This window comes from Populus euphratica, unplaced genomic scaffold (assembly GCF_000495115.2).
Source record: "Populus euphratica unplaced genomic scaffold, PopEup_1.0 scaffold156.1, whole genome shotgun sequence".
Lineage (NCBI taxonomy): Eukaryota > Viridiplantae > Streptophyta > Magnoliopsida > Malpighiales > Salicaceae > Populus > Populus euphratica.
The window spans coordinates 595652-735241 of NW_011499931.1; the positions used below are offsets into that span (position 1 = coordinate 595652).

At 32.3% G+C, this 139590-nt stretch overlaps 14 protein-coding genes across 28 annotated transcripts in view; 7 read left to right on the top strand and 7 right to left on the bottom strand.

Moving 5' to 3' along the window:
* Nucleotides 1-3971: 3971 nt before the first annotated feature.
* LOC105136040 (DEAD-box ATP-dependent RNA helicase 37-like) lies at nucleotides 3972-9252 on the bottom strand. The gene is made up of 7 exons (XM_011041203.1): nucleotides 9149-9252; nucleotides 8194-9010; nucleotides 8009-8092; nucleotides 6185-6427; nucleotides 5616-5783; nucleotides 5036-5149; nucleotides 3972-4680 (listed from the first exon to the last, which is right to left on the bottom strand). The coding sequence occupies exons 2-7, from the start codon at nucleotides 8950-8952 to the stop codon at nucleotides 4198-4200; spliced, it is 1851 nt and encodes a 616-aa protein (XP_011039505.1). The 5' UTR covers nucleotides 8953-9010; nucleotides 9149-9252; the 3' UTR covers nucleotides 3972-4197.
* A 10286-nt stretch (nucleotides 9253-19538) lies between these two features.
* LOC105136084 (uncharacterized) lies at nucleotides 19539-25697 on the top strand. The gene is given in 5 exon segments (XM_011041270.1): nucleotides 19539-19779; nucleotides 20173-20326; nucleotides 20618-21201; nucleotides 21280-22039; nucleotides 22256-25697. Coding segments are annotated over 5 exon segments (5181 nt in total).
* A 9276-nt stretch (nucleotides 25698-34973) lies between these two features.
* Nucleotides 34974-40104, top strand: LOC105136041 (serine/threonine-protein phosphatase PP2A catalytic subunit-like). Of its 3 annotated transcripts, XR_844294.1 has the most exons (12): nucleotides 34974-35228; nucleotides 35565-35621; nucleotides 35732-35815; nucleotides 36264-36335; nucleotides 36903-36974; nucleotides 37348-37388; nucleotides 38369-38435; nucleotides 39050-39241; nucleotides 39362-39451; nucleotides 39546-39653; nucleotides 39739-39858; nucleotides 39894-40104. XR_844294.1 is itself a non-coding variant. In XM_011041204.1 (11 exons), exons 1-11 carry the CDS (start codon nucleotides 35136-35138, stop codon nucleotides 39802-39804), a joined length of 942 nt encoding a protein of 313 aa, XP_011039506.1. In that variant the 5' UTR covers nucleotides 34974-35135; the 3' UTR covers nucleotides 39805-40104. The 3 variants fall into 3 exon arrangements, 2 of the variants coding, with proteins under 2 accessions (XP_011039506.1, XP_011039507.1); XM_011041204.1 differs by having other exon boundaries at nucleotides 39739-40104; XM_011041205.1 differs by lacking the exons at nucleotides 34974-35228; nucleotides 35565-35621; nucleotides 35732-35815 and adding an exon at nucleotides 35822-35940 and having other exon boundaries at nucleotides 39739-40104.
* A 96-nt stretch (nucleotides 40105-40200) lies between these two features.
* LOC105136042 (lipid phosphate phosphatase delta-like) lies at nucleotides 40201-44856 on the bottom strand. Its single transcript, XM_011041206.1, has 8 exons — nucleotides 44444-44856; nucleotides 44205-44300; nucleotides 44049-44123; nucleotides 43771-43901; nucleotides 43247-43350; nucleotides 43026-43154; nucleotides 42223-42338; nucleotides 40201-40727 (listed from the first exon to the last, which is right to left on the bottom strand). The coding sequence occupies exons 1-8, from the start codon at nucleotides 44603-44605 to the stop codon at nucleotides 40317-40319; spliced, it is 1224 nt and encodes a 407-aa protein (XP_011039508.1). The 5' UTR covers nucleotides 44606-44856; the 3' UTR covers nucleotides 40201-40316.
* A 9331-nt stretch (nucleotides 44857-54187) lies between these two features.
* LOC105136043 (fatty acyl-CoA reductase 2-like) lies at nucleotides 54188-57515 on the bottom strand. Of its 2 annotated transcripts, none has more exons than XM_011041207.1 (9): nucleotides 56940-57515; nucleotides 56748-56851; nucleotides 56435-56634; nucleotides 56218-56318; nucleotides 55822-56035; nucleotides 55511-55672; nucleotides 55326-55407; nucleotides 54668-55065; nucleotides 54188-54552 (listed from the first exon to the last, which is right to left on the bottom strand). In XM_011041207.1, exons 1-9 carry the CDS (start codon nucleotides 57343-57345, stop codon nucleotides 54387-54389), a joined length of 1833 nt encoding a protein of 610 aa, XP_011039509.1. In that variant the 5' UTR covers nucleotides 57346-57515; the 3' UTR covers nucleotides 54188-54386. The 2 variants fall into 2 exon arrangements, with proteins under 2 accessions (XP_011039509.1, XP_011039510.1); XM_011041208.1 differs by lacking the exon at nucleotides 54188-54552 and adding an exon at nucleotides 54554-54620 and having other exon boundaries at nucleotides 54652-55065.
* Nucleotides 57516-64831: 7316 nt separating this feature from the next.
* On the bottom strand, nucleotides 64832-68719 carry LOC105136044 (uncharacterized). The gene is made up of 3 exons (XM_011041209.1): nucleotides 68417-68719; nucleotides 66779-67117; nucleotides 64832-65628 (listed from the first exon to the last, which is right to left on the bottom strand). Exons 1-3 carry the CDS (start codon nucleotides 68630-68632, stop codon nucleotides 65104-65106), a joined length of 1080 nt encoding a protein of 359 aa, XP_011039511.1. The 5' UTR covers nucleotides 68633-68719; the 3' UTR covers nucleotides 64832-65103.
* A 6491-nt stretch (nucleotides 68720-75210) lies between these two features.
* Nucleotides 75211-78080, bottom strand: LOC105136046 (serine/arginine-rich SC35-like splicing factor SCL33). Of its 6 annotated transcripts, none has more exons than XM_011041212.1 (7): nucleotides 77906-78073; nucleotides 77446-77613; nucleotides 77024-77101; nucleotides 76190-76354; nucleotides 75752-75869; nucleotides 75524-75636; nucleotides 75211-75463 (listed from the first exon to the last, which is right to left on the bottom strand). In XM_011041212.1, exons 2-7 carry the CDS (start codon nucleotides 77592-77594, stop codon nucleotides 75460-75462), a joined length of 627 nt encoding a protein of 208 aa, XP_011039514.1. In that variant the 5' UTR covers nucleotides 77595-77613; nucleotides 77906-78073; the 3' UTR covers nucleotides 75211-75459. The 6 variants fall into 6 exon arrangements, with proteins under 6 accessions (XP_011039514.1, XP_011039513.1, XP_011039512.1 ...); XM_011041211.1 differs by having other exon boundaries at nucleotides 75211-75430; nucleotides 75508-75636; nucleotides 77906-78069; XM_011041210.1 differs by having other exon boundaries at nucleotides 75211-75437; nucleotides 75503-75636; nucleotides 77906-78069.
* An 8646-nt stretch (nucleotides 78081-86726) lies between these two features.
* On the top strand, nucleotides 86727-104404 carry LOC105136047 (RIBOSOMAL RNA PROCESSING 5). 2 transcript variants are annotated; one of them, XR_844295.1, is made up of 41 exons: nucleotides 86727-87042; nucleotides 87229-87446; nucleotides 87545-87685; nucleotides 87817-87987; nucleotides 89320-89419; nucleotides 89566-89684; nucleotides 89776-89898; nucleotides 90055-90126; nucleotides 90529-90621; nucleotides 91134-91247; nucleotides 91368-91490; nucleotides 91777-91962; nucleotides 92091-92165; nucleotides 92430-92566; nucleotides 93682-93816; nucleotides 94267-94412; nucleotides 94499-94564; nucleotides 95098-95204; nucleotides 95363-95443; nucleotides 95851-95925; nucleotides 96009-96110; nucleotides 96276-96444; nucleotides 96550-96698; nucleotides 96904-96987; nucleotides 97067-97167; nucleotides 97457-97610; nucleotides 97752-97826; nucleotides 97967-98114; nucleotides 98913-99561; nucleotides 100357-100417; nucleotides 100572-100717; nucleotides 100817-100997; nucleotides 101275-101370; nucleotides 101679-102055; nucleotides 102173-102349; nucleotides 102563-102659; nucleotides 102741-102896; nucleotides 103110-103340; nucleotides 103645-103728; nucleotides 103833-104008; nucleotides 104045-104404. XR_844295.1 is itself a non-coding variant. In XM_011041217.1 (40 exons), exons 1-40 carry the CDS (start codon nucleotides 86853-86855, stop codon nucleotides 103938-103940), a joined length of 5817 nt encoding a protein of 1938 aa, XP_011039519.1. In that variant the 5' UTR covers nucleotides 86727-86852; the 3' UTR covers nucleotides 103941-104404. The 2 variants fall into 2 exon arrangements, 1 of the variants encoding a protein (XP_011039519.1); XM_011041217.1 differs by having other exon boundaries at nucleotides 103833-104404.
* Nucleotides 104405-104469: 65 nt separating this feature from the next.
* LOC105136048 (probable strigolactone esterase D14 homolog) lies at nucleotides 104470-105721 on the bottom strand. The gene is made up of 2 exons (XM_011041218.1): nucleotides 105237-105721; nucleotides 104470-105130 (listed from the first exon to the last, which is right to left on the bottom strand). Exons 1-2 carry the CDS (start codon nucleotides 105632-105634, stop codon nucleotides 104698-104700), a joined length of 831 nt encoding a protein of 276 aa, XP_011039520.1. The 5' UTR covers nucleotides 105635-105721; the 3' UTR covers nucleotides 104470-104697.
* A 6886-nt stretch (nucleotides 105722-112607) lies between these two features.
* On the bottom strand, nucleotides 112608-116488 carry LOC105136050 (mediator of RNA polymerase II transcription subunit 7a). 3 transcript variants are annotated; one of them, XM_011041224.1, is made up of 5 exons: nucleotides 116220-116488; nucleotides 115933-116002; nucleotides 113777-113943; nucleotides 113619-113692; nucleotides 112608-112977 (listed from the first exon to the last, which is right to left on the bottom strand). In XM_011041224.1, the coding sequence occupies exons 1-5, from the start codon at nucleotides 116352-116354 to the stop codon at nucleotides 112917-112919; spliced, it is 507 nt and encodes a 168-aa protein (XP_011039526.1). In that variant the 5' UTR covers nucleotides 116355-116488; the 3' UTR covers nucleotides 112608-112916. The 3 variants fall into 3 exon arrangements, with proteins under 3 accessions (XP_011039526.1, XP_011039524.1, XP_011039527.1); XM_011041222.1 differs by lacking the exons at nucleotides 115933-116002; nucleotides 116220-116488 and adding exons at nucleotides 114600-114669; nucleotides 114887-115155; XM_011041225.1 differs by lacking the exons at nucleotides 112608-112977; nucleotides 115933-116002; nucleotides 116220-116488 and adding exons at nucleotides 113010-113457; nucleotides 114600-114669; nucleotides 114887-115156.
* Nucleotides 115371-119464, top strand: LOC105136049 (TRAF-like superfamily protein). 3 transcript variants are annotated; one of them, XM_011041221.1, is made up of 3 exons: nucleotides 115371-115527; nucleotides 117244-118172; nucleotides 118795-119464. In XM_011041221.1, exons 2-3 carry the CDS (start codon nucleotides 117258-117260, stop codon nucleotides 119065-119067), a joined length of 1188 nt encoding a protein of 395 aa, XP_011039523.1. In that variant the 5' UTR covers nucleotides 115371-115527; nucleotides 117244-117257; the 3' UTR covers nucleotides 119068-119464. The 3 variants fall into 3 exon arrangements, with proteins under 3 accessions (XP_011039523.1, XP_011039522.1, XP_011039521.1); XM_011041220.1 differs by lacking the exon at nucleotides 115371-115527 and adding an exon at nucleotides 116703-116860; XM_011041219.1 differs by lacking the exon at nucleotides 115371-115527 and adding an exon at nucleotides 116913-117096.
* A 7269-nt stretch (nucleotides 119465-126733) lies between these two features.
* On the top strand, nucleotides 126734-130499 carry LOC105136051 (uncharacterized). Its single transcript, XM_011041226.1, has 8 exons — nucleotides 126734-127501; nucleotides 127684-127798; nucleotides 127889-127954; nucleotides 128041-128129; nucleotides 128228-128315; nucleotides 128538-128777; nucleotides 128875-128976; nucleotides 129325-130499. The coding sequence occupies exons 1-8, from the start codon at nucleotides 127041-127043 to the stop codon at nucleotides 130087-130089; spliced, it is 1926 nt and encodes a 641-aa protein (XP_011039528.1). The 5' UTR covers nucleotides 126734-127040; the 3' UTR covers nucleotides 130090-130499.
* Nucleotides 130500-133950: 3451 nt separating this feature from the next.
* On the top strand, nucleotides 133951-135946 carry LOC105136052 (40S ribosomal protein S5). 2 transcript variants are annotated; one of them, XM_011041227.1, is made up of 5 exons: nucleotides 133951-134056; nucleotides 134138-134246; nucleotides 134928-135196; nucleotides 135354-135557; nucleotides 135680-135946. In XM_011041227.1, exons 2-5 carry the CDS (start codon nucleotides 134151-134153, stop codon nucleotides 135732-135734), a joined length of 624 nt encoding a protein of 207 aa, XP_011039529.1. In that variant the 5' UTR covers nucleotides 133951-134056; nucleotides 134138-134150; the 3' UTR covers nucleotides 135735-135946. The 2 variants fall into 2 exon arrangements, with proteins under 2 accessions (XP_011039529.1, XP_011039530.1); XM_011041228.1 differs by having other exon boundaries at nucleotides 135639-135725.
* A 2902-nt stretch (nucleotides 135947-138848) lies between these two features.
* Nucleotides 138849-139590, top strand: part of LOC105136086 (uncharacterized) — a 7161-nt gene continuing 6419 nt past the window's right edge. Inside the window, exon 1 of the mRNA XM_011041272.1 lies at nucleotides 138849-139269. Coding sequence (XP_011039574.1) covers nucleotides 138934-139269 — 336 coding nt within the window. The 5' untranslated portion in view covers nucleotides 138849-138933. The remainder of the gene's footprint in view (nucleotides 139270-139590) is intronic.

Below are 139590 nucleotides of genomic sequence, written 5' to 3' on the forward strand. Positions count from 1 at the left end.
TCAATTACCGGCTTATTTGAACGATATTGATGATTACAGGAATGGTATTTTTTACAATTCAATCCGTCAATGTGCAAATTTCCCTTGTTTTCTGTGAATGGACACTGCGCTCTTGAAATGAGATCTAGATCTGGGTTTGCCTAATAATACGGAGAAGAAATTGACAAAAACAAACCTAAAGGAGAAGGTATTGTGGCTGTAAGAACAAATCAATATTCATTTGTATAATGGTCAAAAACCCTTTCAACTAGGTAAGGTACTGGGTGTAAGGTGTTTTTTTTTATCATGATATAATATTTTTTATATAAATTAAATAGGGTTAGATTAGTTATTTTTATTTTTTTATATGGAAAAATTATTAATTTAATTCTAGAATAAAAAAATTATGGTGTTTTTTTACTCATGAGTTTTTTGGTCTTTTCAATTTTTTAAAAATAATATAAATACATTATTTTCATTTAAGAGAACATCAAATATACTCTATGAAAAAAGTTTTTTGGTTTTTTCCCTATAGTTTTTCTTCATAGCATTATCATTTTAATTTAGAGGCATTGATTTTTTTTATCTTTATTTTTTATCTTTATTTTTTTGTTTTTACAAGTTTTTAAAATTAGTTCATAATAAAATTCTTAATTAAACCTAAATATATTGTTACTTAAAAATTTGATCAAATTCAAAATGTTTATCAGGATGTGCTTAGTTTTTTTTCTAAGCTATTTTTTTTCTTGTTTCATCCTTCAATCTTTATTTAATTAGAAAATAAGTTTTATTTTTTTAACTCATTTTTTATGACTCAATTATCTCAAGTCTTTTTATTTATTGTTCTTTGTTGGGTTTTTTGGCTAATTATTTAAATTGATTTTTTTCTAATTTTTTCATTCAATATTTGAAATGATTTTTTAAAAAAATTTATAAGAATTGAATTTTATTTTTGTTATTTTAATTTTAGTTCATATTTTTATAATTGTTATTTATTTTATTTAAAATAATTATTTTTTAATTTGTTTTCTCTATGATTTTTCATTGATTTTAAAAATGACCTGATTTTCTCGAGTCTTTTTATTTGTTCTTCTAGGGATTCCTTGGTCGGATCTATGCCCGAGCCATATTTTTAAAACATGCTTGCATTATAAAATTACAAATCTTATTCAGTTCACCCCTTTTCATTTTTATGTTTCAATTTATTTTTTTTTTGAGATCATTGTTTAGAATCTCATCTTTAATGAGTTTTTTTCTATCAAATTTAATTCTTATTTTTTTTTTACTAACATCTTTTTTTCTTTGAAAAGTTTTTAAAATTGATATTTTTTCATTATTTTATCATTCAGAATTAAATTAATTTGGAATTAAGCATTTTGATTCAACCCGAGTCTAAGATTTCACATGTTGCAAGTTTTAGATATTAAACCAAGTTTAAGAATTTATTCGGGTTTGCTTATTTTTTATTTTTTTTAAATTGATTCTTTTTACTGATTTTTTCTACAATTTTGCATTGTTATATTTTACAGTTTGCCTTCTATGGGGTTACTTTTGAACTTATGAACAGAGTCACTAGTTTCAGGTTAATGAGGATTAACTTTTTTAAACTGATTTATTTCAATTTTATCATTCAATATTTGATATATTGAAAATCAGTCTTCATGTTTTTTCTCTTCTTTTTTTTCCTATTGTGTTATCTCAATCTTGTGCTTATAATTGTTAAGATAACATGTTAACTTAAGTTGATTCAAATTTTTTTATAGATTTTTTATTTTTATTTTTATCTTTCAACATTAAGTTGCTAGATGGTTGAAATTCATGATTTTAATTAGTTTGTTTTCAAACATGATTATCCTGATATCACGACTAGGTTTAAGAGGTTACATATTGACCCATGTTGTCTTTTATTATATTCTTCTTTAATTATATTTTTTTTCTTATTTTTTTTCAACATTTTATTTGCTACAAATTGAGTTTCAACTTTTTTTTCTTTTCATGTTGTCTTTTATAAAGTTGTTATGTTATCATTTGATTTATTAGGAATTGTTTTTCAATTTTTTTTTATTTTGCTTTCTATAAGATTATCTCAAATTTATGTCCATGATCATGGAGTTTGCGAATTAAACCAGCTTAAGTAGGGATTTTTTGTTGCTTTTTTTTAAGTATTTTTTCAATTTCACCGTTTAAAATTAGATGGTTTAGTAATCCATATAGGATAAGCTCGAGTTGGTTTCTTTTTAGCTTCTTTTGTTGATATTTTTTTATAATTTTATATATTTTCATTGTATTTTTTTATTTAAATTACAAATTGAAACATTGACTTGAGTCTTAGATTTTTTTTCTTAGTTTTCTTACATCAACATAAAATTTTTATTTAAATTATTTAAGTTACAACGTGAGTCACAAATCTAACTAAGACTAACACTACAAAAAAAAAAAAAAAAGAGCCATCGCATTCTTCATCATTTGTTCCTTTAACTATTTATAATCTATCAAGGTCCTTGAATCTTTCTTCTATTTGGTAATTGAACCTTTTTTTTGTAGTTTCATCCTTAAAAGTTATATTGACATTATTATATATATTATAATTTGTTTTGCTTTGCATGCTCTCATGTATATAAAGTGTTCGGGAATATACCAATATTAAACTAAAGATCAAAATTATGAAATATAATTCTAGATTATAATTAAAAAAAATTAATTGAGCAAGGATCAAAATTAAAATGAAAAGGACCCTTTTCGTTTCAATTGTTAATAAAGGCATGAAAAACTTTAATTTGATCTTTCAAGTTTCAATTTATTCATTATTTGATTCTCACTGTTTAATATATATATATATATATATATATCCTAAACTTTATTTTATCATGTTTCAGGAAAATGTTGAGGGAGTAGAAAAAAGACCTTGAAAAATAGAGGAGGTGAGAGAAAGGATTAATTGGTCACATTCTGATTATAAAAAAAGTTAATCACTATGTCAATGAATTCATCTTCTTAGAAAGATAAGTTAATAAAGATGGTTTACAATTTCAACATAATAGAAAATGTATATTAGGCTCCTAAAGTTTTTTATTCTTTTTGGTTTTTACATTGATTAGAGATTGTTTTGGTATTAAAAATGTATTTATTTGGATTTCTAAGATATTTTTAAGTGTTTTTGAAGAAAATAAATTGAAATTTTAGTTCTTGAAAGCCTAAAACTTAGACCATAATTTTTCATTAACTAGAAATGATTGGAAAATTTACTCGTGAATATGTTGTCTACTCCAACAAGCGACTTGTCATTCAATTTGTTAAAAACAAATCTTGAATGCTAAAAAATATTTTTTTAATTTATTTTTTTATTAATAATCTCTTTTATTTTTTAAATTGTTTGGTTAACATTTTTCATAAAAAATAATTAATATTTTTTATTGTTTCTATAATTTCATAATAGCTCAAAGTAATTATTATATTTTTTTTTTAGATTGCTCAGTTATATTTACATGATGCATTCATAACATTAATCATTTATGTATTTAGTAATTAGATTGAACCACTAGGAAAATAAAAAAAAAAAAGTTTATCTTTTATTTCTTATGAGAAATATAATTTTAATCTTTATTTTCTAATTAGCATTAACAATTTTTTTTTATAACTTATCTATTCGTTTTTAAGAAGGCCTGAAGAGGAAGAGGTGATGACTGCTCAGAAGAAACCTCTGAAACGGAGTACAGCATTTAGATAATGTTCTTGCTGGTTCCAAGAGTAGCTCTTGACCATTTATCTTGATAGGGGTTTGTGTTCGGGCTCGTTTGCATTTTCTGTATTTTTTTTCCTTTGCAAATTACTGAAAACAAAACAAGTGAGCCACGGAAAACAAAACAAAACAAGTGACCATTTTTTCCTTTAATTTCTGTATATCAAAACAATCTAAAACATCAAAAAAAAAATTAAAGCAAAAAAAAAAAAACATTTATGCAAAATCGTTTTTCAACTGCAAAAATAATCATGGCCCAAGTACTTCAATTTTTAACATTCAAATATCTAATGTCTTACCTGATCAAGTCAAGGAGGTTCACCATTTTGAGAAGGCCAGGGATTAACGCCACAGCAACTTCTGCATAAAAGACAATTAAAGGCTACTGGAGGATAAAAAGATTTAATCCTTGAATTGTGAAAAGAACTTTATTTACGCATGACAAAAGAAGAGATCTGAATCCAGAAAATGGTATGATACTAATCCCAAGCACTAGCCACGGATGGATTGTACCCCCCACCAAAACCAGCAGGAACCCCATATCCACCGTTACTGTTCCCTCCATAATATTCTGTACCCTTGTTAATAGAACCCTCTCTTCTGAAATCACGACCACCAAATCGGGCTCCTCCAGAGCGCCGATTCTTGCCACCACTATGCAAAACCCGTGAAGCATAACGAGTGAGCCACGCAGGTACTACTTGATTTGCTTCTTGCATTAGATCAGCTAAAGGTCTTGCTAATGACATATTATTTTCGTTAAAGAAAGCAGTAGCAAGCCCTGTTTTTCCAGCTCGTCCTGTTCGTCCTATCCTGTGAACATAATCATCAATGTCATTTGGAAGATCAAAATTCACCACATGAGCCACATGGGGTATATCAAGACCCCGTGCTGCCACATCTGTCGCTACTAGAATTGGCGTCTTCCCACTCTTGAATGATCTAAGTGCCATTTCTCTTTCCTGTATACCAACATAAAGTCAGTCATATTGAAGACATAACTGGTAATAGCATAGTGCAAGCAAACAACCAAAAAAGAAAAGACAATTAAACACTTTGGAGCAAGTCTCTACTACCTTCAGAATTTTTGTTTTCTGTCTGGAATGAAGAAAGCCATCTGATCTTTATCCTAGACTGTAATATCACTTTCTCACATTTTACCAAAGAAAGGAATCTAAACTAACTACCGTATGCCATCGAATCATCGTTATAAAAAAAAAAACCAGTATTAAGCTCATCAATGCTGTACGATATTTGCATAAATAGCAATCCCATAGAAACAAAGTAAAGAATACATGCCCAAATCTGACAACTTACCTGTTGTGTTCTATCACCATGAATTGATGTAGCATGAAATCCATTGACATGTAACAAATGTTCCAGTGAGTCAGCTCCCTTCTTTGTCTCCACAAAAACTAATGTCAGAGAATGCTGTGAATTTAACAAAAATCTGATGTCATTGTAGTGCAAGTATTAACGTACACTTTAGAAAAGGTTTTTCTTTTGGTGGCTGCCAATCATTCCTCTCTTCTCTCTCATTCACATATTTTCCCTCTCCTGATAAGACCTGTCTCCCCTTTTCCTCAATTTACTCCTTTTAAAAAGTTTTAATCTTTTTTTATCCTTCACTTCCTCGCCTCTCTCCTAACACACTCGTTTCCTCTTCTGGTAAGGCAGGTCGTCATACTTTTTCCTCAATTTTATCCTTTTAGAATATGAATTGTTACACTTTACCCTTCTTGTCATTGGATAAATCAAATAGGCTAAGTTTTTAATGAGGTTGGAAGGGACAAAATCATTTCCCTTAATCAATGTGAATAAATCAAATCACCAGTAATTTTGCTAGAGAACAGATTAGGTCATATAAAATTGCAAGTCGGTAAGTTGTTCATTGTACCTTGCTATTAACTTCAGTTTCTCTTTGAGCATGAAGAAGGTCCATGAGATGACTTCTCTTGTCAATCTCTTGAACATATTCAACTCTTTGAACAATTAAATCAGTGCTTGATCCGACCCTTCCAACAGCCAAAAATATGTAATTTGAAAGAAAATCAGATGCAAGTCTCTGCATGTCAACCAAATTGCAAATATCAGTCGGATGCAATTGAAATGGCAGTTTTCAATGGAAATCAACAAGCAACCATCACCACGTGAATGGTCATCACCCAAAAAGACTGCAATAACTACGAGATAGCAAATAGTGTTTGCCTATCTGAGTAGGCAATTATCCAGACAGAACCAAAGGTCCATCAAGGAACAGAACAATAAACTTCAGCGGTCAAGATACTTTATACCATAATTTAGCAACAAAATAAATAAATACATATGCACACTCACAGAAAAAAATTACTTCTAACACTATGATAACCAACATAGACTATCCAGACATATTAGCATATCAATCACTGAGCTTCACAAGGATAAGAGAGGAAACTAACACGAACACCAAAAGCAACTGAAGCAAACCTGTATTTCTTTAGGAAAAGTGGCACTAAACAGCATTGTCTGCCTCATGCCACATGGGGGCATGTCCATTTGTTCCACTATCTTTCTAATCTGAGGCTCAAACCCCATATCCAGCATCCTGTCTGCCTCATCAAGAGCCAAATATCTAATCATCTGCAATGATACCCTGGCCCTCTCAAGCAAATCCACTAACCGTCCAGGAGTGGCCACAAGAATATCAACCCCTCTCTCAAGTTCTCGGAGCTGACCAAGCAAAACAGAGCTAGTGAACAATTAAACTAGAAGACAAGTACTCCTTTGACACACTACGAAGGTAAGATAATGCTAAAGGGTGATCACAGAAGGCAAAAATAAAATGAAGAAAATCATACATCCTGTATTCTAAGCAATCTATAACCATTTCCCTTGCAATTCCCCGAATGGAGTAAGCAGCTTCATGGTGAAATTTTATGAAAGTTTTATGATGGTGCCTTAAATATTGCCCTACCTACCTACCAGCTCCCTTGTACCATAATGTTCATGCTAAGGTTGAATTTGGTATGGAGATAAAATGTTACAAGAATAAATGTTAAGGGTATTTGGCTGTGTTATTGGCAAGATAGAGGTACGATGGTATTGCTGGTGGTGCTATAGCAGTTGAGGTGGTCATAGTGTGGGGTGGTAGTAGGTGCAGCAGCATGATTATAGCAGTTTGAATCACCTTTAACCTTGATCTCTTTATTGCGGCCATATCATCTATTTTAACAACCTCCAGAAATCACTACAACTGAGGCACTTGCAAATCATAGTTTCCCCACAAGGATAAAAATGATCCAAAAGTCGAATGAGCATATTGGGACCCCTATGACACTAACTTCCTCACATCAACCAATTACAAAGAGACATCTAATTCTAGGAAAAGTATACATCAATAAATGAATGAATGAATATCTACAATGCAACAGCAAAATGGAGCATGCAGGATACTAAAAAAAATGATAGGCATGAAGAGAGTATCACCAAAACAAGTGAGATAATAGTCAAACTATTTCAATGAGAAGCACCCCCAGTAAGCTAGCATGTACAGTAACAACGCTGTAAGCATGCTTGGAAATATGATGCAAACAAAGCCATAAGGACTAATGTTTCAATTGTATGAGACATTTATTATCACCCATAAAATTTGTGACAAAAAAAATGAAGCACATAATGACAGACCTATATGAAGATTCCAAAAATTAGTGCAAGCCTGCATGCATGTTCACATTTTTGAAATAAATCATTTAATGAAATTGTCAAATCAATGCAAGTCATGTGGGAATCATTAGAAGAATGAGCAATTTATCCTGGTCATTTTGAGCATGGTTTAGACCAGAAATTTGGGAAATGTGTCAGTTCTAGTGCATCTAGAAATGAATCCAAGTTACTGGTCAGAAAAAACAACTGTGCTGCTAAGGAGAATGTTTCTTCATTTTTCAAATATTAGCGCCACAGCATGTTCCCAAATTTATTAGTAATCCAAACAATTTCCAGTAAAGGAGATATCATTCAAAATGATAACGCACAAACAAGCCATAGCTATCCTCAAAGTGAGGGAAACCCATCCAAGCGTTTCCTTATTATGCCCCATGTTGCCACATAGGAGGGACAAGTGGCACAAGTGGACTCTGGTCACATCTGTCTCCCTCTATCATAGAATAGATGCAGGAGATAAAAGAAAAGCATCGATGATAGAATAGTTTTAAATGAACAAAAATATTTTAAAGATAATGGATGCAAGAAGAAGAAAACCATATAAAAGATATTCTGTAGTGATAGAAAAAATGAATTCCTCATGATTTAAACCTGTTGGTTGATTGGTGCGCCTCCATAAACAACCACCACCTTGACACCAGTTTGATAGGAAAACTTTTTGGCTTCATCATGTATCTACAGTCAGATTGCAAGTAAAAGGATAATAAGACAAACAAGTCATATAAAAACATTGCATGTTCCAGAATGCACATAACTAGCCTGAAACAGAATAACACCTGACTCGAAAGCTCCCTAGTAGGAGAAAGAATAAGAGCCAGAGGGTACATTGTCCTCCCTTCATACGGTCTCTGTACATACTGCTCCCGCATAATTCCAGCAATAATTGGAAAGCAAAAGGCAGCTGTCTTCCCTGAACCCGTCTGAGCACAAGCCATCAAGTCCCTCCCAGCAAGCAAAATTGGGATAGCATTACGCTGAACTGGAGTCGGCTTCACATACTTACACCTCCGAATATTCTGATTCACTGCCTCACCCAAGTCTATATCCGCAAATGTATTCACAGGCGGTGGCACATTGTGCCCACTCGTCTCCACCGGAATATCCTCATACGCGTCAAAGTTAATTCCCGTATTCTCTTGTTCACCAAAAGCCGGCTCTACATCACCATCATCACCAAACGGATTCACCTCACGCTCCCTCCCGCGGTCCCACCCACCACTTCTATTATTCCAACCACCAACTCCTCTACCACCTCCTCTACCACCAGAACCATAACCGGAACGCCCATGATCCGGTCTCAAACCACCATCACCACCACCCCATCGAGAACCACCCACAGGCCCACTATAACCTACACGATCATTTCCTAGTGAGGGAGCAGCAGGTGGTTGAGCTAGAGAATCAGAAGATGGCGGCTGGTTACGAAGGTGTGGAGGAATGTAAGTAGCACGGGTAGGACGCGGACCAGACGAACCAGAAGCTGCTGCATTCTCGGATGCAGAGTTGGCCACAGAATCTGACCATGAAGTTCTCATAATTGCTTGCAAGTCACAAAGAAATTACAGCTGAAAAAAATATCCAATTCCAAATTCCCTAAAATGAACATCAGAAACTTGATCAATCCCATTTGCAACAGAAATTAAACCTCAAATAAATAAAAAAACATAGATGATAAAAATTAGAGTACCGAAGGTGGAAAAGAAAACTAAATGGAAGGCAAGAGAGAGATACCTGAAGAGGTGTCGTGTTAATTGAGTTTAAAATTCAAATTAAGAAACCCTAGTTTGCTCTTCATTTTACTTTATTTTAATTTTTTTCCAATTAGTATTATTATTATCAAGTATCGGACACGGAGCTAAAATATCGCTCGGGTGTTTTCCTCTCTAGTTGATTCTAGATTGAAGGCTGCGCTACGCTGCGTTTTGGATGATTTTTTTTTTTCAGTGTAAAAAATAAGTTCAAGTGTAATTATTGGATTTAACAAAAAAATTCATGATTTGTACATTGAAAAAGATAAAAAAAATATATATAGTTATTAATCTTCTAAAATAAAAAAATTCAATTAAAAAATAAAATACTAACAAAATTAAGTGAGGTTATCAAAACATACAAGCAAAACATCATTATTAATAGGTGGGTTATTATTTTTTTATCACAAAAAATATATCATAATGATATTTTTTTTAAATTCAAGATCATGATCATTTATTGGAGATCCAAAAATATTAAAAAAAAACAATGAAAAAATAGCGAGTTAAACCTAGTGAACTTACTGACCACATGACTCGAGACAAGATGTTTGGATAACTAAATTAAAAAAATAAATAAACATAGAACATTGATTGTAAAAAAAATAAAATTCCTTCAAGTATACTTTAAATTAGATGTTAGAGATGCAATCAATAAATTTAATAAAAAAAAAATCAAAATAGAGCTAACTATATTTTTTTTATCATAGAAAAAATATCAAAATAATACAAACCTTGTAAACCTGAATTAAACTCTCAAACCCACACTTCATTAAATTCTTGACTCGAGCTCAACTCAGTTACTCAACACCTAAAAAATTAAATCTTGGATGATAAAAGCAAGTAATTATATTCAATTCAAAAACAAAATTCCTTTAGAAAATCTAAATTTAACAAAGCTAAAAAAAATTAAAAGCAAGGCAACCTATGTTATTTTAAAATTGACCACAAAAGTCCCATAAAAAGCGACTAAGAAATAACATAATGATAAAGGATGGATGAAAAAGATTTAAAAAAAGCAAAAAAAAACCACATAAACCAACTAAAAAAAGAAAATTAAATTAAATATAGAGAGGGATGAAATTGAAAAAAATAAAATTCTAGAAGCATTAAAATCAAAGCAAATAGAAATAAAAAAAATAAGGACCAAACCCAAAACAAATACAAATGGAAGACATAACTAAATTTTTCAAGGCCTGGCATGAAAACCAAGACTCACGAGAGAGAAATGAAGGGTAGGAGAAAAAATTACATTGCCGCCAAACCGCCACCACCCTTGGAGCACTTGTCACTCCAACAACTGCACAACATCCTTATGTCTTGGATAAGGTGGTGATCAATTCTTTTTGCAATCATACTTGGTCACACACGCCTCCGAAATAGCGTATACAACTCTGATGCACTGATACATGCATCAACATATTTGACCGATTTATTCATATTTTAATAAGCAAATTACAAAAAAAAAAAAAGCACAAGAGCATGTCATAATCACAAAAAAAAAATGGTGCAGAGACTAAAAACCCTCATAAGCTAATCTTTAAATTCAGAAAGTCAAAGGTCAACAATGTAATTTTATTATACAAAAATAATGCAAAGAAAAATAAAATCATCCTGCAAGTCCTTTTTTTTCGAGTACCCAAGGGTATAAACGTTATTTTACTATGCAAATTAAAAGAAAATGACCAAAAAAAAACCCTTAGCAAAAGACCATTTTTTATCAAATTTCAAGGGTAAGAACATTTTCATTATGCATTATAAATTTAAACGACAGCTTTGCCTTTAATCAATTCTCAAATAAAATTTAGATCTCATAAAAAATATGATTTTGGCCCAATGCTAAGGCAATTGTTAAGACCAATGAAAGGCAAACGTGTAATTGCATTGCTTGAATTTATAGTGAATCTCCTCACATGCTACAATGATTCATTGAAACCTTTTAGTTTCTTGTTAACCAAATAGGTGACTTATGCTACATTAAGACCTTTTAGTTTTTTGTTAATTAAATAGGTGACTTACGCTACGTTATGGGCCTGTCCAAATTTTGTCAAGGCAGAAAAATAATATTCAAACGAAAATAACTCGTGACAAATCAAGTTAAATTTACCAAAATGTGACTCATGATATAAAATTGAAACAACCCGCATAAAGAAAAACAAAAAAAATCATAAAGTTCAAGACTTAATAACATAATGTCAAAGATGAAAAACATCTAAAACTATAATGCTGAAAAAACATACATGAATAAACTCGTCCTCACTTGATAAACCCACAACCTGCGATATGAGATGAGGATACAAAGAAGAAATTCAAAAGAAGCACCTAGCAAACAAAACAAAGTTAAGAAAAAATAACCAAAAAAAGAAAAAAGAAAAAAAAAACATCAAAAAAACCGAGGTTAACTTTATCAACCTATCATCGTAATAACCAAACAAAAAGAAAACATAAAAAATAATGAAGATCAAGGGAAAATTATTTCATGCAAAACGATGAAATTGAAAAAAAAATCAAGGAAAAAAATCAAACCTCTGAAATAAGTAGTTGGCAAAATATACCAAAGTTAAATAAAAAAAACTTAGTAATTAAGAAATGTCAAAGATGAAAAAAATCTAAAACTATAATACCGAAAAAACAAACATGAGCAAACTCGACTTAATTTGATAAACTCACAGCCTGGAATATGAGATGAGGATAAAAAGAAGAAATTCAAAAGAAGCACTTAGCAAACAAAACAAAGTTGAGAAAAAATAACCAAACAAAAAAAAATAGAAAAAATAACTTAAAAAAAAACCCAACTAACTCAGGTTAACTTTACCAACCTATCATTGTAATAACCAAACAAAAAGAAAACATAAAAAATAATAAAGCTCAAGGGTAAATTATTCCATGCAAAACAAAGAAATTGAAAAAGAAAATCCAAGAAAAAAATCAGACCTCCGAAATAAGCACTTGGTAAAAAATACCAAAGTTAAATAAAAATACTTAGTAAGAAAATGTAAGCTAACTCGGGTTAACTTTATCACCTTGCACTCAGGATAACTCATCATGCGTGCATTTTATAAAAATAATATTTAATAGAACATAATCAAGGGTTAATAATTCAATAAAATTAAAGAGATAATTAAAAAAAAAAAACAAATTAACCCATGTTAATTCAACTAACTTTCGATTTGAGATATGGGGCAGTGATACCTCAATAAAAAAAAACAAATCAAGAAGCTCATGCCCCAACAATTCAATGTAAAATTATGTAAAAAAAAAAAAGATCAAACTTAAACTGGATTCGTCATCAAAACCAGTGAACTAGGTTGTAAAACTAAGATTACCTTGTAAAAGGTAAATATAAAAAAATCACAAGAAAAATTTTAAACTATAAAATAATTAAAATTAAAAAATAAGGACTAAACAATGCACACAACTAATTGAAAGAAATTAATTAGAAGTTAGATTGCAAAACAAAATAAATGAAGAAAAGGATAAAAAAAAAGTAATAAAAAAATAATGATCAAAATTAGAAACCAAACAAAATTAAATCAAACTCCCATGAATATAATAAAATAATAATAATGAAAAGGATGAAAAAATAGCAATAAAAAAATAAGAACTAAAGTGGATAAAAAAAATCTAATTTGATTAAATGATGAGGGATGAAATTAAAAATAAAACAAACTTAAAGAAGTATCAAATTTAACAAAAATAGAAATCAAAAGAATGTGAATCAAATCTAAAACAAATACAAACTAGAGAACCAATTAAATTTTTCAAAGCTCTGCATGTATATCGAGATATGAGAGAGAGAGAAAAAAAAAAGAGAAGGAAAAAGACCAATCGTCATCTAACCACTACTAGGATGACAACACGTGACACCCTAAAATATTTGCCGCCACTTTTCAATTCAGGTGAGTAGGCCATCGGCCTTTCTTAACCATTGTATGTGTCATAACCCAATTCTGGGTTATTCTCTAAAATTCACTTTTTTTTTCAAAATAAAAAAAATAAAATAAAATAAAGGTTGGCAATGTGGAGAAAGTTGATATAGAAAGATCGTAAAAATAGGCAAAAATCAAACTGCAATTTTCGGAGGAGATTCAAAACCTATTAGCGCCCCATTTTGCCCAAAATTGGAAAAAAAATGCAAATTCGAAGTCAAATTAAATGATTATTGGATAAATTTGCATAAAAATTAAGCCCCATAACATAATTAAATTTTAATAGGCCAATTTGATTCAATCATGGGCCAAATTAAATTTTAATTATGTTTAAGAATTAATTTAGGACCAAATGAAGGATTTAATTAAGTGCAAGGACTTAATTATACTTTAAATGGGTCAAATTAATTTTATTTGGGGCTTAATTGGTAAAAAAATTAAGTTTGGGAGCCTAATTTGGGCTTAATTGAGAAGATTGGAATTTTAAGAGATCAAATTTAATTTTTACCAAGTTAATTGATTGAAATCAGGGGCCAAATTGAAAGAAAATTGAAGTTTTGGGGCCAATTAGGGATTAAATTGACAAAATCCAAAGCCAAGGACCAATTTGCAAAAGGCGCCGAACTATAGACGTCTAATTGACAAAATCCGGGGGTTAAATTGAAGAAATTGAAAGTTTAATGGTCAATTAGGGATGAAATTGCATAAATCCGAGACCAAGGACCATATTGCAAGAGGCGCGTAAATATGGGGCTGAAGTTGAAGTTAAGCCGGGACCAAATTGCATTAAATCAGAAGTTTATCATCTTCCCTGAAAAGCTGCCCAAGTGACGCGTTGCTTGGATACTGTTCATCATCTTCCCCGAAAAGCTGCCCAAGTAGCAGCTTTCCAGGCGCATGTTCTTCCTCGTTTGGCCACCAAATCCGACAACGCGTGCACCACCATGTCCACCTGCAACCCCTTTATCTTGGGAAATGGTTTGGTCGGGTCAAAAAACTTTTAAGCGGCTCCGTTTATTGGCCCAAATTGGCCATCTCGGGCAGCCTGCAGCTCTGGATTTGCCAAATTTAGCAGTTCGAGGTGCACACTTTGAGCCAACGGTCTGGATTCCAAGAGTCGAATCAAGGGCTGAGAATTTTTTCCCTTTGAAGACGAGATTACCCTCTTTCCATTCCTATAAATAGGAGCAAATTGCATGCTCGGGGGAGGAGAAAATCGAACCCAAAGTTGGCCAAAAATCAACTTTTCTGCCCGTATTTCCTGCAACCAGCCCCTTGTTTTTTTTTTTTTCTCTCCGTTGTGGCCTCCAATCACCACCACTGACCTCACCGCCGTCGTTCCCGTGAAACGCCACACCATCATCCCCACCTCCAGAAGCCATAAAACCACCTCACCGAAGCTTGCAACACCTCTCTCTCTCTCCGCTACAAGTTTTTTCTTCTTCTTCTTTTTTTCTTCCTCCGACCGGCCTCCACCACTGCAGCAACTAGCTCACGCCACTGGCTTCACCGCCTCCAGTCACATCGCGCACCATCAGCTAGGCCGCTGACTCTCTCCACGCCAGGTAATTATCTTCTCCCTGCTCCACCTTTTTCCTTCTTTGTTCCTCATAGCCACTGCATGCAAAATTCATTTCTGCATGTAGTGGCTAATTAATTAGCCATCTACTTGGGCCAGGCTAATTCTGGCCCACCCTAAGAGGCTGGGCCAAGCTCGACCTAAACCCAAGAGTCTTTGGCCAAAATGGCCCAACCCATTTTGGGTCCATTTTGGCCCACTTTTCATGGGTTGAGCCTGGCCCAGCCCACAGGTTTTTAATATTTAATAATATTATATTATATTATATATATACATATATATATATATAAACAAAAAAAAATCATTTCAAATTTTTTTTTTATTTTCTTAAACATTTTTCTGCCAAGTTTGCTTATTATTGGGTTGTAACAAAAAAAAAATTCAAATTGTTTTTTAAAAAAATCATTTCAATTTTTTTTTATTTTCTTAAACATTTTTCTGCCAAGTTTACTTAATATTGGGTTGTATACTTACATGCTAAGATACAAGTCCGATATTAAAATAACCGGTTTTCACTGAAATGTTCAAAAAAAAAATCAAAAAAAATATATAAATAAATAAAAAAGGAAAAAATGTTTTATTGCATACGGCCAAATCCTAAAGAATTTTTCAAGCATGTTTCAAAATAAAAAAATTACATCTTTCTCACGACTTAAAAATAAAAAAAAATGGATACCATAACTAGTTTATGATTATCCGTTAAGGTTTGCCCAAAATATCAAAAACTTTTTTTTCTTTTTGACCCCTTTTAGGATTAAGATGTAGACTTTAATATTCGTGGGGTGTAAAATTACACGATAAAGTACACCCTCGGGTATTAAAGATACAAGGTGTAAATAAAGACAATTTTAAAATTCGGACTTTAGAATGGATAGGATTTAACCCAATAAGGTAGAGACTCCCTCATGAAGGGAGATCTGCCTTGAACCTTAGAAAAGACCAACAAATAGAAATTTGACTTAGAAAAATAATCAAACAACAATGCAGCTTACCTTAGGTAGGGTGCACTAGAGGTGATGTGTCTTCCCCTTGCACAACCAATCCCTTACTCAGACTCTTGCAGACCATAGGTTCCTAGTGACCATAATATTAGGTGGCGACTTCAAAAGAACCAAGCAAAACACAAATAATAAACAAAAAATTCGCTAGCCGATGTCGCGTGGATTTTTCCGACGTGCGACAGAATGGCGACTCCACTAGGGACGCCCTGTTTGGTTGAACTAAACTTTGATTGTTTGATTATCCGTTTTGGTCTGTTTAATCTTATTATTTCAATACCTTTATTTCCTGTTCATACATAAATACATGCATTCATGCATTTTTTTGGCAAGAAAACCCAATTCTAGGATAGGAGGGGAGTAGCGATCTGCCCCATGACTTTCAGTCGGGGTACAGATTCGTGAAACATCCAACTATGAACTGAGTGTTTACTTGGTGATGACGATCACATAGTGCCTCAACCATCCCTTGTAAACCCTCATACTACCTTCACGTGAGGTGGTCACTGGGCAGTTCATAGACCTTTTTTGAGACCAGTTAGAAAACATATCCCTCATATAATAACCTAGAATTTGTCTGAACTTTACAGGATTTTTGAGCTAAGACCATGACTTCCTTTACCTTTTCAGAATACAGGGAAAGATCTGAGATGATGCAGGTAGTCGAAGGGGATTGCCCAAGAACCAAGGTTGAGGAATTACCACACATAACTAAAGTGCACTATTTTGTAGACACCATAAAGAAGTTGGCCCCTCTTCTGGGATATATTGATGAGAATCTGTTTGAGAAGAAGTATGAAAGAATTGCTCATCTAATAAGGATGCCTGTTCAGATTTTAACAGTCAAAGCCTTAATGTATTTCTGGGATCCAAGCTACAGATGTTTCACCTTCGGGGATATTGATATGAATCCTACTCTTGAAGAATATGTTCAGATCTTAAGTTTTCCGAATGACCCCTACAAAGTGTACTTCAGACAAAGAATTGAGAATACAACTATAGCAGTTGCCAAACTTCTACATTTGGATCAAATTGATCGGTACAAGATATCCAATGGAGGTTTCAAGTGGAAGATGATCGAGAGTAAATTAAAGACAGATAAGGAAGAAGGGAAGTTAGGTGAAGAAAGATATTAGATAATTGCTTTTACCATCTTTGGGTTGGTTTTGTTTCCTTCAAAAGCCGCTAGAATTATTAGCATTGAAGTTGCTAACGCCTTCCTTGAATTTGAAGAGGTAAAGAATAACCCTACTTCAGCTATCTTAGCTGAAACCTTCTTATCTCTAAACCATTGCAGATTACATGGGAAAGGGGCGATGCGATGTTGTATCCCTCTCTTATTCATGTGGATAGTAAGCCATTTGGAAGCATCAAAAGAAGTCTTTAATAATTTCTGGTGGTTTAACATGAGGCCTCTTGAGCTGGTGCTAACTGAAGAATGGAATGGTTTGGATGAAAAGGCGTGGATAGAGAAATACCGAGAACTTCCCCAAACTAATTTCAGATGGAAAGCTCCTTGGGTAAGTGGTTCGTCTTACCTCATGAGTTGTGGTGACAAGCCATGGGTTCCATTGATTGGCTTAACTGGATATATTAGTTACTCACCCTCACTAGTAGCCAGACAGTTTGGAGGAATACAACACGTGCCAAGAACTTGGGCGGTAGCTGAATATACCGGTCTGTTTAAAGAAGCCAGCTCTTTGGATATGTTAGATGCCATCAGAAATGACTAGAAGCGGCCACTTTTGGTCTATAAGGAAGAGCATCAAAAAGAGTTCTCAATTAGCCCTACATATTCAATATGGAGGAGTGGCAGTTCATCTAAGATACTTCAAGAGGTAAAAGAGCAAAGAAAAGCCCAAGATAAGTCGTCCATGACGTTGGAGCCGAAAAGAAAAAGGGTCAATAATGAGAAAGATCTTCAAGAAGAGTTGGATAAGCTGAGGATTGAGCTTGGTAATAGCAAAAATCATCAAAATTTCCTAGAAAACCAACTTTTGAAAGAAGAAGAGATGAAGGCCTCTCTGGATCAGCAATTGAAGGAAAGAGATGAGCAAATTGTTAAGTTAAAGAAGAATCAGCATGAAGCAAATGAGCAACTGAAGGAGGGGAAGGCCAAGAATGACGAGTTGGTAAAAAAACATGTAATGGTGGAGCACGAATTGGTGAGTCTAAAAAGGTCTTTAGAAAGTAGACAGTCTGCCGACAAAGAGACAATAGCTTCCCTGAAGAAAGAAAGGGACCAGTATAAATTAAAATGGGAAGCTGAAAAAAAGAAGAACAGATTAGCTGATCTCACCATTGAAGAAGAAAGAAGATTAAGAACTCGATATCAGATGCAGGTTAAAGATGAGAGAGAAGCAAGGAGGGTAGCTGAGTTAAACATGAAGGAATACCTGGACAAGATAGATGGTACGAGAAACCGAATGTCTGCAATAAAAGCCAAGCTTGAGTCCCAAGAAGAAGAAGCAAAGGAAATGCAAAAGCAATTTAAGGAATGGCAAGACTATATCGGCAGTTTCGATGCACAACTAAACATTAAGATAGCCGAGCTTGATATAGAGAAGGAAGAATTGCAAAGGGCCAGAAAGTAGATTCAACAGTTGGAAAAGATGGTTCAAATTTTGGAGACAAACAATGAATCATTAGCCGCCAGTAATGGAACATTACTTCAAAATAACACTGTGTTCCATTACAAGATAGAGCAAGCTGACAGGCTAATTGACATGGTGGCTAGGAAGGCAAATGAGCTACGAGTTAAGGCTGTCAGGATTGCCAACAGCCGTCATAGATATGAGGAATATCTGAATGAAGTTTCCTCTTTCATCAAGAATATGGTCAATAGAGGAATATCATTTGAATGAAGACACTTTGTATGAACAATTTTGTAACTTTCATAATGTACGAAATTTAATCAATCAAAGAAATTGGGTAAAACCTCTTTGTGTATTATCAAACTTCAGACTTCGGATATTACCTGTATTTGGCAAAGGAAGTCACGGATTAACTCTTTAATCCATATACATGCATTTACATTCATGTTACGCATTCATTCATTATAACACACATACATACACCAGGTCAAAATATAGGTCCCCAAAGAGCTTACAACACCCGACTTCGAGCAAGGAACATAGAAGATGAAGAGCGTGCTTACCGTGATGCTCGTTTCCAAGAAGAGTTGGATTCCTTAAAAGATAGTGTGTCTCGCCTCACCGGCTTACTTGAGCAAGTACTAAGGAACACCTCGGGTGAAGGTCCTTCAACTAGGCCTGCCCCTCTCCCAGCAAACCAACCTAAAGAAATAATAGGAGAACATGCACAAGAGCCTCAACATACTCCAGCATTTGTGCAGTCAACAACGCCAATACCAACACCTGCAATTGCAGATGCATTTGTTAATAAGTCCCACAAAACCAAGCCATCCGAGGACATTGATCGAGACAAAATGGCAGCATTAGAGGCTAGAATTAAGGCCATTGAGGGAGTAGACTTATATGATCCTATACAAGCTGTAGAAATGTGTCTAGTCCCTAATGTGGTGGTACTAAAGAAATTTTGAGTTCCTAAGTTTATCAAATACACCGGCACTCAATGCCCAGTTACCCATCTCAAATCCTATTGTAATAAAATGGCAAAAGTAGTTCACGATGAAAAGCTACTAATGCATTTCTTCCAAGATAGCTTGAGTGGAGAAGCGTTAAGTTGGTATATGAGGTTAGATAATACCAAGATCCATACATGGAAGGACCTCGTAGATGTTTTCATCAAGTAATACAAATACAACATGGATATTGCTCCTGATAGAACTAGTCTGTCTAACTTGGAGAAAGGAGATAAAGAAAGCATAAGAGAATATGCTCAAAGATGGAGAGATTTGGCAGCACAAGTCCACCCCCTCTCCTAGAAAAGGAAATGGTTGCTCTGTTTGCTAACACGCTAAAAGCGTCATATTATGAACATGTGATGGGTAGTTCAACCCAACAATTCACGGATGTCGTGGCAGTGGCTGAACGAATAGAGCAAAGAGTAAAGAGTGGAAGAATCTCTACACCCGTGGAGAAAAAGGGTTTTGGAGTGAAGAAAAGAGAGATTGATCATGTTGAAAGTAGTTACAGAAGCAAGAAAGGCTCTTTCCAAAGATATACTACTCAATCCTCTCCACCCCAAATTGCCAATACCAATTTCAACTTCTCGAGCCCAGCCAGAAAACTTGAACCCTAAAACCACCAAGTAAAAAACCAAGCCGAGAGTTTCCCCAAAAGGAATTACCAAAGAACCCAAGAACAATTGCCTCCATTGCCTTTACCCCTAAATGAAATGTACCAAAAGCTACTAAGTATTGGGCAAGTAGTCCCTGTGCCTTTGACACCCCTACAACTACCTTACCCCAGCTAGTATAAGTCAGATCTCACCTGCGAATACCATGCCGGTATAGCTAGACACAGTATCCATACCTACAACGCCTTTAGAAGAAAACTTCTGCAACTGATTAAAGCAGGATGGATAGCATTTGAAGATGCCCCTGATGTGAATGCGAACCCTCTACCTAATCATGCTTCAGGTAGTGGGTCTATAAACATGTTAGAAGTGGAACACTCAAACATCATAAAGGTGTCGATGGATAGAATCTACCAAATGATGGTAAATGCAAGGTATAATGAGGGTAGCGAGAAGTGCTGTGAACTGCATAATGTAAAAGGCCATGTGATCAACCATTGTGAGGGCTTTCACAAAAAAATGATGCAAATGATGAGTCTTGGGTTGCTACGAATTGAGAAAGCAACAAGTGGAGAGGTGTCCATGATAGAGGCACCAAATAAAGAGGTGTGTCGAGTATAATTCACTACCGGAAAGCCACCCAAATTGGTCTTATCCAAACCAGTAGTGGAAGATAAAGGGAATTATAGTGTTTTACCTCACAACTATGGGTATCCTTTCAAAAGCACTCTGCAACCGCCCATTTTTCAAGCAGAAATTGGGGGATTGACCCGTAGTGGCAGATGTTTCACTCCAGAAGAGTTGGAAAAACAAAGAAAAGCCAAGGGTAAAGAAGGGGCTGACGTAACTGAGGAAATAAATAAACCTGTCACGGAAGAGGAAACTAACGAATTCTTAAAGCTGATGAAACACAGTGAATATAGTGTTGTTAAACAGCTTAAGAAAACTCCAGCAAGAATATCGTTATTTTCTCTGATTTTAAGCTCTAAGCCACATAGGAAGGCTCTACAAAAGGTATTGAATGAAGCATATGTTCCTCAATACATCAATCAAGAAGCCATGGAACATTTAGTGGGAAGAATCCAAGCCTCAAATTATATATACTTCACTGAAGATAAATTGAGTCCTGATGGTACTAGGCACAACAAGCCATTATACATTACGGTGCGTTGCAAGGATATTCTGATCGGAAAGGTGCTCATTGACAATAGTTCTGCGCTGAACGTCCTACCATTACATATCTTGAAAGAAATGCTTGTCGATGAGTCACATATGAAGCCCAGCACCTTGATGGCGAGAGCATATGATGGTTCGCCAAGACCAATAATTGGGACCCTTAAAGTAGAGCTATATATGGGGCCGCAGATGTTCTTGATAACATTACAAGTAATGGACATTCACCCATCTTACAGCATATTATTAGGAAGGCCGTGGATTCATGCAGCTGAAGCAGTGGCTTCTTCATTGCACCAGTGTTTGAAGTATATCATGAACGGAATGTTGATAACTGTTAAAGCTGAAGAGACAGTTTCCATGATAAAAAATGTGGTCATACCTTTTATTGAAGTAGAAGATTGTAGAGATGGGAATATTCATGCTTTTAAAATTATGAATGCAGCATGGGTTCCTGAAGGCATAGTGCTAAGGAAGCCTAAAATCCCAGAAACAGCAAAGATGGCTGCCAAATGCTTCTTAAAAAAGGGAGCTCCTTTTCAATGTAATCCTGAGACCAGAATGCCTAGCCTGATCAAGCTAAATGACACAAATCAAAGGTTTGGGCTTGGATATAAGCCCAAGAAAGACGATTACAAGCGGGTTACTCAAGTTAAAAGAGAAGCGAGAATGGCGAGGATTGAAGGAAGAGAGCCAGAAGAAGAGGAACTTGTCATCCCACCACTCCAAGTATCTTTCCCAAGGGTTGCAGAAGTGATTAGATCTGACATAATGGATCTCCACATCAATACCCAAGAAAGCCAAGAAGAAAAACGAATAGAGGAAGTAGATTTGGAGATGAAGGATGAAGTGTTGCCACAACTCTCCATTCACACCATTGATGAACCTCCTGCTAGATTTTTCGTGCGAAGATTGGCTGAAGGGGAGGTGTACCAGAATTGGAAGACGGAGCATACTCCTATTGTGTTTAAAAAGTAATTGTTCTTGTTTGATAATGCTCGGACTTATTTTGTCTTGTTTTGACTTGTGCTGATCTTGTCGGTATTTTAGCTCATAGTACCGCAAAATTTTCTATGTTAACCAAGCACTTTCATTTTAATGAGATCATGCATTTTCTTGTGTCCAAAGTGTGCCTGCATCTTTTATCTTTTCATGAATCACACTTACACGAGCACGCATTGCACTTTCAGGAATCCTGAAAGTTCCATCGATTCACAAAACCATTGCGCTAAGAATAATTGGCCAAACTTTGATAATATGATTGCAATGGATGATGAAGAATGGGGGGAGGAAGATATAAGAGAGTTTACTAAGCTGGTAGAAAGTTCAGAAAAAGCCTGGGAACCGGCTAGTGAGAAACTAGAAGCCATTAACGTGGGAGACAAACAAGAAAATAAGGAATTAAAGATTGGCACTCTTGTTACAACAGAAGAAAGAAATAGACTAGTTTCTCTATTACACGAGTATGTAGATGTTTTTGCTTGGATTTATACAGATATGCCTGGTCTAAATATTGATATAGTGGTACATAAGATTCCTTTAATAGAAGGAAGCAGGCCAATTAAGCAAAAAACCAGGCGAATGCGCCCGGACATGTTACTCAAAGTAAAATCTGAGGTACGAAAACAGTGGGATGCAAGGTTTCTAGATGTAGTCCAATATCCACAATGGGTAGCCAATGTGGTCGTAGTCCCAAAAAAGGATGGAAAGATTCAGGTGTGTATGGACTATAGAGACTTGAACAAGGCGAGCCCAAAAGATGATTTTCCTTTGGCCTATATAGACATTCTCGTTGATAATGCTACAAGAAATGCTACATATTCTTTTATGGATGGATTCTCTGGTTATAATCAAATTAGAATGGAAGAAGAAGATAAAGAGAAGACCACTTTTGTCATACCTTGGGGGACATTTTGCTATAAAGTAATGCCATTCGGTTTGAAGAATGCTGGAGCCACATATTAAAGAGCAATGGTTACCCTGTTCCACGATATGATGCACCGAGAAGTGAAAGTTTATGTAGATGACATACTTGCAAAATTGAAGAAAGAGGAAGATCATGTGCAAGTGTTAAGAAGACTATTTGAAAGGCTGCGAAAATTCCAGCTAAAGTTGAATCTTGCAAAATGCTCATTCGGGGTGAAAACAGGAAAACTATTGGGCTTCATAGTAAGTGGTCGAGGAATAGAAGTTGATCCTGATAAAGTTAAAGCTATTCAGGAGATGTCTACCCCTAAGACAGAAAAGGAGGTAAGAAGTTTCCTCAGGCGCCTGAATTACATAGCTCGGTTTATATCCCAGTTGACGGTGACTTGTGAACCAATTTTTCGTTTACTCAGGAAGAAGAATCTGGGAGTATGGGACAACGATTGTCAGGAAGCCTTTGATAAAATAAAAAGGTACTTGCAAAATCCACCATTATTAGTACCTCCAACACTAGGGAGGCCTTTGATTCTATACTTAACAGTAACAGAAACAACTATGGGCTGTGTGCTGGGACAACATGATGAGTCAGGAAGGAAAGAGCAAGCTATTTACTACTTGAGTAAAAAATTCAATGATTGTGAGTCGAGATATACAACAATTGAGAGGTTATGTTGTGCTTTGGTTTGGAGTGCGAAAAGACTCTGGCAGTATATGTTGTACTACACAACCTGGCTGATTTCAAAATTAGACCCGCTCAAGTATATTTGTGAAAAACCTTACCTATCAAGTAGAATAGCAAGGTGGCAAGTGTTGTTGGCAAAATATGACATTGTCTTTATGACAAGAAAAGCTGTCAAAGGAAGTATAATTGCTGATCATCTTACAGACCATGCCATGGAGAACTATGAGCCGCTAAACTTTGACCTCCCCGATGAAGAGGTGATAGTAGTCGAAAATAAAAGTGGGGAAAGCGATCAGTGGACCCTCTACTTTGATGGGGCAGTAAATGTATCAGGAAATGGGGCCGGAGCCGTAGTGATTTCCCCAGAAAATAAGCAGTATCCTGTTTCAACAAAGTTACTGTTTGAATGTACCAATAACACTATCGAGTATGAAGCCTGCATCATTGGCCCGGAAGCTGCTCTGGAACTTAAGGCCAAGAAGCTTGAGGTCTTTGGGGATTCCTTACTAATCATCTGCCAAGTAAAAGGCGAGTGGCAAACTAAGGAGGAGAAGTTGAAGTTGTATCAAATTTATCTCTTGAAGTTAGCCGATGAATTTGAAGAAATCAAATTCACTCATATAAGCAGAGATAAGAATCAGTTTGCTGATGCCTTAGCAACCTTAGCTTCAATGACACAAGTTGATACTAAAAGCAAGATCCAACCAATAGATATCGAAGTCAGAAGCTTCCAAGCCCATTACTACTTAATTGAAGAATCACCAGATGGGAAACCATGGTACAATGACATCAAGAAGTTTCTCCAGCATTGAGAATATCCTGAAGGGATTTCCAAGAAGGATGAAAAGACTTTGAGAAGAATGACCATGAATTTTTACTTGGATGGGGAAATTTTATATAAAAGGTCATTTGACGGGACTTTGCTCAGGTGTTTGAATGAAAATGAGATTGAACAAACACTAAAGGAAGTTCATGAGGGGATCTGTGTTACGCATGCTAATGGGCATACAATGGCGAAACAAATACAAAGGTCTGGATACTTCTGGTTGACCATGGAGAGAGATTGTGTAGACTATGTCAGAAAATGCCATAAGTGTCAAATATATGGCGACAAAATAAATGCGCCTTCAGCACCTCTGTTCAATATGATCTCGCCTTGGCCTTTTGATATGTGGGGTTTGGATGTTATAGGGCCAATTAATCCTAAAGCGAGCAATGGGCATAGATTCATTTTGGTGGCCATCGACTACTTCACCAAATGGGTAGAAGCCAACTCTTACGCCCATGTAACGCAGAAAGTAGTTAAGAGGTTTATTGAAAAGGATTTGGTCTATCGTTATGGTTTGCCAGCAAGATTGGTAACTGACAACGCCCAGAATTTCAATAGGAAGCTGATTGACGAATTGTGCACCAAATGGAAGATTAAACACTTCAATTCCTCCCCTTATAGACCAAAGATGAATGGGGCAGTCGAAGCAGCTAACAAGAATCTCAAGAAGATCATCCAGAAAATGGTGGTCACCTACAAGGATTGGCATGAGATGCTCCCATATGCACTTCATGCGTACCGTACCACGGTTAGAACTTCTACAAATGCCACCCCATACTCTTTAGTATATGGAATGGAGGTGGTGGTGCCCTTAGAAATAGAAATCCCATCACTACGGATCCTGAAGGATGCAGAACTGGACGAATCAGAATGGACAAAGTCAAGATTTGAGCAACTAACCTTAATCGATGAGAGAAGACTAGCAGCTATCTGCCATCACCAGTTATACCAAAGCAGGATAGCAAAAGCTTACAACAAGAAGGTCAAACCAAGAGTGTTCAAGGAAGGGGATTTGGTGTTAAAGAAGATCCCACTAGCATCAGGAGAAGATCAAAGCAAGTGGGCACCAAACTACGAAGGGCCATATGTAGTGAAAAAGGCTTTTTCTGGAGGGGCTTTAATTCTGACTACTATGGATGGAAGGGATCTACCAAGACCTGTAAACTCAGATGTTGTAAAGAAGTACTACGCCTGATGTATTTACCCTTGTCAATCAATGAAATTGAAGTTTGGCCAAGATTTCTATAGTGTGTTTCCCCTAAAATTATGCATGATCTCATGTTTTGATAAAGATTTTTGGGAATTCAAAGTCTTAGTACAAAACTAAAGTCAATTTGATGTTTGTTCTAATAAACAAGTTCTAAAAATTCAAGTGATATCCTGACACTAAAAAAAAAGAAGAAAAAAAACCCTGAAAGACAACTCAAGCACCATGAAATAACTTCAAAGCTGAGTTTTGATTGCATGAATAATGAGAAATTGTTTTACATATTCGTATGTAGGAAAGCAAAGCTTGACGATTCCAACTGCATGCATTTGAAATGAAGAAAGGCCATCTTTGATAACTCTTTCTCAAATTCTAAAAAATCCCTTGAAGTCCCCTTTTGAGCCTAATACATTTTGTTGAAAAAATAACATTGGCTAGAATCACACCCTATACTGGGGGGCAAGTGCAAAAACAAAAAATCCTTAATGACTAAAAATGCCCAAACAACCCTGGGGGGCATGAAAAAGTCATCAACAATAAAGGTGCCCAAACAAAGCTGGGGAGCATGAAAGAGTTCCAAAAGATCTGAGTGTGCCAAAAAAAATTGATAATATAATGATGCTCAAAACCAAAGGAAAAGCCTAACATTGGGGGGCACCGTGGACCATTTTGCAAAATCAATTCTAAGGTCCAAAAATGTATGAACAAAAAAGTTTGGGATATAAGCATTAATGATATTTAGTCTTAAAGTCCCTTAAACACCTTTTAAGCCTACAAATATCCTTTTATTCATAACCAATAGCCTAAGCCTACATTACGTGCCTAATCAAGCCCTTTCTAATCAATGACAAACAATCTAGATCGGTAGGCAGTGCTTTCTCATGCGGAAGAAAATCATTATTCATGCAAATAAAATGAATGCTTTGAAAGATGGTTCCTAATAACCCTCAAATTGAAATTTCAACCTTTTGTGACCAACCAAATGTCTTCATATTTTTCACCAAATATCAAAACAAAAAGTTTTCATCACTTCTGAAAACCTCTCCATTGGAATCACTTGAATTTCTTCAGAATGAGTTTGCTTTGAATCGATGTCAAAATGATTTCTATGTCTGGAATAGCTTTGAAATTCCAAAAACTCTGCAAGAAAACAACTCCTTGTCAAAGACCAAACCTCCCTTCACCTAGCCTCATCCTTAGACCTGATCTGAATACTTGGGGGCATGATCAAGCCGGAGGACAATTCGCCAAAACGCATAGGGTTGGCTCCATGATGGAGTTTTAAGAAAATAGAAAATGTTGGGTTGAGCTGGAAACCCCTTCAGATAAAGGTTTGAGGGATAAGATGTATATCATATATCCTACCCGAGGGTCAAGATCACAAGATACGACTCGAGTAAGCAAGAGTGAAAATAGTCATTAAAGCTTACTATCAAACACTCCAACTTTTGAGAAAAGAAGGACATCATGAAGAAATGGGGACCTATATTTCTCAGGTAAATATACATGCATATTGATCATATTGCATTGCTTTCAATATTGTCAGACCGGTTTCACCATCACCTTTTTGGGTAGTGTGTTTTCTAACCCAGCCTCCATTTAAGTGCGCCTTAGAACTCTCAACCACCTTAGGTAATGCATTTTCTAACCCTACCTCTTTTCTACTTTGCCTTTGAACTCTCACCTCTTATGTAATGTGTTTTTTAACCCTACCTCCTATCAAGTGTGCTTTTTATCCTTCATTTCCTTTCGAGTCCTATCTCTTTTCGAACGCTTCGTCGAGCTTCCATTGCTCGAATAGTGCACCTTCGAGTCCTATCATGTTGCCTCTTCAAGATATTCCATGTTTTTGCCTGGGTCGGTCACCTACTACCATACGACCACTCTCCCTTTTCTACCTGGGCAGGTCGTCCATTGCAACAAGACCTCCTTGAAAAATCTCTGTATTTCTCACCACTTTGAAAAATCTTCGTATTTTTCACCACTTTGAAAAATCTCTATATCTTTCATCTCTTTGAAAAATCTTCATGTTTTTCACCTGGGTAGGTCGCCCGTCACAACAAGATCACTTTGAAAAAACCTTTGTATTTTTCACTATTTTGAAAAAAAAGAGAAAAAAAAAAAGGCCTCTAAAAAGTTTTTGTGTTTTTCACTTGGGTAGGTCACTTATCACAATCAGACCTCTTCGAAAACTCTTTTCACCTGTTATTTGGGCCGGTTGCTCATTATAATGAAACCATCTTTTAAGAAACCCTTTCGTTTCTCACCACCTCTAAAAACTTCCATTTGGGTCGGTTGTCCATTACAATAAAACCGTTTTGAGAAATCATCATATTTTTCACCACTTTAAAATCTTCATATTTTTTTTTCACTTGGGCAGGTCACCAACACAACAAGACCACTTTGAAAATTTTTGTATTTTTGAAAAAATCTTTGTATTTTTCAAACCCTTTCACTTGGGTAGGTCACCCAACACAATAAAACCTCTTTAAAAAAATCTTGGTATTTTTCATCATTTAAAAAAAAATCTCTCCCAGTTTTTACCCTGGGTATGCTTTCTAGCCCTCATAAGGATTCATTATTTCCCAACATGATGAGTCAACCATTTCCTATCCTTCTTTTTCAACTTTACAGCGCTTCCTATCTAAAGTCTCTAACGAGACTTTCTATTACAAACCTTGTAAAGAGGGGGGCAACTGTTATAACCCAATTCTGGGTAATTCCCCAAAATTCACTTTTTTTTTCAAAATAAAAAAAATAAAATAAAATAAAGGCTAGCAATGTGGAGAAAGCTGATCTAGAAAGACCGCAAAAATAGGCAAAAATCAAACAGCAATTTTCGGAGGAGATTCAAAACCTATCAGCGCCCTATTTTGCCCAAAATTGGAAAAAATGCAAATTTGAAGTCAAATTAAATGATTATTGGAAAAATTTGCATAAAAATTAAACCCCATAACATAATTAAATTTTAATAGGCCAATTTGATTCAATCATGGGCCAAATTAAATTTTAATTATGTTTAAGAATTAATTTAGGACCAAATGAAGGATTTAATTAAGTGCAAGGACTTAATTATACTTTAAATGGGTCAAATTAATTTTATTTGAGGCTTAATTGGTAAAAACAATTAAGTTTGGGAGCCTAATTTGGGCTTAATTAAGAAGATTGGAATTTTAAGAGACCAAATTTAATTTTTACCAAGTTAATTGATTGAAATCAGGGGCCAAATTGAAAGAAAATTGAAGTTTTGGGGCCAATTAGGGATTAAATTGACAAAATCCAAAGTCAAAGACTAATTTGTAAAAGGCGTCGAACTATAGGCGTCTAATTGACAAAATCCGGGGGTTAAATTGAAGAAATTGAAATTTTAATGGTCAATTAGGGATGAAATTGCATAAATCCGAGACCAAGGACCATATTGCAAGAGGCGCGTAAATATGGGGCTGAAGTTGAAGTTAAGCCGGGACCAAATTGCATTAAATCAGAAGTTTATGGTTAATTAGGGATTTGATTGAAAGAAATTGAAAGCTGGAGGACCAAATTAAACATCAACAAATCCTTAATTTTAACCCAAAACGGCGTCGTTTTTGGGATTTAAAAAAAAAAACCAAGTGACGCGCATCTTCCCTGAAAAGCTGCCCAAGTGACGCGTCGCTTGGATACTGTTCATCATCTTCCCCGAAAAGCTGCCCAAGTAGCAGCTTTCCAGGCGCATGTTCTTCCTCGTTTGGCCACCAAATCCGACAACGCGTGCACCACCATGTCCACCTGCAACCCCTTTATCTTGGAAAATGGTTTGGTCGGGTCAAAAAACTTTTAAGCGGCTCCGTTTATTGGCCCAAATTGGCCATCTCGGGCAGCCTGCAGCTCTGGATTTGCCAAATTTAGCAGTTCGAGGTGCACACTTTGAGCCAACGGTTTGGATTCCAAGAGTCGAATCAAGGGCTGAGAATTTTTTCCCTTTGAAGACGAGATTACCCTTTTTCCATCCCTATAAATAGGAGCAAATTGCATGCTCGGGGGAGGAGAAAATCGAACCCAAAGTTGGCCAAAAATCAACTTTTCTGCCCGTATTTCCTGCAACCAGCCCCTTCCCCTTGTTTTTTTTTCTCTCCCTCGTGGCCTCCAGCCACCACCACTAACCTCGCCGTCGTCGTTCCCGTGAAACACCACACCATCATCCCCACCTCCAGAAGCCATAAAACCACCTCACCGAAGCTTGCAACACCTCTCTCTCTCTCCATTACAAGTTTTTTCTTCTTCTTCTTCTTTTTCTTCCTCCGACCGGCCTCCACCACTGCAGCAACCAGCTCACACCGCCGGCTTCACCACCTCCAGTCACATCGCGCACCATCAGCCAGGCCGCTGACTCTCTCCACGCCAGGTAATTCTCTTCTCCCTGCTCCACCCTTTTCCTTCTTTGTTCCTCATAGCCACTGCATGCAAAATTCATTTCTGCATGTAGTGGCTAATTAATTAGCCATCTGCTTGGGCCGGACTAGTTCGAGCCCAACCCAAGAAGCTGGGCCAAGCCCGACCCAAACCTAAGAGTCCTGGGCCAAAAACGGCCCAACCCATTTTAGGTCGATTTTGGCCCACTTTTCATGGGCTGAGCCTGGCCTAGCCAACTAGGCCAGCCCAACCCATAGGTTTTTAATATTTAATAATATTATATTAATTCAAATTGTTTTTTAAAAAAATCATTTCAATTTTTTTTTATTTTCTTAAACATTTTTCTGCCAAGTTTACTTAATATTGGGTTGTATATTTCAAATTTTTTTTTTATTTTCTTAAACATTTTTCTGCCAAGTTTGCTTATTATTGGGTTGTATACTTACATGCTAAGATAGAAGTCCGATATTAAAATACCCGGTTTTCATTGAAATGTTCAAAAAAAAATCAAAAAAAATATATAAATAAATAAAAAAGGAAAAAATGTTTTATTGCATACGGTCAAATCCTAAAGAATTTTTCAAGCATGTTTCAAAATAAAAAAATTACATCTTTCTCATGACTTAAAAATAAAAAAAAATGGATACCATAACTATTTTATGATTATCCGTTAAGGTTTGGCCAAAATATCAAAAACTTTTTTTTCTTTTTGACCCCTTTTAGGATTAAGATGTAGACTTTAATATTCGTGGGGTGTAAAATTACACTATAAAGTACACCCTCGGGTATTAAAGATACAAGGTGTAAATAAAGACAATTTTAAAATTCAGACTTTAGAATGGATAGGATTTAACCCAATAAGGTAGAGACTCCCTCATGAAGGGAGATCTGCCTTGAACCTTAGAAAAGACCAACGAATAGAAATTTGACCTAGAAAAATAATCAAACAACAATGCAGCTTACCTTAGGTAGGGTGCACTGGAGGTGATGTGTCTTCCCCTTGCACAACCAATCCCTTACTCAGACTCTTGCAGACCATAGGTTCCTAGTGACCATAATACTAGGTGGCGACTTCAAAAGAACCAAACAAAACACAAATAATAAACAAAAAACTCGCCAGCCGACATCGCGCGGATTTTTTCGACGTGCGACAGTATGTACCCCTACGCACTACCTGAATACAGTAGGGGTGATGATATGCCTACATGTTAGGCCAAATGTATTGATTTATTAATATTATAATAATACAAATTATTAAAATGGTCCTAAGGGCATATGTAAATTACAAAAAGAACTATGATGCAAATATAAAAATACTCTCCCAAACAGCCTTTAATTTTTTGAAGTCAAAAGGCAAAAATGACATTTCACTTAAAGGTCAATATTTTTCAGAACTAAAGGGCACAAGTGTTATTTCAATGTACAATCCATAGTGAATCTCCTCACTTACTACAATAAAACACCGAGCCCTTTTATTTTTTTGTTAATTAACATTTTAAAAAAAAACACATATGCCTTGAAACATTTATATAGTACGCATATGCATTATATTATCTCATGGTGATTAGAACGATTTTTAATTAAGAATGACTTACGATTTCACAAGTTATGAGTTTTAGAAATTAACTCAAATTTAGAAGGTTCACCCGAGTTTGCTTGGGTTTTTTTCTCCTTTTTTTTAAGATTATGTTTTTTCAGCTTTAGGTTTTGACATTTATTCAATTAAAGATTGAGCTCTATTGTTTTTATTTATATGTTTTTTATAGAATTTTTCACTAATTTTAAAAGTGACATAAGTTATCCCGATTCATTTTATTTATGGTTTTTTATTTAGTTTACTTTGGCAAGTTTTTTAAATTAACATTTTTTTTTCTTTAATATGAAATTGGTTGAAATTTTTATTTTTTTTGTTCCATCCTTCAAGGTTTGAGTTTTTTTATATCGGGCTTCTTCTTCAATTTCCTTTCTATTCGTTTATCCTAGTCCCATCAGCTAGACTACATGTTAGTAAGTTAATTTAGGTTGACTTGGATATTTTGTCAGGATTTTTTGTAATTTAATATTTCTTACTTTGTGTCTTTTAGCATTGAATTGTTTTGAAATTAAACTTCTAATCTTTTCTAGTTTCTCTTCATAATCATGTACCCTATTATATTTTTTTAATAAATAAATGCCCTCATGTATGGGTCCTTTCTAAATAGGTCACGTGTGTTGGCCTGACTTGTCTAGCTCAATAAGGTTTGATATATTTTTTTTCTTTTTTAAATTTTATTTTTCTAAATATGTATTTTTTAAATAAATTTTTAATTTATATTTAAAATAGTACCATTTCTCTTAATTTTTTATTTATCCTTTTTAAATAACAATTGTTTTTTTAATTATTTGTATGTATTTAATTTTTTATGATATTATTCTAATTAATCAATAAGTTTTTTATTTTTTATATGAATGAAATTTATTTTTAAAAATAAATATATTTATATTTAGATAATATTTTTAATGAGTGCAACATTATATAATAATTTTTTTTTGGTTTTGTTTAATCAATTTCATGTATGTGCATATTTCTACTCTTATTTAATTAAAAAAAATTAATTTGAATCAATAGAGTCCTTAAACATAACCAAGTAAATAACATCTATTGCAAGATTAAATATCCCAATCTATATATGTCTATTAATTTTTCTAGTTACTTCTTTAATTATCATCAATGACCTTTGTATTTATTTATTTATAGACACAAATGATTCTCAATTTATTTAATTAGATGCGTGAATAATTTTTTTGTTTTACACTTAATTTTTTATGGGAAAAAAGCAATGAGAAAGCCTATATATTTAATTTTTTTGTTAGAAAAAACATATCTAGCTCATAGCAAAGCATGAGTCAAATACCTAGTTAAAGAAAATTGTAAAACGCATAGAAAAATCACTGTACAACCAAATTTAGCTAACTATTTATTACAATAATGAAATTATTTTTTGGCCATTGAAAGAAAAAAAAGATGCCATGGTGTTGGGGGTAAATTGGTCATTTCATATGGTTCGCTAGCCATTAAAGGATTTTTTTAAGGTATACATGTCTTTTCTATTTAAAATAAAATGACTAAATTACCCTTTCTTAATTGACAAAATTTAAAGTTAACCAATAATATTTATGTTGTTTTGCTTTTTAAAATACGATAAAAAGATATTTTTACCTTTGGATTCAAATAAAAATAACCATGCATCTAGGGCCATTTTTGTCCTTTCACATAAGTTTTTTTTTGTTAATTATAGAATCATTGTGGGCAATTTGGTTATTTTCACTTGACTAATTAATATTTAAATTCAAAATATTGTTGTGGTGTACTGTTTAAATGCCAACATGTGAGAGGCGTCTGTGCCATTTAGATAGTGCTTGTAACGTCTCTTAGTAGCCAAACTTGTCATTTTGTCTTGTTGTTGGAAGTGTTGTTGCATCCTTTTTTTTTTGGTATTGTGCATGTTGGCGATGATAGGGTGATTTTTCACCAGTGGGCCTTTTGTTTTTCTTTTCTACTTTTTTTCTCTCAAAAATTATAGGTTGACCTTTTTTATTTTTGGTATTTCAATTTCAATTCTTAGTTTTGTTATTTCAAATTTTTGTTCGTGTTTCTTTTATAAAAAAATTATTTATTTTCAATTTCTCTTTTCATTCCAATTTATTATATATATTTTTTTCAGTTTAGTCATTATTCTTTTCATTTTACTTTGTTTTTTGATTCTTTTGTAAAAGTTTTATTGGTTATCAATTTAATTCTTCAATCCAATTTTTTGTATTTTTTTTATGGTTGGTCCTCGTTCATTTGATTTGTTTTCTTTTCTAAAGCTATTTTTTTTTAATTTAATCCTTTAATCAAATATTTTTTGTTGCCTTGTAATTTATCTTTTATTTAGATTTTCATCTCATCCTTTTAATTACCATTTTTTATTTCATATATTTTTGCATAATTGATTTTTTTCTTAATTTCATACTCTAAATTTGGTTTTACGGTGATGAGCTTTGTGGTTTTTTTATGTATAATACTTTCGATTTAATGACTCAAGTCACGAGTTTGAAAAGTTAATAAGGATTTGCATCTTTTTTTTTGCTTTTTTTTATCTCATCGTTTGATATTAAGTTTTTTCATAAAAAAATATTGGCTTCATATTTTTTTTAAAAAAAATTTATTTGGTTTTTCTAATTTTATAATTTGGATCATGAGTTTTGTTGGTTAATACGAGTTAGCTCGCTCCTTGTTATTCATTTTATATATCTATAACATTATCTCAAGTTGACTTAGAATGTTTTTTTTTTTTAAATCTAGTTTTGTATTTCTAAATATTTTTTTTGAAAACAATTATCTATTTAGTATCATTGCAATTTTTTTATCTAATTAAAATATAATTAATTTATTAAACTTGGGGCTATAACCCACATCTATTTTTTATTTCTTTTATGTATTATGACACGACTTTTTGAATATGAAACACTATTTTCAATTAATACCAAGAGACCATCATCATGGTATTCTCTTAACAGAGAACTAATATTCACCTAAATGTAATGAACGACTTTCTTAATGCTAAGAGCCTATTATTATAACTTTTAAAGTTTCTGAAATCATTTTCACATAATATTCATATTCATCTCATAAATACAATTTAAAAAAAAAACAAATTAGAGTGTAATTATAATTATTTTTTATTTAAAAACATATTAAAATAATATTTTTTTATTTTTTAAAAATTATTTTTAATATTAGTATATTAAAATAATTTAAAAACATTAAAAAATATATTAATTTAAATTAAAAATAAAAAAAATTAATTTTTTTAAAAACAGTTAGGCAAAAACAAACATGTGCTTAACCGAAGTATCAGACTGGGCTGTCTCTTTCACTACTCTTCCCGAAAGAAAAACTGCGAAAAAAAAAGACACGAGGGAGTGCAATTTGCTTGATTCAATCCAGGGTTAGGGCTACCCCTCATCTGGATATCGGTAAACCCGATTCGGTGCTAAAGATCGATCAAGATGGGGACGAATTCGTTATCTTTTGAATCAATCACCGATCTTGATCAACAGATCGAGCAACTCATGCAGTGCAAGCCTCTCTCTGAACCTCAGGTTCTGCTCAATTCTATTTCTATTTGATTTATGAAAAAATAGAATCGAATTACTAATTTAACATTTGATTAGCGTTTTTAATTATTTTTTTAGTAGTTGGATTCAACTGGATTTAATTGTTTCTCTGCTTTTTTTTGGTAGAGAAAGAAAAGAAAAATATTGTGGTTAAAATAGAAATGATTTCCAAAATAACTACTGTTTGCTTTTACTGATGCGGTCGCATAACGCGGGAAAGATTTAGGGTTTTATTCATTTATTTAGATGCGTTTTTTTCTTGTTTATTTATGTCAAAGAATGGCGCGAGTTAATCTTTTTTCTTGATTTGTTTCGGTGTAGGTTAGGGCATTATGCGAGAAAGCGAAGGAGATACTTATGCAAGAAAGCAATGTTCAGGTTTAACTTATAGTCCCCCTTTTTTTTTTTGGTTTATGAATTCAACTGGTCTGTTGGTATGTGCTGGGATTAAAAGATGTTGAGTTTGTTGAATTGTTTTTGGATGACAGCCTGTGAAAAGCCCTGTGACAATATGTGGCGATATTCATGGGCAGTTTCATGATCTTGCAGAACTTTTTCGGATTGGAGGGAAGGTATCAGTTTTGACTATGACACTACTTTGTAGTTTTTCAACTCTTCTGTTTCAGATGAGGGCTTCGTCTTAAATAGTTTACTGAGACCCGTCCCAAATGCTTTTGAAGATTCCAGTTATTCTGAGATATAGTCAAGTAGATTGTCATTGGTCAGGAAACTGCTTGTTTTTGTTCACCGTGCTGTGGATTCTTTAATTCATGTCATTTAAAGTACTAACTATTGGTTTTCACCTTATGTTTCGAGTGTGTTCTTTTGGGTACATTTAAAATGGTAACCATTCTTTTAACAATCTGGATAAAGTTATCTTTTGATTAGTCTTTTGGGTTCATTATGAATCTATCGATGGTCTTTTTTTCTTTTGCATTCATTTGTTGCTTTTGTGCCCCATATTTTGTTACTATCTAATTCCCACATGAGACTTGTGACTGTTTTTAAATTTATTGACAGTGTCCTGACACCAATTACTTGTTTATGGGGGATTACGTGGACCGTGGCTATTATTCTGTTGAAACTGTGACGGTATGTACACAATCCATCCTGTCATTTGCTTTTTGTTGCTTCATTTATTGATTAATATTATAAAGGGTGTAGAACATGTCACTCCTTGCTTACATATAATGACAGAAAGAAGATCTTATGTCCATGATAGAGTCGCAGCCCTGATTCCATTACCTAACAGTTTTTTTTTTATTTAAATAAATTAGGTAATGTAATCAAGTCTGCTAGTCTATCATGAACATAAGGACCTTTGTTTCCAAGGCTTGTTCTTCTTCCCACAATATCATGATAGTGGTTGAAGCAGCCAGAGAAAAAAATTAAAAATAGTTTAGTGGCATATTAAATGATATTAATGTGTTGCAATTTCAAGTGTTCGGAATCATTTTTGAAAGATGGTCCTTGAATTTCAGATTTGTTCTCCTATGATGTTTGGTTCAGCTAATATAAACTTAAATTGCATGCTGACATTCTTTGCCTTCTGTTTGACTAATTTTAACAAAAACTTCCTTTCTCAACTCAATCTGAGGATATAAATGGTCTGACATTTGGAGGGTCTTAATTCGTGACACTTTTTAATAATTTTTCCAGCTCTTGGTGGCATTGAAAGTGCGCTATCACCAGAGGATTACCATTCTTAGAGGAAACCATGAAAGTCGTCAGGTACTTGATTTGGTCTGTCATGCTTTCATTATGAGTTTTTATGTATTACCAACCACTACGGTAATGCTTGGATCCTGATGATTGTGTGGGTGATGATTTTTCTATTTCTTTTACAAATGCTACTGTGTGAACTTGTAAGTTTGATGTATAATTTTAAATAGTTTAGTGTATGATTGACATCTCATCAACTATATTTGTGACCAAATTTCAGAGATATTGATGTTCAATGTAGGTTTCTTTTAGATGTGATCCTTCGTTTTATTTGGACAGTTGAAGTTAAATTTTAATTTGCACTAATTGTGTTTACTTCAGATTGGGGGCCGTGTGCTGCATATGGAAACACTGATTGCTTTCATTATTTTTCCCCTTGCAGATTACTCAGGTTTATGGGTTTTATGATGAATGTCTACGAAAGTGAGTTTTCTGTTTGCAGCCTTTTTTTGTTGGTTATAGGTTTTAATAGTTCCAATATTTTCTAATAAAATATTGGCACATTTGGACATGCAATCTTTATAATGCACATGGAGTATATGCTGACTTTCACTTGCATATTCTTTTTTCTCCTTTAGTTTTTCAATTTGTTTTGATGATTTTATCTGTTGAAATTTATCAGCATCAAAGTTTGTAGGGTTGCATTGAAGTTTATTTTTTCTTGTTCCAATGATGACTTTTTGATAGCTGCTTAGGTGTTAATAATAGTAGCGTTGAAGTATTATATTCAAGTTATGGCATTCTACCCCCCTATTTGGATTAGCATGCAGCTCTAGCTTGTTTATCTTTATTCTTCTTCATTTTTTTTTCCTTCCTTGTATCAAGTTCGTTTGACTACTTGCTCAAAGTATATAGTAACTTATTAATGTGCTTCTTTACTTTAACTGATCATGTTTTGCTGTAGTTGGACTTGTCTTAATCCAAATTAAACGCTCCTTTCGGAATTCTGTTGCCGGTTTCTTACATCTTCATTGCTTGTGAAGTTTCTTGATTAACTGGTCGAAGTTAGGTGAACTTTTTCATTACTGTTTATTCTTGTGCATTCCATTCTGCTTCTGTATGCTAATACAGAACACTTCTATCTGTCCATACATTTGACATGAATTTATTTTTTACTACAGATAACTTCACTTCTTAAAATATGGAATTTAATTGGTAGCACTTTGGTATAATTTAACATGCACTAATTTAGTGATGGAAAGAGTAATTAATTTATGAAGTATTCTTAATAAGTAGTATTGAAGTGGGGGACTAGTTTTAATGTCTGAGCTTCTGGTGATATACCCTTCTAGATTCTCTTGGATGATTTGACATGCTTAACACACTATCATGCAGAACTTTTGTAAATTTTGCTAGTTTCTTGCAAATATCTGATATTGCTCTTTTCTCATGACATATTACAGGTATGGTAACGCTAATGTTTGGAAGACCTTCACAGACCTTTTTGACTATTTTCCATTGACTGCTTTGGTTAGTAAGGCTTGCTATATCTGGGGTGTACTGTTGATTTTCCTGTAAAAAAACCTGGGTGTGTGGGAAAAATAAATAGGGAGACATTAACCAGCCTACTCTAATCCCTAGCTAGATATAGAAGAGATGCTTTGTAGCTGATTCATGTTGAGTTCTTTTTTATTCGTTCCACCTTTGAGTTTCACCATTATTACTGCTATTCTCACTTTGATAATGTTCCTGTTAAATTAGCTTTTTGAGTTTGTATCATTTGGTAAATCATGACTCTGTTTGCATTTCCTAGTATTCCGGTCTTTGGAAGTTCCACCTCACATATCTCCATGTTCAAAATGTTCCCTCTAAAACAGTCTTAATGGCTATTTATTAACATAGTTATAACTTAATTTTGCATTTCTCACTGAATATATCACAGAAATTGTTTCATATTATATTGAGGAATCCCTTGGGTGAGTTTTTCAGCTTTTTATGGTGTTGTAGAAAGCTAGATCAACAACAGTGATGGGACAAGCCAGTGCAGTAAAAACTAATGGTTTGATGGAAGTTGAAATGAATCATTGTTTATTGGCCTAGTTTAGTAATTCCTGAAGTCCCCTTTTTCCATTTCTTTTTTGTAGGTTGAGTCTGAAATATTTTGTTTACATGGTGGATTGTCCCCAACCATAGAGACCCTTGATAACATAAGGAACTTTGATCGTGTTCAAGAAGTTCCTCATGAAGGAGCCATGTGTGATCTGTTGTGGTCTGATCCAGATGACAGATGTGGTTGGGGTATATCACCTCGTGGTGCTGGATATACCTTTGGCCAGGTAACTTACGCTCCATGCACTCCTCCTCTATTTGTACAAAGAATGTCATTTTCATCAAAGCTGCCATGGTGATCTCATTTCTCCCGAATTCTCTGGATCAAATTTTATTATTTTATGCAGGATATATCTGAGCAATTTAATCATACAAACAGCTTGAAGTTGATTGCTAGAGCACACCAGCTTGTCATGGACGGATTTAATTGGGCCCATGTAATTATCAATCTTAAAATTCATGGATGTTATCTGCAATTTCATGTGTGGACGAAATCTCAGGTTTGGGGATGACATTGTTTCTTTGGCACAGGAACAAAAGGTGGTTACCATATTTAGCGCACCTAATTATTGTTACCGCTGTGGAAACATGGCCTCCATATTGGAAGTCGATGACTGGAACGGGCACACATTCATCCAGGTACATTTCCCCAGCTTATATTCGTCACATGATCATACATAATTTTAGTGCCTGCTTCTCGTTACGGATTTCTGGTGCATTACAGTTTGAGCCTGCTCCCAGGAGGGGAGAACCTGATGTCACCCGTAGAACACCTGACTACTTTCTGTAAGCAGCCCTTCGCAATACCACATCCACTTCCTCATCCGCAGCCCTCCTCATGCTCACAGATGGTTGAGGACCCTAGCTGCACTGGGTTTATCATATCCAAGTTTTATTATGCCCAGCTGAAGGTTATGAGACGAGAAAAGCTTGTTACTATAATAGGCAAGTTGAATGTCTCTTCTTTCCTGTCTTGTACTTGAAACCACGCTGGATTCCGTGGGAATCAGAGGTCTAACACTAGAATGTAAGATTCCTGTTTAATTTCCTACTTAATCTTCTCGATGCTTTACGCTGGAGTTTTTTTGAATGGTGCCTTCTCTCTTTGCTGTGATTGTGCATGTGGATATTTTGTTGAAAATCTTGCTGGCAGGATCCGTTGCCAAGCAAGAGATGTAATCATCGATGACAAAAATTATACAATCATTTACAAGAACAAGGTACGTTACATTCTCGTTGGAACAATTTTTCGACCATATGCCTTTAAAGACACGCACAACAGTGATAAGGATCATTACAAATTTACAACCTCAGATACGAGAAGAGAGAGGGGACAAGATCCACCACAGACCAAGCGAGGCCTGAGTATTGGAGGAATCTAATACCTGTGTCAACGTCAAATGTGTCCTGAGATGAGAAAAAGAATAGCTTCATAGCATAACCTGTCGGCCTATTCTTTTCCGATTTCTTACCAGTAACCGATTCATTTAGCATGGGGATGTAGCTAGTTGATTTTATAGGGATGCCCAAGGTGTTTGAGACCACAGGAAGGATCCATTTAGCCAAGGCCTTGCTGCAGTACTTCACTATGAGTATTGTTGGTAAGCCCACGAGCACTCTTCCAAAAAAAGCTGGGATGGTGAGTTGCGGTGTAAATATGTGGGGCACTGCTTCATGGTGGAACTGGTGGTAGGTTTGCTGGACGCCAGCCACCTGACAAATATTGCAAAATTTTGCTCACGAAAGTTATTGACGTAACTTGTTTCATAACAATAATGAAAAGCTACTTAAGACTTAAAAGTGAAGTCTAACAAAAACCTCAGCGACAAGTGCAACTTGAAAAAAAAATATATGCATCTCAACGACATCCATGTTCTGCTTCTTTAAGTTCAAATTGACATGAATCTTCCAGTAGGCCCAAAGCATAAAATGCAAGGCTGTTCTTTGTTTAGCATTTATTTATGGCAAAACCATAACCACAATTAAATCAGAAAATTTCATTTCAAAGGATAAGACAGTGCACAGTCTGCATGAAGTTTCAGTGTGCCAGCATCCTCTATCTACTAGCTGGGAAGATTTCATTAAGAAAGAACGATAATGCATGAGAAGATTTGATCATGGCGATACAAGAGAGATGCACTATAAACAATTTTAGGAAGTTGATACTTCATATTTGGTGCTTCATTGTTGAACAGCAGGACTGGCCGTATTCTATTCCCGACACTCTTTGATCTTGGAATTCAAATGCCTCAAGCTTTTTCCTCTATTTTCTTCCCACCACATGCAACCAGACATGTTCTCACTCTAGTCCATATCCTAAATGACTCTCTGCTTGCCTTTAAAGAATTTACTTGGAGACGTGCATGGCACTAATTCCCAGCTTATCCTTGGCACTATGTGATTGCCATCATGGATGTGGAAGCAACGTAGATTATCCACTTACCTTATAATTTGACCCTTTTTGTTAAACCATTTTACCATGCTTAGGCAATGAAGTTCACAGCACCTCAACCAGGGGCGGAGCTGAGATTATTTGATAGGAGAGCAAAACTCAAGATATAATTTATTATTAAAAAATCCATTTATTTTAAAAAAAAATATTATACTATCCTATATTTAAACACTAAATCCTATATTTAAACACTAAATAATAAAAACATCTAAAATCTTTTGCACTGCCCTGCTTGCCTCCCCCTTGTTCCGCCCTCTTTCTTGTTCCTCCTCTCTTCACTACCCTATTCTCGCTTTTTTGTTCTATGCCAAGTAAATGGTCTAATACCTTCATCTCTTCACTATCCTATTCTCGCTTTTTAGTTCTATGCCAAGATAAGTAAATGGTCTAATACCTTTTGTCTTCCCTTTTACAAAAAATGAGCAGAAAGATAATAGTAGAGTTAATTAGCTTCCTTTGCTAAATCTTTTTTCTTCTATGCATGGAACAAGGGTTCACCAATGAGATTTATTTTTCCAATATTTATCAAGTTTAATCAAAATGCTTCCAAGTTTCCATTATTTGTCCTTTCAGATGTTCTCTCGAGTCTCAACAATGTAGGCTTTCATTTCTCCCTATTTCAAAGAAAGATGAGAATGAAACATATAAAAGAGCAAAGACATCCCAGTGTGTATGATCTTTGATATATTTTGGTGACATAAAAGGCATACAAGCTAACACTATAATCCAAAGTTAATTGGGTGAGTGATTGCTTACTATTCCAAATGCAACACCAGTGAAGGCTGCATGGAACTCAAAGCTTGGAGTTGGAAGTTCTGGAGTCGGATAAGCAAACAGCAATAAAAAACTTAGGACCGCCCAGAAGGTTATAACTGCAAGTGAAATAATATAATACGGAATGAGAATACAATTCTTGTGAATTTATCTAGATTAAAAGTTTTGATGCTAGATATCCATAATCTCAACCAGATCCCACCTTATGTTAAACAATACTGCTAGTATTTGAACAGGGATCATGTGTTCATAATATACCTCCTTTGAGCAAGATGAGGTTAAAGTGAACACAAAATTCATAATTCAAGCACTAAGGAATCATCCCCTGTAACCTTAACAACCCCAATCAATTATTAACAATATCCTGAGTCATGATTCAGTAAAAAGATGTGTCCTAGAGGGTAGATAATTAGAACTCTCAAACAGTCTTCCTATTTGTCAAAAACTTAATGTCCTGCTCACCAACTTCAGATCTGAAGTGCTATTAGGAAATTTTGATTGGCATTCAAAGCCTCACAAGAGTCAATCCCATGGAAATAGGAATTTGTTCAATTGTGAAAAGACCAGAAGAGGGAAAAGGACTTCAGAATTTTGAAAACATGGAAAGGATGGAAATGCCTCCTGTGAAGGCTTTGCTTATTCATACTCACCAAACACACATTTCTTCCATGAATTTGTGACACTTGATTGGTCAGGAAACAATTTAACATTGATAAAAGTAGCTTCTGCAATTAACTCTTAAAAAATTTGAAAACCATGAATGCTAGGACCATGAGATTACATACCATTTTGTCCTGAGACTACGAAACTGTCGACATAATCATGGACAGATAGCCAAAATACAAGGATTGCAAAACCAATGGCAAGACCAGCTATGATATCGATTACACTGTGCATTCCGAGGTAAATTCTTCCTACCAAGGAATGAAACAAATTTCATTTTGGAAATAAATACAAGGAAAAACAGATAACATATCAACAACTTATGAAAGACAACAACACTTACCCAAACCAGTGAGGCAGACAATAAAGCAAACAATGGCAAATCCCGCAAGTTTCAAAGAGGCATCTTGATTTTGGGTATAGGATAGGACATAGTGCAATAGGTATCTGGAAAATTATTTGAAGAGGGTATATTTAGGACAATAAGAAACATGCTGCAGAATGTTCAGGTGAAAATTCAAAACAATATAATAACCTCATTGGAGTTTTTGAGGAGACAACAACCAACTAATTAATATTATACTCATACAGCTAGAACCTTGACAAAATTCAAAATACGAGAGAGAAAAATAAATCAGCTTTTTACCACTAAGCAAGAATCAGGAGCTTAACCATGGAAGCATACTCACTATTCTTGACCAGGGAAAGAAACAACTTCACTACTTTCTCGGAATATGAGAAGCATAAAAAATTAGCTGCAACTATTCTTCAATTACTAGCATAACAGTAACTGGTATGATGAGTAAATCCTATGACAGTTCAAAAACCACATAGCAAAGATGATCACAAATGGAGGAAGATGAATACCCAGATAAACAAATTGTGTTAAGAGTGTGAGAAGAAGGCAGTCCATATTCCAAAGCATTATCCTCCTCGTCTTTCGTGGCAGTCATTCTCTTAACAGGAGGACAACTGGGTCTAGGAGCTGATACCACATCCTATAACAAATAAAACATCAGCAGCGAACCAATTGAATTTATTAAAAAAAGATAAAGGCTCTGGCCTTATAGTTCATCTTCAAAATCAAAGAACACAACAGCAGGGGAAATGGCATGGATCGGGTCTGAAATAAAGCGAATAAGTACCTTAATGCAGTTTCCTGAATAATCACAGAACGCCATTAATAGGGTCATTTGCCTAGCCAATTTTCCATGTCCACTCTACATGGCAAACCACCAATTACCACCAAAACTACCATAAAAACCCAAAATAACCACTAGACAAAAAGAAATAAAGCATACCCAGAAGAGCAAAGGAAGAAAAGCAGTGTAGAAAGGCACAGAAACAACACAGGACAATCCAGAGAATAAAGCATCCAAAAATCCATGCTGGTATTTCTGCAAACAAAAGCAAAAGGAGAGAGGGAGGAAAAAAAAACAACAAAAATGAGAAAAAAGAGTGAGAATAAAAAGAACACCTCACACACAGAATTCAAAACATAAAAAGGGTTTATTTTATGATGATGAAAATTGATAGAAACCTGGATCTGGAGAATGATAGGAGTTCCAGTGATGACATGGTGAGAAACCCAAGGTTGGACCAAAGTTCTAAGTTTTTGAGTGACATTAAGACATGAAGATATAAAAATCCATGAAACAATCCCACAAAGTGTCAAACCTTGCCATAATGCTATGCTCTCCATTAACTAACCCCTCTCTCAAATTCCCTCAAACGAGGGATCAGAGAAAGCAAACAGAAAAGAAAGAAAACAACGGTAGCAGCGGCAACAAAGACCTTGGACTTAGGAGGTCTCAATGCTTACTTTTCTTTGCTTAATTCTTTATTGAAAATAATGCATTTGGGTTTGTGAATTTTTCCGCGCAAGTAGCCGACAGGGCATTGTTGGATTTGGGTGGCAAAAGCACGAACGGCTAACACGGAAAAGAACATCCCACGGAAGCCAAAGTCCAAACGAAAAAAGCTCGATAATAAGAAAGAAATTAGCAATACTAATGGCAATTTATTGGGTATTATGAGTGTTTGGGAGAGCGTGGCTTGTACAGTTTTTCCCTAACACCTTATTATTAATATTTGGTTAAAAAATAAACCATGGTTGTGCTCGTGGACTCTATTATTATCAAATTCATTTTGTAGTTTTAAGTACTAAATTCGTTTATTGTTTTTTAATTATATGTGTTGCAGGTTGATCGCACGCTATCGCACAAAGCTGATCTAATCTGTTTTATTAGTTTAGCTAATTAGGTGTTTATTTGGTGCTTTGCTTTTTACATAATTATTAAGATTTATTAATTCTATTTCTATAATTTTTATTATCATTATTTTATCAGAAATTGACTTAAATTATATATATATATACACACACATCTTTTATAAACTGTATAAATAATCTAAATAAATAATTTGAAACTATTTTGTTGTTATGGAATTATGTGATATTGTGATGTAAATGATAATAAATAAATTACATTTAGATTTTATGTAGATTATTAAGTATTGAAGAATTGGAAAGTTGAAAATTAAAAGGAAACTCCATTGAAATCTTATTGAAGTATAAGAATTTAATGGGTCCTTTGAAAAAATAAAATTGTGGAAAATGAGATAAATAGTTTAATATTTATATATAAAAAATGGCTTTATTTCTTGTAAATAAATGTTTGGATAAAACTTAATTGCAAATAGTGAGATGTTACAAAATAAATTATAGAAGAGTAAAAGATGAAATAAGAGAAAAGGAGAAACAAAGAAAACAAGGTCAAAAGTTTCTTTGTGTCCGTATATTCTTGATTTTATAAAGTTTTTCATTCTTTTTTTTTTGGTAATAATAACAACTTTTTTGCTTTCAAATTTGTCTTTTTTTAACCTATATTTGATTAGAAGCTCGGTTGCTATTAAATCATGAAGTTACATCATATCATATCATGATATGTGTCAAATAAAAATAGATTTGGAACATGTGTCATGGTATGGTTTGATTTTGGTTTAAGGATAACATGAACTTTTACTAAAAATAATAGTTGTAAAAGATGAATCATTAGATTTGATATAAAAATACTTATACAAAAATCTATATATGCATGGCTATCAAACCTAGATATATACGAAAGGCTAAATATATAGTCATAAAGATTATGAATTATTTATAATCAATAAAGTATTACAATGATGAAAAAAACCTAAATAAAACCTAAATATAATATAGTAGAATATTATCTAACATCCCTTTAAATTCAGGATGACAAGGTTGACATGAATTAAGTTTTGAAAACCAAATCTTGAAGGTACTAATAAATAAAGATTTTATAAAACTATCTACAAGCTAATTAATTGATTTAATAGAGAATAAACATAAAATTCCATATGCAATATATATGTTGTTGGATAAAATAACAATTATTTTTTATATATATAATATGCTCATGAAAAAGCATTATTATAAGAGGTAATTTGATTGTCATAGTATATATCATAGAGTGATATTCTTATATTTTCTAGAAGCTAATGCAACCACACATATTATGTTATCGTATGTATAATAGCATGATACTTTACTTTAATTTGAGATCTATTAATTAATATTTGTTTCTTGCTATACCATGAAAAAAAAAAGTCTAATAAAAAGAAGTATAAATAGCTGATAGCATCAATATGTAAGATCTCTTACTTATTTATATTATAATATATATAAAGTTCCAAAAAAGAACTATTAGAATAGTGAAGAACAAAGTACCTTTCATGTAATGAATTATATGTAACACTATAATATAATATAATGAGTTGAATATTGTGCATCCATGAATTAGCTAATAATACGAACTAAATGAGTAATTCCTAATCTAATATATACTAGACATTCAACTAGTTGATGACAATGTAGTATCTTCAAGTGGTGTGCTATTAGTAAAATTTTAGTAAGAGTAAGTGTTCAATTATACTCATATTATTCTCCATGTGATTATGTGATGTTTTTTCATCATTAAAGCTTGGTTTTAAAAGAAATATACCATTGAACTAGCAAAGACTTGGAGGCCTAAGAAATAATTAAGATTACAAAGATATTTTATCTCGAGAAAAAATATTAAAGTTTATAGATGTTTGAAATATCATTTTTTATAATAATTATATCATCAATTTATATATATAAAAAAAAAAAGATGATTCTAACATCTAATTTATGAATGAACAATGTAGAATCATGAGTGCTAAACTAGGATTCAATATGAGAAATAATATTACTTAAAAAGTTTGTTTTAAGACCATACAATACCTTGTGATGACATTAGACTTTACTAGAAGAGATGATGTATTAGAAGAGGTTGTATGAATACTTCCATACTAAGATCATCGTTTAGGAAGTCATTAGATTTGTAGTATGTAATTTGCTGCAGACCGGGCAAAGTTTTTTTCTACATAAAAAAATGGTAAGGAAAAAAAATTCAAAGACTCGGGTCATTTATTCAATTAATAATTTAAATAATATGATTTAAAAAATACAACAATAATAAGCCCAATTAAAAAAATGATTGAAATAACCCAATTAAAAAAAATAATAACTAATTTTTAATAAATTAAATATTAAATAACAATAACTAATTTTCAATAAATTAAATATTAAATAATAAAATTAAAATAATTCAATTTTAAAAAAAGTCCGAAATACAAAATCAATTTTTGTTAACTTTTGAAACCAGTGACCTTGGACCTGAATCCAGAATTAACCTCACAACAATAATAAAAATTTTTAGTTAACCTGAGTTAATTCATAGACCTGGTGATCTTGGATACAAGATTGTGATAACCCAATAAAAAAATAGAAAGATCAATTTCAAATAAATTAAATATTAAAAAATAAAATAGAAATAAATCAATTTAAAAAGGATCTAAAAAAAATCAACTAATGTTAGTCTTTAAAGATGGTGAATTTGGTCATGAACCCAAGGCTAGTCCTGTAGAATATAGAATTAAAACCATTAAAAAAAAAATTTAAAAAAACATTAGTTTTTAAAAAGAAGAAAAAAACAAGTTACCCCAAACAAATTTTTTAAACCTGATTTAACCTTTAAAACTCTAAACTTGTAAAATCATTAACCTAGATTCATTCAAGAAGATTAATTCTCAATTAAATTAATTTTGAAGTTGCAAAAAAAAAATAGAAATAAGAAAAATAAGAGATCAAATTTGAAAGGAAAAAAAAACCTAAAAAATAATCCCAAACAAAATAAATAATAATAAAAAATAACTAAATTTTAAAAATAAAAAAATAAAAATGGGCTGAAATTATAATTTTTTTTGTAATTTTATAGCTTAATAAAAAAATAGTAATCAAAGAAATCAAATCTAAAAAACAAAAGATAAAAAGATGAAAGAAATTGTAATTTCACAACTTATGGGAAATAAAAAAAATAATAATAAAAAAGAACATGAATTAAATGTAAAGAAAAAATAAATTGTAGGGATTAGTTTGATTTTTTTAAAGAGATTGGCATAGAATTCAAGAATGGAGAGAGAAAAAAAAAATTATCGCCAATGTTAAATTCAATGCATGTTAGTGGCACACATCTCTTATTATATTGAGGGTCAAAAACCTTTTAAATACTACCTTGAAAAGCAATATTTGATAGTCATGTAACCCTTCACGCCCTAATCAAAGATTGTACATATGTTAACCATCTAGGTGGTTGTCAAGTGGTAAAGACTTGGGACTAAGGGGTTTCACCCCTCAATTATAAAATAAAAGTTTTATTACTTTTTAATAACAATAAAGTAATTATACTATTCAAAAAAAAAAATTATTTCTGGATAGTAAATAATCTAGGGGTTGAAAAAGTAGGGAAACATACAAGGACAAGTTATAATCAGGCAGTATACCATAAAATTATTAATATATATGAGACTTGACTTGGCTATCAAATTATTAATATATATCAGGAAGTTAGTTTATTAAATAAATAAATGACTGTTAAGACAGCTTTCCCTTAAAAAATTATATTAAAGAAGCTGAGAACAGAACATGTAACATATTATAATACAAATGTGATCTAAGTAAGGGTTGAGAATTGGTACAAAGTAAACAAAATATTAATTAGAAATCATAATTTTGATGAATTTTGTAATGAATAGTTCAAATACAACAGCGTACTTTGTTGGTCCAATGAATTAAATGAATTTTACCGAATAAAAAACAAATTCTTATAAAACAAAATATAAGAAAAAAGATGGAGTAAGCTTGGATCCAATGTACTAAATAAATAAGGTTATTGAGAAAAAATTGAACACAATTTCAAGATCCTCTATAAAGTGAAATAGACTAATCCAAACCCTTTTACTTCAATGAAGTATTATTTCGTGAAGGGTTCCTAGTTATTAAAATTTAAATTTACAGTGCTTACTAATTATTGTAATACTGTTAAATATTAATTAAAAATAATTCAATATTATTTTATAAATCATGGAATATAAAATTATAAGGAATAATGTTTTATGATTAATAATTAAAATTAAAATTTAGTCCTAGAAATTATAAAGAATAACACACACACACACAATATATATTCTTTCTGTGTACTGAGGTCTTTTTCTTTTTCTTTTTCTTACCGGGAGCGGGCTGGGACAAGGGGCGGAGGAGACGACGGTATTTAAGAGTTTGATCTGCTAGTTTTATGCCAGCCCCCCGTAACGCAACAATATTATTAACTATGGTTGGCTCTTTGGATCTTTTTTCATTTTCAAGCAAAAAGTAATTAATTTTATCTGGTAAAATAGAAGCTAATTGTGAGATATGTGCGAATCTCATGTAAAAAAATCATTATTTAGACCGGGTATAATAAAATAACTAAATTATATTTAAAATTAAAATTTTTTTAACTAACATCCAATGATTTTTTCATATTTTTTTATATATATATTTCTTTATTATAATTAACTTGAACAAGAAAAATTTTCATATTTTAATTAATATAAAATATTATTTAAATAAGAAAATGGGTTAATAAGTGCAATACATGCTCCAACGTGCTCCAATGTGTGAGAAGTTTATGCTGGTTAATAAGTGTAATATATGCTCCGACATGTAGGAAGTTTATGCGTCATTTGAGTAATGTATGAGGAATTATTTAATGGCTAAATGATAGTTTTTATGGTGTCATTAAAATTATCTTGGCGACCCCACCATCTCTTGACAACATGCACGTCAAATGAACCCGTGATCTAGGGCGGACAACTTTTTCTTTTTCATTTTCTTTTTTCTATTCTTTTTGACTTTCATGTTTGGCTCTATAATATTTTCATAGCAACCCTTCAATTTTTTTTCTTCAGATTTTGTTATTTTTTTTATTATTATTGAGCCTCTTTTTTAATTTTATTTTTATATAATTTTTCACTAATTTTAAAAATAACATTTGTTATCTCATGCTTTTTCTAATTTTTTTAATTTATTAAATATAAACATAATATGTTTACTTCATAATATTTTACTAGGTTTACTTTTTAGATCATTGATTTAAAGCCATTTATGATTTTTTTTAGTGTTGTTGTGGAACCTTATACATTTGTGTTAGACTAATCTTAGTAAGTATTTTTCACAACAAAGTAACGAGGAGTCTTTCATTAGTTTTTTTTTTGTTTTGTTTTTTTAGTATGATATTAATAACTAATTTTTATAATTAATTATTGTTGATCTTTTTATTTGTTTTATTTATTATAAATATATTTTTAAATTATCTTATTAAATTAATTAAACTTATTAAAATCATTCAAATGAGTTATCTATGTCTCGGGTCTTTTCCGATAGCAAAGAAAAGAGTGCTCCGATACTCATTATATATAGCATCATTTTGCTAGAATAGCTAACCAAGTAGAAAACCCAACGATACTCTACTTTTTCTCACTTACGCTAGCTATTGTAGCCAAGTATTGGGCTTGGCTTACACCTGTATGGATGCTCTTATAGCCAGACTTGTAAACTAATCAAACCTTAAAAAATTCCAACTTTTGCTTGTTTTTTATATGTTTTACGTCATCTTTTTCAATAAAAGAATAGATTAATATTAAGAAGGAAAAAAAAAAAACCTCCAAATCCCCCCCCACCTCTCTCTCTAAGTGTTTTCTCTACCTTTTATCCAATGAAATCCCTCCCCTCCTCCCTCCTCCTCCTCCTCCTCCTCCTCCTCCTCTATCTAAACTTCTTGCTGAGAAATCCACTTGTATTAAAATCCCGATGGGCTTGGAGTTCATGTAGCTTAGACTGGGCACACAATTCAAGTGTAATCTAAATGAAAATCCAAATCTTGTTGTAAGCCTTTATAACCACAAGTCATAACCTGGGCCCAATGGTACCTTGCTAGCTCAATGATCCCCTGTTGGGCCTTGGGGAGACTTGGTCGCACGATACCTCCGAAGGTGTGCTATCCTCGATTTGAGGTTAAGGGAGTCTTATGGGCTAACAGATCCTAAGACAGTCGCAACCTCAAATTGGACGAGATGCTCTAAGTAAACCCCAAGCACATCTTTCACATCATAGCACACCATATTTTAGTCTAACTTGTCAATTTGTCGCCAACTAACTCGGGTAACTTGTGATTCGAGTGAATTGGATTACCAAACTGAGACTATCTTGTAAAAGATAGATACAAAAGAATTATAAAGTAAAATTTATAATTATAAATAAATAAATAATGAGAGATAAATCTTATATTAAAAATAATTGAAAGAAACTAATCAAGAATTAAATTAAAAACAAAATAAATGAAGAAAATGATAGAAAAAGAGCAATGAAAAAAAATAAAGACCAAAATTTAAAAGAAAAATGAATTAAAATTCTAAAGGATAAAGAAAAAAATAAAATAAATGCAAAGGATAAACAAAAAAAAAATCAGATTGAATACAAAAAATAAATTAAATTAAATGTGAAAGGATAAAATTAAAGAGAAAAAAAACTTTAAAAAATATTAAAATTAAAACAAATAAAAAAAAAGAACAAATCTCAAAACAAATACAAAGTGAAAGATAGAACTTAATTTTAAAGTCCTAATATGAATACCAAGGTCTAAAAAAAAGAAAACAAAGAAAGAGAGAGAAAAAAAATTTATTATCGTTGAAATATCATCCACCTTGTCAAATATGTCGCTAGTAGCATTGTCATAACTTTGTATATCAAATATGATGATGATGGCTAACCATCTAGGTAGTGACCAAGTGGTAAAGACTTGGAACTAAGGGGTTTGTTCCCTCTGTGGTTTCAGGTTCGAGTCCTTGATTGCTCATATGATGGTCACTGGAGGCTTACATGGTCGTTAACTTCAGGACCCGTGAGATTAGTCGTGGTGCATGCAAGTTAGCCCGGGCACCCACATTAATCTAAAAAACAAAAAATGATGACGATGGTTTCCTTCACTATTTTAATTATTTTCATGTATATTTGAAATAACATAGAGAATCTTGACATGTGAGTGACCTGTTTCAACATATTTTATTAATTTATTAATATTTTCATAACAAACAGGATCAATATTAGAGACACAGACAGCATCAATAAAAAAAAACATGATAGTATTTTCAATAATTAGAGAATATTTTTGAATATTAGAAAACGAACTCCAGAGCATATTACTATCACAAATCAACTATGATGTAAAGACAAAAAGGTACTTTAAAATCTTTTTAAAATTTTAAAAGTAAAAGGTTAAATATATAATTTTACTATAAAATAAATATAAAAACAAATGAACCCCGTTATTTTTCTGACCAGCCAAGGGTATAAATGTCATGTTGACTGAGTAAATGAAAATAAAAAAACGAAAAAAACCCTTAACAAAAACTTGCATCCTGTGAGGGCCTTTCCACCTTCCATTTCACGGTGGAGCTATAATTCCCACCTGCTCTCCTCCATCGGTGTCTACGCAGGAGAAATAGAGAATTGACCTGTCTTGGAGAATCTCCACACCACCTGATCGGGACCTGCAGAGACATCTGGTCTTGCCTTTGCTGTAATTTTACAAATCATAAATTTTATTTTTAAAAATTATTTTTAATATTAATATATCAAAATAATTTCAAAATATTAAAAAAAATAATTTTTTTAAATATTTTTAAAATACAAAAACAATACTAATAGCATATGCATCTTGACAATCTTAATCCAGCCCTTCACATTGCAGCCGATCCCCTTAAATTTCCTCAACCATACTTATTTGGATTAGTAAATATCGGTATTTAATTTTTGAGTATTATAAATAATATAAATAATTTTAGAAGTTTTTACTTTTACGTGGTTATTTATTGAACTCTTAATGCTATTTTTTCTCTCATGATATCTCACTAATTAATTTTAATATCTTTCAATGTATTTTACTACATAGGTGATATTCTTCATCAATTTTTATATGATCAACAACGTTAAAAACAGATGGAAGAAAGTAACGAGAGGGAGTAATATGTATGACTTGTATATTTCTTTAAAAATTAAATAATTTTTTTATAAAAGAGCCAAAATCATAAATCATAAATTAAAAAAATAAAAACTAAATTTGAAATATCAATAATAAAAAAAATCAAGTTATAATTTTAAAGAGATGAAAAAGAAAAATAAAGAAAAAAAAGATTACCCATAACAAACAGGACCAATATTAGAGACATAGACAGCATTAATAAAAAAAATAATAATAATATTTCCAATAAGATAGTTAGAGAATATTTTTGAATATTAGAAAACGTTTCGTACACACCATCTAAATGGTGCAGGAACCTTCCAAATGCACCTTCTTTTTTGTTTTATTTTATTTTTAATTATTTAGCTAAATATTAAAGTATTTTATAATTGAAGAAAAAAACTATTTTGAAAAGACTAAGAAGCTCCTTGACTGGTTTAAAATCTTTGTTTTTAAAGATATTTTTATTGTTTTACTATATATTTTAATTATTTTTTATTTTTTATAATTGATCAAATATTAAATTTATCCTTATAATAATAATAAAATTATTATAAAAATACTAAAATGCCCTTCAGTTTAATTATTTTTGTTTTTAAAGATATTTTAATTGTTTCATTGTGTAACCAAGAAAAATAAAAACTTATTTGTTCCAATAAATTTTATAATGATTAATAGTTCCTGTAAAAAGATTTTAATACTCTTAAAAATTATTATCAAGTTGTTTTCTAATGGAGAAGCAAAATGATCGTTATACTATTTTAGGTAACAATGCAAATAAGTTCAAAGGTAAGTAATTTTTCAAGGCCAATTAGATTTCGTTAATAATGGATAATGTGGATATTGGAAAGGACACAGCAAATTTCAATATGCTGTTTAGTTTACAGTGATCTTATACGTAAAAAGGAACAGTTTATACCTCCCTTTCATGAAACTATCTGTTTCCTAAGAAAAAGAAAAGAAAAGAAAAGAAAAAGGAATGCTAAGAAGCTTATTATTACAATTAGTTGCAGTGAGTGCTTGACAGGGTTTTGATGATATTCAGCCACACATTCCTCTCCCCTTCATGACATGCCTCCTTAAGCCTGGGATATGAACATTTGTAATATAATCTCTCCAGTCAATACTTCCCACGTCGAATCCGAATATCCCCTTCTCGTTTTCTGACATTCTCTCCATCAATTTCTGAGTATTGCTATTATCAAACCTGCATTTATACATTTGTTTTTTGTTTTCAAATTGATAAATCTTTAAGGTAGAGAGTTTCTGTAATGTCTATTAGGGTAAAGTAAATCTCTCTGCACACACATATATATCCTTACCTTCCACCATAGAAAGTGTATGGCTCATATATACTGGCCAGGTACTTGGCTTGTTCCACTGATTTTCTGCATAAGTTTTCATGTTTTTGTGACAACTTCCTGTCCGATGTGGCCATTCCCGCTAGCCGACTTCGCTGGGTGACATATCTCCAAAGATGAGCAGAGAACTCTTCCATGGAGCTGAAGAGCTTCATTGATGGAACATGGATTGGTCGGCCATTTGAGTCCATGTATGGAGAGGAATTATAGTGTTCATGGAGCAACGTTGCCAGGTCCTGGAAAACAAGTGGATTTACAACAGATGAAGCGATTTGGTAGACATTGATGTCTGGTTTTTGCTCCATTCCATGCCAAGCCATTGCTGCCAATGTTGCATTAACTACCATATCTGCTGGAACCTTCAACCGACAATTTTGACAAAGCAGCAACTCTCCGTGAGTACTTTCAATAACCCATCACAAAAACAGGAAGAAAGAAAAAACCTAATGTCTAGCCACCTTTGATTTCATTTACCAAATAGGCAAGTCATTTGTAAAACTTAAAATAACCTTAATCATTTTGAGTTTCTGAATTGTTTGCTATGATCACATGAACTACACTGTCGACCCAGGCCGATAAGAGAAACAGGGGATTAATTGTGAGATTGAGTGCTAATTACCACATCAAGGACCCCATTTGGGTCTACTAAAAAACCTGTGAGCTGCCCTTTCCCGTAGTACAAAACAATAGGATCCATCATCCTGAGACGAAATGTCGAAGAGAATGAATGAGACAACTTGCTCAGAATTATATATATTGAAGCGTTTAAATTGATGTGATGCTAATGGGTTGAGTGAAGGCTACCTATTCCCTTCCATCCATCCAGGGAATGGCTCTTTGCAAGTGCTCTCAATAACACTAGGTCGAATTACGACAACTGGTATGTCTCCTCTCATGTTATCAACCACCATTTCCCCCATAGCCTTGGTGAATACGTAAGTGTCTTGCCACCCATGTTTTCTTGCCCTGTTTTGGAGTCAACTATCATACTTCAAGTCGCAATTTATTCATTTCAACTTACCATTTATCCAATGATTAGATGGCCGATAGAGTTTATATTTTCCTTTCAAAAATTGAAGAGGAAAAAAAAAAAACAAGAAGTTGGAATCGTTCACCTTTCTAAACCCAACTCTTTCATCTTTTGAGCCACTTCATTTTCTTGAAAAGCTTCCTTGGAATCCAAGGCCAGATTCATTTCATGCTCGATATCCAATGCGGGTGCAAGTCTTGGTGTGCTCTCAGAGATGATTAAGTTTTCCCTCGCTAAACAGTCTCCAAAAAGGAATGGCTTCTCCATAATTCTTCCTTGTCTTTGTCCATTAACATAAGCTGTAACAAAAAGATAACCGAAATGGAACAAATTCTGGAATTTGGAAGCTCAGAATATTACTTGTCTAACACAAAATGAAAGGCTATGCAAGAAATTTAGATTCTCTTGGCAGGCAAGGCCATTAAGGATTGTCCGATTCATAATTAGAAATCCCTTCTGAAAAACAAATTCAGTACTTGACCTGTTGATACTTGTAAGAAAAGCTTGAGTTTCTGGCACTTCTTTGCGAATCTCATGAGGTGGCAAGTTCCTCGTGTGTTGACATCAATAGCAACATCATACCTGCATTTCCACAACGTCACAATGCAATAGCGGAACATATATATATATATCACACTTGAAAGCATATGGTAGTATTAGACAAGAATATCTTTGTAGAAATGGAAGGAGGCCATAACCTTTCGTCAAAAGTTGTATTAGCTGCTGAGTTGATGATTATGTCAACTTCATTAGCAATCTTGTCAGCTAAATCTTCTTCTAACCCGAGATTGGATTCGCAGACATTTCCTACCACGGGGACTAGTTTGTTCAACATGAAAGATTGGTAGGATTTTCCATGGGTTTGTCTGAGACACTTGAATAGCTCTGCGTTTATTATCTAATTACAAACCATAAATTAAATTCTGATTCACCGTTTAAAAAAGAGCCTCTGCAATTTGATAAAAAAGTTGGTGACCATTAGGAGGCAGGAAATGATCAAGAGGAACATACCTCGTTTTTCAATCTTGCAATTGCAGCTTCCTTGCTTTCTGCCTTAATCAGAACATATATCTTGCCCACATCAGGCATGGTCCTTAAAATCTTCTCAATAAGAACTGCAAGTTTTGGCATAAGCAACATTTTGATTATCATCAAAAGAAGAAAAAATTGAGGGCAAAGAATATTTTAATTATAACACTGTACCTTTGGCTAGAAAGCCAGTTGCACCACTAATGAAGAACCCTTTCCCTCTAAGAAATTTGACAATGCCAATACCATCTTGCATCTCCAACAAAGAAGAGCTAGTTGGTCCACCATAAGGCACAAGGTCCTTAACAGCAATTTCAGGTTGCCCCTTTTCATTTGGAGACAAAACCAAGCTTCCCGAATCCCTAACAGAAGCAATATGCTCCTGATCACTAACCACTGCGGATCTTTCTGTTAAAACTGAAGGAAACCCACTAGACCTTATCGCCTTTCCTCCACCACCTTGGCAATGTACAGCAACGTTCCTCTTCCTCCACCTCAAAAAGCACCAGTTGCACTTACTGGACACTCTTGTCAGTTTATTGGGTGCGGGTGAAGGAGGATTGAGGAACATGGAGCCCATTTTTTCTGATCAAGTAACAAGAGAATTTGAGGTGGACAAGTAAAGGTGACAAACTAAAGATGTTTTGCAGTTAAAGAAATGGTTGGCTTGAAACCTTAGCTAATATCTATCAAAGCAATAACAGAAAGAAAAACTAGTAAACTAACTAAGCTCTATAACATAAAGATGGCATACGTTTTGGCTTGGTTTGGTTCAAGGGAAAAGGAGAAGAGGGTTAGGTATATATATTTCAATAACAGTGTTTTTATAGGAGAAATTCTCCACGAGAGCTCTCTTTTTGCCACCCCTTCACATCTACCACCATTGGACTAAGATGGCGGGAGTTCTCTTTGATCCCTCATTTAATTAGTAATTCTTGTTCAGAAAATGTAGTTTTGCATTAATGTTGTTTTGGTTAAAGTTGGTCATAATTAAGTTCTTTATGAAAGAAAATAAAGAGAGGAAAGGGTGTGTATATGGGCAGTGAACAAGTGATAGGCTTAGATTAGGCCTACCATTGAATTTTTTGAGTTTTTTTCTTCATAATACCCTCTAATCCAAGTCCTCGATGGTTAAATTAATGGTTTGATACGAAAATCTCAATATTATGGAACTTGTATTGAGCATATATAGGTCCACTACATTTGATACATTTGTTTAGTTCTATAGACCATAAACAACGGGCAAAGGCTAGACCGCTGGATTGTTCAGAATCCCATTCCTTCATTGCAGCATAGCTATATGGACGCAGAAACTGAAGGTAGCTTTTCTGAACCCACATTGCCATTCAATCATTTCTTCCAAGCAATAGAAACAGGGGACATTTCAAAAAATATTTGCCTCCATATAGCAGATCCGAAGCTCTTCATCTGCAAAATAGCAACAGAAGTTTGTCGATGATTTTAATGCTGCATGACTAGTTTGCCGGATTTTCCTATGAACAGTCAAGCCCAACCCATAAAATTCCAGTCGTATAACTGAATTTCAGGCATGATCTATGGCAAAGGTGTTACTATTAATAAAATTCTCGTGAGTTCAGTAGGGTGGACATAGTATTATTTATTCCTTGTCAAGGATCAATATGATTTTCCAATCAGTGACTAAGATTTCTAGATTTGAGAAAAATAATCAATAATATCAATGAAGAAAATACTGCGTAAAATAAACTGCAGGCTTGCATAGCACAAATTGACTAGGAATAGTCAAGCTTCCACAAAAACTCTAGTTCCATTAAAAGTGAATTAATCATCATCATTTTATAAATTAACAAAGTTTTCCTTCATAATCCAGCCTAGCATATGCCAAGAAAAGGGATAACTTGCCACAATCATGATTGTACATGGACGGAAGCATGTGTACAGCATTTCCAGCAGCAGCAGCAGCTTCAGTTTCTATACAGGCAGCAGCTGATGACAGAAGATCATCAGATGATCCACCTGCCAACTCAATACAAAATGCATAAATATGAATGCGTGCCAGTACACTGTTGTACCATTTCTTGGTAGAACTTATAATGTCAAAGACAACTTCTCAATCAAAAGCTACAAGAACACGGCCACTTAAATTAAAAGATAGCGATAAACTATCAAGGATACAAGCCATTTGTTCAACTGAAATATTGGCCTTCGCAAAGTCATTCCTCAGCAAAGCAATGCCCTCTTCCATCTAACAATCTTAACACAACTGAATTGTAGTTGTATCATCAACAAAGGGAACAGAGTACAATATACCAAGTTATTATGAATCAGAAATCATATTTGAAATCAAAATCATTGTAGTTATAAAATAATATTTTATTTTTTTGAATTTCATCGGGTTTTGTTGAAATTACGCTTCATAATTATTTTTTTTGCTTTTTATAGAGTTATTATAGTCTCATAACCTAGTATGCAGATTGATAAATTAATATCAATTGACTCAAATTGATTCAATATATTGTTGTTTAATATTTATAAAATAAATATTATCTTTAATATTTATTTTAAATCAAATTATATTTTTATTAGTTATTTAAATTGTTTTTAAACTAGTCAAGCAGGCTTGATCACATGGGATCAATCCGCGTATAGTTTAAAAATATTTTTAATTAAAAAAATATTAACAATATCTAAATTTTTTTATATTAAAAAAACTTTTGATGCAAGCCGCAATATACGCAACATTGAATCGGCTAATAAATATTATTTATTTGGAATGGTATGGTGATGAATTTGCTCTTACCCCAAAAAAAAGAGTTAGCTAGGATTTGGAGGAGGTAGGATAGACTTTTTATTATGATTAATGCTATTTTTAAATTGTTTGAGGGTAAATTAGTATTTTTAATTGTTTTTAGAATAAAATGATGGCTTAAGCCTAGGTTCTTTAATGTCTTTTTTAATTTTTTATTAAAGTTAAAATATTTAATTAACCTTGGGTTCAAAATTAACAAAATAATCCTCTATGGATGTTTTATTTTTTTTATCATGGTTTCTTTGTTAAAATCAAGTTAACTCAATCATTTTTATATATCAATAAATGTTTAATATTTAAAAAGAATTATTGATATATGCGGAGTCATTTCAATCATTAAATGTTACCCTTTGTGGAAGCAATTGAAAAGTTCATGATAAGACAACAACACGTACACCAAACACACCCTCGGTTTAGTATTTGTGATCATTTTTTTCTTTGTTATCTTCTTTTTCTTCACATTGAATTTCAAATCAACCCTCTTAAAATCTTAGACCAACCCCATCAATTTTTTTTCCTTACCATTTAGTTATTGTCCTTTTAATTACTATTTATTTTATTTTGAATAATCTATAAATTTGAATTCGTTTTTGATTTCACCCCTATTTCTTTTCTTTATCTTTCAAATTTGATTCTTATTTTTTTGATTATTATTTGTTTTGTTATTTATTTTTTTACAATTTTATCATCTTTCAAGTTTTTTTTCTAACAAATTTAATCTTCACTCTTTTAATTTTTTTTCTTTGAAAAGTTTTTTCAATTGATTTTTTTTCATGATTTTATTATTCAAAATTAAATTAATTTGGAATTAAGTTTATTAGTTGAAACCGAATCAAGGATTTCACTTGATGTAAGTTGTAGAGATTAAACTAGGTTTATAAGGTTTGCGATAGGTTTGATGGTTTTTTATTTACTTTTGTTTAAACTTTATTTTTTTTTCAATCTCATTCTTCAATATTTATTCAGTTGGAGTCTAAGTTTCATCTTTTTTGTTTAGCTGCTTTCTGTAGAATTTTTTATTGGTTTTGAGAACGACCCTCGTTATCTTGAGTTTTCTTATTTGTCATTTTTTATATATTTTTTAACTAATTCTTTAAATAAGTGTGTTTTTTTTCTAATTTCATCCTTAAATCTTTAGAATAATTTTTTAAAATGGTTTATAACATTAAAATTCTTTTGCACCTCCATCCCCCTTCAACTTCTTAATTTTTTATATTTAGTCCTTATTTTTTATTGTTATTTGTTTTATATGAGATAAATTTTTAATTTTTTTAATTTCATTCTTTTTGAGTTTTTTTTTGTAAATTTGATTCTTATTTTTTTTATTTATTTTTTTGTTTTGATATATTTTTTAAATTGATATTTTTCCTGATTCTATCATTTGATATTATATTAGTTGTGAATGGAGCTTCTTGTCTAAACCTAAGTCTACAATGTCATAGGCTTTAGGTTTTAAAGATTAATCCAAGTTTGAGAGATTCACCTAAGTTTGCTTGGATTTTTTTTATTTTTTTAAGTTTATATTTTTAAATTTCATCTTTCAACATTTATTCAATTGGAGATTGAGCTCTATGATTTTTTATTTTTATAATATTTTTCATTGATTTTGAAAATGATTTAGATTTTCTTGGGTTTTTTTATTTGTTGTTCTTTATTAGATATAATTTGGTTAATTAATAAAAAACTAATTGGTAATTGAACTTCTTAATTAAGCTCGCATGTAGGGTTTAATGGGTTGTGAATTTGAGACCTTAGCCTAGGTTTAAAAGGTTTGTCCGAACTTGTTTAATTTTTTTAAGCTAATATTTTTTTTTAATTTCATCATTCATAATTTATATCATTCACAATTAGCCTCTTTTTTTCTTTATTTGCCTTTTATATGATGCTTTGTGAATTTTAAAAAAAACTTTGGTTGTCTTAAGTTTTTTATTTGTCATTTTTTTGTTGGATTTACTTTTACAAGTTTTCTAAATTGATATATTTTATTTATTTTATTATTTAATATTGTATCTATTGAGATTTTTTTTTTTGGTTACTTTCTTTAAGGTTGAGGGTTTTTTTATATTAGGCTTCATAATTTTCTTTGATTTTTTTTCTATTCATCCATCTCAGTCACATCGTCTAGACCATAAGTTTTGCTGGTTGATTTAGGTTGACTTGATTTTTTTGAGGGATATTCTTTTTAAATTTAATATTTTTGCACTCCATCCTTTAGCATTAGATTGCTTTGAAATTGTGTTATGTGTTGTTTTCTAGTTGCCTTCTATTCGGTTGTCACATTCACATGATTTGGATTATAGACTTTGGTATGGTTGGTTTTTTCGATTATGATTTTTTTAATTGATTTGATTTTAATTTTATTCTTTAATTTTATTTTGAATTTTTTATTTTATTTATTTATCCTAGTTTTATGATTTGACTTACATATTTTGCATGCTTAATCAAGTCTTATTTTTAATTTTTTTAAGACACATTTAATTTTTGTTGCCCGATTAATTTTTTTAAAAATATTTTGACCCATAAATTACATAATACAAGCCTACAAATCTAGTACCAACAACAAAAGGAGAGAGATCAAGAATAAATGCAGACTTCATTCGTGTGTGTGTGTGTATTTGAAAGATGAGGTTAAATATAGGAATGAATACTAGCGAATTAAGTTTTATTTAACGCGTAAAAAAATTAGATAATTATATATCATACAACTCGAATTAAATTACACCTCGAAAAAGAGTCCAGTTTATAAAAGAAAAAAAAAGTCTAAGAAATATAACATTTATTGGAAGAACATGTTAATAACTACAAAGTTCAATTATAGTTTTGCCTGGGAAATTAATTAAATACGACCAAATGAACATTAAATTGGATTTCCCGCAAGGTATATCATGTTATCCATTTGATCTCCATTTTAGTGACATAAGGTAAAACTCAACAATTAATTTGATTCAAAATTGTTTTTTCTATAGAATATAATTTATTATTTATTTTATTACATGCATGTCATATTAATTTGTGCTAATTACATGGGTTTGATTTTTTTTTCTTGTGATATTATTATGTGAATTGGGTTTAATTATAATTGATAATCTAATGTTATATATTGATTATGTGTTATAGATGAGGGTTTCTAAGCGACCCTGCTGAAAATAATTCCACTTGCGCCGCTATATATATTTCTTCAGGTTTTCATGTCTGGTTGGAAATGCAGGTTAATTTTAAAAAAATATATTAAAAATTAATTTTTTTATATATTTAAAATTATTTTGATGTGCTGATATTTTTTAAAAAATAAAAATAAAAAAAATATTTTAATATATTTTAATATGAAAAACATTTTAAAAAGCAATCTCAACTATCATAAATAAAGGGATATACAAGGCTGAAGTAAGTTATAGCTCAAGTAAAAAAAAAAAATCCTAATATTTAGTTTTCAAAACTCTAATTTACACGCAAATGCAACAAATGCAGCAATTAATAAGTTCAAAAAAAAATTAGTGCTTCAATGAATCTAAAATAAATTTTCCCATATATATTCTGATAAAAAAAATCCTGATTTGGCATTAATATTCCTATCTAATATTATTTAGGATTGCAAAATGATTCTTAGCAAACAACCTAAACACATAACTTGGTAAAAAGCTAGTTGAAATATTAAATTTTTTTATTAAATTTTTATATAAATAATCTATCTTGTATCCAACAAATTGATAAGAATATCTTCGTAAAAAAAAATAATTAAATTATATACTTTCCTTTATCTTTAATATTTTTTAAAAATATAAATTTATTTTGAATTTCACATACATAGACTAAAAGATTTTAGTGGATATATATTATGATATTAAAACCAAGATATTATTAAATATATTAATCTTAGTTTGGTTAAAATTTAAAAAACTAAACAGTTTCCTTCGTAATACCCATTAACTAAATCTTGTTAATACATTTATTAAAATTTAATTATTTTATATGATAATTTATGAGCTTTTACAATAAATTCTCTTAAAAAATAAAAAAGATAAATATTAATCGGAAAAATAAAATTATTATTATCAAATAACCTAAATAAGATACTAGTAAAATTCTAATTAAGAAAATTAAATATTTTTCATTAAGTTTAGATATGAATAATCTATCTTTTATAAGATAAAAAGAAAATATTATCTTCTTGAAAAAGATGAAGAACTCTGTGAACTTGAAAATTAATTTAATTATATCTGATTTTTTACTAACTAATAAAGCATTGCTTTAAATTTGAGAGATGTTGGATTTGGTTTTCTCCTTGTATATATATAATTTGTTTGCACACAATATGAGATTGGCATACCACATATAAATGCTTCGTATAAAAAAGTTACAGTTCATTTATGTCAATAACAAAAATCAGTAACAGTTTACCAGCATTATTATTATGATATATTTAACTCAATAATATATTTTTAGTTGGAATAATTAAATTTTAGATTCAATGATGAGACAGTAAAACTCCTTCTAATTAATTAGTTCTGCTTTAAAATCTAAAAACAACTTTAAATCATTTAAAGTTGATGCTATTTGCAAGCTTGTTAAGAAATTTTATCATGAAGATTTTAATGAACAAAAAATTTATTATTTGAGATCTCGAATAGAACATTATTAAATTGATGTAATTTATCATAAGAATTTTAAAATATGTCTACCATTTCTGAATCATGTTGATGATTAATTAAAAAAAATAAGTCACACATTATTATTTGATTAACAAGTCATTTCATCTTATTTTAACTTTGTCTATTTTCATTGTCACCATAAAGCAAGCATTTTCAACAATAAAACATGTTAAAGCTATGTTTTGTAATAAAATAAAAGATGAATTTTTAGCATATTTTATGATAATTTACATTGAACGAGAGCTTGTTGAAGATATTGATTCGGATTCAATCATAAATAAATTTTATTTCACAAAATATAAAAGGGTGCAACTTCAATAATATAATTTATTTTTATTTTTTTTAATTTTATATATTTTAAATTTGAATTAAAATGTTATTATTAACTTGAAAATTTTATTAAAGATATTGATTCGGATTCAAAAATAAATAAATTTTATTCTATAAAATATAATTAATTTAAAAAATTTATATATATAAATTAATGATTAATTTCGTAAAATAATTTATATATACCTGCTTGACAGCTCATGGCAGAAAAAATTTCTACCTCTATTTTTTACACTCATACTCCCAAAAGTTTATTTATAATATATAAAAGCTCAAGTACAAAAAAAAAAACAGAGAGACATAGAGGATTCTCGCAGATATGTATACAATTGTTGGTGTGACTTACAGTCTACGTCACAAGAACATTCATTACCGGTGGACCTAGATATCGAGTTCTCCTTCAAGGAAACAAAACGTGTGCTGTAAAAGTACGTTACACATTATGTATTTACGCACATATTAAAAATCATCTCTGCTATGCTAGTCGGAGTTAAAGAGTATATATATATATATATATAAACTACACTTGCAGAAGTATTTGGCTCTGCCACGGCGTAAAAGATGATGATCATCATTGTAATGGCGATCTCCAATCAAGATTCTCCTCCGGATAATCCTTCTGAACTTCTTTAGGAGGAATGAAACAGTCCATGGAGAGTCCAGGTACATCAAATGCAAGATCATCGATTGTCCATGTCTCTTCCATCCGTGTTATCGAAAGACCTTCCTTCAAGTTATCCCCAAACCTTGTGATCATCACACTTGATTGACCACCATGTGCTATCATCACACCCTCCACTATCCGATAGTCTTCGATTTTTGTGGCCATTGTGGTTTCCCAATATGTGGGGTATGTTCCTGGAGACTGAATTCTGGTTAAGTACGAGTCTTCAAGATACACCAGGAGGCCATTTTTTTGGCTAAAGTAGCCAAATATTACATGCTTGATCATCTCTGCAGTGCTATCGCTTCGGTCAGCAAGGTCAGCTTGATCAGCAGACAATTTCAGAACAAAACAATCCATGCCTGAGATACACTTCTCTCCCACGTATTGTGATGGCGAGAATACAGCTGATATTGCCAGAGGATCTAGTCCCTGCATGAGTTTTTCCATCTTGAACGTCAACAACTTGGGAATTTTATGGCGCTTAATATATATATATATGGTGTTTTAATTCCCAATACAAGTAATTAATTCATTAACTTTTAATAGAGAATTGAAAGCTAAGAATATATAATTTCAAATGGTAACAGTCAACAACATGAATCTCATGAACGGTTCAAACCATTTAACTATATCTGCTCCAAGTTACACTCAAAACTTCATGTAAGAGGCCATCACCTCTTAAATGAGTGTCTTAGGAGGAAGAATTTTGAATACAACCCTAGCCTTCATGCATTTACTTTGCTATGTTAATACTAGAACATGAACTACTTTTCTTTTTAGATTCCCAGAAGAAAAAATATGATGAAGAAAATGGGTAATTGTACTGTTTCCATGATGATCTCAAATGAATCACGTGCAGGGTGCTTGTTGGTGCCTGCAGCTTGAGCATCATTGTCAAAACCTACCGGTGTCTATCTTCAATAAACAGCTAGCATTGGTTTCGTTTCTGACAAAATATGATTTAACCGACTCCATTATTTGAAGAAGGGGAACCAAGATCCGGCATCTTGGGGTGGTTGGATCTTGATTCTGGTAAAATTAGGAATGATATTGAACAGAGGCAATCTATAATCATCTAGTCGCATATATGCTGCACATGAATAGGGACGCTCTCTGTCTGATAACATCCACATGATGTTATGAAGAAATTCACATAAAATAATAAACTGAAGTAATTAACACAGGATTAGTACTGTACTCTTTTTCGTCAAACAATTCAATGTGTTCACACTGGTTTTTTTATATTTTTTTAAATTGTAATTTTAAGTGAATGAAAATATTTAAACCTGGGATAAAATAAAGTGAAAATTAATTTCAAAAATCATACATGAAATTTAATGTCACCACTCATATTTATATGGTTGCCGTACGATATCTACATAAACAAAGACAATATTATAGCCAGGATCGAACTGGTCTTCCTAAAGATATATATATAGTCACGAGCCAAGATGCAAGGTTAGGTCACTATTTATTAATAAATAGCCAAAAGGGCATCGATAATTATTACTCTTATTTACTACCGCATAGCTAGACATGCAAAGCAAAAATGAAATAACTCTTGATTAGTACCACTTGCCTGAAGCGCTCGGCGTAGAGGCCGAACTCCACCTTTCGCAGCATGAGAGCCAAGCCAAGGAGTGTGGCGCCAGGCCACATTGCCATCACTACCAGCTACAACTTTATGGCCCTCAACGACTAGCTCAATTAGCCACTTGTTAGGGGCCATTTGCCACATTACAAAACACCCTTTTTGTGCAGCTGTAGTGACTCCAGCCATAGCTGAGCCACCAAGCTCATCAACCATGGCCATTGTAACCTTTCCTGTAGCAAAAATATTTTTCACTTTGCCTTGTAGTTTTCGGCAACCGGTTGCTGCAGTGAAGTGTTGTATAATGTATTGAGCTGAGGAGGATACCTGTTGATTAAAGACATTAATTTGTTATGGTTGTCGCTAGTTAGTGTAAATTAATAATTATCAAGTTTATTTAAACTTGCACCAAATATATACTTGCACATTAAATGTTTCCTTTTATTTTTTGATTTTTTTTTTCAAAATAGCATATCTCAAAAAAATTGATTTATAATTTTAAGTGGAAAAGACTGATCTCATACCTGAGAAATACTCGGGATTTTATACTTTATTTATTTAAAATAAATCATATGCATTGATGGATAACCATAGTAAAAATACATGATATAGATATTTTGAAAAAAATAGAAATAATATAAAATGGAAATTAGATTTTTTAAAAGTTCATGTGGCTAAATTATTGGAGTGTTGTTTCCATTCTATATATAGACGGTAGACGACCGGCTTATTAATATAAAATAAATCCTAGTTCTTATTTAGGATGCTGGGTAGACTTAAACCACATCAATAATGGCTGTGCATGTAATTAATGACCACCCTATTTAATTTTACCAATATAAATTAATTATTAACCCACTTTTCTGTTTTTTTTTTTATTATTCTCTAAACTTTTTTCTTGTGCCTTGAGAGGAAATTGAATCAATACTTTCTTTTGGACCCCCTTTTAACTAGTTTACAGTCCTTCTAACTTTAATGTAAAAGATTGAGACCCACTTTTAAATCATTAATTCTCACAAAAAGTCATCCAAACCTAATAAAATAATTAATTATCAGCTGAAACCCTAATACTTTTCCACATGTACTTGATAGCTATATTCATTGCTTGACCCAGAAAATGCTGGGCGTAGTGTCCTTTCTAAGTTATTGTTGAGATGGCAGTGGTCCCCCGAACACTGGGCCTGAACTTTTCTTTTTCTTTTTTTTTTATTTCTGATTCTTCTTCCATTGGCCTAGTGCCTGGTGGGGACTTTGAGGCTTCTCAGTGGAGAGCCAGTGAGGTCACTGATCATCCACAAACCAAACACCACCGCCATTCATTGGTTACTTTCCATTGGCCCAGTGATTCCAACTTTGGTTACTTAGGCTTGGAGCTCCTAAACAGCAAGAACAAATCTAGAAAACCGATTACAAATTCTTTGAGAATAGAGCAAAAAATCTAGAGAAACCATATATTACTACACGTTCCTTGAAAAAGTGCACCAAGCGATCAAAATGGGCTAGATTTAATTCCTTATATGCCAAAGAAATCTAAAAAGACATGGTTTTACATGCATGACATACCTCATTGACGGGAGATTTAGAATGGATGGAGACAGGAAAGAGACATTCGCATGCATGACATACCTCATTGACGGGCGATTTAGAATGGATGGAGACAGGAAAGAGAGGGCAGCCAAGAACACTTAAGAGGACTTTAAGGTCAGATCTTTTGTTGAAAACAAGATGGAAATGAGTCTTGAGCCAGTTTCTCCATGAGTGAACTTTCTTCTTTGAACAGTTTGTGTTGTACTCTTCATCTTCGCTTATGGGTTCTTCTGATAATGGTGCAAGACGACTCATTTGCTCTCCTTCTTCTCGTTTCTTCACGGGGGAGAGAGAGAGAGAGAGAGAGATGTGAGAGCGGTGGTTATTTTGGAAGGAGAATTGGAAACACGAGAGGAAGTTTACTTAAAGGGAGTCTTTCTTTAAGTATCAACTTTATGCACACGCTGTTTTTGCGCGTGGTTCTCAATTCTTTTAATTTTGGGATAAAATAAAGAATAAAGGATGAGAAATAAGCCCCCCGGAGAAAAATAATTAGAAGAGAAACACGTGGGACATAAATAATATAACATAAAAAAATAATTTGAAGCAATAAAAAAATAAATTTTAATTTTTTTAAAAAACAATTGAAAATAAAAAACCAAATGGGGTTATCATAAACGGAATGAATTTGCTTACGCTATATATAAAAAATAATAATTAAGGTAGCTTCTTATCTTGGTTATATTGGCTGCATTAATTAATATTTTAAGTATGTTTTTCTGTCGACACTCACTGACGTTGGTTAAGTCAAGATGGAAATCCGATTTTCGATTTGGATAATAAAGCCACCTAATTATGTCTGAACTACTTTTGTCTTTAATCGATTGCATTACTTCATATGCAACTAACTCATAAACTAGATTACTTGCTTACGAAAGGAGATTATGAAAAGGAATGGCATTCGATCCTATAGTTCTAGGATACTAAATTTGAACTATTATCTATTAAGGATTTCTACTTGTGTGCAAAGCGCGAAGATTTGGATATTGTGTGTCACGGTTTTGTTTAAAATATTTTTTATTTTAAAATTTTTATTTTAATAATTTTATTTTTTATGATACAAATTTATTATTAGACTGAGATTTAATATCTCAAAACATGTATAATAGATTAGCTACCAATATTGTTAATAAGATTCACAACCATTTCCTTACTTGTCATATTACATCTTACAACTTTTATTTTTTATAATTATTTTATTTTTAAATATATTTTAATATATTTAAAATAAAAAATATTTTAAACAATAACTTCTAAAAAAACATTATGGTAGTTTTGATTAAAAAAACTCAGTTTTTCTTTTTTTGTTCTTACAGGTATTTTTATATTTAAAAAAATAAAACTATTTTTGTTTGGGATTTAAAGCTTACAGTACCAATGAAGTGTTGGCACACTTAAAATGATGACCACTTCGAAGAAAAAGCAAAGGCAAGGTGCATTCCTCTTCGTTGTTTTCCCTGTGGTACCTGAATTAAAGATATGTCCTTCGAATTGTCATCATCATATATTGTTTGTTGTCCATTTCTTCCACTTAGCTAGATATTTAGAACTACTTTTATGGGATCATTGTATGAGCTTCAAGCAGTTTTGAAGCTAGGGGTTTGGGATGAGAGACAATCCCCCCCCCCCTAAATTTTCATGCTTCCCACTTTAGTCCCTGTACTTTTGATCATACATTTTCAAACAAAAAAAACACTTCAATCGCTCTGTGTTTTATTTCTAATTAATCTATGAAGAAATGTTGCTTATGTGCTCAAGAACATGAAACTCCTCCTCTCTCTTTTTTCCACCCAGTTTCTTAATGGTGGAGGGGGCTAGCTTTGTGTCACAATTAAACCATCGTTCTAAGGATTCTTCTAGCTGATGAGGCGTTCATTGGGTCGTCTTCTTTTTGTTCTGTTTTCATATTTTATAAATGACTACTAAAAATGAAATTTTACTCAACTTGGAATTTAATTTTGAGTAAAAAGATTAATTTTTATTTCTAGTTTGTTATACATTAATTGGAGTTTTGATACAAATAGAAAGATGTTGATCATCAATTTAGGGAAACGAAGGATTGAACACAAAAATAATCGAACAGTTGTGCTCGAGAGACAATGGAATGATCAGTATAATTAGAAGATGGATAGTGATTTTGTGTTAGGAGTTTAATTGAACTGAATATCAAACGTTCGACTAAAATTAATCTCCGCCAATTGACTTGTAATTCATTGGTAATCTTGTAAAATACCAGGAGTGAGGACTCAATTTAGGGATGACAATTTTATTTGAGAATGTTGTATATTGATCCAAACTAATTGTTGAGTTTTTTGGATAATTATCTTATTCAATAGGTAATAGGTAATGAATATGGTATGTATATTATCTCTATTATATATATTATTTTATGTTAAATAATAAATATTACGCCAGATAATAAATGTCTATATGAACACTTGAAATTTGACAGATGGGGTATAATTATCTAAATTCTTTAACATTTGAATAACAAGTATAATATAGGTGTTGTAATAGCTTGACTCGAGTTTCATTTGGATAAAAAAAAATTTAATACAATAATATTTTTTAATATGAAAAATCTTCAATGGCGAATCGAGAAATTTATGTAAGCATTTAATTAAATATATAAAGAATTATCTAAGCAACAAAAAAAAATTATGAAACTTGATTCCTGGCTAATCAAAGTTAACAAATTAAACTTGTGATTTGTATCATAGATTCAATTGGGTTAAATAATTTTTAAAAAAAAATCAATATAAAATAGATATTTATATATTAAGATTTGACCAATTATCATGGCTATTGAAAAAAAAACATCAAACCAAAATAAATTATACTATATGATTAATAATCAATAAAATATTAAAGGATAAAACTAGGGCTAAACATACACTTTAGTCTTTCAACTTTTCATATTATAAGTTTTCAGACGCTAATAATTTATGAAATTCAATTTTGATCTCAAACTTTATTTTTTTATTTTTTGACTTCTAGTTTGAGAGACGAGACAAAGAGAAAGATAAAGTAGTCAGAATTCAATTGTAAAAAAAGAAAATATCGGTTGAGATTGATTCCAACCATATAAATGAGTGATTTTGATTTCAATAGATTTCTTTTAATGAGTAAAGTGTAGACAAGGTGTTGTTTATCTCTTAAACTTGCATGATATGGTGAATTTGAAACCCAAAAAAATCTTTTTTTCGGTTGATTATGGGTTTTCAAGACAATTTATGGATTGTTAAAAGCTATCAATATGTTTTACAAGCTATTTATATTGTTTTTATAGTGCTCACAAATCAAATTATAATTAAAAATAGGTTTTTATTGGTCTGAAATAGACCAGCCTTAATTTTCTAGTAAAGAAGACATTTTGTTTGCCTTAGCAAGCCAGGTGACAGTGTCTTTATTTATTTTTTTAATTATTTTGATATTTTATTAGTTTTTAATTTTATAAATATCTATTTTAAATAAAAAAAATTATTAAATTTAATTAAGTTCATGGCTCGGGTTATAAGTTTGACTGATTTACTTTGACTAGATAAAAATCAAGCTTGGTAATTTTTTTATTTTTACATAAATAGTTTTTAGCTTATTTAATTAGATATATATATATACACTTTTCAAATTCTACTTGAAAATTTTTTATATACAAAAATATATCATAAAAGTCTGTATGTATATTTATTTATATAAAAAAAAATATTTGACCCCCTGGTCAAATAGCTTTCATCTATCGTTTTAGCTGTCTTGTTTTGAGGAATACAGCATAAGATGGTCCTTCCTCTTCTATAAATCTCCACCCTACCTCTCGTGACTTTCGAGTCTGAACCTCTCATTTAGAAATCCCAATTTTAATCAAAGAAATTACGAAATGACCTGTGTTTTAACGAAATTTAAGCACATAGAGTAAAAAACAATTCCAGGTTATAATATTGTCTAAAAGGTAGAGGGAATCGAAAATTAATTCCCAAGGTACTACGAAATTATCAATCAAGTCCCATAACAAACAATTTCATCGATCACATCCCAAATGTCTTTGAGATTTCTCAATTGGGTCCTTTTGTCCATTCTTGCTAATATTTCTATCAAATTCTTATTAAGATTACACTTTTTGTGGCATAAATTAGGAATTTTGGATGGAAAATAACCCGACTACAAAATTCTTGAAATTTCTGGAACCTAATGGATGAAATGTATTGTTTTGTGACTCATTTGAGAATATGTAAAATACAAAATGTAAATATATACATGTAAAGCGTTATTTGTAAGACTATGGGCGCGTGGGCATTGTAATGTAGTTACTAGTAAGGTAGACTTTGGGGTCAGGAGAAGGAGCTTTAAAGGAAGGCAAGGCGGGCGACGTGTCTACGTCTGTTCCCATATGCAATTATAGATTTTCTTGCAAGTTTGGTGCAAATTTAGGCAGTCTATTCCCTACTGCAAATTGCTTTTCAAGTTCTGCCAATTTTGCATACAACTATTAGTAAACTACATGTCATGCACTCAAGTAAATAAGAGAGAAAGACAATTTTAGTATAGTTTTCATTATTGATTATAATAGTTATTTAGTTAATCTTAAAAAAATCATCAAACATATTTTTGGGTTAATGTTCAGTATTGTTGCAGATGAAGTGTTTTCTATTAAAGCTCTTGGAAATGTCTTTATTCTTTACAATGAACTTATTTTTTGGATGTTTTTCTTATGGAATTTCACAACTTATTTAACCACATGTGCCTTGAGGTTCATCAACGAGGTGCTTGCTCTCCTTCAAGATTAAATTTTTTTTTTCTTAAGATTGTTTAATTTAAATTCAAAGAAAAATAAAAATAAATAAACAAACTAGCATGCCATGAAAAAGATACTGAAGAATCAAAATACGAACAAATTATATCACATTTACTTGTTAAAACGCATATTAAACAATATTATAGAAGGAGATGATTATTGCAAGAATTGCATAACAAAATGAATTTTGCTTGCCAATTGGTGCAGGCAATAGATTTAAAATATCTATTTGGTATTGATGCAATTCAACACTAACGTTCAGCAACTTTTAAAAAATACGGCTTACTCCACATAAAAAATTGAAATAATTATAAAGGATAAAATTTATAAGATCTTATACGACGGGTAAGGAATTAATTACTAGTTTTATTAGATGTACCGGTCACTAGTCTACTATATATATTTTGAAACGTTGGATCTAGTAGAAATTTATAAGATCTTATATGACGGGTAAGGAATTAATTGCTAGTTTTATTAGATGTGCCGGTCACTAATCTACTATATATATATTTTGAAACGTTGGATCTAGTAATGGACTCACATTACCATAAATAAAATTATGAGAACAAAAAATTTAAAACAAATAATATACAACAGATTAAATAAAATTATTATAGAAATAAAGTAAAATAAATTGGATTCTCTTATGATTGTATTTTTTTTTAACTAATTTAGAGATGTTTTAAGTTAATAATTTAGATCATTGAGATTCCAATATGATTGTTAATTGTTAAGTGAATGTTAATTAAAAATAGTTTTTCAAATCTAAAAATACTTTAACCTGATTTTTTGATGAACTCCCCGTTGATCAAAAACTCAAAATCATTTGCTTTATTTTTCGAGGAAATAAGTAATGAATGGCATGCTACTTTTTTTGTGGTAGGACGAGCTCACAGGCCCCATCTCTTAGGCAGGTTTTAAGTTTTTTTATATTGTGATTAAGATGCATAATAAGAAAAATATTAAGTATAATATTTAAATATTTATGTAATTCTTAAATAATATTATATGTTTTTATGAGAATACTAACTTTTTCTTTCAATTATTATGTACTTGATATACCTAAATAATTGCTTGTGAATATTCAATGAAAATAAAATTTCCTTGCAAACAAAATATTTAAATATTGTTTTGATAGTGTTTTTATTTTAATTTGCTGAGATGATAAATTTATATTTAAAAATAATACTAATATTTAGAAACATGTTTTTATTAAAACAATATGATTTTACTTGATTGAAAATGATATTTTTCTCCTTATAATTCTATTTATTATTTTTTAAGCATATTCATGAAAAATATTTGTTTTTACAACTATTTAATTAAGCAGAGCAAGGTTATTTAATAAAATTAAGTCGTTGATTTGGTGGATTAGATAATTTGACTAACCTAAATCAATCTAGAACATCCTTTATTCAGTACATTTTTTACAAAAACAAATAATTAAATTGACTTAGTATTTATTTTTTTTAATAAAATTGAATTTCAACTTAGAAGTGCATCAACAAACTAGAATTATATTTATTTTTATGTTTTAAAAATAATTTTGAAACTAGAATTATATTTATTTTTATGTGTTAAAAAAATAATTTTTTTCTTTAAATTAATATTTTTTTTGTTTTTCAAATCATTTTAATATATTAATATTAAAAATAATATTTTTAAAATAAAAACTATTATTTAATATATTTTTAAATAAAAAATATTTTAAAAAACAACTTCACCACAGTTTACCCGCCCTAGAAGTTGGGTACCACAGTTTACCCGGCCTAGAAGTTGGGTTAAGTTCCCATTTCCAAACAAAGAATAGCTAAAATTTAAACAATAAACAAATTAATAATTTTATATTTTCAGATAAATTTTTAAAAAAATATTTAATATATTACCATTCTAAACACCCTACAAGTAAAATTATCAAAAATTCCCCGCAGCTGCAGGCCAAAACGGCCCCCTAAAACTGGAAGATATTTCTGTACATAGAACCATTTAACTTTCGTCTAGTGCAGTTTATGCGAAACTGTGTATTGATCTACAAACTTGTGAATAGCAATATGTGTAAAGCATTGGCATACCACATCTATATATACCCCTTCACAAACCATTGGAGAATAAGGGTTAAAAGGCATATAATCAGCAGTTATCATTGCTTAAACTGAGTTTATAAGATACATCTGATAAAACATTATTCTATCTAGTTGCCAACTCTAGAAACTCCACAATCAGATCATACTGACACATGGTTAACCTCCACTAGTAACTCGCGATAGGTCAGGTCTTACTCGCTGCTTCCTTATCACCTCGAGTAGGTTAACCTCCACTAGTAACTCGCGATAGGTTACTCGCTGCTTCCTTATCACCTCGAGTACTCCAGGCTCCGGCTTCGGTTCCTAACTGGGCTCCTGCTATAGCTCCTTGAACCACAAGGAGACCTTGAGTAGGATTGGTCTCTATACCTTCTATCTCTAGGAGATCTGTATGGATTACCAAAATATATTATATTGGTAAAAACTGCTTTTCCAAATCCATCACATATTGCAGGAAAAAAGGTCCGACTTCATTAAACTAAATTGATAAAGAGAAGTGGGAACTGACCTTGAATAATGTCTTCGCCTGGAGGAAGGAGAATAATACACAGGACTACGAGAATAACTCCGTCCATAGCGTGGTGATGGAGAGCGCCTGGGATCATTGTACCGGCCACCCCTGACAATTAATTGTGCACAAATTAACTCAAGACCTAGCTTTGCAGTCGTCAAAACAGTCAGCAATTCTAACTACCTTAACTGTCATCTTTCTTTTTTCTTAAAAAAAAATGAATTGGCACTTTATATGCCCTCAAAAATGGACACCCTAAAATTCATGGTCTTTGGTGTTTCAACAACAGCAACCAATAAAGTATAATAATAATAATAATAATAATCTTCTCTTGCATCAGTCTGCATGAAAAGAAGGCTCAAGCCCGAATTTCCGTACAATGCATCCATATTCAATAAATGTGGACTCGGCTAAATAACCACAGTTACCTCACACGATCTCTTGCCCTCATTTCTGCAGGCTTCTTCCTATTTTCCTCAGCAAACACAACTGTCAGTTCCCGTCCAAAAAGAATTTCACCATCCATATGATGCTTAGCATCTGCAGCATCAGCTGGTTCTAAATATTGGACAAATCCAAAGCCACGAGGTTCCCTACAACCAAATACATAAAGACGACACAACAAAGTGAATTCAGACAAATGAATATAAACAGGTGTCCTGACTGCCCAAAGACAGGATCCAGACTCCAGGCTTGATGCGGAAGATCATGATAAGCACTTGCTGACACTCATGTCATGGAAATAAAATGATCATACGGCTGCTAACCTTGTAGAAGCCAAATTTTAAATTGAGTTGATATTCTTCAACACTTGAACTTCTTCAGAACGTATTCAAACCCACCTTCCCCACAACCTTGATGTACATTAACATGCACAGTACTCTCACTACTTGAATATGTCTTCATAACACTCTCATTACTTCCTTCTTACTTGAATATGTCTTCAAAACACTCTCATTACTTCCTTCTTGCCATCACTTTTACTACTTCATACTTGTCTTCACTCTAATTACTTCATTTGTATCTTCACCACTTTCAATAAAAACAACCAAATTCCCATAAACCAATATCACATAATAAGAAAAAATCCCAGACTAAATAGTTTTGAGATTCATGAAGATTAATGACATGCATAACAAAATTGAACACAGAAATTGACAAAATTAAAGACATGATTACTGGATTCACTATATCTTATAGGCAAACTATATAGTTCTTCTTTAGAACTGCCATGGCCCGGAGTGAAAAGGAGTTCATCTTACCCAGTATAGTAATCTCGGGGTAAGTAAACGTCCTTCAGAGGGCCAAACCGACCAAACGGTCCACGTAAATCTTCAGGCCTGCAAAGAAAATGAGAAAAAGAAACCGCTCACACATTTTGTTGGCATAAACTGATGAATAGCCCCACTTTCTCTTCATTTTGACCAGCACAAATACAGCTGTAGATAGAAAAGAAAAAAAAGGTAGCTTTGGCTACAATAATTTGAAGGCAGCGTGCATGTTATACACATCTCGTCCTAAGTGAGGCCACTATTAAAATAATAGCATGGATATAATTGACAACATTTACAGCGAGAAGAATTGAAGCACAACCAAATTTGCGCAAAACATGAAGCAACAGATGACTACATGAACATCAAGAACGTGAATTCAAACAGCAGGAAATCAATGAGAAAAGCCAAACCTGCAATCAAGACGAAGATTGCGAACCAGAAGACTAGTAGGAAGATCCCTACCACGACCTCCATGCCGACCCCTAGGGCTAGGACTCCTATGTTTCCTCCCATAACCCCTTGGGGGTGAGGGACTGTAACTGTGGCTTCTTCCCCTCATTTTCAACAAATATCACTGCCTGCAACAAAAAAAGAAAAACCCTATTTTACAACCACTAAGATTAAATACAAAAACCAATAGTTTTCAATATTCACAAATCTCCAATACCTTCAAAAAAATAAAAATAAAATATTAAGCAAAAAACAATTACAAAAAGTCCAAGCTCTTCGTTGGCCTCTCCTCTCATAATTTATAATAAAATTAGACTATAAAAACACAAAATGAAAGATTATTTGAAGAATTGAGAGATAAAGATCGGAGAAAATATCAAAGATCAAGAGAAGTAGAAGCAGAGAGAATGAGAAAAGTACCTGAAACGGTGTCGGTTTTGCTTCTCCTTCCAGAGGTTTCCACGAGAAAGAATGTAACACGGCCAAGCATGCTCTATGAAAGACTATGGGCCCTTTTTAAATCGAGATTCGGGAACCTTCTTTCCAATAGCCTATGTTAACATGCATCGCAGTGTCGTAAGTCCGCAACCGGTCTTCCAAAATCTAGCCGTCAATAGACGGTGTTGCTTCTCTCTTACTGTTTGGATTCCTTTAGACATCGTGAAAGACAAGTTTTCATTTGGGCCAGTCCATAGTTCATGAATTTAAATCGTTCAAAAGCAAAATCTCTTAGGCTCAGCCCATTCAAGAACACCATGGGTTCATTCAGACGAGACTTCAAGGGTACTGGTTAGCGATGCTCTAGCTTATTTTTTATATATAAAAAAAATCAAAAAAAATTAAAAATGTTAATTTTTTTTTTTAAACTATACTCAAGAATCTTGAATTTAGATATAGCGTTTGATTCAAAAGTAATATTTATAATCTTAATAATAATATTAAACTTGCATGATCTAAGTTTAAGTGGGTATGACTGCAATATCATATCTAATAGCCTTGAATATAAATCTGGCAGCAAGAATGTCATAAAAATATGATAATTAAATTAAAAAAAACAATAGAAAAAAACTAATGAAAAAAAATTATGAATTAATTGGATTAACTCTTCAAAGATAACTAAATAGAAAAAAAAATGACGGGTTATCGAGAATTAATTGGGCTAACCCGTCAAATCAGGTTAACCTGTTAAACCCGAAATCCATGTCATGAGAGTTTAATAACTGAATAGAAAAAAAATTTAACATTAACAAGCTAAATTAAACGAAAAAATTACTTAAAAAAAAAACCAAGACAAACAAAAGGCATCAGTCTTTTTATTATGGATTGTACTGTGTAATCTACAATCAAATGTATAAAAACAAAAAAAAAAGCCAGGAGAAAAAAAATTCTTCAATTGGCCAAACCTAAGATAACTAAATAGAAAAGAGGCATCAACAAATAACTAAATAGAAAAAAAATCATATTAATGAACTAAATTAAATAAAAAAATTATTTCAAAAGAAAAAATAATAGAAAAAAATTATAAGAAGAAAAAACCAATGAAAAAAGAAAAAAACAATCTAAATTAATTAGGTTAACCCGTCAAATCTAAGATTTGTGCCATGAAAATTTGATGACTAAATAAAAATAATTAAAAATAAAAAGAAGAAGGTGTCAACATTTTCATCGTGGACTATACTATGCAGTCCACGGTGAAAGGCATGTAAAAAAAAAATTAAAGGCATCATCATTTTCATCGTAAACTGTATACAATATTAAAAGATGAAATTAAAATAAAAAATAAATAAGAAAAAAATCTAAATCAACCGAACTAACTTACCAAATCAGGTTAACTCATCAAACTTGGAATTCATATCCTGAAAATGTGATAACTAAATAGAAAAAATATTTAATATTAACGAACTAAATTAAAAAAAAATAATTAAAAAGGAAAAAGCAAAGAGAAAAAAACATAGAGAAAGAAAAAAACTAATGAAGAAAAGAGAAAAAGTCTGGATCAACTAGGTTAAACCATCAAACTTGGAATCCATGTCATAAAAGCTTAATAATTAAATAGAAAAAATTTAATATTAAGACACTATAGACAAAAAAAAATAAACTAAAGGCATAAACGTTTTCACCGTGGATTGCATCGTGCAATTCATATTAAAAGGCCTAGAAAGGAAAAGAAAAGGGGAAAAAAACCAAAATCATACACCATGGGTTAATTTTTTTTATCACATAAAAAATATAAAAAAAACCCAAAATCTAAAAGTGTTAGATCTTTCTACAAAGATATACTCAAAAATCTCGGGTCTACCTATAACGCTTGACCTAAGAATAATATTTATAATAATATTAAACTTGCATAACTTAAGTTTAAATAAGTCTGACTGCAACGCCGGACCCAAAAGCATTGAATGTGAGTCTAGCTATAAGGTCGTGTGTATAAAAATGTGATAATTAAATAGATTAATTAAAAAAAAACAAAGAAAAAAAACCAATAGGAAAAAAAATAATGAATAAAAAAAATCTGAATTAACCGGGTTAACCTTTAAAATTAGATTAACTCGTCAAACTTGGGATTCGCATCATGAAAGTTTGATAACTAAATAGAAAAAAAAATTGATGAGTTTACCTAGAATTAACTGAGTTAACCCATCAAACCAAGTTAACCCGTCAAGCTTAGGATACGTGTTATGAAAGTCTGATAATTAGATAGAAAAAAATTTAACATTAACAAACTAAAATAATTAAAAAAAATCCAAGTTAACTCGTCAAATCAGGTTAACCCATCAAACTCAAGATCCATATTATGAAAATCTGATAACTAACTAAAAAAATTTAACATAACAAACTAAATCAAACAAAAAAATTACTGAAAAAAAATAGTTCTATAATATAATATAATACAATGATTATAATAATAAAATATATTAATAAAGGGAAAGTGAAAGGCATTGGAAAATTACAAGTGCTTTCTCCATGTCTTTTAAAATATTTTATAATGTTTGGCACAACAATTAAACTATTATTTTATTATTCTTTTTAAAAATATATTTAAATTAATTTTTTATGATTTTATTATTATTATTTTAATTCATTGATATTAAAATAAATTTTAAAAAAATAAAAAAAATATTTTAATATATTTTTAAATAAAAAATTATTTTAAAAAATAAATATCATTATACCAAACACCCTTAAATTTATGACAGGTTGTATCTATTAATAGATATCAAGATGTCACTGCTTTTTTATATACATGGAGTGAAATTCATGCTTCATTATCTTTTTAAGATTAAATTAATTGAGATTTTAACTAAATGAATAATAAGATTTAAAACTTTTTTATTTTTATATTTTAAAAGTATATTTTATAAAAATTTATATTTTTTATTTGTTTTAAATTTATATTTTTTTATATTTTTAGATTATTTAAATGTGCTAATGTCAAAAATAATTTTTAAAAAATAAAAAAAATATTATTTTAATACATAAATACTTTAAAAAACAATTACAACCATACTCTTAATTAAACTACTATAGCATTATTTTTTTCATTTCAAAAATAAAATTACAACCATACTCTCAAACATACTCTTAATTAAACTATTATAGCATTATTTTTTTCATTTCAAAAATATTTTTAATAAAAAAATTACTTTTTATTTTTTTTCTTTACTTTAAATTAATATTTTTTATGTTTTTTTATTGTATTGATGTGCTGATATCAAAAATAATTTTAAAAAAATAAATAAATATTATTTTGATATATTTTCAAATAAAAAATACTTTAAAAAATAACTACCATTACATTTTCAAACATTCCTTTTATAAAATAAAGCTTACAGGAATTTTGATCGGTAATTATATAATTGTGAAGTAAAATCTCAAGAGAGTCTTTACAAGAATCTAAATTATATCTGTTATTTTTTTAAAATTATTTTATATTTTAATATATCAAGGAATTTTGATCGGTAATTATATGATTGTGAAGTAAAATATTAAGAGAGTGCTTACAAGAATCTAAATTATATCTGTTATTTTTTAAAAATTATTTTATCTAAATTATATCTGTTATTTTTTAAAAATTATTTTATATTTTAATATATCAAAATGATATAAAAATATTAAAAAAATAATTTGAAAAAAAAATAATTTTTTTTTAAATTTTTTTAAAAATATAATAACAAATAAATTTTAAGAATCTACCGTAATAATTTAGACCGATGGTCTTTTTTGGAAACGAAGGGAATGTTTTCCTCCGATGTACTTTCTCAAGGCCTAAGGAACCTCGACACCATCGTCCTTCTGGTTGTCGTAAGTGTTGAGTCAACAAGTGACAATATTGTTTTATTTCTTTCGACCGCCCATTATTCTGCAACCAAACACAAAAATAGCCAAGATTTTAGAAGCTATAGAGCAATCGATTGGATCATCGACGCAACCATACGGAGATGGTCATGTTTTATATTTTCCATGCAATTTAGTTATGGAAACTTACAAATTCTTTTTAAAATTATTCATCCTTCATGAAAAGATGAATTGTTTACATTAGCACCTAATCATTTCAAGCACATCCAAATCAAGATAAACTTCACATGCTAAATGATGATTATGCGAAGCATTATCGGCCTGAAGTATAGAAAACTATATATTGGCAAATATCCTCGATAATTAAACCCAATTGCATTGCATCAAGTCACAAGAGGCTAATTAACTTCAATCCATCTTCATCTGTTATCTCGTACAAATCCCGATAAATGATGTTCATGTTGTTTATACGTTCACAAATCAAAAATCAACGCATACATTACAAGTTATTCCAAGCACACTTACATAACAATAACATGGTGCGCGCAATCCGGACATCTACATTAATAAAAAAAAAAAAAACATGCGAAGCTGTTAGGACCAAGAGAGACACAGGCACGCAGAAGACAATGAATTGGGGACGCGTGTTTTCACGCTCCTAGCAAAAAACGAACAGAACAAACAAAATCTGGAGGTTGGATTTCGGCTTCCTTGGTCGTTGCTGTTTGCCCGCGATCTCCCATTGAGTTTGGATCGGTGATGTTGTGGTTCGTTATGGAGCTACGCTTTGCTGGAATGTCGTCAGTGGTCGTTGTTGGAACTGCTACGAGAAGAGAGAGGTGAAGGTGAAGGTGAAGAGCTGTCGGGGATATGGCTTGCGCTGGCGGTGAGAGGCTACTGCCGGTGGTCAGGGGGTTTAGGTCAGTGTAGGTGGGTGATGAGATGGAGGTCACGATCGGTGCAGCTGGAGAGGAAAGGAGGTTGCTGGCATGGCTTGTTGCTGTGATGAAGCTGTATTGGGAGAGGCGGGGAGTCACGACTAGGTGCTTGTGTGGGGAGGAGATGGCGGCAGCTTTGTGGGAAGGATGGCTTTTAGCTTTGGCGGGCTAAGCGGCTTCTTTGCGGGGATGTCCTTATATATATATATATATATATATACTGTTTGAATTGTCTACTATCCTAGGTAAATTAAGAAAAACTAGGTTTTTGTTCGAGCATGGATCCGAATTATTTATTTGTTAAAATATTTAAATGTTGGAAACGTGTTTTTGAAAGAAGTAGAAAAGAAATTCAATAATTCAAGTGGTGATCTCGAACAACTAAATAAGTTTAGTTTATAAAAAAATAATATATTATTTATTAATTTAAATTAAATAATAAAAATTATAAATTTTATAAAAGAGTTAAAGATAAAAAGTAAAAAATTTTAAGAACAATGATCAAATTAAAAACTCTAGTACAAGATAAAAATTTAAATACATAGAATTTTTCAACATGTTTTTTATGTTTTTTACGTTAAAAAAATAAATGTAAATAAAAAAACTTTATGCAAGCATTAAATTAAATAAATCATAAAATATTTTATAAATAAATTTCATAAAAAAATCATGAATGATAAGTAAAAGTATAGTTCAAAAAATTCAAGAGGTTAATATAAATTAAAATATTTAATAATACAATATAATTCATTTACTTGATTTTATTTAATAAATTAATTTATTATAAAAATCAACATGCAAAATTTATTAAATAAAATAAAAAATATATATTATACAAAGATGCATATATTAACAGTAATATAAACAAATACATACCAAATCTAAAAAAAAAAAAAACCATTACAATTAAATTATACTAGCCTTTTAAAAACTAAAACATCCAAAATAATTAAATAATAATCGCTATTTTAAAATGGTTAAATAAGACAATAAAATTATAGAAAAATGAGTATTAATTAGAACATACAATTAGAAATTATTTTACAGAATAATACATAAAAAAAAGTATCAATGAAAAAAATCATTTAAAAAAAACGATAAGACCAGGTGATGAAGGGCTTGGAGAGCACACCTATTGATATTTTTTTTTTCCAGTTAATGTCATCTAGCCTAATTGTCTGCAAAAAAAAAAAAAAAACAAATGACAACGTGTCTTCTGTGTATGCCTAGAATTCGGTCACTAGTATGTGTATACTTATTTTCAACTTATTGTGTATTCAAAATACCTAAGAAATATTATAATAAGCTTATTAAACTAATTAATAGCCTCCCAAAACCCAAGGCCAATACAAAACAAAAAATCTTTCGAATATGTTTTTTTAAGTGTTTTGAATATAAAAAATATATAATTTTAATTTTTTTATCATATAAAATTATTTAATATAAAAATAAATAATTTTATGACTAAATGTTTTTTCAATAACAACCCTTTCTCTCTAGGCCAAAATCTGATCAAATCCTCTTTCTCCTCAATCAAAAAAAAAAACTAAAAATAAAAGATAATAAAATCCATTACTAAAATGTAATGTTTAACAATTACAAGGACCAAATAATTAAATAGCTTAAAAAGATATGGACTAAAATGAATTTTATAAACAAATTATAGAGATGCCATCTATTTTATTTATATTTTTCATTGAAGTCTTTTATCTTTCAATTCAATTCTTGTAAAAAAAACACAATTATAATTTGATTTCGACTCAGAATGTCTCAAATGTACATAAAAAATTTAAGAATCAAATTTATTTTTTTAAAAATAATTGCCAACCAAGAGCAAAAAATAGTTTGATTGGGAAACTTGCACTGTGAAATACTAAACTCTTTTAATTTTATATATAATATAATAATATTAAGCAAATTATATATATATTGTTAATCATGGATTCCTAGTTAAATTTCATCTTCTTGATCTCTTTCAATAATTTTTAATTTTGATTGATTCTTCGATTTATTTATTTCTTCATTTGTATATTCTTCTGCTCTGTTTATTAGTCTATAATCACTTTATTCATTTTTCTCTCTTTCTCCTCAGTCTACTCCTTTTTTTATATATTATCATAATTGAATTAAATACCAAAAATCAAATTAAATTGAAAATATAGTTTTTAAAAACACATATAAAAGACTTAAATTCATATATTATTATATGTGAAAACATGTGTGTTAGTTAAAGCTATAAATTATTCTTCTATAAAATAAAATTAAATAACTTAAAAACTGGGTAAAAGTAATGGAAGAATTCATTAAGAAACCAGGTTTATGTGTCGTATTCACATGGATAGTTTATTTATTTATTTATTTCAATCATTGATTCTTTTTCTTTGTAATTTTATAATTTTAATTTACATTAACATAGTTTTATATGTTCAGTTTTCTTTCAATTTATATGCTCTTGCATATACAAAATGTTGATGAATATTGTCATGATGAATTAAATATCAGTTTTACAAAATATAACTTTCGGTTAAAGTTAAAAAATAAATTAAAAAATGATGATTAAATTTAACAAAAAAACAATTTAGATTCGGGCACATAAAGTTTTACTTTGATGCATGAAGTTTTAATTTATATATTATTATTTTAGAAAATTATATTTCAATTCTAAATTATATTTTTTTCATATTTTAGTTGCTAGATATTGAGCAAGAGGGTCGTTGAAAAAATATCTGAGAGAAAAAAATGCTTAATAAAATCTAAAATCAATAAAATTTTAACGAAATATTAAAAGAAAAAAATTAAAAATCCAAAAAAATAAAGATGAAATTAAATAATTTAAAATCTGATCATTGAGTACGAAAGATAAAATTAAAACAAATAAAATTAGTACAAAAATAGAAGAAAACAAATTAAAAATAAAAAGTATAAGTATAAAAGTTCAAAATACCATCAATGAAAAAGATAATGTTAAAAATTTTATAGAAAAAAAAAGAAAAAAAGAAAAAAAAAGAACACAATAATACTTCTAAATCAGATCGTTACTGGAAACACAAATCACACTAATATAAAAATGATATGATAATGTTTCTAGTAATATGACAAAAAAGTATTTTTGGATGTTAGTAAGCGCCATACATGTTGTCTCTTACGTGTCTTTATCGGTGTCATGTGATTTTGTTCTTTTGATTTTTTACTAAATACTAAATTATTCCTGATTTGACATGTTAATATAAAAAAAACTATCATAAAACGATAAAAAAGCCCCTAAAACCATGTTTATTTTTTTAACTTTCATTAGCAATTTAGTTGTTTTATTATGTTTTTGATTTTCTTACTATTATTATTATATTATCATACATATATAAAATTATCCTTTGCATTAAATGATAATCATGAAAAAAATCAATTTAAAGTACCAAAACTCCCCTTAATATAAAAATTGAATTTTTTGCTTTTAAGAGTTTTTTGATGTTTTTTAACCAAGCTTTCAAAATGGAAAGAGACATATGTCTTGGTTGATATTATGCTTAAATTGTGTTTTTAATTTTTTTTTAATTTTTTGATTTAAATTATTTTTTGATATTTTTGAATTATTTTGATATATTGATTTTAAAAATAATTTTTTTAAAAATTATTATTTTAATACATTTTAAAATAAAAAATATATTTAAAAATAACCTTTATCACAGAAGGAGCCTCATAATTGCCACTAATTAATATAACAATAACTGTGAAAAGATAGTTAAAAGTTTTTTTACGCCAGGGCAAAGAATGTATCCAGTACACAATGCCAACGAATTTATATATGTAGGAATTTCACACCCAGTTTTTAGCTTTTGTTAATGATTAATGATAGCCCACGGCCCATTAAAATGAAAATTGTATGGAATAAAGCCCAATAACTTAAAGCCGACCAACTAACATCCCACGGCCCATTAAAAACGACGCCCTGCCGACCCGACCCGACCCGTAGGCTAATTTGCTAGGGCTTAGTAATGACTAGCATCGTCACTTCGAACTCCAAAAACCCTTTCAAAACCCTGATCCTCTTTATCAGTCACCGTCTCCATTCCAACTCAATCTCGAAAAACCAAAAGGAAAAGGGCTGCTGATTTTTTTCACGCAAGTAACGGAAAATGGCAGCTCCTTCGAAGAGAAAACAACAGAATCCAAAACAAAACGACGGTCCAAAATTCAACAAAGCATCACAGAAGCAATTCAAAGCGAAGCAGACGAAAAACAAGAAGAGTTTTACAAACGAAGCCGTCGTAAAAGATGCGTCTATTGCTTTGCAACTTGAAGATGACGTCCCTGACTTCCCTCGAGGTTTTTCAACAAAGTCTCTCAATCTCCTAAGATTTTCTGCTTGGTTCCGGAGAAAAATGGAACGTGTATTTTGAAAGGAGATTATTGAATAATTAATTAAGCTTTGAATTGATTTTTTTCCCGATAAATTGTTAAGGAAAGAAAACTATTTCTGTTTTACTGATTTTTGACCTTTTGCCTTTTAAGGTGGAAAGAGTTCGTTGAGTCAGAGAGAAAGAGAGGAAATTAGAGCACAAGTTGATGAAGAGTTAGAGGGGGAGGAGAGGCGTTTGAATAAGAAGAATAAGAAGGGGAAGAAGTTTCAGAACAAGAGCGGTCAATTATCTGGAGATGATTTAGGTTCCCTTTTTGGCGATGTTTTAACCGGAAAGCTTCCTCGTTTTGCTAATAAGATTACAATGAGGGTATGAACCGAAAATTTAATCACTGTGAAAGTGGATAAAAGATATTTTGTTCATATTATAGGTGGTGTTTAAGTTTTTCATGTTTAATTTGTGCACAGAACATTTCTCCTGGAATGAAGCTTTGGGGAGTTGTTACTGAAGTAAACGAGAAGGACCTTGTAATCAGTCTTCCTGGAGGATTGCGTGGATTAGTACGTTCTGTGGATGCGGTTGATCCTGTTTTGAATGATCAAATTGAGGTATTATAAGCTTGTATGAATTCACAATTATTTTTTTTTTCTGTTTTCTTTTTCTTTTTTAGATCTTAGTTCTGGTATTATTATGCTTTTATTCAATAATTTGCTGTCATTGTTATTCTCTTCTTTACTAGGATGGTGAAGGTAGCCTTCCAAGAGTATTCCATGTAGGGCAGCTGGTTTCATGCATTGTGTTGAAGTTGGATGATGACAAGAACGATAACAAGAAAAGAAAGATTTGGCTTTCTCTGCGCCTTTCGTTATTGCACAATGGCTTCTCATTAGATGCTGTCAAGGAAGGGATGGTAAGACAACTCAATGATTAGCATGGACCATGATAACCTTTCATTGCTAGGTATTAATATCATTTTTTTTAAATGAGAGTGCTTTCTAACTTAAACTGGATTTGAAGCAGGTTCATTTAGGATATGAGTTTAATTAAAAATATGTAAAGAACAATCATTGATATATTTGTTTAGTGGATTACATGTTGATAGATGGCTCACTAAGATTTAGCTGCTCTCTCGATGCCAGGTGGGCCTCTTAATATTTGTTCTGATACCTGGGATGGTACTGTTACTATCCCAACAATCTAATCTGGCTAACTGAATCAGCAGCGGCGAAGGCCTGGATGCCTGGTTTAGTCCAGATTTAATTTAATTCATGTGTTGACGAGGGTGGATACTGTGGCCTAATTACCTAGTCTCATATAACTAGCATAATTGATACAAGCTTAGAGTGACTTGGATAGCCCTACTATGTTTGTCTAAGAGGATGTCCTGCCACAACTATGCAACAATCACATTGATACCCAGTCAAACATTCCATTCAATGAGCTCTATTATCACCCTGCAGCTTTTCTGATTAACTTGGTGTTTGTTTTTTCCTTAACTTGTAATTAATAGTGTCTGAAAATGGAGTGGTAAAACTAGGATTTACATCAAATTGATGTATTTCTTGTGAGAAACTTATGTTTGCTAACTATTGTCCATCACAAGTGATCCCCCTTTTAGTTGGGTCTGTGTAGGGAACAAGGATCTTGAGCAACAATGTGTAATTGGAAAGATGGAAAGATATCGTTATCTTTAGCGTTCATCCCAATTGGGGCCAAAATTTGTACTGATAAATTATGTACATGTAATTAGATATATATGATCTATGGTTCAATTACTTGGTACATTTTCTTCAACTAGAAGCTATTTATTGGGAAAAGATCCCAGGATTCAGAATCAGTTTTTTGGGTACTATCCACTCAGGATTATCATATTGTTGGACCAATAACCAATCATTTTGGCATAGGGCTTTGTAGCGTGGAGTGTCTGCAGTTCATGGACTCCTTGTTAAAATCTGCTTGAGTAGACATCACGTCATTATTTTTGGTGATACTCAAGCCAAAAACAAAAAGAACAGAAAAGAAAATGATAGCTTGAACTACATTATAATATTATACAAAGATATTCCTGAACCAAAATTTTGTCTTTGAACAAAGTGATCACTGGCATCTATCTCTACTAGTAGGTTATCACGGTATGCATCTTTCAAAGGTATCGAGGATGTAATGAAACAGTGTTAACTTGTTTGCTTGTATGTCTTCTATAGATTGATTATCCCATCTGCCCACCATTTTATGATTATAGGTCCTCACCGCATATGTCAAAAGCATTGAAGATCATGGTTTCATCCTGCATTTTGGTTTGTCATCATTTATGGGATTTTTTCCAAAGAACAGCCAAGCCGGTAAGTACCAGTCAAGTTATTCTGCAGCATGTTACATAGTTGCTAGTCATTCACCTCATGCTTCTCTATTTCCCATAAAATGCATACTTTACTGTTTTAATAATCTTTACTGCAACATCTTATTCTTCTTTTCTTCTTGGTTGTAGAGAGCTGGGATTCTGAAGTGAAAACTGGGCAATTTTTACAGGGGATTGTTACAAGGATTGATAAAATTCGGAAAGTTGTTTATCTGAGCTCTGACCCAGATACAGTGTCTAAATGTGTGGTATGCTAAAGTTATCCCAGGTTCTATTATCTCTTTTTTTTCCAATGGATTTAGTGCTGTTTTAACATTTATTTGTTGCACTCTTATGCAGACTAGGGATCTTAAGGGCATTTCAATTGATCTTCTCATTCCAGGCATGATGGTTGATGCCCGTGTACAGTCGACCCTTGAAAATGGGATAATGTTATCATTCCTTACATACTTTACTGGAACTGTAAGTTTGCTGCTGTCTATTCGTAAAGGTTATTATAACAGATGGATAGGACAAGGACTAGCCATGGCTACTATATTTTTATATTTTTATCCACTTGGTTATGCATTGATTCTGCCCATACATCCTATATTTTTATATTTCATTTTCGTTTTACAGGTTGATATGTTTCATTTACAAAATACTTTCCCTACTTCAAATTGGAAGGATGATTATGCCAAGAATAAAAAGGTGCGTATTTGAAGTCTTCCTTACTGATCTGGACACTTTTAGCTCTGTTGATTTTCACAGTATTGACTTCTCACTCAATCCGTCAGTGCTTTTGCTCAGTACCAAAGTTCTGTATTAATCTCGTTTTGCACTGCCTTCTTGCTTTGAGTCATAAAATGGACAGACCAACATAGTAAAAGAGTACATATTACCATAGTGTATTGATTTGTTACTTTGCATGAAGAGTATTGTGGTTTATGTCAAGTTGCACTTTTTTTTGCTACTTGTATTTCAACATAATGTGCATGGTTTTGCAGCTCTAACTTGTATCTGCATGTTAGCCAAAAATGTTTCTGCCACACCACCATTGTTACTTTTTTCTGTTTGTTTTTGTTAATATACAGTGCTATTATTTTGGTTTAGGTCAATGCTCGTATATTATTTATCGATCCCTCAACTAGAGCTGTTGGTTTGACTCTCAATCAACATCTTGTTCACAACAATTCACCGCCATCTGTAAGTCTCTTTGGACGTATGATAATTTTTTTTGCACTCGCAACTTTGGAATTTGAGTTTTTTTTATTATAGACTTTTACTATATGTTCAAACTCTTTGTTTATTGTTTGTTGCATTCTTCAAGCTTTTCTGGGACTGAGTCGAAATAGGGGTCCACTTATAGGCATGTGAACTAAATGTAATAGATCTTAGCACTGCTTCATATTTGGGCTTTGCAATGCTAGAGGTTTTTCAAGTTATATTATAGCTTGCCTTGTGTGCTTTTTATCTGCGGCATCAACATTTACCTTCCTGGTTCCATTGATAAAGCAATAAAGTTGAATATCACTGACTTGAAGGCTGGGCATGATAATGCATTTTTTGTACTTACATCATCTTGATTTCATAGTGGAGCTTCTCTTGATAATGGTGGCACATGCAATTGTGCTCGACTTTCTCTACTTGGTATTATAATTCTCATCTTCTAATTGTTGCCTGTCTCCCTCTAGATCTAATTTTTGGTTTAAATGCAGAGTGTTAAAGTTGGAGATATTTATGACATTGCAAAAGTAGTCAGGGTAGATAAAGGCATGGGACTTCTACTTGAAATCCCATCTACTCCGCTGCCAACTCCAGCATTTGTTAATGTATGTTCTTTGTGCATTTATTCACATATGCCCTATTCTTTCATGATAAATATATTTATATTGTTTACTTATCATTAAGTTCTTCATGGTGGTAAATGCATTAAAATTATGTTGATACAGGTATCTGATGTGGCTGAGGATGAGGTACGAAAGCTTGAAAAGAAGTTTAAGGAAGGAAGTAATGTTCGTGTTCGAATCCTTGGGTATAGGCATTTGGAAGGGCTTGCCACGGGGATTTTGAAGGTTGCTTTTCTATTTCATAAAATTATCTATGTTTTTTCAAATGAATAGAATGTATATTGCCTGACTTGCACTGCTATAATATATTTTTCTTGGGAGCAAACTGGATTGCTTTCTATTTGCATTGAAGTTATTTGTAGTTATTTATTAACAAAGTGCATTTGTGATATTGCATAGAAAGGCGTCTCACTTTCTTCTTATCTTCTATATGACTATATCTGTTACAGCTCAAAATAAGGTTGCCTTAAGTGACATGAGAACATTCTTCATATTGTTTTTGTATATGCAGGCTAGTGCTTTTGAAGGATCTGTATTCACCCACTCTGATGTCAAGCCAGGCATGGCAACAAGGGCTAAAATCATAGCTGTTGACAGCTTTGGGGCTATTGTGCAATTTCCTGGTGGAGTGAAGGCACTTTGTCCGCTTCAACATATGTCTGAATTTGAAATTGCGAAACCTCGGAAAAAATTCAAGGTCACACTCTAACCAGATTTTCTTTTCAAGGTGTTTTTGCGAATGGATCTTAGATTAGAAATGAACCATCCTGTCCATTGTTTGTTGGTTCATGGTAATAACTTATAATGACCTGTGTTATTATGCAGGTTGGAGCTGAGCTGTTTTTCCGTGTGCTGGGTTGCAAGTCCAAGAGAATAACTGTGACACACAAGAAAACTCTTGTATGTTATATGACTTGAAACTTATTTTTCATCAATGCGCAGCACTTTCAAGAGTGCTCAAATGTATTGTCATAGTTTGTCTCTTTCTCTGCAGTGGTCTTTGCGACTGTCAGTTTTCATATATGTACCACATGCTGTCTTTGCTACCATGTTTGATGTTTCACATGCTTCCTTGCAATCTGTTGTTAATAGTGCTTTTTCATTTTTTTCAATAATTTACGTAGTTAATTCTCTGATGGACATTGTTGGCTTATGGTTTGACAGGTTAAATCTAAACTTCCAATACTTAGTTCATATTCTGATGCAACTGATGGACTAATAACACATGGTTGGATAACAAAGATTGAAAAGCATGGATGCTTTGTCCATTTTTACAATGGAGTCCAGGGATTTGCCCCCAGGCTAGTCTTAAAAACTCAAGATTGCATTTTTTTATTATCTCCTTGATCTTGCCAACATGAGAACAACACTTTCTGTTGAATTGTTATCTATATAGTCCGTTGTTTTTTTCATTCCTTCAATATCCTGTATTCACTAGTGTTTTTCATCGGAACTTTTTCAATCAACCCGGGAAGGATAATTTAAGAATCTAGATGTTTTAGGCTCAATAAAGATAGAATTTAGAGTTGTAAAACAAATAGGATTAGCAGCAAGGATGTCCAAGAAACAACTGGGATTACAGGTTTTGAATCTTGAATATGTTTCTTGCAGAAAAGGTTTGGAGACATTTCACTTTGAATTGAACACTTAACGAGATGATAACAAATACAATATTTTGTGAAGGGTTTGACAAAAAAGGAACATGTAGAAATGGTAGTTCAGCCAAAATGAGGATCAGGATAGGGACAATATGAGGGAATATAGAATAATGAATTAATGTCTCTTGAGATGGTACATTTATTCTTTCCTGACTTCTAAATCTTAGATAGAGACCATAAGACATTGAGAATATTGTTCGTGTCCCCGACTTTCTTATGCGGTTATCAGCTCATGCATGTCTGTTGTGCATTGAAGTCAAATTCTGCTCTGTGAATGCAAGCTCTCATCCATCTTCCAGCTAATATAACTTTACTCTATGCTTTGGCCGTAGATTTTGGATGTTGACTATGGCTGTAGTTGGTCTTACTCTGCTTTGTGATATATTTTGACTGATACTCTGCTTCAGTGATGTATCATTGTTTATCAATGATGGCTCTATTGGGATTGAGGATCAGGGTGAGAGCTAAAAGAATATGCTAATTTGGAATTGGATGGCCACTGCTTAGCTTTTGCTTGTCTTTTTTAAGTAATCCATTGCAAATGCTGTATACTCTTTTCTTGTGTTCTGAAGTCCTGTTTGATCATTTTTGGGATTTCTTTTGCCCTTCTTTTTTTCTTGGATCTCTTCTGTGGGAGCATTCTGCTTTTAATATAGTGAATGGCCTTTTTGGTCTGTTTGAACTATATGGCTAGGATTGCTTTCTTTTTTGGTTTGATTGTAGAGGAAGCTGATTGTTTGCTCTTCATTTTAAAGCAGATCTGAGCTTGGATTAGAACCAGGAATTGATGCAATTTCAACTTATCAAGTTGGGCAGGTTGTCAAATGCAGAGTAATAAGTTCTATTGCTGCTTCACGCAGGATCAATCTTAGTTTCATAATGAAGCCTCTAAGGTTTGCTAGTTGATTCATCTTTTCAATTATCCTGTGTCAAAATTAAAGTCATCATGAAGTAACTTCTTCATTATTTTACCTGCAGTATTGTACCTCAAGTTGATTGTTAAATGGGTCTTTAGGGGAGCTCTATGCTTAACTGCAAATTTACTGTTTCATATTTGTCTGATAGGAAGCAGTATCCAAGTCCATTATTGTGTGCTTTTTTGAAGCTGTTTTCTCTTCACCCGGCAAGAACAACTTATGAATTGAGTTTCATTTCACAAAGCAATGAAACAATTAATTTTCTATCATTATCCCATCCCCCATGATCTTTGGGTAAAAAAGATAGGAGTAAATTGGCAATGGAAGATATCATATCAATTTCAATGTCAGTTGGAGTCTCATTAGCAAAGAAAATACTAGTCTTTCTGTGAAATTATTGAAGTATTTGCGATTTCAAAATTACAGGTTTTCTGAAGAAGAGGGCATCAAGATGGGTAGTGTGGTTACTGGAGTTATTGATAAAGTTACTGCCTCGTCAGTAATAGTTTATGTTAATGCAAAAGACTACTTGAAGGGGACAATTGCTACTGAGCATTTGTCAGATCACCATGGTATTGATCTTTGCTTTTTTATACATGGCAAAAATAGCAGTTCATGTTTTTCAATTATACCCTTGTTTGAACATGCGATTATGCAGAACATGCTGCCTTGATGAAGTCAGTCTTGAAGCCTGGATACGAGTTTGATCAACTACTGGTCCTAGGTATTTTTTTAGCTGTTCCATTTGAATGCTTTACCAGATCTCTAAAACTTTCTTTTGCCTGATTATTTTATTTTATGTAGTCTAAAAGGGAAAGGTTAATTTAAGATCTCTGACTGCAAACGCTTTTTCAGTAAAAACCAGAGGCGTTTTGGAAGACATTTTCTGATTATTTTATATAGTCTAAAAGGAAAATATTTATTGAAGATATTCTCAAATTGCACATGCTTCTTGAGTAATAAAAAGAGGCTTGTTAGAAGATAAGTTATGCAAAAAGCTAATACCCTAGCAAAATAAGTGGGTTACTACATAATGTGAAGCTATGTAATGTGAAAAGGGTCAGACCAAAAATTTGTAGCTTTGCCACCCTTTCGGACAAATCTTCCCAGTCTACTGCATCTTGTCACATTTTTCTGGCTTTGGGTGCTCTGACATAATTAGAGTGGCCGATCATATATTTTGTCAATGCAGTATGCAAATTTGTTAACATTAATTATGAACTAGCAATTGATTACCTTGAATTTGTGTTGCTGTAGATATTGAGAGCAACAATTTGGTTCTCTCTGCAAAATATTCTCTTATCAAGTCTGCTTCTCAGCTTCCTTCGGATCTAAGCCAGATTCGTCCTCAGTCAATAGTCCATGTAAGTATGTCTTGCATCCTACTTGCATGACCAGTTTTATAAATATGTTTTTTGGGAGAGCTCTTGCAGTTGTGATGTGGTGTGAATTTTGACATGATCTTCAGAAAGTGTAGTTGTTTCTGCTTTTTCATGCATCTGAACTTGTTTTTGCAAATCAGGGGTACATCTGTAACATGATTGAAACTGGCTGCTTTGTTCGCTTTCTTGGGAATTTGACGGCTTTCTCGCCTAGAAGCAAGGTAAACTCTTAATATCTGGCCTTTAAGATTGTTGTCTAAGGATGCTTTTAGAGTGGTTTTGGAAGAGCAAGTACTGCCAGAACCTCTAGAACCATTTTTTATTTGCATTTTAGCGGGTTACCTGGAAGGAACAGAAGTCTACTTCTTTTTTTTTTGATCTTTTATGGGAACTTTTTTGGTATAGAACTTTTTTTTTTTATCTTTTATGGGAACTTTTTTGGTATAGAATGTTCTTTGAGCTTCTTTCTCATCTCCAGTTCATGGGGCCTACAAAGGAGTCTCTTTGTGTGATACCCAAAGAGACTGGAAAGCCCCAGTGTGTTTTACTTGTTAGAAAGTTGAATCTCTTCCTTTTTTGTGCTTCTGGCATTTTTCTTCTTTATTAATTCCCTTATACTTGATGTCAGGCAATGGATGACCAAAGATCTCAGCTTTCAGAAGCCTTTTACATTGGACAATCTGTTCGTAGTAATATACTCGATGTTGGTGAACCATCCGAGACTAAAATTTCTCAGATTGTTGTCATTGGACTATTTATTTATTATTTATTTATGGCTGTTTCCAGGTTAACAATGAAACAAGCAGAATAACAGTGTCTTTGAAGCAGTCATGCTGCTCATCTACAGATGCATGCTTTCTTCAAGAATACTTTCTCTCAGAGAACAAGGTAAAATTAAACGTGCTATATTTAATTTATTGTTTTCTGTTCCCTTAAGTTAAAAGACAAAATATTATTTTGTTGTAGGATCCCGTTAACCTCTGATTGCCATGCAAATACATAGTATTTCTCACATTCTGCTTGATTGTCTAAACGCCCCCCACCCCCCCCCAGATTGCTGATCTGCAATCTTCAGATTCTAATGGTCGTGACTTGAAGTGGGTTGAAGGATTTCATATTGGCAGCACTATTGAGGGAAAAATTCAGGAGTCAAAGGAATTCGGTGTTGTTGTCAGTTTTGAGGAACATAATGATGTTTTTGGTTTTGTTTCTCATCACCAGTGTAAGTTATTTATTTCTTTTCATTACCATGTGAATGCTTTTCTTGATGTGTGTTGCTTTATTAATATATGAACTACTAATCCTTTATTCATTATAATCACTTCAGTAGGTGGAGCAATGGTGAAAGCAGGTGCAAATGTTCGAGCTGCTGTTCTTGATGTTGCCAAGACAGAACGCCTTGTTGATTTATCTCTAAAGCTTGAGTTTTTGGATAAATCAAGAGACAAGAGTTCTAAGAGCCTAACTCACAAGAAGGTTGAGTCCTGCTTCAAGTTTCTTTCTGGTTCTGTTTCTTTGCACACCCAAATATGTTCTAAAGAAGTTTAAAGAATAAGCTTTCATGTCATCTCCTTTGCATTTCCATTGGTGGTTGGTTAAGGCCTGTATATGTGTTTTTTTTCCTTGCTTATTTTTTGTTTTTGTCATGTTTGGGACTAATACACAATATTCCTGATTTTAGAAACGAAAAGGAGAGATGTCTAAGGACTTGGAGGTGCACCAAACAGTAAATGCAGTTGTTGAGATTGTGAAAGAAAATTACCTGGCAAGTACTCTTAAATCTGATGATTTATTGTGGTCAATAATATTTTTATTTTTACTTATTGTATTCCCACTGATAGCAGGTTCTGTCAATTCCTGAGCATAACCATGCCATAGGTTATGCATCGGTATCAGACTATAATACACAAAAGATATCTCATAAACAATTTCTGAATGGACAAAGGCAAGTATGATTTTGGCAATTAATCCTTACATTTTATATTTGCCTGTCATCATTTTTCTTTTTCTTAGAAGTTTGGGCATTTGAATGGGTGGAAGCTCTTAATAAAATTTTGTAAAGCTTGACAAGTGTATAAAATTTTATTTGACTTTTTAGCTGGAAAATAGTCTTCGAAACTTGGCTGTTGCCTGTAAGATACAACATTTGCATTTATTTTCTAGTTTATACTCTACAAAAGTATTATGATTGCTTTGTTTAAACTTCATGATCTGTCATGGCTTATGTGATGCAGCGTTAGTGCCACAGTTATGGCTCTTCCAACCCCTTCTACTGCTGGGAGGTTGCTTTTGCTTCTAAAATCTATTAGTGAGGTGACTGAGACATCCAGTTCAAAGAAGGCCAAAAGAAAGTCTAGCTGTAATGTTGGATCCCTGGTTCAGGCAGAGGTACTTCAACTATAAGACTGACCCACACATGATTCTATCGTTTATGGTGGTGGTTTTTTTCAATTGCACTGTTTATATTCAACCCTGTTCTGATTCTGTGGGCTTAAATATATGTTTTACTTATTTGATATTGTTTGTTAGATTACTGAAATCAAGCCTCTTGAAATGAGATTGAAATTCGGTATTGGTTTCCGTGGAAGGATTCATATAACAGAGGTGAATGCTCTGAATAACTTGATTTCAACATTTTTAATTTCATTTATTTGGGCAACCTTCACACGTGGCTTGTTTTGGTTGTTCTCTAATCAGTGGGTGAATTTTAATTTGCTTTTCTTTTTTCTCAATCTCATGCACAGGTCAGCGATACTTGTCTTTTGGAGAATCCATTTAGTAACTTCAGAGTTGGCCAGACAGTGTCTGCGAGGATTATTGCCAAGGCTGGTCAATCTGATAATAAAAAAAGTCAGCTGTGGGATTTGTCTATCAAACCAAAAATGCTTGAAGGTAGAATGATTTCTGGAAATTTTTTTCTTAAGCTTGTCTCCTTTGAGCCTGCCACTGACTTGCACTAAGATGAAGCTGTGATGGGAAAAGGAGGGGTTGGTGTAATCTAATAATGACCTTTTAAGTAAAATCTTGATTTTGAATAAGCTCAAGGCACATTGGATTCTCACTGCTTGGCATTTCTAATGTCAAGGCCAACTTTCTATGGTATCTTATCAAGATCACATCCTTTTTCTCAATCTTATCAACAATCCCTTAACTGCTGCCTCCTTCTGCTCTGTTTCATTGAATCACAATACCTTGTGGCTTCAATCCAAACATCAACACTATGGTGCTGATTATTCTTGAATAGAGTATTTGTGAGGCTGCCTAGCAACATTTCATTGTTAGATGGAATTTTCTATTTTTACTCTTTGTAGATGCTTTGATACCCATGGAATTTTCGGGGACTTCAATCAGTTTCAATGAATGTTTTGCAACCACTTTGTTTGCACAAATGTCATTGTTCTAACTCCACTTCCTTTCCTTTTAATTCCTTTTTTTTCCCCATCACTGCTTTTTTCTTGGTCTTGCTACTCTCTGAAGCTTGAAACTTTGGTTGGGAGAGTGATTTGTTTATATCTATTGTTAGAATTGTCTGCTTAACTGGCTAAGACTGCTTCTTTTTTTTTTTTTTTAGCAGTAGTGCTTTGGAGAAATATCTGTAGCATTAGCTGTACTTTTTAACTGTGTTTTATTGCTCTGTTTGTAATCAAACCTACTTACCTCTCATGGATCTGAAATCCAATTGCATTGCAGATTCATGCATGATAGAGGATAAACTTGTGCCCAAGGAATATGAGTTTTCATCTGGGCAACACATCTCTGGTTATGTATATAAAGTGGATGGTGAATGGGCCTGGTTAACAATATCTCGGCATTTGAAGGCAAAGCTTTTTGTTCTCGACAGTGCTTGTGAACCTAGTGAGCTTCAAGAATTCCAAAAAAGATTCTATGTTGGGAAGGCCGTAACTGGTCATGTTTTGAACTATAACAAGGAGAAAGCATCACTACGGTTGGCGCTCCGTCCATTTGCTGCCTCTCAAACTCTTGTTGATGGGGGAGCTCCAATTATGGATGACCTACAGAGCAATGCTCCCTGGGACAATGTTACTGCTCATATTCGCGAAGGAGATATTGTAGGCGGTAGAATTTCCAAGATACTTCCAGGTGTTGGTGGATTGCTGGTGCAACTTGGTCCTCATATACATGGCAGGGTTCATTTTACCGAACTTCAAGACTCGTGGGTTCCTGATCCATTGTCTGCATACAAAGAAGGTCAATTTGTCAAATCCAAGGTCCTAGAGATAAGCCATCCAGTCAAGGGTACCATTCACATCGATCTGTCATTACGTTTATCTTTGGATGGCATGCTTGGTCAAAATTCAGCAGAGTTCTCTAATAATCAGTAAGTCTTGGAGCTTTATGAATTCCTAATATTGCTCTCGTCTTGTTAGTATCAGTGTTGAACAACTGATTAGGAGGGGGCTGCTAAACTATTTTGTAATTTTTTCTGGTTTGTCTAGGTGTTGAGGTGCCTTTCACTTAATGAAAATGAAACGATGATCTCAGTACTTTTATTCCTTGCAAAGTAGGAACTTGCTTTGGCTTGACTGCTGTATCCAATCTCTGCATGTTAGTCTATTTAAAAACAGTGGGTCCATGTTTGTATGCATCTGTAGGAAACTAGGAATAATATCTTCAGCTAGGTTCTATATTTGATAGGTACCACTTTGGTTGATTTTAACACAGAAAAATACTATGTAATGATATTGTCTTTGATTGAAGCTGAAAAGTTTTGTGACGCTGCTACAATTAATATAAGAGCAGACACATAATTCTATAATTCTTATTCCATCCTCGTTGTTTCCTTTTGTTTAAAGTTGAATCTAGTGCATACCTCAACCCTGCTCAGCTAGTAGCCTACATTTAAGTTCAGCCATTCCTCATGCTCATAAATTTCAACACTCAATGCCTTAGCTGCTGAAATTTCGGTGACTGGAACCTATGAAAAATGTCCATGACAAACCACAAAAGCTTCTGATTCTGTAACACTGCCAAACAAAAGTTTCTGTTTAAATTCACTTATGTGACTAAACATGCAGGGGGACTAGGCCTTTGTGATTTTAGATTTCTTAATAAGCTCCTATTCTGATCTTCTCTGCAATCACCTGCTTTTAATTCTACATTACATGTTTGACAGGGATGCTCCCAGCAAACGTGTGGATAAGATTGAGGATCTACAACCTGACATGGTTGTGCAGGTAAGAGATAGGTTCCACTTCTTAACGTGCTCTTGTATTATGCTCTTTTTCTTTCTCGGTCTCTTGATTACTTTTCATTGATTTGTCCAGTGAGTTCATGTTGGGCATATTGCTTGGTATCTTGTTTGTTTAATCCATTTTCTAAATCTGGCAGGGTTATGTTAAGAATGTTTCATCAAAAGGATGTTTCATTTCACTTTCAAGGAAACTTGATGCAAAAATTCTCCTCTCAAATCTGTCTGAGGGTTATATTGATGATCCTGAAAAACAATTCCCCATCGGGAAACTTTTAACTGGCCGGTAAGTTTTTCTCCATTCTTCCTATTTTGTTGGCTGAAAAAATGTGATGTTTTATGATGGATTGTATGTGGGGAAATGTACTGAGAAGCTTGATTGCAGGGTACTATCTGTGGAGCATCTATCAAAGCGAATTGAAGTTACCTTGAAATCGAGCGCAAGCAACATGTCAAAATCTGAAAACAGTGATCTGAGTCGCCTACATGTTGGGGAAATAATTTCTGGCAGGATTAAACGGGTGGAATCATATGGGTTGTTTATCGCACTTGACCACACAAATTTGGTAATTACGAACCCATTTCAAAATTCCTTATATGGTGGCCCAATAAATGGATTTAAATTTTCCAGTAACATCTGATCCCTCGTGTTAGTTTATAATTTAGTTGTCCCTATTTGAGGGGTATCTTCAACTATATCTTGCATGTGTTTGCTGGTATCTTATTTTGTTTTTAAGAAAAAAACAAGTTTCTTTTTAAGCCTGCTATGATGCTTTCATCTCTCTGTATGATCTCTGACCTCATATGCTTATGGTTTTAATTTTATCCTATTCGTTTGCATAGGTTGGATTGTGTCATGTGTCACAGCTTTTGGATCATATTGGTAACATTGAATCGAAATATAAAGCTGGGGAGAAGGTTACAGCAAAGATTTTGAAGGTAGATTTCCCTTTTCTTTTAATAGAAATTGTTTATAAATAATTGGGTTTTTGTTAATTATATTCTACTAGTTAGATTGGTAATTACTGGATCAGTATTAATATCATTTCACAGATTCATATGACTGATATAAAAAGTTTCCTTTCCAGTTAGATCATGCAACTTTGCTACAGACTTCCAACAAGCTCTTTTAATAAATTATTTTAGTGTAACGAAAAAGAACTGTCTTATTAAGCAAATCCTGCTGTATTTTTGTTTGGAATGGAATTGTCTCGGTTGACATTTTACTGTCCATATACTATCCTCAGGTGGATGAGGAAAGGCGCCGAATCTCTCTTGGAATGAAGAACTTAGATGTTCGGGATGATATGAACTCTTCAAAAGAAGAATCTGATGAAGAAATGAGTGAAAATGAATCTGTGGATGGCAGCAATGCTCAAATAAAAATAATTCCGGAGAGCAGTTTGCTTGGTATCCATAACATTGATGTTGAATGCCAGAATGAACATTCAATTCTTGCCCAAGCAGAATCCAGGGCCTCAATTCCTCCTCTTGAGGTCGCACTTGATGACATGGAGCACTCTCTTCCAGATGATGTCCCTTTTCAAAACCAAGGGCATATTGACGAGGCAGACACTATGGTTAAGAAGAATAAACTAGAAAAGAAGAAACCAAAGAAATTGAGGTCCATTTAACTGACACACTAGTTCATTTCCCTTCCATAATAAAAGGCTAGTTTGCTGGATGTTTATCATTTTCTTCTGCTCAAATTTGTCATTATTCTTGAAAACCATCTGTGCAGTGAGCAAGAAATTAGTGCTGCTGAAGAGAGACGGCTAGAGGAAGATGAACCAAGGACTGCTGATGAATTTGAGATGGTGATTCGAAGCTCTCCCAACAACAGTTTTCTTTGGATAGCATACATGCGCTTCATGCTCTCTTTGGCTGATATCGAGAAGGCTCGCTCTATTGCTGAAAGGTATTACTGAAAAAGCAGATGCTGACTTCCCTTGTGTGCATTTTTTTTATTTTAAATTTCTGTTTTCTTTTAATGAATAGGGAAAGGTTTCTAGAAGCTTATAGGCAGTGAGAAACTGGAGTTTAATAGAAAACAAAATTTTAGTGAAAATGATCACTGTTCTCATATAAAATGGTATTTTTAACTTTTGTGATGCCTTCTTGCTTTTTGAAGGGCTTTGAATACAATTAATATTCGAGAAGAGGATGAGAAGCTAAACATTTGGGTGGCTTACTTCAACTTGGAAAATGAATATGGAAATCCTCCTGAGGTATTCAAGAGAGTTTAATTTTTTCTTGCTAATTTTATTATATATAATCTTTTAGTTTGACAATTTGGAGTTTCTCTTCAGGATGCTGTTAAGAAAGTATTTCAGAGAGCATTGCAATATTGTGATCCAAAGAAGGTCCATCTGGCACTCTTGAAAATGTATAAGAAGACTAATCAGAATGAATTAGCTGAGGAGCTTCTTGACAAAATGATCAAGAAGTTCAAGCATTCATGCAAGGTATATTTTATGCTTTTATGAATCTTACCTTTATTATTATTATTATTATTATTATTATTATTATTATTATTATTATTATTATTATTATTATTATTATTATTATTATTATTATTATTATTATTATTATTATTATTATTATTATTATTATTATTATTATTATTTTGAGATTCTATCCTGGCTCTTTATTGAACATTTAAGCTATGGAAATTCTAGTTTTGGTTGAAACGGGTAAAGTGGCTTCTCAAGCAAAAGCAAGATGGGGTTCAGTCTGTTGTGCAACGTGCTCTTTTATGCCTTCCTCGCCATAAGCACATCAAGTTCATCTCGCAGACAGCTATCCGTGAGTTCAAATGCGGGGTCGCTGATAGAGGGAGAACCCTGTTTGAAGAAATTTTGAGAGAATACCCAAAGAGAACAGACTTATGGAGTGTTTATCTTGATCAGGTAAGATTCTTTAGTTATTTCCAAATATAAGAATGGATTTTTTGTCATTAGGTAAAGGCCAAAGATAGGACTTCAACTACATCTTTAGCACATCTTTCTAGTGATAAAATGCTGGACTGGATGCATATATTAAGCAGTTGCCAACCACTACCATGTTTTTCAAATTATTTCGCAAGTAACCAGGGTATCCAGGCTTGAATTCTGATAGCTTCGTCAAATAGGCTTCCTTGTCATTTTGATTTTTATATCTTAATTAACTATTATTTCACTGTACACACCTTACATCGTGGTGTCAAATTGACAGGAAATTAAACTTGGAGATGCGGATGTGATTCGTGCACTTTTTGAGAGGGCAATTAGTCTGAGTCTTCCACCTAAAAAGATGAAAGTATGTGTTATCTGCAATTGATGGACCCCATTTTGCATAAATGTCCTGGTTTTTCCTTTCATGTTGGTCCTCATTCATGTATGCTTCCTTATCTGGATTTGCAGTTTTTATTCAAGAAATATCTGGAGTATGAGAAGTCTTATGGTGATGAAAAACAGATCGAGTCCGTGAAACAGAAGGCCATGGAATATGTTCAGAATACCCTGGCCTGATGATACTGACTCTTGTTTCCAGCCACAGTTTCAATTTCAACCCAACTTGCACTGGGTTCAGTTCATAGGTCCAGGTTTATTCCAAAGATGCTACCGAATATGTGGTCCGGTTTTGCTGCTATTTTGATGGGGGGAAAACGGGCACAGGTTATATGCAGCTAATTGGATCTAACTCGGGGCAATGATGTTGGCGAGGGCATGCTAACACAATTTAGCATAGCGCCATTTTTCCACTGCACAATAGAGTTGCAGATGGCAGTGCAGATGGGCATTGATGTCCAGATTGGTTAGTAATGAAGGCTGTTTCGTTATAGTGATTGAAATGATTTCGGCTACAACAGTACACTTATTCGGGATCTAGCCCTTTTTGCACGGGCTACTTTTGTCTGTTAAGAGGAGTTCCATTAAGTCATGTAAAACAGATGGGGAAAAAGCTTTCCTATTATTAGCATATATTTTCTTGATTTTCCTTTTTTTGTTTAATTTTATCATTTTGTGTTTGTTGCGAAGATCGCACCCGAAAAATATGAGGCCTTATGGCAAGCAGCTTCAATTAATGGGAGGTAAAATCGAAAAGAGAGCCAGAAGGAACTATTTTGGCTACCATCATAAGGTATACAGAGAATTTAAATGGGTAATACTCCCTGTAAATTCCTATCAACAAACCGCAGAAATCTCTGGAACTGTGTCTAGCAAATTTTTTTTAAAAAAAACCTAGAAAGCTGTTTTTTATTCCATACACAACCAGAGATTTCGGCTAGTCGTTCACAAGAAATCTTTTCAGAACTTTCAATAGCAAATTGTAAGCCGTCAGCTGAGGAAAATGGCCTACAGTGTCCAGAATTTTAACCCTGGCATGCCCGTTAAGATTTCTCTTCATGTAATAGGCCACGGAGTTTGGAACTATAGGATCTCTTTTGGACTGGATTATAGTGCAAGGCACCAAAACTTCAGGAAGAATGCTTCTCCAATCACTTAAAAACACAGCTTTAGCCACACTGAGCGCAATCCTGGGTTTCATTCTCCTCAGGCTGTTTTTTAACTCTGTTGTTGCTCGAGTGTTGTTCATACCAATAGCTGTCGGAGCAAAAGCTTCAACCCAGCTCGTGTAATTCTGATGCATGTGCTTAAAGATAGCGTTGATCTCTGATCTCGTAAAGCCCCCATTGTATCCCTTTTCATCAAGGTACCTGCAAATCGACAACATCATAGTTCAGGCTACGAAGAACAAAAGATTGTGGTTGATGGAAGCTGTATACTGAAAGAACATATAGCTCTAGAGAAAAGAGAAGACACCTCGGAGAGCCACCGAGTAAAACAAGGTGCTGGAAGAGTTCAGGACGCTTAATTGAAGCAATGCATCCGATCATGGCAGACATGGAATGGCCTACGAGGATTGTCTCGTTCACTCTCAATTCATCAAGAAGGTTCACCATGTCACTTGCATACCCTTTGAAACTCGAGTATTTCTTTGGATTATAAAGGGCGGGGCTAACATTTGCAGAGAAAACCAAGTCAAAAACCACCACCTTGAAGTAACAAGCAAGATAAGGTATCAGGTGGTGCCACACGCTCTGGTCTGCACCATAACCATGAGCCAGGACCAGCGTTTCAGTACCATTGCCGTAGATCCTACCATTTAGGGCTTCAAAAGTACCTCCTCCATAACCATGCTCATGATATAGCACATCCATTTCTGTGCTTTTTGATGCAACAGCGAAGCAATGCCTAAAGACTAGAAAGATTTGTCAGTGTTTTGTCTTCAATTTCCTCTCCAGTATAAATACTAAAATATGAAGTAGGCCTGCCAATCCGTAGATCGAAAAGTTCATGCATTCACTTAATTAAATAAATTAAAAATTATATATATTAATAAATAATTTTTTTATTAATAATAACTAAAAATAAAATTAAAAGATAAATATAAATCAAAATATTTAATCTTGAAAAATAAAATATTTACCCATTATGTTTACTGAACTTTTTATTTATTCAATTAAATAATAATAAAAATAGATATACATATTAAATTGACTGAATATAATTAAAAAATATTATACAAGAGTATACATATTAAAAATATTATACTAAATAAGTTTTTTTATTTTGTAAAATAAAACATACAAAAGATGAAAAAAAATTATAAAAGAATCATAATAATCTTTTCAGAAATTAAATACAACTAACACTGTGTTAAAAAGTTTTTATCTAATAACTTTCTCATCCATATATTTCTTTTCTTTAATAAGATTAGGTTCTTCATCCATAATTTAACACGTTCTATATAGCATTAAGTAGGATATTGCGAATGCAGTGATAAAATGGAATTTAATAAGATACATTGAAAATAACATCAACTAATAATGGATAAATAAAAAAAGTTAAGCTTTTTAGAGTGTGAGGCGTAAATATTCTCTGACAAGAGTATTAAATTCAAGGGTATAAAATGTTTTGAAAGTTTGACTAGCATGTTTAACAGTCAAATTTTGGGAAGTGGGAGACCCAGGGCCCTGGCCACAGCTTGAATCCGCCACCAGACTCACCATGCATCCACGCTCGGAATGCCCTGTCTCTGTAGGTATTTCTTTCTTTGCATTTAACCTTCGAATCTATTCCAGTCCAACGAGAAATAATAGCATAAATCAAAAGGTGTAAATCTAATTTTCTTATAATGATAATAACAATTGGCATGGAAGATTCAAGCTTTCAAAAATTCTTATCGTCTAGGGTTCAACTCCACACTCTTGATGGGAATGAAGCCTTGCTCATGCGAGGAGTGGGTAATGGCGTGTGAGCTTCAGGGGATGCTATGATCCTATATCATGCCCTATAATCCTCACGAAGTCATCAAGTTTTTTCATGCATATGGGATGAAATTCAGGCTACTCAATCTCCCAAGATTGGATTGGTCGAAATGTTGACTAAAGGAATGATACGAATTAATGCAGCGATCCCAGATGATAATGGACTAGCTAAGGGATTTGATGCTTTGGTGTCCAACACCATTTCTTGCTTTAATTTGATGTTATGGCAGTTTCATTTTCCTTGCAACTGCACCACCCAAGAAGACGATGTTCATACAGTGATGTATACTTTTCTCATGCACAGGTGATACCTTCGTCATCTCTTATTCCACACCAGGACAGAAACATAGAGTCACGACACAGCAATTAACGAGCAAAGGATTTCGCCAAATTTATTGGGCTAAGAAGTTCCATCTGCCCAGAAATATGACTGTTGAAACTCAAAATGCAAATGAAAATAATTTATGGATGCTTTATGCAGCATATCAGTTGCGTAGGCAATATGATCCACCAGAAAGAAATGGAGTTTTTCTTCTGGGTCGTTTCCTTTCCCCATTTGTTATCCAGCTTATCTGTACCAAACAACAATTGAGCTGTGAAAACCTGGCCTTAACGAAACGATGATAAAGACCTGATTAAATTTGCAAGTGAGTGACACAAGCAATGCTGTCAGCAATAAGCAGTAGTTGTGCTTTTATGGGCAAAAGAACACCACCATAAATGCAACTCAACCAACTTGCCGCCCCAGGGTTTACTGCTGGCTGTTGTAAGAGCTTTTTGAATTGAATGGCGCTGCTAGTAAAGGGCCGCTTTCTGCTACTACTGTACCATCCTCATTCAATATCCTGGGTATACAAGATATTTACATTTATTTCTTGGTGGCTACGCGCAACAACCAAGACAAATTGGGCAACTAGCTTTCAAAATGAAAAGAAATGGAGAGTTAATACTGCAGCAACAGCATACTTTTAGAATTTATATTTCTCAACTGTGACATTTAATTCATTTAATTGATGTTGTTGTTGAAATTAATTAAAATTTTATTAGTGAGGATGAGGCTATTGTATCTCCTAGTAACAATTAAATTTCATGACATGTTGTATTTATAAATCACAATAGGTTATTGTTATTTTAAAATATAATAATTATTTTATAACATTTAAAAATAACGATGTTTAATAAATATTGTGCTTTAAAAGTACTTTAAGGTGAAAATATGTTATTTTACTGAATTTTTTAAAATAATATTATTCATACAAGACTTTTAACCTAATTAAAAAAGAAAACCCAACAACCAACCTTACCACTATTTCTTTCTTTCTGCAAATGATCATAAATAATAAATAAGATTTGCTTCAATCTTAATGTCAAATTTGTTAGCGGTTTGGCGTTGTCAGTTATCTTGATGGAAGGAGAAAGCAGTGTTGAAAGAAGCCACTTGAAGCTGTATCTAGGAAGGCAGATTGGTCTCAACTGTATCCATATATACAAGTCTCCAACTGTCTTCTATGCCATTAAAGTGCTTGGCATTTTAAAAGTGATTTTTTAAAAAATTAATTTTTTTATTTTAAATTAATTTTTTTGGATAATTTCATATTATTTTGATATATTCATATTAAAAATAAATTTTTAAAAATATTATTTTAGTATGTTTTAAAATAAAAAACACTTAAAAATTAACCGTCGTTAGTTTGCTAAATACCCTTATACATATAAAAATTAGATGATACAAAATAATTTTGTATAATTTTTAATTTTTTTAATTTTTTATATTTATTTGTAAATGTTTTATTAAAAAATATTATGTATTTTTTATTTATTTTGATTATCGTAATTTAATTTTAGTTATCATAATTCAATTTTAATCTCGTATCAAAAACAAATGAAAGGAAAAAAAAAAAGGAAAAAAAATTCTTGTCTAAAAAAGAAACAAAAATTGCTAAAAAAGAGAGTTTTTTTAAAATCAAACTTTAACTTTGATTTCCGTAATTTTTCTAAATTTTTATTATCTGGAGTGTTATTATAATTTTTGCATAATTTTTATTGTCGCTTAAAAAAACCAATAACAAGAAAAAAGAATCTGAAAAACAACAAGCACCAAAACAACACCGTTTTAAACTGAAAAATCAACAATCTTGGAGGATCAACTTTTTTTAAAAGAAACTTCCTCCTCCAAGAGAAATGACGCAGTTTTGAAAAAGAAAGAGAAGCACGAAAACGACACCGTTTTAGTGCACGTCCTCATCATCATCCTTTTTTCTATACGGCACCCGTTCCCAAATGATGGAATTTTATCCTTCCGTCCACACACCCCAACATAGCCCACAAAAAAAAAAAAAAAAAAAACCCAACCCATTCCCTTCCCTGGCATCCCCTCCTCCATCGTCACCACTCTTTTCCATGTGAAAACATTGCAAAATGAGGCTAAAAAAGGCTGGCTGGTCGTACTTTAGGGGCTATGATTCTTCCTCATAGACTCATCAAGCCACCTATAAGAGTTTCTAGAAGACTGTCCCTAAATATAAATAGTGAAAGAAAGACAAAAGAAGGGGACCTGAGATTGAGAGAGGGAAAAAAAAAAAAGGGAGTTTCGAGCTTGAGGCATTGAAGTTTGTTTGAATAAGAGCTAAGAGAGGGGAGAATCACATTAGAGTTACTATTCATAAGTTGTTAATATTCATTAATGTATTTTCGTTTCATTTTTATAGGTTTCGTATTTACATTAGCTTCGTTTTTTAAAAAATTAGTTTCCTTTCTTTTTTAACTTAGTGTAAAAACAGGTTACTATTTAATGATAAAAATAACGTACATTATACTATTCATTCATGATTACTACTTCTTTTGACTTCACTTTTACATATTTTAGTTAGTTTGGTAAAATTATGCTTCTTCTTTTTTGCATGCGCGTGTAAAAAACTATTTTTAGAAATAAGTTAGTATTTATCTCTATTTTTTTTTATGTCCATGTTAGTTTTAGTTTATAAAACTGCACTTTTATCTTTTTATAAATAACTATAAGTAAATATTTATTAAAAAAATAAACATATCATATACAAGTTTTTATAATGTTAATGTTATGTTTTGATGAAACTTAGATTTTATCATTTAGATCAATGTGTGCTATAATTTTTAGGGATACATATGATATTTTTAACTTCAAAATAATTTTAAAATTGAGTTGATGAGTTTTCATTACATTAATGCCTCCTAGTTTTTAGAAATTGATGTAGGTTTAGCGTGATGTTTTTGATCTAAAATAAGTTTATTAATGAGTCAATAAGTTTTTTTTTTCCAGTTATCTTCATATTTTGATTAAATTTAAATTTTAATAATTAGGTTAATATTATGTTCCATATTTTTTAGGGGTCAATGTAGATTTATCATTATGTTTTTAATTTTAAAACAAGTTTAGTAATAATTCAATGAGTTTTTTTTGTCTAGAGAGCAATATAGGATCACAACAATACTAGTTTATCTCATTTTACGAGAATTTGTTGAGTTGTGAGACTCTTGATTCATGATTCAACACTAGCTCAATAATCATTTATTAATAATAAATAACTTGTAAATAAGTTTGGAAGGATAGTTAATGGTATATTTAAAATAAATTTAGAAAAACACATGACTAAAATAACTTTTCATTTTAAAGAATGTAGTGAAAACATTTATTGAATTCAGGTAAAAGATTTCATGGGTTGTGACTTTTAGAGATTAGACAATGTTCGCGAGATTTGTCTGATTTTTTCTTTATTTAAATTAATATTTTCTTGTTTTATCCTATTTTTGCGATTTGTTTTGTTATTTTTTGCCTTTTGAATCATTAGGGTTAGCCCTCAACAATTTTTTTATATTTTATCTCTATCAATTTTTAATATACAAATAATATATCAAATTATAAATGGTATTCAATTTCACCCCTTGTGATTTTTTTAATCTTTTAAATTTGGTTTTCATTTCTTTAATAGTAATTTATTTTGTTTGTGATCATTTTTATTTTATCTTTTAAATTTCATCATTTTCAAGTTTTTTTTATTAATATTTTTTATGTGATTTCATTCTTTAAAATTAAATCTATTACAAGTTAAATTTTTTTATTGAACCCAATTCTAGGATTTTCAAGTGGTAGGTTTGAGAGATAAAATTAGATTTAAAAGGTTCGCTCGGGTTTGTTTAGTTTTTCGGTTTGCTTAGTTTTGTTTTCTATTCTCTTTAAGCTTATTTTCTTTCTCTTTTTTAATTTTTTGTTTTGTTTTATTTTTATTTTTTATTTTTTTGGGTTTGACTCCATTGAGTTAGCCATCTATATATATATTATTTCAATTTCTCTCCAGTTATTTTTTAATTTATAAATAATATATCAAATTATAAATATTTTAAAATTTTATCTTCTATACTTTTATAATCTTTTAAATATGATACTTGTTCTTTTAATTATTATTTATTTTATTTAGAATTATTAAATTTTATTCTTCATATTTCACCCTTCTTTGTTACTTTTCTTTTAAATCTTACCCTAATTTTTATTTTTTTTTGTTGATGGTTAAATTTTTTAATTGAACTCAGGTCTATAATTCAATTAGTTGTAAGTTTTTAAAATAAGATCAAATTTAAAAAGTTTACCTTTTTTTTTTTAATTTGTTTCCCTTTTTTCTTAAGCTAATTGGTAGATAGTTTAGTTTTATTTTTATTTTTTTGTGTTTTTTTCTCTATTAGGTTAACAATGAAGTTTGATAATCCAGATAAGTTTAAGTATTGTTTTTTTTTTTAGTATTTTTGTACTGTCTTAATATTAAAAATAAATTTTAAAAAATAAATAAAAATATTATTTTAATATATTTTTAAATAAAAAATATTTTAAAAAAACTGCTACCAATATTATAAATACCTTCCGAAAAAGAAAAAAGACAACTCCTTTGTTAACTTTCATGTAACGCACAACATATAAAGAGATAAGAATTCATAGAATAAAAAGAATCAACTGCGAAGACCGCTCATGGAACTTAAAAATATTTTAATAAAAAAATTGAAAAACAATCAATACTGTGCTTCTAAATACTTTATATCAAATAATCAACCACGGTGACCGCTCATGGAACTCACCATTCCACGGGACAACAGCAATATCTTCGATTGTGCCGAATAAAGGCTTCTCCTCTGTTGCCTGTACAATCCCATCTTCCCCTATTATCGCCAACTCTATTGACGTCTCCAGCAACAAAAATATTAATATATATAAATAAATAATCCAAACCCACAGCAGCAGAAATTTAATTCTATCTTCATGATTAAATAATAATAAAAGATTACAAAAATTAGCAAATTTATTTCATTTTCCTTGCACTAATAAGCTAAAAAACAACTCAAAATTTAAGTGGCCTTATTAGTGCAAAAAAACAACTCAAAATTTAAGTGACCTAAAAGGAAAGGTCTAAAAAATGTGTAATTAATGTCTATTTAGCACTTGATTATGAAGCAGTCACGCAGTTAACTAACTAAATAGAGTAAAGGACAAGTTGGTAAAACCTGAAAATTTTATCAGGAAAACCAAAAAAACTAAATTAAGCATGGTTAAAGTTGATCAAATGGCTACTTCATTATTTTTATACTATAAGAATTTGGGTTATAATCCAAATTAAAATGTCAAAAATAATTTCTGAAAAAGAACGATTTCTCTACTTCCTTTTGCAAAATATCATCAAAATTTAATTTGAAGGGATCGAGAGAGAGTGTGTGAGTGTCAAAAAATGTCTAACTCTTTTAATGTTTCAATCCAGTCCAAATTGAAACGAACATTAAGGTTTTGTTCGGTGTCATTAGTTAACTACTGGCTCTTCATAACTGGGTTTAGAGAATCTAAGATTTAATTAAAGGATTGATTTTTGACGTCAATGTCAATACCTTACTGCAGAAGAATTAAACGCTGCTCGAGTCAGTGAAGGCAATCTTTTACTTGTTAAAGCAGATTCTTTAGTTGTTAAACTACAATTTCAGAAGTAGTGCAGAAACTAATCTGTTTGCGAAATGGAAAATGAAAAAATAAATGGTTGTCATATGAAGAGGCCCTCTTGAGATGCCAGTTGAATCTGCAATCTACGAGCCTTGTGGAAAAATTCCGCGAGCAGGGCTACCCAACTAACAGGGTGGGCAACACATGAAACCTAAAATCCATGCTCTACTGCCCAGCTAGGGTTCCGAGAGCCTCCTTGAGAAGCTTCTGCGCCTCTTCTCTCTGCCTAGACAAGTGAAGGAAGAAGCGGTAAGGAGATGTTTCAGCATATTTACAATTTGAATATCACTAACGTGAATAGAAAGATGAACCCTTGTTGGTCAATAACAAACACTCCATATCATAAGAGGAAAATAACCAGGCATGGATAATACCAGCCTAGATAAAGATAATCCACCAAATGTAGAAAACACAACCAATTTACATCTAGTGATTTATGCGATCTTGCTTCTGGAAGAGGGCATTGTTGGAGGTAGTGACGCTATAGTTCAGACTATGATACAGTTCATCAAAGGAGGAAACCTTTATGCCTAATACAATGTGGAAACGTTTCTCCACCTTGTTAAATGTTTCCTTGCATATGAGATAGAAACCCTCTACCCATGGTAAAAAGTGCTCAAAATTTTTCCCAACAGTCTGCCATATCCAGACCACTTTTCAAGAAACTATACCAGCATGTTCTTTCCCCAGTCCCATGATCCTCAGTCTCAAAAGGATATAAGGTGGTTATGTTATTCAGGGTTAACCATGAACCAAAGATGTTAAAAGAATGAAAGAAACTCATTCAAGATGCCTTGGCAATTAATAAAAAAAGGACTATTATTTGCGAGAAGCTCCAAACATTAAATAAGATATTCAAGAAGATACCTCTTTATATCCTCCACGGCTTGTTTACGACGTTGTATCTGAAGCTCTAGAATATGAATCAATGTGGCCCTAGCCTGTGGGGAAACCATTCACACAGTGAATTTAATTCTCAGACAGAATCAGAACAAAGCGTGCAAGATACCTCAAAAGCACTTCACCTGATGAGGACGCAAAGAATTGAGAAGGTGATGCAAATTCTTGAAGATAAGGGAAATGTCTTCCACTCTCCTAGCATATTGTGAAGGTCTCTCAACAAGAACATCGGCAAGCTCCAAAATGTGAAGCTGCAATTCTCTATTAAGTGACCTCAGTTCTTTCTTGAAATCTACAGTAAACAAGAATATCAATCAGCCTGCAGTTTTGCATATCAAGAGACCAAAATCATTAAAAAGAAAGAAAGAACGAAAGAAAGAAACAAAGAGAAGAAACAATAACATCCATTTATGGTGAAACAACTGGATAAGGAGAGGTTTTACATCCATTTCTTACCAAGAATGTCTTTTTCTGTCCCTTTGCAGAACATTAAGCAAATCCTAGACCATATAAGGAGCTCAATATGAAAAGGATAATAGCAGGCACAATACATCCCCATACATATTTTTTTTTGGAGAGTCTAAGTAGATTTTTTTCATTTGGATTGTCCCTGTTGTATTATCAGGAACTAGAGTACACAATATAGAATGGTTATGCGCTATGCAGTTGCTTTCTAGGTGTAAGTTTTTAGCATCAAAACTCCATATAAATCACTCAAACAGCCATGTAAAGATTCCGTCGCGCAACAATCAAACTAATGGCCTAAAATTCACCTAGTGGCCTTACAGGCTCTCAACCTTCAATGGAAAAATCTTTTTAATTAAAAACGAAAACAGACACTATTTCGCAAATACAGCATGCATTAAAATTCCTCTATTGTATCATTATTATTGTGTACTTTCATAAAAAAATACAATCAAACAGCAATGAAGTAGATGTAAAACATACCAACATTTGGTCCTTTTGGGTACAGTTGTCGCACTCCCTGCTCTTCTAAGCTTGGAAGCACATCATCAGTCTAAAATAAAACAACAAAATGAAACCACCAATGAGAAACCCTAATTCCCAAAAATATAGAAACAAGGAAATTCTCTAGGCACACACACACAATGTGCAAAACTGGAACACCAACATCTCCATAAACACTAAAATCACCTTCTTTTTCATTCCCTTTCGAAGCAATTCCAAAACTGGAGCAAAAAATTCGAGAAAAATGAGAGGGAAAGAGAGATTACAGTGTAATTGCTAGCAAAACACACATAAGTGCCTTCAATAGGAGGAGGAGGTTCTGGAGCTGATTTAGGGTTTTCAATATAATCTTTGTACAGTCTGTAAAACGGTGGCGGTGGTGGAAATGTAGCTGTTGCCATTGCCGAACTCTACTCTGCTCAACCAAAAAGCACCACAAAAAAAAAAATTATTCTTCGAAAAAGTTTCTCTGAAAAACCCCAATTCCTGTTCGGTTGCCGAGAAAAATACTAGTAAAAATGTTATGGAGAAAATTCACCTGGATATTAATTTATTCAATTTCAATTTGGACCGTCCACTCGCATGCTCCCGTGATAGAAAATGTCCCTAATGCCTTGCTTTTTATGGAAAGCAACCTCAGAGGATTGGCCTTTACAGCTTAAACTTGAGGGGTATAATAGTCAATTAGTAAATCCATGGTCAACAACTAAAGGGTCGTTTATAACAGTTAACAACGTATATAAAAAAAGAGAAAAGGAGGGGGAGGGGGAGGGGGAGGGCTAAAAACTCTGCCACATACGGTGCTAAAAATAGACAGATGGAGAAAATCTCCTAAAATTTTAAGATCCCATTTGGTGATTTTCTCTGTTCAGATCTCTAAAGCATCATATTTGGAAAATAAATCCAGGTAAATGCAAATTCTAGCCTTTTGTATTCTTTGAAGTATCTTACTGTGTATGTGGTAAAATTCTTGATGTTTTTTCTTCTTAACTCATCACGAAAAGTACATTAAGGATTTATGCATAGATTTTAAAGGAAGAAGAGGTGATTTGACAATAGTGTGAAGGGTTTTTTAATGGAATTTTTTTTTAAAAGATTCCGTCGTGCAACGATCAAACTAATGGCCTAACATTCACCAAGTGCCCTTACAAGCTCTCAACCTTCAATGGAAAAATATTTTTAATTATAAACGAAAACAGACAATATTTCGCTAATACAGCATGCATTAAAATTCCTCAATTGTATCATTATTATTGTGTGCTTTCATAAAAAAAATACAATCAAGCAGCAATGAAGTAGATGTAAAACATACCAACATTTGGTCCTTTTGGGTACAGTTGTCGCACTCCCTGCTCTTCTAAGCTTGGAAGCACATCATCAGTCTAAAATAAAACAACAAAATGAAACCACCAATGAGAAACCCTAATTCCCAAAAATATAGAAACAAGGAAATTCTCTAGGCACACACACACAATGTGCAAAACTGGAACACCAACATCTCCATAAACACTAAAATCACCTTCTTTTTCATTCCCTTTCGAAGCAATTCCAAAACTGGAGCAAAAAATTCGAGAAAAATGAGAGGGAAAGAGAGATTACAGTGTAATTGCTAGCAAAACACACATAAGTGCCTTCAATAGGAGGAGGAGGTTCTGGAGCTGATTTAGGGTTTTCAATATAATCTTTGTACAGTCTGTAAAACGGTGGCGGTGGTGGAAATGTAGCTGTTGCCATTGCCGAACTCTACTCTGCTCAACCAAAAAGCACCACAAAAAAAAAAATTATTCTTCGAAAAAGTTTCTCTGAAAAACCCCAATTCCTGTTCGGTTGCCGAGAAAAATACTAGTAAAAATGTTATGGAGAAAATTCACCTGGATATTAATTTATTCAATTTCAATTTGGACCGTCCACTCGCATGCTCCCGTGATAGAAAATGTCCCTAATGCCTTGCTTTTTATGGAAAGCAACCTCAGAGGATTGGCCTTTACAGCTTAAACTTGAGGGGTATAATAGTCAATTAGTAAATCCATGGTCAACAACTAAAGGGTCGTTTATAACAGTTAACAACGTATATAAAAAAAGAGAAAAGGAGGGGGAGGGGGAGGGGGAGGGCTAAAAACTCTGCCACATACGGTGCTAAAAATAGACAGATGGAGAAAATCTCCTAAAATTTTAAGATCCCATTTGGTGATTTTCTCTGTTCAGATCTCTAAAGCATCATATTTGGAAAATAAATCCAGGTAAATGCAAATTCTAGCCTTTTGTATTCTTTGAAGTATCTTACTGTGTATGTGGTAAAATTCTTGATGTTTTTTCTTCTTAACTCATCACGAAAAGTACATTAAGGATTTATGCATAGATTTTAAAGGAAGAAGAGGTGATTTGACAATAGTGTGAAGGGTTTTTTAATGGAATTTTTTTTTGTTTTTCAAGTGGTAAAGTTTGTGTCTTTCTCAAATGCCAACAATTTTACAAGGAGATTTGCAGAAATTCACATTTGATTGCTTGAAATTAAACATGATATTGATTCTAGCATTTTAACATTCGTTTGGTACTGATTGGTGGGTGGGTATGATAGTTTATTGGCTTTAATTCATGTTTTGTGGAATGAACTTTAATGTAGGTGAAATCATAAGCATGGATCTTTCTATCAATGACGTGGAGCTTGTGCGAGAAGATGAGAAAGAAAGAGGACTCACATTTCATTGTGAACTCTATGACACAGAAATAGTTCGCAAGATAGCTCAAGCTTTTCTCCCTGGATTATCCTCGGCTTGTGTTGATAACACAACTGGGGATATGTTTAGGAACCCTGGTTCCGTGGCTTCTGATATTAGGAAAGAAATGGTTGATTATCTGACCCAGAGAAGTGAAAGTATTGTTGCGGAATCAGTTGTTCTAGAAGGTGATCTATATGGGGAGGTGTCCGACCATCCATATGATATCATTTCTAACATGGTTGATGACTTTGCGAGTTTGAAAAGGAATTTGTTTAGTCGGGTTTCAGGATGGTTACTGAGTGAAAAGAGAGAAGATAAAATAGATGATTTCGTGCAAGAGATGGAAATAAATGGGTTTTGGTTGTTGGACAGGAGAGAAGCAGTTGCACAGATTTTGGTTAAGAATGTTGACTTCAAGAACATTTTTCATTGTGATAAGAAGTTCAACACTGCTGAAGAGCTTGTTGAGCATGTTGTCCACTGTGGATTTAGGACCATGAACTGCACAAATGAGGGGTGCTCAACAGTATTTTGTGCAAGCCATGTGGAGAAGCATGATTCAGCTTGTCCATTCAAAATAATCCCATGTGAGCAGCAGTGCTCAGAAAACATCATGAGACGTGAAATGGATCGGCACTGCATAACTGTCTGTCCTATGAAGATTGTGAGCTGTCCTTTCTATGCAGTGGGTTGTCAGTCCACCATGCCTCATTCTATAATTCAGCAACATCGTTCCGACAATCTCCATTCACACGTGCTATATACTCTCAAAAGTATTCACAAGGGAGGATCAGAGGAGGATCTAAAAAAACGTGTTGACCAAATAGTGGAGGTGAGTCGTAGTTGATTATATGCTGTTTTTCTTATACAATTTTTGAACATCCATGGTGCTTTGCGGTAGCTTCCCACGTTTTTGTTTCATTATTAACTCAAAAGGCATGATCAAGAACCTTTGTCATTCCTCTTTTTCACTATGACAAATCTTGAATGGCTGTATACACTAACTTGTAATGCCACTAGTTGCTATATTAGTTTTTGAACGCATGTCTTTAAGCAAAGCCTTACCCGGTCTGGCCTTGTGAATGGACTTGAGGACATGAATCGAGGTTTCCATTCCCACACTCATACATAATTTTTAACATTTGTTGGATCAATGCTTAAAGCTTTTGAGAATTGGTTGTTTTTGTTGTTTAGAGCTTTTCCACACTGGGTAGGGTCGTGTGGCAGATGCTGTTATTTTCCAAGCTACTTTGGTATATGGGTTTTTTGCTTGTTGTTCATCAGTGGGTTTGATATGTTACGAGGGAACTGCATGATGAAATTTATTTTGATCATGGAACACCTACTGCAACGAAGTACACAATTTGTTTTCTTTTATTGTATTTGTCAAATGTGGCATGTAAAATTCCTGGCAATACTTAACCGGCAGCAACATTTTTCATGCTTTATGACAGTCATCCTCTGGTCAACTAGCAGATGCTAGGGATGCGAGATCTCTAATCCTCAAAGTCAAGGATGTTGAAGCAAAGCTTGGGCCTTTGGAAGTTAAAGCTGCTGAAAAGGTTAGTGAAGAACCCAACAAGGCTGGAGAGAACAGTAGTGAAGAACCCATTGAAGCTTTCAACAAGGGTGGTGAAGAAACGACTGAGGTAGACAAAATTGGCAGTGAAAAGTCCAATGAGACCATAAATAAGGTTGGTGAAGAACTGTCGAGCATTCAAATTTAAGGGCTTGCATGAAAGGAAGCTGGGATGCAAGTTGACACCTAATACACTTCTGCCATGCTGAAAAATTGTTTTTGCTTTCATTAAATCCCAAGCACTGTGGAACCATCCTAGTCCTGTTGAACATCAAAAGCTGATTCTCAGGAAATCGTGCTCCTCATTGCCGCTTGAGTCATCCGCATTGCACATCATTATTATAGGTAAAAAACATCTGCACATCATTCTTTAGCAGTTCACTCTGGCTGATCTCCAGAGGCAAGACAATTTCTGTGATTTAATCCGCACGAAGAATCATTAATGTATGATGGTTCTCTCCTGTCTAATAACTCCCAAATAGAAGGTCGACTCGCAGTTTCGTCCGAGCTACCAAAATTTTGCTTTAATAGGAAAAAAAATGGTATAATTTCCAAGCGTTTCGTTCAGATTGTCAAATATGCTTCCCACGTTTATTATATAAAGCTACATGATAAACAATCGTATTCCCTTGCATCCACCACAAAGCCAAATTCTGTTTCAAATTCAGAAAAGAAGAGCTGAATACCTCCTCCGAGAGGTGTTACCCCCATAATCACGACTTCTTTTAGTATGATCTGTGACTAAGAAAGAACACGAGTTTTTACAAACTAGTTACATTCCATATGATTAACAGTCTTGAACAGTCTTGAACAGCCTTGCGCAGTCAGCAAAGCAATCAATCACTAGATTTCCAGTGAAAGTTAAAATACAACCCGAATAATGGAAAATATGTTTCAAGGGTGTGTGGTGTAATTCACCCACCATAAGCACCTACTATTAAAAAAATAACCATACAGTTAGAGAGAGAGAGAGAGAGAGAGAGTTTCTGTGTCATCCTGTGGATGGAGGGTTAAACCCACAGCATGATAGCTAAAGCTCGGCTGTTCAAATGGGGCTAAGGGTTGATGGAGAAGCCTAAGCCTAGTTTCTTATCGTTGCTCTGTCCTCCAAATCATGAGCTGAAGGCTGCTGGAGAAATGGACATATAGCAATAAAATAAGAATCTGAAGTTCTGAATGCGCTATGACGTCCAATCTAGAAGCAGGGACTGTATTTCTTGAGAGTTCCAGGCAGAATCTTTTAAGATTTTGACACAATATCTGCCTTTGAATAGATTCAATCCTTCATTAATTTAGCTCTTCCACTTTCTCAATTATCAAATCAAACACATTGAAACTGAAAATTCAAGGAAATGACAGAGTCCTTGCGGAAGAATATTTAATCTCTGATGGAAGGAAAAGTATCTAGCCCGTGACCAAGTCCTTGTGGGAAATTCAGGGTTCGTATTGCCTGATGACCTTCTATCAAATCTTGTGCAAGTATTCCACAATCCACGTTAAAAGTTAAAGCCCACTTCTTATAAAAAGAAAAACTGATTTGACAGCAAACAATATCAAATGTTAGATTCAAAAGTATTCAAGAACGGTTGTTGCTACATTTTAATATTAAAAATAGTTTTAAATCGAGTAAAAGTGAACTAAGTTATTTATTAAGTTAACTAGCTTATATATATTTTAAATAAATAACTAATTAATTACTTGAATATATGCCCACCTATAAATAGACAAATGTGCTAAGATTATTAAACAAGTGAACTAAGAAGATTTTGTCCACTTCATCCCCATGAATTAGATAATGTAACTCCTAATGAGACTTTTTTTAAAAGAAATATGAAAATCTTTGCTTCAAATTAACTCTTTATGGCCTGTATACTTGATATTCTAAATATTAAAAGTAAGAGTTTGTTTGGTAAAATAGCTGGTTTTTTTTTAAAAAAAACTTTTGATTTGTAAAAAATATATTTTATATTTTTCAATTATTCTAATGTCTGATATTACAGATAATTTTTTAAAAATTTTAAAAATAAAATATTATTTAGATATATTTATAAGTAAAAATACTTTAGAAAATAAATCTTATTACAATATCAAACATATTCTAAAAGAGATAATGATAAAAAAAATAATTTTTTTAAATTATATTTCAATATAAAATATATCATGAATTATCATTTCATGTTGAATATAACATCTATGTCTCACATTTATTTTATATATAGAATAAATAAAAGCAAATTACATTGATCACCAATGCCTTGGCCACCGCATCAATTCAAAACCCATATAACACGTATTTAATTATTGTCAATTTAAATCAATGTTTATCACTTACATTATACAGATTAGATAGAATTCAAAGACTTGGCTATGGAGATATGACTGCTTTGACACACCACCTATCACTTTCATGCAACGACATTGTGCGATTATAATTACTTTTTAAAAATATTTTTTATTTAAAAATATATTAAAAAAATAATTTTTTTATATCAATATATCAAAATTATTCTAAAATATAATAAAATAATTTTAAATTAAAAAATTAGATGTTAATCAATCTAATACAATTTCATATAATAATTCGAGCTGGGAATGATTATTTTCAATTCAATTTGATTTTTAACAAAAAAAAATAACCAAAACTATTTTAACCTCGCTTAGTTTCGGTTTGGTTTAGTTTATTTTAAAAAAAAAATCAGTTCAAACCAACCAGTTCAATTTTCTTTAGGTTGACTCGTTTTTTCTCTGTTTGACTTGGATTTTTTTGCTCAGGTTTTTTTTTGAGTTTGGGTTGGATTTAGTTTTTTAAGTTTTAGATTTATAAAATTAAAATTAAATCAGTTAATTTTTTTAAAAAATCTAATTAATTTAATTAAATTTTTTCATCTTTGCAATTTTCTTTATTTTTTTTAATAACCACTGAGAGACTGAAAGGGACGTCGGTGCTTGCTTTCTGCTAAAGTCTCTGATTGGCGTTCTGTCAAAATGAGTGGAAGCACATAAAGCTGTCTATGTTACCTCAAATCCAACCCTCTCGTACGCTGCATGTCTCTATTAGGACTTGATCATGTTGTTTTATCATTTTCCTATGTCCTTGCCTTTCCATCATGCTTTCCAGCTTCACTTTGTTTGGAGTTTTGTTTATTTATTTTGCAATTTGATGATTTTCCAATATATATATATATATATATAAATTTGTGTTAATTGTTGATATTGATTATTTTAAGGTTTAGAACTAGGTTTTTTTTTAAAAAAAATAGGTTTTTATGAACTAGGTTTAAATTGTGTGTAATTAGCTATAAAACACATTAATTTGAGTTGTTAATTTTGTTATTTTTTATGAAAATAAATGATTTTGAGTTGTTCTTGATTGTGAATTAGGGTTAGGGTTTTTAAAGTTAAATTAGGAATTTTATTGAAATTGGTTTGAAAAAAATATGTTCATTGTGTTAATTGTTGATGTTGATTATTTTAAGGTTTAGAACTAGGGTTTTCTTTTTTTAAAAAAATAGGTTTTTATAAATTAGGTTTAAATTGTGTTAATTAGCTATAAAACATATTAATTTGAGTTGTTAATTTTGTTATTTTTTATGAAAATAAATGATTTTGAGTTGTTCTTGATTGTGAATTAGGGTTAGGGTTTTTAAAGTTAAATTAGGAATTTTATTGAAATTGGTTTGAAAAAAATATGTTCATTAGTTATGAAATATATAAATTATGTTAATAATTTCATTATTTATTTAGAAAATTAATGAATTTGGGTTTTTACCAACCATGTTATGGTTAGAGTTTTTTTTAATGAACTTTTTATTGAAATGATCTACCTTAATTAATTTGCTATATTGCTAAATTAAACTTAGATTTCATTGTGTTGTTTAACATAATGTCCTGCGGTATTGAAATGCTATATTTTTATGGTGGTAATATTTTCTATATCAATAATAATACTATTTATAATGAAGGAAGTAGTGAATGTTTAATTGTTACATTAAATATATCTCTTGTCAGCCTATTTAAATTGTTATTATAAATAATGGATGATAATTATTTTTTAATGTATTTATTAAATGCTTCACTTATTATAAGAAGCTTAAAGAGTAGTAATTTCTGTCTTGACCAACAATATGCTTAATTTCGTGTATATGGTGGAAATACATGATAATTTAATCCAAATATGATGGATACTGACCTGATCTGAATGAATAGAGTATTTTTGGATAATTATCCTATTCGGGTAATAATGGATAAAATATGAATATTATCAAATACGACTCGCATCAACCCAAACCAAACTCAATATATGTGTGTGTGTAAAACATTTATAGTTTTTTGAATCCAATATAATATTTACATATTTCAATACTGACACAGTACACATATATGTGTAATATTTATCATTTAAGAGAGTAGTAATTTCTGTCCTGACCAACAATATGCTTAATTTCATGTATATGGTGGAAATGCATGACAATTTAATCCAAACATGATGGATACTAACTTGATCTGAATGAGTAGAGTATTTTTGGATAATTATCCTATTCAAGCGATAATGGATAAAATATGAATATTATCAAATACGACTCGGATCAACCCAAACCAAACTCAATATATACGTGTGTGTAAAACATTTATATTTTTTTGAATCCAATATAATATTTACTTTTCTCAATGCTGATATAGTACACACATATATGTGTAATATTTATCATTTAATATATACACTTCAAATAAATAAATATATATATTAAATAATAGTTAAATAATAAATACTCATATGGATACATGAAATCCAATACTTAGGGCATAAATATTTAAATTTTTTATTTAATGTGTAATAACTAGGATATAAATATAGAGAAACTCGATGTGTGAATACCTATTATTATTCTTGTTGGTGGACTTAAGGAGTTTAAGGAGACAGAGCATTTTAAGTTGTTTATGAGTTGAGATAATTTTGGTGTCGTAGGTTTGTCTTCGAATTAGACGAATTAAATTGTGTATGTTTATGCATAGGCTCCACTTGTCCATTGGTACTCTGTTTGTCCATGTTAAGATAATACTTTAACGTAATTTGATTATATGTTTTAATATTACAAGAATTATTAATTATTAATTTTAATGAGTTGTGAAATTTATTAATTTTTTAATTGTGTTGAGAAGATGAAGTGTTTATAAATTATAAATTATTGGGTTGGTTATTTGTTAAAATGAATTGAGAAGCTAAAACAATTGCACTGGATATTTTTTTGGTCGCAGATATAACATTTAAGTATTCAAATTATATTATTTTTCTAAATATTTCTATCATTCTTATTTTTCTTTTTTAACGTTCTATATTAAAAAAAATAAACGTGTCTCTGAATTGAGTATCCGTAAACAAAAGGTACCACAGCTGTTGCATGGATCCCGAGAAGCAGCTGTATATCATCACATGTCTACGTTGTTTGACTTTGAACAATAATAGCTCCCACGCTACCAAGTGTCGCGTGGATACACTCTCACTCGGAGCAACTTGCAAGTTCTCGGAGAGTGGCAGCTACCTCAATATAATGCGACAAGGGCAAGAGATAGCACTAATCGTGGCAATCTAGGTTTCGATGAAAGATGTACTTTAGGGTACCATTAATCTGCGTACTGTGACGGTGGAGCTAAAACTTTCCGACATCACTTTTTTTTGCTAATTTTTATTAGAATTACTTATTAGTATTAATTTGCTTTCTTTCTGCTCGCAGATGGGAGCAGCTCTTTCTGTCTTTCTTTCTTTAAATCCTTATGAATGGCCTTGGGACCTTCGAGTTTCAAAGTTTCTTTACACCGAATAAGAATTCGAGGAACTTGCCAGGAAAAATACCCTGCAAAATAGTGGTATAAATAGCTCGTAGATGATTAAAGAAGTGTACATAGGAGTGTAATCGGGATTATTTTTTAAAGTGTTTTTTTAATAAAAATTATTTTTAATATTTACATATTAAAAATATCTTAATAAAAAAATTCAAAATTTAACAAAAATCAAATTAAAAGGTAATTCAAAACTACCAAATCATTCTCAGAAAAAGACACTAAACATACAGGTGGTCATGGTCGGTAGGCTTCTCTTAACTCCACGCGAGTCACATCAACCTTTGATATCTCCGAGTCCCTATCAAATGCAATCTTCTACTAGCATCAATGACTTTGTGTGTGAGAATTACCACAAACAATGACTTTGTGTGTGAGAATTACTATAAACAATGACTTGGCTTGGAATTTGGAATACAAATTTGGTGCTTCTAGCACTAAAATAAGGAAGGCAATCGACATTACAATTGATAATGGTAGGTAATTGACTTGATTGGTTTAGGGTTGACCAATTCCTTGAGCATATTTTTTAGAAACGTTGCAATTAATAAAGAAAATATTTCTATTAATTTCCCTTCACATTAATGCACTTAATTGAAGCAGGGTATTGGCTTTACAATTAAAAAGGGTAGGTAATTGGCGTGATTAATTTAGCCGGCCAATTCCTTGAACGCAATTTTGAGAAACGTAACAATTAAAAAAATAAAAATAAAAATCTTTATATCAATCTCCTTCCACAATAATAATGCCCCACATTCTGATTTCTCAAATGGAATTGTGAATTAAATTAGTTCCTGAAATCATTTTTTAGACCAATATATTGGTAATATGATATGCATGCAATATAATTCATTCGATTCAGGCTAATCTCATCCCCTTTTACAAGTAAAATAAAAATAATGAAGCTAAAAATTAAAAAAAAAGATTCATTTTAGTCCAAAATTAAAAATATTAAAAAGAATGAATGAATACAAAAATTAATTAAAATAGGCTTAAGATCTAGAATTAACAACTTACTCGACTCACATTATTTTAGATTTATTTAATAGTTGAACACAAATATACTAAATTTAACACATTATCTTATCCATATTATCTTGAATTTAATTAATAACTAAATCAGGTATTATATATTATTAAATCTATGGTATTCTAAACTCTTTTAAACCACACAAATATTAAGAGAAGGAATGAATAAAAAAAATACTCAAAACATACTTTATATTCGAAAAGGAAAGAATAAAATATAAGTTGTTAAAAAAAAAAAAGTGGTTTGAAGTCAGCACAGATGGTTGGAATATGTCTACCTGTGCTGTGACACCCATAGCTCTGCATCTCTCTTGCTGTTTTTTTTTTTTCTATATATATATAAACCTCACTGATTTGCATTGCAAGAATAGCACAGGAAGCCAACCTATTAATTTGGCTAGCATTGAAAGAACAAACACAACAAATTCCTTTGACAAAGCAAGAGAAAGAGCCATTCTGTAAACAGTCCTTGGAACCTGCTTAAATCATTAACAAACCCCACATTGTTCGCTCCCTCTCACGTTTCTTACCAAATCTCCCATCTTTTATTATCCCTCCTTTCTCTTTAACATTCATTGGTTCTCCCCGTCTTGCAAAAGATTTTTTTGTTGCTCTGTCCTGCCTCAGATTGAGGTAACCCTGCAACGTTCCCTTCATTTCGTTCTTATGCTGTTGTCTATGTACTTTGATTCATTGTTTTTTTAAGACTGTTGTTTTTGTTTGTTAAGGTTAGGAAATGGGACATTATGGACATTTTCTTTGTATGAAACTTGCCCTGATATTTTTTTATTATGGATTTTTCCTGTTTATGTCGTTTTAATGATAATGGGGGGCCATGGAACGTAGCTGAATGGTTATTTTTTTTCCTTTCCAGTGTACTGGGCTAAAACTTTGTTCTTTGTCTGTTTAATCTGAAAGCTTCCACTTCTTTTCGCCTCCAACCTTGGAAATGTGTTATATTTCGGTCACTGCTGCCTCTGTCAATAGCTGTCTAGAGAAGAAGTAGAAAAAATGGTGTTTATGAACTCTCTCTCTCTGTGTTTTTTTTTCTTAATTAAAGGCGTGGGTGAACATTTGAGAACGCTAAAAAAAAAAAAAAGGGTCTTGATATCTCTAACATTCCATGCCTTTAATCCCATGTATTTTTATTTTGAATCAATTCTCCTTGTTTTGCTTATTTTCTAACAGTTATTGAGACCCATAGCTCTTGTTTGTTTGGAGTTTGAGAGAGATACCTGTGTTTCCTTTCCTAAAATGGGAATGGCCTTCTCATGCGCCCTTGCTGAATTCCATGAATTGGATAGTCCTTTCGACACTGTTCTTATTAGATCAATTAGTTTTGGGACTGCTTCGAAATCTGTCGGTTTTAATGTCTGTGATTCAGAACCTCATTCCATGAGATCATATGTTTCAGGAAAGATGATACTTGAAGAATGCCTTAGCTTTAAGGAGAGGGAATTCAGTACCACATTCTCCTTCAAAAGTACTGCCTCGGATATGGATGTGCTCGCTAGATCAATCATCAGTCCTCAAGTTGGAGAAAAGGGTAATCAGTTGACAAGGGAAGATAGCTTGCCTGACAAAAAACTTCACTTGTCATTGCTTGAGTCAGGGAACCAAAGACACCAGGCCGCGGTGACATTGCAGAAAGTGTATAAAAGCTTCAGAACCAGGAGGCAGCTGGCTGATTGTGCTGTTGTTGTCGAGCAGAGATGGTTGGTATTAGTCTATAGCTGCAATTCCTTTTGTATCTATTTCATGAACACAAATCTTTCTTTCGCTTTCCTCTCTGTGTAAACACACACACACAGACATATTCCAAAAGGTTTCTCTCTGAATTTTTTGTTGTGGGATATCTCCTTTTCGAAGATTAATGTTCTTGTGATATGTTTTGTAGGTGGAAGTTGTTGGAATTTGCAGAGCTCAAGAGAAGCTCCATATCTTTTTTTGATATTGAGAAACCTGAGACTGCAATTTCACGTTGGTCCAGAGCAAGAATGAGAGCTGCTAAGGTTCGTTCCAAAGAAATTGATGTGTGTGTGTGTGTGTTATCAAATTTATTGTACAGAATTTCTAAGTACCGGAATTTTTATCCTTTGCAGGTGGGAAAAGGCTTGTCGAAGGATGCAAAGGCTCGGAAGCTAGCTTTACTGCATTGGCTAGAGGCAGTAAGTTACAGTCTTGAAATAAAACTTTGGAACGGAGATACTGGTTCACTTTACCTCATATTGATCTTATTCTCTCTCTTTAATAGATTGATCCAAGGCATCGTTATGGACATAACCTTCAATTTTATTATGTCAATTGGCTTCATTGCCAGAGCACACAGCCTTTCTTCTATTGGTAAATTTTCTTGAAATTGAAGACTTGCATACGACAATGTCATCTTTGCTCCAGGAAAGACAATATTCACAGTTGATCTCAAACTCTTAAACTTGCAGGCTCGATATTGGAGCTGGGAAAGAAGTGAACCTTGATAGATGTCCTAGATCAAAGCTTCAACAACAATGCATTAAATATCTTGGTCCTGTAAGCATCATCACTTATTGTCAATCTTTTATTCTATTAGTCATGAGAGGACTTGCAAAATCTGGTGGTTGGTATAGTTACAGCTGTTTTCTGCTTCAATTTGAAATCTATTCCAAAGCCAGAAACTTTGATTGGAAAGTCAATATTTTTATATATTCGGCCATCTTTTTTGGCTTACCCAGCTATTAAAATCTGCTTACAAGTACTGTGTCTATCTTTCAGGCTGAAAGAGAATCTTTTGAAGTATCAGTGCAGAATGGGAGATTATTATATAAACAAAGTGGGAAACTTCTCCATACAATAGAAGGACCGAAGGATGCCAAATGGATTTTTGTTCTCAGTACATCAAAGACCTTGTATGTTGGTCTGAAGATCAAGGGAACGTTTCAACATTCAAGTTTCTTGGCTGGTGGAGCCACTCTATCTGCTGGAAGATTAGTCGTGGAAGATGGTGTTCTCAAGGTAGCATAGAAACTGTCTTTGGTAGCTTCACGAATTCCCCCCTTTCTGCCTAATTTTACTTTCTCTATATATTTATAATGTTCTTTCGATTTGGCAGGCAGTTTGGCCTCACAGCGGCCATTATCTCCCAACAGAAGAAAACTTCCAGGCATTCATGTCATTCCTCAGGGAACACAACGTAGATCTAACCGATGTAAAGGTAATAAACTATTAAGTTTGCTCTCAGTAACATCAATGAAGTTAGCATCTGCTATAAACCCCATGAAACAAAGATTTTTCAACAGTACACTATCAGCTGACAGCATCCAAATTAGTACCATTTCCCATGAATTAGGGTTGTTCTGAATATAGTGGTCTCTACAATTGACATTGGTAACAATTTCACCTCTGTAGGAAGCCAAAGGCTCATGCCTTTCTTTTATGTGGAAACTTTGTGCTCCAGGGTTCATAGCACATCGGTTATTACTTTTCAAGCTGTCATTTATGCATTTTCGGAATTGTTGTGGCGAATCATTGATGCACTTCTCTTCTTCTCTTATATATTCAGGAAAGCCCAACTGATGAAGAAGATGGATCTGTTATAAAAAAGGACATTCGTGGTAGCCTCCGAGACCAACCTGATGCAGATTTACTTGAAGACACCAAAGTAACAAATGTTGTCTTGGCTCTAGAGAACACAGTTTCAAGGAAACAAGATTCTAATGTGGCAGAAAATGCTAATCTGCACACATCAAAGTTGTCACGTGGATTCCAATTTAAAATTACTGAACTTGAAATACCAACAAGAGGAGATGTGTTTGACACTTTCAAAACAGAACAACTTGGACCAAGCTGCCAGGCTGAAGATCCTGATTCTTCTGGAGAAGATGGCTATGAGGCGGCAGGAGATTCATTTTTGACGGAGGAAGATTTCATGATTACTAAACTCAACTTGTTTGACGAAGATAACGAAGAAGCAAATGAGGAGCCCGTCCCCAAAGAAAAAATCCTCCAAAGGATAGATTCTCATAAAGGAATGCATTCATATCAATTGGCGAAGCAATTACCATCATCTAAATGGACTACTGGTGCAGGGCCACGGATAGGATGCATGAGGGATTATCCATCGGAGCTTCGATTCCGGGTGTTAGAGAATGCAAATTTGTCGCCAAGAACAAGAAGTGATAACTCATCACCACGGACCGCACCTCGGCTTAGCCGGAAGGTTTCATCACCAATGGTTTTGACACAAGTTTCATTATTTAAAGAAACATCATGCAGAAGTCCCCTTGCTCCAGACCAAGAGTTATTTTCACAAACAGCAAACCTTTAGACACTGTTGGATCAAGAATTTTTCTTTTGCTTACTTACTGGGATAGAATAGAAATGATATAGGGCATTCTTTGTATACGCCATTATCAATACCTCTCTTCTGTAGACAGTAGACACGCAAAAATGAAATAAAAAGGAAAGGGTTAAGCAGGCACTTAGCTGTCCCAACATTTGAGACAAAGGGTTTCTATATCATTCTTAAGGTTTCTTGAAGTCATCTGCAACATCTAAAATACCATTAGCCAGGGAGGACGAGGGACATCTCGTCTTGTGAGGGAGAATGTGAAGTCCTAGCCTTCCAGCTTTTTCAGGAGAAATATTTTCTTTCAGAACTCAAAACATTTACCTAGTGATCGCAAACCCAAAAACTGAACCTGGGAATCCTGAGATCAGCCCTTTCAAGCAAAAGAGCTGCAGAAAATTACCGTGTCACCAGGTTCCACGAGTTCCGATATACTTTTTATAGTTTGGTTAAATGCAAAACCGTCATCTTTATTGAACCGAAGCAATAAAAAACCATGCTTATCGACTTATAAATTATGATAATTTCATTAAAAAAACCGAAATAAATTATGATAATTAATTAAAAATTAAAAAAATATTTAAGAAAAAAATTAAAAGAAAAAAATTGAAAAAAAATATATAAAGCAAGTTTATCGACTTATAAATATATTGCATTTATCTAATATGCCTTTGTTGGTTTAGAGCTAACATGCTTAAATAAATTATTTTTACACAAGATTACATAATGATCATAATAAAAAAAAAAAAAAGATTTAACATCTTAATCAATAAAGAGAGTTTATGACAAAAAAAAATATGGTGCTTAAATTGTAACTAAAAAAAGAAAAAATCACATTTTATCCTCTAAAAATGACAATAATTTCCTTTCTACAGCATAGGTCTTATTTTAATATATTTTTAATAAAAAAATTATTTTTTAAAAATATCGCACATCTTAATATTATATACAAATTTAATCCATAACAAACTCAGTATTCCTATAGCATAGGTCTGCTGTCGATTATCCCTTTTCGTTGTGTGAATCGGTATTTTTTAACAATTTATTAAACCTAAATTCCTAATTACCTAAATACCCCAAACTAAGCCTACTCTTCACAACACAACCCTAATATTTTCTGCCTTCCTCTTTGCAAGAACCAGAAAACCAGCTACAGGCGGCTACTGCGTTCCTCTCAGGTTCCCTTCTCCGCGGTTCCTTACATTTTTTCTTGTATTTTTTAGCCATTCAATCTTTTTCGATGACTGGTTTGATCACAGTAGATCTCCTGAAGTATCTACGTCAATCGATCTCTTGTTCATGTATTTACGATTTAGTGAATCATTCTTGTTATTCACTTCTCTCTTTTGTTTTTGAAGTATTGTATGTTTTACTGGGAAAATACATATAAAGCAGGTAGGTCTGTTTGGTTTCTGGGAAATTCTGTGGGAAAAAATCTCAAAGTGCTTTATATGAATTGAGTTTTCATTTTTTTGTTGTTGTTACTGTTTGTTTTTGTGCGGGGCAAAGAGTAATGCCATGCATAATGTATTAGATAGATTATATGCTTTATATTTACAAAAGAAATTTAGGTTGTGGTTCTAGCTTGATAGTTAGACATATCTTTCGTAACATAAGATGGCCGATGTTACATGGCATATGCTGGATTTGGGTTAATTTGTGTTGGCCGATGATTTGATTGCTTCCCTTTTAATTATTTTATCAATGGGAATTTGTTGTTGCTCTTTATTAAGTCATTGCTGTACTGTTGTTCTATCTGGTGGATGGAATCCGGTAATGAACATTGACCTGGATTCTTGCCTCGTACAAGTTTGGTCATCTTAGCCTAACTCCTGGTTTCTTGCAGGATGGATTCTCAGATTAAGCATGCGGTTGTGATGAAAATCATGGGTAGGACTGGATCGAGGGGGCAGGTGACTCAGGTTAGAGTCAAGTTTCTTGATGATCCAAATCGGTTCATCATGAGGAATGTGAAGGGACCTGTGAGAGAAGGGGATGTCCTTACTTTGCTTGAGTCTGAAAGGGAGGCAAGGAGACTCCGCTGATCTACCAATGGTGTCATGAGCTTTCTTTTAATTGAAATATAGAAGTATTTTCTGTGTGGTTGATGTCAAAAGACTTGAAAGTTTGGTTCTTGAGTTGCTCCCTGATGTTTTTTTTCTTGCTTCAGAGTATTTTCTGTTTATTATTTTCAATGCACCGACCTTGCTGAGGAATTTTGCCTTCTTGTGGGATATATGGGTCCAATGTGCCTTTGTCGCACTACTCTGCTTGCTTGATGCAGTAAAAAATTATTGTTGCAATTTATTCTCCATTCAACCCCATTCCTTGTTCCTTGAAAGCCATTTTGGTGGTTCTCTGATTCTTCAGAGTTATAGTGCTTGAACTTTTTGTTTAAGATGCACATGATCCTGTTGTAGAGAGATTGATTTAGGCGGTTTATTTATTATAATTATTGTAACATATACTAAAACGCAGATGACAATCATTGTAAACTCTTTCTTTTGTCTTCAATTTTTTTCCGTCAATTTCATTCTTATAAACTAAATTGATTTCTATTTTGTCAAATATTATTAAAAAAAGACATTAAAAGATAAGGGACCAAAATGTTAAAATCAGAAAAATAATGGCCAGCCTATTCTGAAGCAAATTTCAGCTGGTTCGATATTTTATTTTTCTTATTTCTTATGCCTTGGTAGGAGAGATGAGAAAGGGATTCTTCGAATTATAGAGAAAAGAGATAAAATCATCAGCTAATAACGATTCAGCCATGAAGAAGATTGCTATTGAATTGGATTGAGGTGTTATTCGATGTATCTATTGAAGAAGATAGTCTTGAGCATAGAGGTGTTATTTGATGCATCTATTAAAGTCTCGAAAGGTTTTCGGGTTGGAGTTGAGTTTTGATTTTTGTAACAGTTTTTTGGGTTTTTATTTTTTTATTTTGGCTGTAAATGAGAGTATTCGGGTGGGATGTTTTGTGTGTTTTTGAATAAAATGGGTTTTAGTGTTTTAATATGTAATATTGGATTGATTGAAAAATAAATTGCATGGTTTTTTTTTAGAATTATTATTATCTTAAATAAGTTTTTATTTTTGAATTGACGCTAAATTTTTTCATCATGTATTTTTATTATATAATTAAAAAATATTTTATAAAAAACAAATTATTAAATTTAGTGGAGCCCATAATATAATTTACTTGAGACTAAGATCAATGTAATTTTTTATAATCTCAATAGTTTTTTGTGAAAAAAATATCATATTTATCTAATTTATATTTTCACCTGTTATTAAATTTGAATTTTAATCTAAGAAATTAATTAATTTAATTTGATTCAATTTGCATATAATATAGTTTAAAAATCGAGTTAAATAAACAGGGAGGTTGTGAAATTTCAGGTCTGCTTGTTATATCAAGTTGAATAATATAGTTAAAAAAAAATTATGTTAGTAATATTTTTTTAATATTTAAAAAATTAAGTTGATATTTAGGGGAGCCAATAAACAAATATATAATATTTGCTTTAAGCGACCAACAATTCCACGTGGCTGAGGAGATGGGCGATTTTGACGTCGCAAGTTCAATTCTTGATGTAGGTGTTTTTGAATTTTGGAACATTATGTAGACTTTTGCTTACAAAGTTCGAATCCCTCTCTTTCCGCATCTTCACCTAATTCATCAATATTTACTGAAATGTTATCTTTCTTTGATATTAATTCCCAAGCTTGAATAACTAAACCAGTTAATTATATAAAAAGAAGAAGCCCAACAAGCTAGAGCCCAAGATACCTCAACCCACACCCGCTTTCACGCCTGACCAAAACCCTAATTCTATTTCGAAGCCGCTATATATAGCTAAAAGCCTTGGTCGTTCTAGCTTTTCTGTAATCCCCAGCACCGAGAGCTCAGTGCCGCTTGCCTCTCTATCTCTTCGATTTCCAGGTCTGCAACTCACAGTCTCTTTCTCTATCTCTTAAAATATAACAAACAGCGTTTCCTCTGTGAACGTATTTGTTTGTGCAGGTAACAAGCGAAGATGGCAGCAGCTGTGGTGGCTCCACCAAACCCAGAAGCTAATCAGGCTATCTACGATGTCAAGCTCTTCAATCGCTGGTCTTTCGATGATATTAATGTATTTTTCCTTCCTTTTTCCCTAATAGGCTCACCATTAACTGATCTGTAATTCGATTCGTGGTTGATTTATGAAGTAATTGGATTTGACCTATCTTTTCTAGGATTTGAATGTTTGGTCGTGTTGGGCTTACTGCCTAGTGAATGTGATCTTTTAAGTGGTAAAATTTGAAGAGATTTGTAATTGTTTTCTATTGTTTTTGCTGTTATTTTCTTGTGTATTGTATTACTAGAAGAATCCTTGGTAGACTGATGAGATAAAATAAAAAATTTGTACTAAAAGATTTCGTAGTTGGGGAATCATGTAACGTTTTTGTGGTTTTTATGGTGTGTAGAGCTGCAGGTGAAGTTGGTTCACTTTTAATTAGTGATGATGGCTCCTGTTTGCTTAGTTGTTTTCGTAGCTAATTGGATCTTAAGGGTACATATTTTCATGGTCTTGAAAATCTTAGTTTGTCTATTTCATGGCTTTGTTTGCTGAGTCGGTAGTCTCGGTCATTCTGATCAGCAGTTGCATCTTAAGTTGATGTCTAATTCATTCATGATATTTGGAACTGATGGATGCCACTGGGATCTCTGAAATTGATTGATTAAACATCTTAGAAATTGCCTTATAAATTATTGGGCTGTATAATGCTACTCCTTAGATTTGGATTTGGTTTGATTTTATTTTGGTGGTCAGGTAAATGACATTTCTCTTGCTGACTATGTCGGAGTCCAAGTTAAGCACGCAACATATGTCCCCCATACAGCTGGAAGATACTCTGTCAAGCGTTTCAGGAAGGCCCAGTGCCCAATTGTTGAGAGGCTCACAAACTCTCTTCAGATGCACGGCAGAAACAATGGGAAAAAATTGAAGGCTGTGACCATTGTCAAACATGCCATGGAGATCATTCATCTTTTGACTGATCAGAACCCAATCCAAGTTATTGTTGATGCTGTGGTCAACAGGTTTGTGATCAATTACATAGTTTTGTTTCTTATAGATTGGTCACTGTTAGTTATCAGCGGAAGATTAGTATTTATTGTGTTCTTATCTTGACATGGTATTTTTCTGTTATTGCTCCCTTTCTGTTCACCTCACAACTTTTTTGATGGTTTATAACAGTGGGCCTCGTGAAGATGCCACTCGTATTGGCTCAGCTGGTGTTGTAAGACGTCAGGCAGTTGATATTTCACCTCTTAGGCGTGTAAACCAGGCCTTGTATCTCCTTACCACTGGTGCTCGTGAGGCAGCTTTCAGGAACATCAAGACCATAGCTGAATGCTTGGCTGATGAACTTATCAATGCAGCCAAGGGTTCCTCAAACAGGTGTTTTTCCTTTCTCCTTGATTGTTTTTTCTTTGATAATTGCTTTTCTGTATTTTTACCGAGTGGTTTTTTTTCCTTCAGCTATGCCATTATTGAGTAGTTTTTTTTTTTTTAATCTTCAGCTATGCCATTAAGAAGAAAGATGAGATTGAAAGAGTTGCTAAGGCCAACCGTTGAGGAATTCTTTCAGAATGGTGGAATGGAGTTTTGTTATTTTCGGACAATTTTTGTCGTTTGTTTGTTTTGAATCTTCAGCCAAGACATGATACTTATGTTTTGTTTGTTGTACGACGGCAGGAGTAACTCTTTTTATGTATGGAGTTCCATTATAATGTTAAGAATGTAGTAACTTCAGTTCCGTTAGTCTTTACTCGCTGGGTTTTTGGTTTCTTAGATGGCTGGTTGTTTATCTCTAATCTTCTTTCAGCTGAACTGGTCTGGTTATCTTAGGATGCTGCCTTGTTAATGTGTCTTCCGAGTGTAGACCTTTGTTTTACACCCTTTGAATTCCAAACTCATCCTTTCTTAGTTCAACTGCTGATTTGGAAATCCGGCGTTTTAGTTTGCTTATGATAACATTGCCTAGCTCGTTAGTAGCCTGTGGGACTTCAACTCTGGATACTGCCAACAACGCTAGGGTGTTTACCTATAAATATTATCTTGTTAACTATTTGGTCAAGGACTTCATCCTTGACACACTTAAGGAGCAGCAATGGCCTCTATTCTCTCCCTGTTGGAGGACAGGGATGTTTCTGGGTGGATGACAGATGAGTGGTTTCAATGACTTTTAGGGTAGAAGAATTGGAGAAGTTTGGAAAGTCCCCACCCTGGTTAATCTCGCTGCTCTGTCATTACGTTTATGGTGTCAGAATTTGCAGTTCTTATTAATTGACTGTAATTTACGGAAGGATCATGTCAATTGATATTGATGGCAGTTGGTAAATGGAGCGTGATGATTATAATTGTGAAAAGGTACGGCTCTGCTTGATTAACATAATTCCACTGTACCGCGAGGTTGTTTTTCACATCCCATGGACCTTCGTAGAACACTAGAATGATTCTAAATTTTAGCCCACATTGTCCTCCCCGGACGGTTATATTTTCGGGGCACTAGGATCTCAATCGGCAAGCGATTATGGAAAATGTGTTGTGCTAGTATTTTCATAAAGGTTAAATTTGATGACTCCTGGCAAGTAAGTTTTGATTTTCAGATTGAGTCCTGTTAACAAGTATTTAGAACTCTTTCATCTAGCTATAGTATTTATTTTTAATTTTTAATTATTTTTATCATGAAATCTTCATTGTCATAATTAAAATACAAAGCCTCTAAGATTTCTAGTTTATATTGATGGCCTTTATTATACTCCGACTTAAATTAATTTTTTAATATAAAAAATGATAATAGTAAGAAAAATTTAAAACTCATATTATTGATTTAATGTTATTTAATAAATTCAACTAATTTAATAATATAATAAAAAATAGAGAATGACAGAAAATAAATTAAAAAAATTACATCAATTAACTATAAATAATACACTATCAATTTCATGGAAATATACTCTAATATTCTTAAAAGAACTTCATGATCTTATATGATAATAAAATAAAAATTAAATGAGAATGAGAAAAAAATTCCTAACAAATCATGAATTCAAGTTCCTGATTAACAAAATTAAAATTAATAAAATATTGAGAGATAAAATTTAAAAAATATTAATAAAAAAATATTTCAAAACAAAATAAATAGTAATTAACAAAATGAGAGCCAAATTTAATATAAAAATAAAATGATACCAAATATAGAGGGATAAAATTTTTAAAATGATTGAAAACAAAACAAGAAACAATTTATAATCAATCAATTAACAACAATAACAATATTAAATTGCTCATTAATATTCCTTAAAATCAAATTTTGATTTTAAAAAGTTTTAAATAGATTTTTTATATGATTTTATCACTTATTATTATTTTTTTAGCCTTCAATAACATACAAAATATAGACACATTATTTTGATATATATTTTCTTAACTTTCTTTGACAATCATGAATTTTTTTTGAATAGTTATTCCCATTAAAAAAAAACTTTTACTAAAATAATCGAGATATGCATCAATAAAAAAATTGAGTTTACAGTTGAAAAATATATTTTTTCAAATTATTTCAAATAGCTTAAATTTTTAACAAATTTTTATTTTAATGATCGCTCTTTTTATTAGAAAAATATGCTCCTAATAAAAAAAAATGTTGTTGCTTTTAAGAAGATTTAAAAAATTACAGAGATGTTCTTGATTCCCTGATGGATAATTATATATAAGTAGGATACGTGTAAATTTGATAATAATTTGCCTTTTAAGAATAAAATGTCTATATTTAATCTTATTCTATTTGTTTTTTCATTAAATTAAGAAAGCATGACAAAAAAACAAAAATATGTTTTTTGTTAAAAGGAATATATTAATAACAAAAGGAGGGATTGAACTAAATTTTTTACAATGGTCTTGAAATTATTTATTTTCTAAAAAAACAATTTTATTATTAAATGATTAAATAAAAAATTCAAAGAGCTCCCCCAATATAAAATCATATATCTTAATATATATTTTTATATTGAATTTTCAACTTGATTTTTAGTTGAAATTATCAAATTCATTAGCATTTATTTGTACATATACTTTATAATATATTTTTTTTAAAGGCATGTATCAACTATTAAGTTTGCGATTAATTTTTTTTTAATGATAAAAAGACGTTAACAACGCCCATATTTGTTTTTTGCGTTAAAAAAATTGCTTTAACTCATAGTGTAGCACAGGAATAAAACTAGCTAATAGAAATAAACATATTTCAATATCAAATTTAATTATTTCTTATAAATTAAATTTGAGCAACCATCTATTTTTATCTCTTTTCTGTAAATTTTTTTTTATAGAAATAAAAAAAAATGAAGTTCTGGATACAACTTTTTTTTTAAAAAAGAATGCTATTGATGTTTTATCCTTTTTAATTTTAGTTCCCTTAACTCTCAATCTGTTCTAAATAGCAATGTTGATTTATTTTGTAAAATGCAAAAAAAATGACACTTTTTAAAGAACACGATAACCTATTAAAATTAAATCAGAAGAAATAAGGAAATTCAAACACTAATAAATACAATATCTAATTACTAAATAAAAAAAATTGAAATAAAAAAAAACAAGTCACTGTACGAATTCACAAAGACTTGTGAGGGGATGAATAGTAAAATCAAGAGCCCTCGTAGATCTTGATCTTAACGATGGCAGACACCTTTAATACCTCACTCACCTGAAAAATAATAAATAATTCATTAAAAACCAGGCTCACTCTCTCCCTCTCTTCCTCTAGCTAGCCATGTCCATGTCAGTCTTCAAGACGATGAAACTTGTTCCATTAACCGTTAAAACACTGCACCACAGGATCATCAGAAACACTGTAATAGGTCCTCGAAGACAGCCACTTATCATTAATCGTTCGTACTCGACAACCCCAACTGGACGAACAAAAAAGCCATGGACAGATGCAATGAACGTGCTGTACAACAGAATATCGTCACTTGCAGATCAAAGGATCACCATTTCACTATTTCTCAATCAATGGGTCCTTGAAGGACAACCTGTCAACAAAAATCAGCTCCGTGAATTCATCAAGGAGCTCCGGTTCCACAAACGATATGCTCATGCTCTTGAGGTATATATATATATATGTTTGTGTGTGTGTGTGATGCGTGCATACTGAAATTGGTTTTGATTGAACACAGTGGGTTCTTGAGAGCAACCAATTTGGTTGCTTAATGAGTGTTTGCTATTTTTTATATATAGCTTTCTGTTTTTGTATTTGGGGTACCGATAATGAAGGACAGAAACATATTGTCTGAACTCTGAAGTTTTTGATTTGGCCCCAAATATCTAATTATTCATTTATTTGAAAAACAAGTCTAATAATCTCAATTTTGAATCGTTTTTTTTCTTTTTTCTTTTTTTTTTTGGGGGGGGGGGGGGGGGGGGGGGG

Excerpts from the sequence above, each read along its gene's own strand:
- LOC105136044 (XM_011041209.1), bottom strand. The coding sequence starts at position 68,632 with ATGAGTCGTCTTGCACCATTATCAGAAGAACCCATAAGCGAAGATGAA. Across the intron at positions 67,118-68,416 it reads CTAAATCGCCCGTCAATGAG|GTATCCTCCTCAGCTCAATA; the intron begins GTATGTCATGCA and ends TTTAATCAACAG. Across the intron at positions 65,629-66,778 it reads CTCTACGCCGAGCGCTTCAG|GGACTAGATCCTCTGGCAAT; the intron begins GCAAGTGGTACT and ends AAACTCATGCAG.
- LOC105136046 (XM_011041212.1), bottom strand. The coding sequence starts at position 77,594 with ATGAGGGGAAGAAGCCACAGTTACAGTCCCTCACCCCCAAGGGGTTAT. Across the intron at positions 77,102-77,445 it reads AATCTTCGTCTTGATTGCAG|GCCTGAAGATTTACGTGGAC; the intron begins GTTTGGCTTTTC and ends TTTTCTTTGCAG. Across the intron at positions 75,870-76,189 it reads AGGGCAAGAGATCGTGTGAG|GGGTGGCCGGTACAATGATC; the intron begins GTAACTGTGGTT and ends ATTAATTGTCAG.
- LOC105136051 (XM_011041226.1), top strand. The coding sequence starts at position 127,041 with ATGGGAATGGCCTTCTCATGCGCCCTTGCTGAATTCCATGAATTGGAT. Across the intron at positions 128,130-128,227 it reads ACACAGCCTTTCTTCTATTG|GCTCGATATTGGAGCTGGGA; the intron begins GTAAATTTTCTT and ends TTAAACTTGCAG. Across the intron at positions 128,316-128,537 it reads GCATTAAATATCTTGGTCCT|GCTGAAAGAGAATCTTTTGA; the intron begins GTAAGCATCATC and ends TCTATCTTTCAG.
- LOC105136048 (XM_011041218.1), bottom strand. The coding sequence starts at position 105,634 with ATGGATGTGCTATATCATGAGCATGGTTATGGAGGAGGTACTTTTGAA. Across the intron at positions 105,131-105,236 it reads TTACTCGGTGGCTCTCCGAG|GTACCTTGATGAAAAGGGAT; the intron begins GTGTCTTCTCTT and ends GTCGATTTGCAG.
- LOC105136050 (XM_011041224.1), bottom strand. The coding sequence starts at position 116,354 with ATGGCAACAGCTACATTTCCACCACCGCCACCGTTTTACAGACTGTAC. Across the intron at positions 116,003-116,219 it reads GTTTTGCTAGCAATTACACT|ACTGATGATGTGCTTCCAAG; the intron begins GTAATCTCTCTT and ends GTTTTATTTTAG. Across the intron at positions 113,693-113,776 it reads ATTCTTTGCGTCCTCATCAG|GCTAGGGCCACATTGATTCA; the intron begins GTGAAGTGCTTT and ends GTTTCCCCACAG.
- LOC105136049 (XM_011041219.1), top strand. Across the intron at positions 118,173-118,794 it reads GTGTTGACCAAATAGTGGAG|TCATCCTCTGGTCAACTAGC; the intron begins GTGAGTCGTAGT and ends GCTTTATGACAG.
- LOC105136041 (XM_011041204.1), top strand. The coding sequence starts at position 35,136 with ATGGGGACGAATTCGTTATCTTTTGAATCAATCACCGATCTTGATCAA. Across the intron at positions 36,336-36,902 it reads ATTCTGTTGAAACTGTGACG|CTCTTGGTGGCATTGAAAGT; the intron begins GTATGTACACAA and ends TAATTTTTCCAG. Across the intron at positions 38,436-39,049 it reads ATTTTCCATTGACTGCTTTG|GTTGAGTCTGAAATATTTTG; the intron begins GTTAGTAAGGCT and ends TCTTTTTTGTAG.
- LOC105136052 (XM_011041227.1), top strand. The coding sequence starts at position 134,151 with ATGGCAGCAGCTGTGGTGGCTCCACCAAACCCAGAAGCTAATCAGGCT. Across the intron at positions 134,247-134,927 it reads GGTCTTTCGATGATATTAAT|GTAAATGACATTTCTCTTGC; the intron begins GTATTTTTCCTT and ends TTTGGTGGTCAG. Across the intron at positions 135,197-135,353 it reads GTTGATGCTGTGGTCAACAG|TGGGCCTCGTGAAGATGCCA; the intron begins GTTTGTGATCAA and ends GGTTTATAACAG.
- LOC105136040 (XM_011041203.1), bottom strand. The coding sequence starts at position 8,952 with ATGAGAACTTCATGGTCAGATTCTGTGGCCAACTCTGCATCCGAGAAT. Across the intron at positions 8,093-8,193 it reads CTAGGGAGCTTTCGAGTCAG|ATACATGATGAAGCCAAAAA; the intron begins GTGTTATTCTGT and ends ATCTGACTGTAG. Across the intron at positions 5,150-5,615 it reads AAACTGAAGTTAATAGCAAG|CATTCTCTGACATTAGTTTT; the intron begins GTACAATGAACA and ends TTAAATTCACAG.
- LOC105136043 (XM_011041207.1), bottom strand. The coding sequence starts at position 57,345 with ATGGGCTCCATGTTCCTCAATCCTCCTTCACCCGCACCCAATAAACTG. Across the intron at positions 56,635-56,747 it reads TTGCAAGATTGAAAAACGAG|ATAATAAACGCAGAGCTATT; the intron begins GTATGTTCCTCT and ends GTTTGTAATTAG. Across the intron at positions 55,066-55,325 it reads CAAATGGGGTCCTTGATGTG|GTTCCAGCAGATATGGTAGT; the intron begins GTAATTAGCACT and ends TGTCGGTTGAAG.
- LOC105136042 (XM_011041206.1), bottom strand. The coding sequence starts at position 44,605 with ATGGAGAGCATAGCATTATGGCAAGGTTTGACACTTTGTGGGATTGTT. Across the intron at positions 43,902-44,048 it reads ATTCAGGAAACTGCATTAAG|GATGTGGTATCAGCTCCTAG; the intron begins GTACTTATTCGC and ends TATTTGTTATAG. Across the intron at positions 40,728-42,222 it reads CTGGTGTTGCATTTGGAATA|GTGGCTGGCGTCCAGCAAAC; the intron begins GTAAGCAATCAC and ends AATATTTGTCAG.
- LOC105136047 (XM_011041217.1), top strand. The coding sequence starts at position 86,853 with ATGGCAGCTCCTTCGAAGAGAAAACAACAGAATCCAAAACAAAACGAC. Across the intron at positions 97,611-97,751 it reads GATCCCTGGTTCAGGCAGAG|ATTACTGAAATCAAGCCTCT; the intron begins GTACTTCAACTA and ends ATTGTTTGTTAG. Across the intron at positions 102,660-102,740 it reads AATATGGAAATCCTCCTGAG|GATGCTGTTAAGAAAGTATT; the intron begins GTATTCAAGAGA and ends GTTTCTCTTCAG.